Below are 144,179 nucleotides of genomic sequence, written 5' to 3'. Positions count from 1 at the left end.
ATAATGAGGAAATTCAAGATGTCATCAAATATAACCGTTCTCAATGGTCGATTAAGAAAGATTTGGACAAGGAATTATTATCCTATTTCTATGTTCCTAATGAATTATCGGTCATAGATAACGTGCTATTTCGTGGTGTACAACTGGTGGTACCAAAAGATTTGCGGGAACAAGTGTTAGACATGGCTCATGTAGGTCACCCTGGCATGTCTAGTATGAAAAACAGATTACGGTCTGAGTTTTGGTGGTCGGCCATTGACAGATGTATAGAGACAAAAGTTAGATCTTGTGTTGAGAGCGCCATCAGTGATAAATCACAAAAGGTTATCAACTGTGAGTAAGCTCCTATCTCTAGACCAGAAAAGGTATGGGAGAGAATCTCTCTTGACATCGCCGGTCTAATGTGTTTATCTAAAAGTCAGGTGTATGTTATTGTTCTTATTGATCAATTTTCCCAGTGGCCAGAAATCAAATTGGTCCATCAAGTTGATTCACACACAGTAATTAAATTATTAAATGAAGTATTTGAAAAGAAAGGATTTCCTAAATTTTTGGTTACTGATAATGGTGTGCAGTTACGGTCAACTGAAATGAAGGATTGTTTGAATAAACATGGCATTAGCCATTTATGAACATCTGTATATCATCCACAAAGTAACAGAATCGTAGAAAGATGGATAAGAGTTCTTAAGGAAGGTATACAATTGGCTTTAGCTAGTGGGAAAAATTGTTCTCAAGCTCTCAAGGATCTAATGTGGAATTATAGAGTTACTCCTAGAACAGTAGGTGATAAGTCTCCATTTGAAACAAGCATTGGCATAGCCAATAGGTCTCGCTTTTGGGACCTTATAAGTATTTAGTTATGCAGAACAATATCCTTGGTGCAACAACAGCAACTGTTGCATGGCTAAAAACTTATAAGGTCCCAAAGGCGAGACCTATTGGCTATGCGTATTTCTTGTAAATGCATTTTGATTTAGCTTCAGATATACTAACAATAGAAATCAATTTGTGCTGCTGGAAAGGCAAAAGATGAACGAAAACAACATTTTAGTAAACAGTGTTGTATAAGACAGTCAGGATCAATGAAATTGCATCTCATTTAAAATATTCCTACAATAAACTAGATACAATTGTGTGTTCGTGCTTTACTTCGAAGCAGTTCTAGGATAAATTATTATAAATCATTGATTATAATAACATTGAACTAAAACGGATGCCCCCCAAAAAACGTACACAAATATGAATGTAGTAAAAAAGGCACACGATCTTGTCTTTTTTCAGACCACTGGTGTCGGATGCCTCCGTGACATACAATACACTGTGCATATAGTGACATGTCGCCGCTCTTGCTAACCTGTGGCAAGAGACAATCCCACAGAAGCCACTAGGACTGCACAGAGCCGGGCGCTTCACCAGCGCTGGTTCTCCGAGCTGCTCTTCCCGGCAGGATAATTGTTCTCTGAACGGCAGAGCGCATTCAGCTAAACATGTTCCTTTTGCTTACCAGATGGCTCTACGGCTGAAAGAAATCTCCTCCGTTAATTGACAGTGCGGGTTCTATTTGCTTATTTCTCAGTGATAAGTCCGCATCAGAGACCCCGAGAAGCTATATAACACCTGCTCCGAGGACAAACAAAACCAAGTGCAGGGTACAAAGGAAGATACTGCTATGATCATGTCAGCAGGCTTGTTGAACATGTTTTTTTCCTGAAAGCCTGAAAAGCTGCACAGATGAATAAGCTGTGCCATTGCAAGCTTCTGACCTCATCAGCCTAAAGACTGGTCCGTGCACACCCATGTGACAAAAGGGAAGCTGAGTGAAAAGCACAATAGACCCGTTTCCGTGTCTAAGGTTTGCTGTGTTTGTTTACTTGTGAGTAGAACGGGCTGCTTTGCATTGCTGTGTTAAATAAGTACTGCTGTAAATGCAGTGCACCTTAAACAAGCATTGGCCGTGATTTCGCAAGACGTGCGGCTGCGAGACGCGCTCTGTGGAGGGGGAGGGGGAGGGGTGAGCAAGAAAGAGAGGCAGAGCGAGGCGCGCATGTGGGAGAGCGAGAGGAAAGCCATAATGCGCCTCTGCTCGTAAGCGCGCGCACATGCACGCAAGCTGTAGGCCGGCCATGTTGCATTATTTGAAGCCCTTACTAAAAGTCTCGCCAGACCAGCGCATGCGCTGGGTTAAGCGAGACCTAAAAATGAGGGGTAGGAAGGCTGTGTGTGCTTTGAACCAGATGTGGATGATGGAAATGAGAAACAAAGTGGATCGTTCCAAAGTGTCTGGTGGTTCCAATGGGGATTGTCGGTGGCTATCAAACGATAAACAAGCGTCTTCTCAAATGCATAGGAGTTCATGCCTCAATTTCATGTTGGTGGATGGGTTCGTGTGAAGAAGGGAAGATTAATTAAATCTGGAGAATCCAAATTTTCTGATCCCATGAAAATAATCAGAGTTGGGCACCAAGTAGTAGAATTGTCCGATGGTAACGTGTGGAGCATGAGCAAAGTGGTTAAAGTACCTAAGTATTTATGGCCTGGTTTAGACATGTTGTCTGGACCAAGAGATGTTGTGATCAAACAACAAAACAGTGATGTGTCAAATAAAACATCCACTTCAAGGTTGAAATCCAAGCCTGCTTGGTGTAAAGATGATGTCATGTCACAGTCTGTAATAGTAAACCATGTGTTCACACCACTCGTTGAACACACCGCTACTGATTGTATTACGTATCCCTGACATCGTACATATGTTATTATCTGCATAATTTGTCAGTATGTCATTTCATTGTTTTTGGAAACGTTGTTAATTTCTTAATTGTAGCTCATTTGTGTAATCTTTTTATTATATTGTTTAATTGTAAATGTGTTAACCATAGGGGATGTGTTGTATCCTGACCAATGCTGATCTATGGAATCCCAGGCTGGAATCTTGTGATGGCCTGGATTCCAGTTTAGGTCAGTTGGCCCAGGCTTTTCTTCAAACGAGCTGCTTTCCATCTCTGCTCGAATAAACACCTATATATATATGACTTCATATTCCTCGTCCTCATTTCAAAGAAGGAACATTATAGCTTCTTTACAGGTAGATTAACCACGGCTCATGCACCAGTGTTCTGGATCCCATGGAGTTCATTTTGACATCTTGGATGTTTCAATCAATAAAGGCTTCTTTCGCACAAATATTGTCTCTGACAATAACAGTTCTGTACGGCTTTCAGATGGAGGGCTGCATGTATTTTAAAAGTTTGTGATAATAGTAGACTTACACAACAATAGCTTAGATATATATAAAGAGAAATTAAAGCAATGAAAATTCATAGATCTAGACGTAGGTATAAAACAGAGCAAGGAAAATGCAGGAATCCTTTGGAATGCACCAAGTAGAGAGGGCGGGCAAGAAACATCCAGTACTGGGACCTTATTCGCCCTGCACCCTAGGAAAGAGCGGAATGAATCTGCCATCCTGGCTGACACCCGACCAGCGTCTCAATTCCCAAAAGACTTCGGATGTGATTTTGGGACATCAAAAGTGGCCTAAATGTTAAGCAGTATCAGTGTAGCAGCATCACCCTTATCCAGGATGTCTGAGATCACAGATTTGGTGTTCTCTGAGGCTTGTATTTAACTCACCACTCAAATCATGGTTCCCTACTCATTACAGTCAAATTTGGACTGGCCAGCATACCTAAATACTTTTCTACAGGGCAAAGAGAAGTTGTAAGACCAATTATGTCTGATAATAAGAGACAGAGAAGTCGAATGACCAGAACAGGGAAAGAAAGCAATGTGGGGGCATATCAGAAAGAACCGGTGTGAGACCGGCCTCGTGGCGTGGGCCCTCCCTACCAGCAAGCTACCCTGCAACCGCACCGATCCTCGATGTCACAGACTTCCGGCCCCCATGGGCCAACATCCCGATGGCCGGCCAGATCCCCAACACGCATGCCCGGCCGAGGGAGAGCGAAACCCCCAAACCAGACCGAGAGGCGCCGACCCTGTCACACCTCTGGTCTCTTCCCCGAGGGAGGTTTCGATCGACCACCAGGCCCCCGGTGAGCGGCCGCCTCGCCTGCTGGGCGTCTGGTGTCCCTCCCGGACCCACCTGAACAGATCAAAGGGCCGAGCGACAGGAAGCCCCGACACACCGCCCCAGGCACCCAGACCCCTCTCGGCGAGGACTCCGGACTTCAAAGAGGAGGGGAAGTATAACAGGGGGTGCGGAAGGGACGGGAGGCAGAGAAGACCTGGACTGACGAGAGCCTGCTGACCTGGTCGCGGCTCGATCGCTTCCCGAACCGAAGAACTCTGAACCATCTGAGCCCTGCTGACGCCGTCGCGGCTCCCGAACTCTGAACCTTCTGAGCCCTGCTGATGCTGTCGCGGCTCCCCGAACTCTGAACCACCTGAGTCCTGCTGACGAGGTCGCGGCTCCCCGAACTCTGAACCATCTGAGCCCTGCTGACGCTGTCGCGGCTCCCCGAACTCTGAACCATCTGAGCCCTGCTGACGCGTCGCGGCTCCCCGAACTACGAACCTCCGGTGCCTGCTGAGTGACTCGTGGCCCGCTCCTCCAAGAGAATCGGCAGAGATTGCCGAGAGAAGCAACATCCCCTCAGCTCGAGGATTGAGAGCTGTGCGCCGGATACTCCGCAGAGACACTGATTCAAAGACTGTCCCGCTACCCCGTTACCCCTCATCACGAGATCGCCACCGCTTGTGGCACTAATTCTGCACCTGCCTTCCGGATCATAAAGATCCCTGACAACTAACGATAAAGTCTATTGTCTTACAAGAACTACTGTGTGGTGTCCCTCTATCCGAAGAGAGTAAGCGCAGCGTGTGCGATCCTAGGTACGAGACCCTTCCAGGAAGGGCCTCCCCACTCTTGCTCGGCCTAACTCTGGGAAAGGTGGGTCTCCGGGGGGTCAGGAACGCATTCCGCAGCCTCCCCGGGGAACGCCTTCCAACATTTGGTGGCAGGCGACGGGATCCGAGCCAACACCTAGAGATCGTGCAGTAAACGGCTGACGCACTACCAAGAAGAAATGGAAGGAGAAACCTCCCTAGGTGCCGCAGGCACCAACACGAGCACGACATTCCGAGAGGACCAGTTGGAATCTTATACGCACCGAGAACTGAAACAATTTTGCAAAGACCTTGGAATCGCTACCACCGGACTAAGCACGAAAGAGGACATCCAGGGAGCATTAAAAACCTGGGTCGAGGCGGGAACTCCCCAGACACAAACAGAAGGAGAGCCTCCTAACGAACCACGAAGCACCCCGGGGAGGAACGGCGCCCCCGAGGGGGGGCCTATCCCCAGAGGAACTAGCGGACCGAGAAAGAGGTCGCAACCACAAACTAGAACTAGCAAAATTAAAAATCGAAGGAGAGCTAAAACTGGCCGAAAAGAAGCTGGCGGTAGAACAGTTACGCCTACAAGGAGAACTCGAGGAAAAGAAACGACAAAGAGAACACGAAGAAAGAAAACCCCAACTGGAGCACGAACGTAGCCTGAAAGAGATCGAGCTCAAGGCTAAGAATGCGGAGGCCAGACCCTCGGAAACCCAACCCCTCTCCTCCACCGTGGAACCAAAGGTCCACATCCCCAAAGATGTGGTGAAGGAATACTATAAGAACGACGACATCCAGCAATGGTTCAAGGCCTACGAAGTCGCCATGACCTCCCACCGAGTCCCGCAGAAAGACTGGGGGGCTGGGCTGTGGGGCCGGTTCCTGAGCGAGGGGAGAGATACCCAGCTGGACCTGCCATCCACGGTGATGAACTCCTACAGTCACATGAAAGAGGCCCTAGTAGCCAGATATGAGCTCACCCCTGAAATGTACCGGCAACGATTTAGAGACTGCAAGAAGATACCCGGTACCACCTGGGTGGAGTACGTGAACTTTTACAGCCGGGCCTTGGACGGGTGGATCAAGGGCAGCAAGGTCTCCACCTTTGAGGAGCTGTTCGACCTAATCGCATGGGAACACTTGTCCGCTAATTGCTTTGTAGATCTGCGCCAGCACCTCCTGGACAGCAAACTCACAGACCCTCGAAAACTGGCCGTCGAGGCTGACCGGTGGGTAAACACCCGGGCCTCCCGGGGTCCCGTGGGAGACTACGGTCACCACAGTCAGGGACCCCCCCGCCAGAGGGGCGGAGGGAATCAAGGCCAGCCAAGGGAACTCCCGGGGGGATCCCCGCTCAGCCCCCCCAGAGGACAACCTCCGCCCTTTCCAGCTCCACCTCCGGCCAGCACCGGGCCACCGGGGAGGCCAGGGCCCCGAGTGAGGATCACCTGTTTCCGCTGCCAACAGACCGGACACTATGCCAGCGACCCTCAATGTCCCATGTACCAACGACCCGCCACAACAACCCCGCCGGCTCGACAAATAGCCTCCGTAGCCCTGGGGGAAGAGATGGAAGACTCCGAAGAATGGGAACCAGCCGCCATGGCCTTGGTCTCCCTAGGGGACCGGGAGATGGTCCCCGGAACGTCCCTGCCCGCCAACACGAAGAAGTACCGACAACAAGTGACGGTCAACGGTCACCGCGTCGAGGGCCTCCGGGACACGGGGGCGAGTGTCACGGCGGTTCATTGTCACCTGGTCTCCAAAGATCAGATCCTGCCCGGCGCCTTTTGTCCCGTCATATCATCAGACAATTCCGAGAGCCTCTGCCGGATGGCCCTAGTTCCCTTCGAATGGGGGGGAGTCACCGGCAAGTTGAAGGTGGCCGTCCGAACCTCCCAGCCCGTGGACTGCCTCCTGGGCAACGACCTTGAGAATTCCCCGTGGGGACAAGTGGAACGAAGAGCCCATCTCGAGATGATGGGCCTACCCGAATGGGTATGCGCCACCACGCGCTCGATGACTCTCAGAGTGCCTTCCTCCGAAGGAGGGGAGGCCATGCCGCTGAGCACCGCCACCATCCCCGAGGTCCAGGATGCGCCACCTGAGCCCAACGACCCCCTTCCGGACGAAGCGACCGTTCCCGACGAGGGGTCCGTGCCTCCCGACCCCGAACCCCTGACCGAGCTCGGGGACCTGCCGGAAATGGCCCAGTGGCACTGCGAAGGAGGCCCCTCCCGAGAAGAATTCTGCCAAGAACAATCCACCTGCCCTTCTCTCATTGGACCCCGACAGCAGGCCGAGGCCCAAGCAGCAGGCGACCGGACCGGCACCCACTGGGTATACTGGGAAAACGGCCTCCTGTACAGCGAACAGAAGTCGGCCGAGTTGGGATCGGCCCGAGTACTGGTGGTACCCCTGCGCTTCCGAAGTCTCCTCCTGGGCCTGGCCCATGATGTACCCCTGGCCGGACACTTAGGCCAAGATAAGACCTACCAGCGACTCGTCACCCACTTCTATTGGCCCAAGATGCGAGCGAATGTGGAGGCCCACTGCAAGTCCTGCCTCACGTGCCAGGCCAGCGGAAAGAGTGGGGGGAAGCCCAAGGCTCCGCTACAACCCTTCCCCGTCGTCAGTACCCCTTTTGAGTGGGTTGGAATCGACATCGTGGGACCGCTGGACACCAAGACCGCCCAGGGCCACCGGTTCATCTTCGTCCTGGTGGACCATGCCACCCGCTACCCTGAAGCCATCCCCCTCCGCACCGTGACGGCCCCCGTGGTAGGCCGGGCCTTGATGGGGATCTTCTCCCGCGTGGGGTTCCCCCGCGAAGTCGTGATGATCGGGGTATGAACTTTATCTCAAAATACATGAGGTCCCTATGGCAGCAGTGCGGAGTATCGTACAAGTTCACCACCCCGTACCACCCCCAAGGGAATGGCCTAGTCGAGCGCTTTAACAGGACACTGAAAGGAATGATCATGGGCCTCGAAGAACCTCTACGCCGGAGATGGGACGTCCTCCTCCCATGCCTCCTGTTCGCCTACCGGGAGGTTCCACAAAAATCCCTGGGGTTCAGCCCATTCGAACTGCTATACGGACACCCCGTCCAGGGACCCCTGAGCCTGGTCAAGGAGGGTTGGGAAACGACTCTCCGGGGGACCCCTCCGGATGTGTTCCGATACATCTTGGCGCTCCGCAACCAGACCCGGAAATTCCGAGAACTCGCAGAGGCGAACCTCGAGGCTAGCCAGGAAGAGATGAAGCGCTGGTATGACCAGAATGCTACGCTGGTCGAGTTTCAGCCGGGCCAACAAGTCTGGGTCATGGCCCCGGTGAAACCCTGCGCCCTCCAAGATAAATGGACTGGACCCTTCAAGGTGGTCGAGCGGAAGAGCCAAGTCACCTATCTCCTCGATGTGCAGTCCCCGCGGAATCCCCTCCGGGTTCTCCACGTGAATCGCCTCAAACCCCACTTTGTGAGGACGGAGTTGAGTTTACTCCTGGCCACCGATGATGGGGCCGAAGAAGACACCGAGCCGCTTCCAGACCCCCTGGGGGCGAAAGAGACCGATGGTTCCGTGGAGGGGGTGAGACTGTCAACCGCCCTCACAGCCCAACAGTCCGACGACTGCCGCCAGCTACTAAGGCAGTTCGCGGACCTCTTCTCCCTAACCCCTGGGGTCACCGACTGGTGTGTCCACGACGTGAACACCGGCGACAGCCCGCCAGTGAGACACCGGGCCTACCGGGTCCCTGATCGGGTCCGAACCTGCATCCAGACCGAGGTAGCGAAGATGCTGGCCCTCGGGGTGATTGAACCCTCCGACTGCCCCTGGGCCAGCCTGGTAGTCCTGGTTCCGAAAGCGGCTACCCCTGGTGTCGCCCCCGAGCTGAGGTTTTGCGTGGACTACCGAGGACTCAATGCGGTCACCCGAGCGGACGCTCACCCTATCCCCCGCGCAGACGAGCTCATTGACCGCCTCGGGGCCGCTCGCTACCTCAGCACCTTCGAACTAACTTGTGGATACTGGCAGATTGCCCTCACCGAGGGAGCCAAGGAGCGCTCCGCCTTCTCCACCCCGGATGGGCACTACCGCTTTAGGGTGATGCCGTTTGGAATGAAGAATGCCCCGGCCACCTTCCAGCGGCTGGTGAACAGGGTCCTGTCCGGACTAGAGGGGTTCAGCGCAGCATACCTCGACGATATAGCGGTATTCAGCTCCCAATGGACCGAGCACCTCCAGCACCTCCGACAAGTCCTGCTGGCTCTGCGCCGGGCCGGCCTCACCATCAAAGCCAGCAAATGTCAAATTGGGCACGGCTCCGTAACCTATCTGGGGCACCAGGTGGGAAGCGGACAGGTCACCCCCCTCCAGCCAAAGATCGATGCCATCTTGTCCTGGGAACCCCCCACGACCCAAACGGAAGTCCGGGCCTTCCTGGGCCTCACCGGTTACTACCGGAGGTTTATTAAGAACTATGGCAGCATCGCAGGCCCCCTCACAGAGCTAACCTCCAAAAAACACCCCAAGAAAGTACAATGGACTCCCCCATGCCAGAAAGCGTTCGACGCCCTAAAAGCCGCTATGTGTACTGCTCCGGTGCTTAAAGCCCCCGACTACGACCAGGAGTTTGTGGTCCAGACGGACGCCTCGGAACACGGCATCGGGGCAGTCCTCTCACAGTTCAACGACAAAGGCATAGATCAGCCCATAGCCTTCATCAGCCGAAGGTTGCTGCCCCGAGAACAGCGGTGGAGCACAATTGAAAGAGAGACCTTCGCAGTGGTCTGGGCCCTCAAAAAGCTATGGCCCTACCTGTTCGGAACACACTTCCGAGTGCAAACAGATCACCGACCCTTGCGGTGGTTGATGCAGATGCGAGGGGAAAACCCCAAGCTGCTACACTGGTCCATCTCCCTCCAGGGGATGGATTTCACTGTGGAACATCGCCCCGGGACGGACCACGCCAACGCGGACGGCCTGTCCCGATTCTTCCGCTTCAGCGAGGAGAACCCCCAAGTGGATGGGTAGTTCTCCCCGCCTTTCAGCTGGGGGGGGCACGTGTGAGACCGGCCTCGTGGCGTGGGCCCTCCCTACCAGCAAGCTACCCTGCAACCGCACCGATCCTCGATGTCACAGACTTCCGGCCCCCATGGGCCAACATCCCGATGGCCGGCCAGATCCCCAACACGCATGCCCGGCCGAGGGAGAGCGAAACCCCCCAAACCAGACCGAGAGGCGCCGACCCTGTCACACCTCTGGTCTCTTCCCCGAGGGAGGTTTCGATCGACCACCAGGCCCCCGGTGAGCGGCCGCCTCGCCTGCTGGGCGTCTGGTGTCCCTCCCGGACCCACCTGAACAGATCAAAGGGCCGAGCGACAGGAAGCCCCGACACACCGCCCCAGGCACCCAGACCCCTCTCGGCGAGGACTCCGGACTTCAAAGAGGAGGGGAAGTATAACAGGGGGTGCGGAAGGGACGGGAGGCAGAGAAGACCTGGACTGACGAGAGCCTGCTGACCTGGTCGCGGCTCGATCGCTTCCCGAACCGAAGAACTCTGAACCATCTGAGCCCTGCTGACGCCGTCGCGGCTCCCGAACTCTGAACCTTCTGAGCCCTGCTGATGCTGTCGCGGCTCCCCGAACTCTGAACCACCTGAGTCCTGCTGACGAGGTCGCGGCTCCCCGAACTCTGAACCATCTGAGCCCTGCTGACGCTGTCGCGGCTCCCCGAACTCTGAACCATCTGAGCCCTGCTGACGCCGTCGCGGCTCCCCGAACTACGAACCTCCGGTGCCTGCTGAGTGACTCGTGGCCCGCTCCTCCAAGAGAATCGGCAGAGATTGCCGAGAGAAGCAACATCCCCTCAGCTCGAGGATTGAGAGCTGTGCGCCGGATACTCCGCAGAGACACTGATTCAAAGACTGTCCCGCTACCCCGTTACCCCTCATCACGAGATCGCCACCGCTTGTGGCACTAATTCTGCACCTGCCTTCCGGATCATAAAGATCCCTGACAACTAACGATAAAGTCTATTGTCTTACAAGAACTACTGTGTGGTGTCCCTCTATCCGAAGAGAGTAAGCGCAGCGTGTGCGATCCTAGGTACGAGACCCTTCCAGGAAGGGCCTCCCCACTCTTGCTCGGCCTAACTCTGGGAAAGGTGGGTCTCCGGGGGGTCAGGAACGCATTCCGCAGCCTCCCCGGGGAACGCCTTCCAACATTTGGTGGCAGGCGACGGGATCCGAGCCAACACCTAGAGATCGTGCAGTAAACGGCTGACGCACTACCAAGAAGAAATGGAAGGAGAAACCTCCCTAGGTGCCGCAGGCACCAACACGAGCACGACATTCCGAGAGGACCAGTTGGAATCTTATACGCACCGAGAACTGAAACAATTTTGCAAAGACCTTGGAATCGCTACCACCGGACTAAGCACGAAAGAGGACATCCAGGGAGCATTAAAAACCTGGGTCGAGGCGGGAACTCCCCAGACACAAACAGAAGGAGAGCCTCCTAACGAACCACGAAGCACCCCGGGGAGGAACGGCGCCCCCGAGGGGGGGCCTATCCCCAGAGGAACTAGCGGACCGAGAAAGAGGTCGCAACCACAAACTAGAACTAGCAAAATTAAAAATCGAAGGAGAGCTAAAACTGGCCGAAAAGAAGCTGGCGGTAGAACAGTTACGCCTACAAGGAGAACTCGAGGAAAAGAAACGACAAAGAGAACACGAAGAAAGAAAACCCCAACTGGAGCACGAACGTAGCCTGAAAGAGATCGAGCTCAAGGCTAAGAATGCGGAGGCCAGACCCTCGGAAACCCAACCCCTCTCCTCCACCGTGGAACCAAAGGTCCACATCCCCAAAGATGTGGTGAAGGAATACTATAAGAACGACGACATCCAGCAATGGTTCAAGGCCTACGAAGTCGCCATGACCTCCCACCGAGTCCCGCAGAAAGACTGGGGGGCTGGGCTGTGGGGCCGGTTCCTGAGCGAGGGGAGAGATACCCAGCTGGACCTGCCATCCACGGTGATGAACTCCTACAGTCACATGAAAGAGGCCCTAGTAGCCAGATATGAGCTCACCCCTGAAATGTACCGGCAACGATTTAGAGACTGCAAGAAGATACCCGGTACCACCTGGGTGGAGTACGTGAACTTTTACAGCCGGGCCTTGGACGGGTGGATCAAGGGCAGCAAGGTCTCCACCTTTGAGGAGCTGTTCGACCTAATCGCATGGGAACACTTGTCCGCTAATTGCTTTGTAGATCTGCGCCAGCACCTCCTGGACAGCAAACTCACAGACCCTCGAAAACTGGCCGTCGAGGCTGACCGGTGGGTAAACACCCGGGCCTCCCGGGGTCCCGTGGGAGACTACGGTCACCACAGTCAGGGACCCCCCCGCCAGAGGGGCGGAGGGAATCAAGGCCAGCCAAGGGAACTCCCGGGGGGATCCCCGCTCAGCCCCCCCAGAGGACAACCTCCGCCCTTTCCAGCTCCACCTCCGGCCAGCACCGGGCCACCGGGGAGGCCGGGGCCCCGAGTGAGGATCACCTGTTTCCGCTGCCAACAGACCGGACACTATGCCAGCGACCCTCAATGTCCCATGTACCAACGACCCGCCACAACAACCCCGCCGGCTCGACAAATAGCCTCCGTAGCCCTGGGGGAAGAGATGGAAGACTCCGAAGAATGGGAACCAGCCGCCATGGCCTTGGTCTCCCTAGGGGACCGGGAGATGGTCCCCGGAACGTCCCTGCCCGCCAACACGAAGAAGTACCGACAACAAGTGACGGTCAACGGTCACCGCGTCGAGGGCCTCCGGGACACGGGGGCGAGTGTCACGGCGGTTCATTGTCACCTGGTCTCCAAAGATCAGATCCTGCCCGGCGCCTTTTGTCCCGTCATATCATCAGACAATTCCGAGAGCCTCTGCCGGATGGCCCTAGTTCCCTTCGAATGGGGGGGAGTCACCGGCAAGTTGAAGGTGGCCGTCCGAACCTCCCAGCCCGTGGACTGCCTCCTGGGCAACGACCTTGAGAATTCCCCGTGGGGACAAGTGGAACGAAGAGCCCATCTCGAGATGATGGGCCTACCCGAATGGGTATGCGCCACCACGCGCTCGATGACTCTCAGAGTGCCTTCCTCCGAAGGAGGGGAGGCCATGCCGCTGAGCACCGCCACCATCCCCGAGGTCCAGGATGCGCCACCTGAGCCCAACGACCCCCTTCCGGACGAAGCGACCGTTCCCGACGAGGGGTCCGTGCCTCCCGACCCCGAACCCCTGACCGAGCTCGGGGACCTGCCGGAAATGGCCCAGTGGCACTGCGAAGGAGGCCCCTCCCGAGAAGAATTCTGCCAAGAACAATCCACCTGCCCTTCTCTCATTGGACCCCGACAGCAGGCCGAGGCCCAAGCAGCAGGCGACCGGACCGGCACCCACTGGGTATACTGGGAAAACGGCCTCCTGTACAGCGAACAGAAGTCGGCCGAGTTGGGATCGGCCCGAGTACTGGTGGTACCCCTGCGCTTCCGAAGTCTCCTCCTGGGCCTGGCCCATGATGTACCCCTGGCCGGACACTTAGGCCAAGATAAGACCTACCAGCGACTCGTCACCCACTTCTATTGGCCCAAGATGCGAGCGAATGTGGAGGCCCACTGCAAGTCCTGCCTCACGTGCCAGGCCAGCGGAAAGAGTGGGGGGAAGCCCAAGGCTCCGCTACAACCCTTCCCCGTCGTCAGTACCCCTTTTGAGTGGGTTGGAATCGACATCGTGGGACCGCTGGACACCAAGACCGCCCAGGGCCACCGGTTCATCTTCGTCCTGGTGGACCATGCCACCCGCTACCCTGAAGCCATCCCCCTCCGCACCGTGACGGCCCCCGTGGTAGGCCGGGCCTTGATGGGGATCTTCTCCCGCGTGGGGTTCCCCCGCGAAGTCGTGAGTGATCGGGGTATGAACTTTATCTCAAAATACATGAGGTCCCTATGGCAGCAGTGCGGAGTATCGTACAAGTTCACCACCCCGTACCACCCCCAAGGGAATGGCCTAGTCGAGCGCTTTAACAGGACACTGAAAGGAATGATCATGGGCCTCGAAGAACCTCTACGCCGGAGATGGGACGTCCTCCTCCCATGCCTCCTGTTCGCCTACCGGGAGGTTCCACAAAAATCCCTGGGGTTCAGCCCATTCGAACTGCTATACGGACACCCCGTCCAGGGACCCCTGAGCCTGGTCAAGGAGGGTTGGGAAACGACTCTCCGGGGGACCCCTCCGGATGTGTTCCGATACATCTTGGCGCTCCGCAACCAGACCCGGAAATTCCGAGAACTCGCAGAGGCGAACCTCGAGGCTAGCCAGGAAGAGATGAAGCGCTGGTATGACCAGAATGCTACGCTGGTCGAGTTTCAGCCGGGCCAACAAGTCTGGGTCATGGCCCCGGTGAAACCCTGCGCCCTCCAAGATAAATGGACTGGACCCTTCAAGGTGGTCGAGCGGAAGAGCCAAGTCACCTATCTCCTCGATGTGCAGTCCCCGCGGAATCCCCTCCGGGTTCTCCACGTGAATCGCCTCAAACCCCACTTTGTGAGGACGGAGTTGAGTTTACTCCTGGCCACCGATGATGGGGCCGAAGAAGACACCGAGCCGCTTCCAGACCCCCTGGGGGCGAAAGAGACCGATGGTTCCGTGGAGGGGGTGAGACTGTCAACCGCCCTCACAGCCCAACAGTCCGACGACTGCCGCCAGCTACTAAGGCAGTTCGCGGACCTCTTCTCCCTAACCCCTGGGGTCACCGACTGGTGTGTCCACGACGTGAACACCGGCGACAGCCCGCCAGTGAGACACCGGGCCTACCGGGTCCCTGATCGGGTCCGAACCTGCATCCAGACCGAGGTAGCGAAGATGCTGGCCCTCGGGGTGATTGAACCCTCCGACTGCCCCTGGGCCAGCCTGGTAGTCCTGGTTCCGAAAGCGGCTACCCCTGGTGTCGCCCCCGAGCTGAGGTTTTGCGTGGACTACCGAGGACTCAATGCGGTCACCCGAGCGGACGCTCACCCTATCCCCCGCGCAGACGAGCTCATTGACCGCCTCGGGGCCGCTCGCTACCTCAGCACCTTCAAACTAACTTGTGGATACTGGCAGATTGCCCTCACCGAGGGAGCCAAGGAGCGCTCCGCCTTCTCCACCCCGGATGGGCACTACCGCTTTAGGGTAATGCCGTTTGGAATGAAGAATGCCCCGGCCACCTTCCAGCGGCTGGTGAACAGGGTCCTGTCCGGACTAGAGGGGTTCAGCGCAGCATACCTCGACGATATAGCGGCATTCAGCTCCCAATGGACCGAGCACCTCCAGCACCTCCGACAAGTCCTGCTGGCTCTGCGCCGGGCCGGCCTCACCATCAAAGCCAGCAAATGTCAAATTGGGCACGGCTCCGTAACCTATCTGGGGCACCAGGTGGGAAGCGGACAGGTCACCCCCCTCCAGCCAAAGATCGATGCCATCTTGTCCTGGGAACCCCCCACGACCCAAACGGAAGTCCGGGCCTTCCTGGGCCTCACCGGTTACTACCGGAGGTTTATTAAGAACTATGGCAGCATCGCAGGCCCCCTCACAGAGCTAACCTCCAAAAAACACCCCAAGAAAGTACAATGGACTCCCCCATGCCAGAAAGCGTTCGACGCCCTAAAAGCCGCTATGTGTACTGCTCCGGTGCTTAAAGCCCCCGACTACGACCAGGAGTTTGTGGTCCAGACGGACGCCTCGGAACACGGCATCGGGGCAGTCCTCTCACAGTTCAACGACAAAGGCATAGATCAGCCCATAGCCTTCATCAGCCGAAGGTTGCTGCCCCGAGAACAGCGGTGGAGCACAATTGAAAGAGAGACCTTCGCAGTGGTCTGGGCCCTCAAAAAGCTATGGCCCTACCTGTTCGGAACACACTTCCGAGTGCAAACAGATCACCGACCCTTGCGGTGGTTGATGCAGATGCGAGGGGAAAACCCCAAGCTGCTACACTGGTCCATCTCCCTCCAGGGGATGGATTTCACTGTGGAACATCGCCCCGGGACGGACCACGCCAACGCGGACGGCCTGTCCCGATTCTTCCGCTTCAGCGAGGAGAACCCCCAAGTGGATGGGTAGTTCTCCCCGCCTTTCAGCTGGGGGGGGCACGTGTGAGACCGGCCTCGTGGCGTGGGCTCTCCCGACCAGCAAGCTACCCTGCAACCGCACGATCCTCGATGTCACAGACTTCCGGCCCCCATGGCCCAACATCCCGATGGCCGGCCAGATCCCCAACACGCATGCCCGGCCGAGGGAGAGCGAAACCCCCCAAACCAGACCGAGAGGCGCCGACCCTGTCACACCTCTGGTCTCTTCCCCGAGGGAGGTTTCGATCGACCACCAGGCCCCCGGTGAGCGGCCGCCTCGCCTGCTGGGCGTCTGGAATCCCTCCCGGACCCACCTGAACAGATCAAAGGGCCGAGCGACAGGAAGCCCCGACACACCGCCCCAGGCACCCAGACCCCTCTCGGCGAGGACTCCGGACTTCAAAGAGGAGGGGAAGTATAACAGGGGGTGCGGAAGGGACGGGAGGCAGAGAAGACCTGGACTGACGAGAGCCTGCTGACCTGGTCGCGGCTCGATCGCTCCCCGAACCGAAGAACTCTGAACCATCTGAGCCCTGCTGACGCCGTCGCAGCTCCCGAACTCTGAACCTTCTGAGCCCTGCTGGCGCTGTCGCGGCTCCCCGAACTCTGAACCACCTGAGCCCTGCTGACGAGGTCGCGGCTCCCCGAACTCTGAACCATCTGAGCCCTGCTGACGCTGTCGCGGCTCCCCGAACTCTGAACCATCTGAGCCCTGCTGACGCCGTCGCGGCTCCCCGAACTACGAACCTCCGGTGCCTGCTGAGTGACTCGCGGCCCGCTCCTCCAAGAGAATCGGCAGAGATTGCCGAGAGAAGCAACATCCCCTCAGCTCGAGAATTGAGAGCTGTGCGCCGGATACTCCGCAGAGACACTGATTCAAAGACTGTCCCGCTACCCCGTTACCCCTCATCACGAGATCGCCGCCGCTTGTGGCACTAATTCTGCACCTGCCTTCCGGATCATAAAGATCCCTGACAACTAACGATAAAGTCTATTGTCTTACAAGAACTACTGTGTGGTGTCCCTCTATCCGAAGAGAGTAAGCGCAGCGTGTGCGATCCTAGGTACGAGACCCTTCCAGGAATGGCCTCCCCGCTCTTGCTCGGCCTAACTCTGGGAAAGTCGGGTCTCCGGGGGGTCAGGAACGCATTCCGCAGCCTCCCCGGGGAACGCCTTCCAACAACCGGCGATAATTATCGCTAAGCGCGCTTAGCGCTAGGATAATTATCGGTGGCTATCGCTGGATTGTATCGTGGAGATAGCGATAAAAATTCCAGAGTTTGCCAAATGTGCGATTATCGCTGGAAATCCAGTGATATTCGCACAAAGATTGGCGATACGTTGTTGATAGGGCAGGGCAGACTTAGCCATTATATCCACCTTCCATTGGATATAATGGCTAAGTCGGACTGAAAGTAGGCGTAAGAAAAGTAGCGATAAGCGCGGTTAGCACTACTTTTCTTATCACTATGCAAGTTAGCAGGAGGTTTGTTGATAGGAGAAATGTCGGTTAGCGACATTCCTTACGTTATTTTTTAGCGGAATGCCCACTTTGCATCTCATTAGAGATGCAAAGCTGGGCGTTGAGGGAAAGGGCGCTAAGGCAAGGATTCACGCGATAGCGTGACCTTGCTGATAATGCGATAAAATTATCGCCGCTTTTTGCCCGAAAGCGGCTATAATTTTATCGCGGCGCCTTGATGATATGCCCCGTGGAGAGATGTAAAGTGCATGATCTTGTGGGTAACCACCCCTTTACACAAACTTATCTAAAGAACTGTTATCTCCATATTTCCCTTTCCACCATGTCTCTATGCCTTACATTTTGAAACATCTTCCCATACCCACGCCACAAAAAATAATGCTATCACCCTTGAGTTAGATAATAATATGTTCCTTTTCATTCGCTTTTTTCTTTTCTGTAGGTTATGGCGATTACTGTTTTCTCTGCTTCTCTCTTTTGTACTTGTTTCCATCTCACCTTCCGTTTTGCACCTGCATCAAAGTTTAATAGTGCCTAAAGTGAAAAGGAAGCAAACTTGCACATGGGCCTGTAGTTTTTTACCTGCTCCCCTTTCTTTCATTTGAACCAATAAAGTAATAAATGTCCATCCCCCTTTTTTATTGGTACCCACTGAGGAAGGCTAATGGCAGTGCACAACGCAGGTTGACCACATGGTGAGGGTTGGGTGCAGGAAACTCTTTGATGTCGTTTTTTTTTTTAACACAGTTTCACTGAAAAAAAAACAAAGTTTAAAGGAAAGTTCTGGTAAACTATGGTTATAACACCTCAACACATGTTTAAAAAACCCTCAAAAACACACCTAAACACACAGGTACACTTTACTTGTAATTACAAACTAAAAACAAAAAATGTGCAAGTTATGGTTTAAAGCACTATTCATAACATGGACAAAAGCCTTGCAATCATACCTCGCACACCAAAAGCAATCCACACACACACACCCCATACCTTTCAGGGATTATGTGTATCTCGCCAAAATATAGAGAGCTGGTTATACAGAGATATTGCTTTGATATGTCATTCAACCCATGCAACTTATGTACAGTGTTCCAATGACAAGTTGCTTATGGTTTCTCTTCGTCTTGTAGAGTTCCGCTACAACCTTCAGCCTACCTTGACCCCCGAAGTGTTGAGGCAGAGTGTGGGGTATTGTGTTTCAGTTTTCTCTTCCATCTTCTCCCCCTTTTCCGGCTATGATGCTCTCATATAAGTGACACAGGTGAAAACTTTGAGAGATGAAAAAAAAAACAATTCTGTCTTATCTCGTGCATAGGGGTAGTCTAGAACCTGACGCTGAATTGTACCAAGGTAACATAATTTAGTGTATTGCTGAATGGAATTCCAATGTAATATCGCTGCGTTGCCACAAGAGAGTGGTGTACAGCCTTCGCTGTTTTACCTTCTTAAAAACTCACATACTTCTGACATGTCCTCGATTATTGAAGGAAATACCTCACTATGAAAGAACGAATCCCTTCTACTAATCTGTCATCTTCTGAATCTATGGAATATTTTTCTTCATCGGGATCCATTTGTCTCCATTCCTCAGGAATCCTTGGCCTGAGACTTCTTCTGTGTTGCAGACTTGGCAAATCAACCATTTTACATTTTATTTTATTATAATATATTTTTTTATAATATTGTCTAATGCGGAGAGGTATCCTGAGGAATGGCTGAGTTAGTCTCATTGTGTGTTTTATCAAGCAACACCTTCGGATCAGGAAAGGACCTCTGTTCTATCAAAGAGGAAAACCACCTACGCAGTCACTCAGACCCTAGTTTGCACCACTAACATTCCTCACATACTTACAGCTGGACCATGATAAGCATCAAATCAGACACATTTGATAACTTTCTTTGATACGTTTACATCAGAGTTTACATGAAAAACTAGGCCAGGTCTGAAATGTGTTGACACTTTGGATGTCATTGCATTTTCACATAAAGACATTTACATCTCAAAATCACAAGCTTGGATTTCACAGTAAGGTTTCCTAATATTCTTCTCATTTTAGTTGGTTGTGGTAAAACTGTTTATCTTCTGAGAAAATTCACTGTTGTAGCTGGCACATGCCTACTTTTTGTTATAGATTTTGAAGTTAAATCATCAGAGGTAACAATTCCAAATACTTCTGTCCATTTTCTGAGTGTATTATATCGCGCTTTAATGTTGGTAGATGAGCTCAATGTATCATCTAAACGGTTCAGCCCACGGTTATTGAATGTGTTCACTTCCTCCAAGAATGTTTGCTTTGTCTCTGCTAATATATTTTATTATATCATTAAAAAAGCTACTATGTTTGCAAACTTTACATTTCCTCAATTTATTTTCGAAGTCTCCGCTATGGCAATCATATTTACAGACAGTTTACATGTTTGCTAATGTAGACATCTCCTAAAGTGGTAACTTTTGCATTAATATGTCAAATACACAATCAGAGAGCACTTTAACAAGTATGCCTCTCACCAGAGTTCTTTTTGTTTAGAGGTCAGGTATCATGGGGTGCCTCCAATGGCTGTCACACTACTTTGTAGAGAGTCTTGTTTTGATTATGATAAGTACATAGGGGGTTTTGAATGAATGCAAAAACTATATGTTCAAGATGCATACGTGACACTTATTCATTCAATATGTAGTGATAAGAAAGGTGTGGAGTTGAAAGGGTAAATTTGTCTAGAAAGTAGTGTACGAAAAATGAGAGCTGCGTGCTAAAGTAAAAATAATTGCCTCTTTAATGATACTATTGAATTTATGTTTAATTTTGGGATTATAAAACTTCTCAAAAAAGAGCTATTTGAATAGGGGGGTCATGAAAGTGCCACCAAAGTTTGATAAATGGTTTATTGAAATGAGTACAATTGTGACCATGAGTAATGCATAGTGACTGGTGTCACATTAGTCTGTTGAGGTTGTATTTGGTTGTGGTTGAAATTGTTTAGAAGTAAGTCGTATAGGAAATTGTAGGTATTTGAACTCACCAGTGTATTGTTTATTAAGTTCTTTTTTTATTCAATCAAACGCAAACAAAACAGTACCACCTGTGTTACTAGAACAGGTTTGCTACCAAGACTGCGGCTGGACGGTACTACTGAATGTCAGCGTACTGAATACCAATGCTACGTAGACTCGATTCCACCTCATGCCTCTTTCATCCACCGCTAGCCACTCCCTTCCCCTTTATCTCAGTCTTACTGGTTCTTTTCATCCCAGCTTTCTCCCATTTGTCAGGGTTGTCCCATCTTTCTCCTCTTCCTTCTTTCCTCTTTTTCTTTTTTTTCTATCTCTTGATTTGGGTCAAAGTCTGATGAGGAAATGTAAGTGCTGGCCTGCAAAAATGGGTGCTGGTGAGCCGCACCTGAAACCACCAGCTTAAATGAAGCACTGCATGGGTGGCAATCAATGACACTGCTTCCTTACAGGTTAACACAATCAAACAAGCATTGGCCTAGCCAATAGATCTCGCTTTTGGGACCTTCTAAGTATTTAGTTATGCAGCACAATATTCTTGGTGCAACCACATCAACTGTTGCGTGGCTAAACACTTATAAGGTCCCAAAGGCGAGACCTGGTGGCTATGCCAATGCTTGGTGTGGTTGTGTGTGTGGTTGTGTATGTGGTTGTGTGTGGTTTTTTGTGTGTGGTTGTGTGTGTGAGGTTGTGTGTGTGTGTGGTTGTGTGTGTGTGGTTGTTTGTGGTTGTGTGTGTGTGGTTGTGTGTGGGTGTGTGTGTTGGTGTGGTTGTGGGTGTGGGTGCGGCTGTGGGTGAGGTTGTGGGTGTGTGTGTGGATGTGTGTGTGGTTGTGTGTGTGGTTGTGTGTGTGTGTGGTTGTGTGTGTGTGGTTGTGTGTGTGTGGTTGTGGTTGTGTGTGTGTGGTTGTGTGTGTGGTTGGGTGGGGTTGTGGTTGTGTGTGTGGTTGCGGGTGTGGTTGTGTGTGTGGTTGTGTGTGTGGTTGTGTGTGTGGTTGTGTGTGTGGTTGTGTGTGTTTGTGTGTGGTTGGGTGTGGTTGGGTGTGGTTGTGTGTGTCGTGGTGTGTGTGTGGTTGTGTGTGTGGTTGTGTGTATGTGGTTGTATGTGTGGTTGTGTGTGTGGTTGTGTGTATGTGTGTGTGTGGTTGTGTGTGGTTTTGTGTATGTGTGTGTGGTTGTGTGTGTGTGTGGTTGTATGTGTGGGTGTGTTTGGTTGTGTGTGGTTGTGTGTGGTTGTGTGTGTGTGGTTGTGTGTGTGGTTGTGGTTGTGTGTGTGTGTTGTTGTGTGTGTGGTTGTGTGTGTGGTTGTGTGTGTGGTTGTGTGTGTGGTTGTGTCTGTGGTTGTCATTGTGTGTGTGGTTGTGTGTGTGGTTGTGTGTGTGCAGTTGTGTGTGGTTGTGTTTGTGTGTGTGGTTGGGTCTGGTGGCTCAGTGGACTAAAGCAGCCACTGCAGGGGCCTGTGTTCGACCTAAATGGTCACAGGTTCAAATCCCGGCGGGTCCACTCAGCCTTTCATCCATCTGAGGTTGATGAAATGAGTACCATTGAGTTGGGTAACAATAAACATCTGTTATTCAGTGCCAGGACACCTACGGGTAATCGTGCGCTTTACAAATACACCTGTTATGTTATGTTGTGGTGTGTGTGTGTGGTTGTTGTTGTGTGTGTGGTTGTGTGTGTGTGTGTGGTTGTGGTTGTGTGTGTGGTTGTGTGTGTGTGTGTGTGTGTGTGTGGTTGTGTGTGGTTGTGTGTGTTTGTGTGTGTGTGGTTGTGTGTGGTTGTGGTTGTCTGTGTGGTTGTGGTTGTGTGTGGGTGCAGTTGTGGGTGCGGGTGTGGTTGTAGGTTTGTGTGTGGATGTGTGGTTGGGTGTGGTTGTGTGTGGTTGTGTGTGTGGTTGTGGTTGTGTTTGTGTGGTTGTGTGTGTGTGTGGGTATGTGTGGTTGTGTGTGTGTGTGGTTGTGTGTGTGTGGTTGTGTGTGTGGTTTTGAGTGGTTGTATGTGTGGTTGCGTGTGTGGTTGTATGTGTGGTTGTGTGTGTGGTTGTGGTTGTCTGTGTGGTTGTCTGTGTGGTTGTGTGTGTGTGGTTGTGTGTGTGTGGTTGTGTGTGTGGTTGTGGTTGTGGGTGTGGTTGTGTGTGTGTGTGTGTGTGTGGTTGTGGTTGTGTGTGTGGGTGGTTGTGGTTGTGTGTGTGGTTGTGATTGTGTGTGTTTGGTTGTGGGTGTGGTTTTGTGGTTGGGTGTGGTTGTGGTTGTGTGTGTGGTTGTGGGTGTGGTTGTGTGGGTGTGGTTGTGTGTGTGGTTGTATGTGTGTGGTTGTGTGTGTGGTTGTGTGTGGTTGTGTGTGTGGTTGGGTGTGGTTGTGTGTGTGTGGTTGTGGTTGTGTGTGTGGTTGTGTGTGTGGTTGTGTGTGTGGTTGTGGTTGTGTGTGTGGTTGTGTGTGTGGTTTTGGTTGTGTGTGTGACAGTAATACTAAAAGCATCTCAAAATAAAGGAACACAAACATCGAGTTTGTGGAAAGAGAAAGGAGATCACTTAGCGAAGACTAGGTGCTGATAATGGATACACACAGCCCATCATCTTAAGAGTATGATTGCAGCCAATGCGCACTCACACCTGACCCCTCCTTGTGAGTTGCACCCCATATTTCATGAGTTGTAACTGCTGCACCCACCATAGCGCTTTGAGATCTAAAGCGCTACATAGGTCTAATTGATTAACCAGTCGCCAACATGCTGTGTTTTTAAAGAGAATGTGCCAAAAGATTCCAGCTTCCTCATCATGTCCTCATGAAAGCGCCAACGAAAGGACTCCCTGAATGGTGCAACGGACATGAAGCAGCCGCTGCGATCAGAACTAAACACTGTGAACGTTGTCCAATTTCACAGTAACATTTCCTTAATGTTCTTTAAGTCACAAAACAGTAATACTAAAAGCATCTCAAAATAAAGGAACACAAACATAGAGTCAAACAGGCGCAGCCAAGCATTAACACAGCAACATGTTCTTTGATGTTTGATGTTCTTTGAACGAGAACATCAAAGGGGCGCCGCGAAAGTGATCGCAGAGCGAAAGTGAAAGTGATCGCGGGCGTTTAATGAGCATGACGAGGTTTGCCAGCCTCTGCTCCTAAGCGCACGCCCGCGCACATGCACTGTAGCTCTAGGCTGGCCATGGTAGCATTTTTTGAGCCCTCACTAAAAGTCTTGCCAGATCAGCGCATGCACTGGGTCAGGCGAGACCTAAAAACTATTCATAAAAAATAATATTCAGTCTGAGTCACTAGTTATCGATTGCAAACAAATCTAGACACTATGCCGGACATTATCAATATATTTTTGTCCATCAATAACCACTTCTTCAATGGGCGATCTCCATACTGAGTGCTATTGCAATAATGCGGCCAAATCTGTATTTTATTGAAGCCCTAAAAGCGCATTTCTCCATTTTGCCAACAGTAAGGCGATCTGTATAAATGCCAAGGTTACAATCTTCTTCTCAATAACTGGAACAAAACTCAGAAAATAGTGCAAAATCGAACAGTGAAGGCGATGGTTGTGGTATCAACCACCGTCCTGCACATTACCCTCTGCCCAAAACATATGATTTGAATGATCCGTGAGGTGGCATATGCTTATCAGCTCTGTGACATGGAACCATATTGTGAACGTGATGGTTCCAGAGACTGTGTGTGACAAGTAATGTTGGTGGGGCATCAATGCTCTCCCTACTAAAATATGTTGGCTGTTGAGTCATCCTGTGGAAGAAACTTGTAGAGGGAGGTAATGCAAACTTCACAGTCAAAGATACATAGTTCCCACAGTAGTCATTTAGTTAGACTTAAAGTACTAAAAAATATTGCATAAAAAAACAGAATTGAATACTTGGGAAATTAAGACTCAGAGTCTTCCTTCCTTTACAGAACATTACTGAACTCAAAAAGTGTTAAGATATTTATGTTTATGCAGCGCCCCCATATCCTAGGACACTGGAAATAATGCATTAGAAAAGGTATTTGTGAAATCTAAGAAGAGCAATACATTCACATTATTAACATTAAGGGCCTAATTACGAGGTTGGGCGGACTTAAGTCTGGCCGACACGGTCTCGGTCCTGGGACCGACCGACCTCTTGTCGGCAGTCCAGACCTCCTAATTACATCCGGCTGTAACACAAGCTTCCATTGAGAAATGGGAGGTGTTGTTCATCCCTGCACCCCATGGAAGGGGTCTCCAAGGGGTTGGCCCCCAACCGGAAGCTGCATGCACAACGGGGCCCAAACACGCTTTCCGACATGGTCTCCATGTCAGACAGGCCGGCATGGAAATCATGTCAGAAACAGTGCATTGTAATACCAATGGTGGAAAGGCCAGCCCTTGGGATTGTGAGCAGTTTCCGACTGCCCGATGGGCTCCTTGAGCCTATCGAAAGCCAGCTGGAATGACCAGCTGGTTTAATTTTCGACCGCTAGCATTGTAATGCGGCTGTCGGAAAGTAAACCGAGGGGCCGATTACGATGCGGCCCGGAAGGAGCCTTTCCGTGCCGCTTCCTAATCAGCCCGTTACGGTTTAGTTTGTTGGTCTTTGTTATTTTCATCCAAGCATAGGTCTCAGAACCAAAATACTCAGCAGTCAGGAGACTCTGCACATCCAGTAACAACAGCAACTTCTACAAGATGCATTGTTAAAATCAGCAACAATCACGAACAATCGCCATAAACGCAAAATTTCCTAGAAGATATTCGCCTCTCTTCTCAACCACATCTGCATGCCATCGACTCACACTCACATTTAAAATAGCTGGCTTTTTTTTAGATTCTTCCACACAAAGAAGAACTTAAACGGGACTTTTTTTCATAATATGGGGGCTGTTACTAGAGATATGCATTTTTCTCTCTCTCTTTTTTTTTAACTTATATGCATTTTTCTCACCTTCAAAATACTTTATTTTTTTCCTTTGCGGAGTTTCCTGGTTTATCTTTGCCTTCGCCTGTGCAAAGTTTTTCTCTACATGGCACTATTATTTTCACTTCATATGAAGCCATTTTTCCCTGTAAACCAGCCGCCACCTGGAGAAATGTATGCCGGGTTTTTTTTCTGTAGGTTTTAGCATAGTTTCCGTGGACACAATGTCTCTGCACAGGAAACCAACACCAAGGCCCAGCTACTGAGGGTTTTTTCCACACTCCAGGTGCATCATTATCGATGAAGAGCGCCACCCTGGGTACAAACCCCTGTGCAAGGCCGCATCAGTGTGAGCACCAGTAAAGTGTATACTGACTGGCAGCACTGGAGGGGCCTGTCTGGCTGCCCAGTTCTGGGTGAGCCAGACTTGGCTCTCCTTTTCTTTTAGGTGTCGTATGTGGCAAGTCATATTCAGAAAAGCAAAGCAGGGTTCGATTGCACCTCTCTCTGTTGTAGCACAGCGCCTTGAGTCAGTTCAGCACATGACAAGGCGCTGTACCAAAGCTACCAATGCTACTCCTTCAAATGCTCCTAACCAGGAGCAGACATGTCTCGAAGATCTTCAACAACCACAGACGGGTTTTGCCTGCTGGGTGCTTGACTTAAAAGAGGCCCAGCACTTCCCAGGGCTGCCCAGGGTCGATTTTAGAGGTGACCCAGCTCACAGGCAGCTGCCGCCAGAGCTGTCAAAGTTTACCAAAAACGATTGCTTATTTTCATGGCGTATTCTTATCGCTGTGACTATTGTTAGAATAGCTTCGGGCTCTCGCTGAACTGATTGCATGAATCAGTGTCATTCCGCGAGTCACGAGCACTGATTTCTTGATTAAAACATTAATAAAGAGTTTTTGGAAAGAAGTTGTAGAGCTTTTGATGTTGAAACTCCACGCAAACGCAGGGAGGTAAAAAATGCAGATACGGACTTCCGCGGCCTGTAGCGGCCGAGGGGGGTGTCCTTCTGCCTGGGAGGCTGAGGTGACGCTAACCCCCATGTCTTGGCTTTTTAGGGGCTGAGTTCAGGTTGAACCCGGGCTACTTCAAACATTAAATTATCTGTTTTTTTTGTCTGGTCATTTTGATCTTCTTAGTTCTATCTTTAGCTGGAAAATAAGGCCCAGCGACCTCGGGAGCTTAGCTGCTGTCAGTGGAAACGTTTTTGCTCGTCTCGCAGATGACGTATGGATGTAGCGCACTGAAGCGAGGCAGTGTGTACAGTCAGTCGCTGCTCAACCCAAGACCAGGATTCAGAGTCAGACAGGTCTGGGCTCTGGCCTGCATAAGTGGCCACCAGAAACATCTGCGGCAGACACCCCGTGTGCTCTTGGGTCATTCCTGGTTCCTCTCACACGGCTATTTCCGTGTTACTTCCTGTAGGTTGACCGGTGAACAGACGGCACGCTTGCAAGGTAGCTGCAGCAGGGGAAATATGCCCGGGGTAGGGTGTTGCAGACCGGGGGCGTGGCCAGTAGCCAGGAGGAGATGCCCCTGGCTCGTGTTTCGGGTCGACGCCTGGACACTTTTAAGCAATCGGCGGCTACACTTTCCAAATTTCACACCATTTCCTCCTCAACTGGCCAGCGTGCGCCTGGATGTGGCGTACTGCCCCCGAGCCGCCAGCGTTCAACGTGTACTTAATTTTTTCATAATGTGAATTATAAATGTCCGGCTTTAGTGTTCTGCGCGAGCAGAGAGCGCGCGGGCATCTGATGGGCACCGCGCACCCACCCACAGCTCGCAGAGAAAGCGGCTCCCTCCATTATTAATGCATGGCCAGTCACTCGCATCAAAGATTAATACCTTTTAGGCGCGTGGTGCGCGCTTTGTTGTGGAACAAACCAATAACGTCGAGCCGAGTGCCAGGCTGTGGGCAGGGGGCGCCCGCAGCTGAACCCACCTTCCACATCGGCGCACATGGCTGCCACTTTATGGCGGCCATAATTAATCTGCTTCGACTGCCATGTTTGCATCGTGATTGTAGTGCATATACGTCTTAGAGATGTTGTAATTGTAATTATATAGCGCTTACTATCTCTGGCGAGGTATTGAAGCGCTTTTCAGCGAGTAGCACGCTACTCCGGAACCCAAAATGGATTATGGTGGATTAGTACAGGTAAGTATAATTTGTTAAGGCGAACGGTGGACATGAGAGTCTGTTAGTTGGATTGAGTAGGATAATGGCGGGATAAAAGAGGAAAGAGTCTCGAAAGTGTTATTTGGGAGATCATAGTTAGGGGTGGGCGGAATTTGCGAAATTCCCTTTACGCAAATTATCGCGAAAATGTTAAAAATCTCCGCAAACATGTTGCGAAGATGCGGAAGTTTTTTTCCCGCCCGTTCGCGGTATTTTCTGCGTGGTCGTGGCTCGCCAACTTACCCATGCGGTTGCTCGCGGGCGCGGCCATCTTGTGCATGATCGCGAGAAGAAAGACGTGATCGCGCGATGAATGACGTTACTGCGGGCGCGAACTGTCGCGAGACAGCGCAAATGGCTACCAACAATCCAACATCTCGTGGAGAACGCGACCGGATCGGGAAAACTTGTCGGCGAACGCGGGGATTCAGGTAAGGCGATCGCGCGCACGCGAGAATGTATTATTTTACAGCGCGAGCAAGCAAAAAATTTCCGGTAAAATGCGGATTGCGGAAATTTTGACATATTCGCGCTCTCCGCGGAACGCGAAAATGTCAAATTATCGCAATTTCCGCGAGCGGAATGGATTTTTAGCCCAGTCCTAATCATAGTAGTAAGGTGAGGCTTGGCATGAGTAAACAGAGAGATGGAGGAGGGCAGCGTCTCTAGAAAGGGATTAGGGAGATCGTAGAAGTAAAATGAGTTTTGGGATGAGTCAACGGAGGGATTCATAAGAGAACAATTTAGAAGTTGTTGTTTGGGAGATCATAGTAGTAAAATAAGTTTGAAGTGAGCCAGGAGGGATAGAGGAGGGAAGAGTCTAGATATGATCATAGTAGTAAAATAAGTTTGAAGTGAGCCAGGAGGGATAGAGGAGGGAAGAGTCTAGATATGATCATAGTAGTAAAATAAAGTTTGGGATGAGTCAATGGAGGGAAAAGTCTGGAAGGGGAGAGAATGTGGCGTAACAACCAGAGCTGCCAACTTTAGAACTGGGGAACCGGGTTCGAGACTCGGCGTCAGCTCAATATCCTGTGATTCTGGGCAAATCACTTAATCTCTCTGTGCCTACAAAAAATTTAATGAATGTGTCCTTGTGTAACGTAACTGGTGCTCATGTAAAGCGCTCCAATACCTTCGGGTCGAGTTTGCTCTATATAAAACTGCAAAAAAAACAAAATATTTATTTGGTCATCCAAGTAATTAATTTACCATGCGCTATCACCATCTTGATGCAGCGGCACTGCCTGGGCCGGTCAGGCCTTTTATTCCGCTGGGCATTCCTCCAGTGAACTGGAGCCCTTGGAGGCCGGCTTTGAAAGCCCAGTGCCTCCCCTCTTGCCTCTGCCTCTTTCTGTAGCTCCCGAGGTTAACTGCAGCATGCACAGGGGGGCTCCAACAGAGAGAGGAAGAGAGGGAGGGAAAGAAGAGAGAAAGCGTTCAGAGAAAGAGAGAGAATTAATGAATGGATGGATGGATGGAAAGAGAGAACTCGTGAGTGGAGACGAAGGGAGCGGGGCTGGTTTCAGCATTTTTCCAGGGCTGCTTTTGCCTCCCCAGTCCGGCCATGGGTACAGCCCTGTTCATCAAGGCACAGAGGCAGATGAGAGAAGACATGGGCAGTTTGATTACATTTCATTTCTAGTGGGGTTAGTAGAGTAGGCAGAGTATGAGTAGTACAGTGAGTTACACATTTTCCAGTGGTCCACTCAAGTTGTCCTTAAGCAGGGTAGAGATAGTAAGTTATGACAAAGAGCCTGGGCAGTTCAGAAAAGACTCAATTATTTACCCGTCAGTGATATCGGGTTTAGTGGACTACCCATGGTAAGAGTAGTGTAGACAGTTACACATTTTCCAGTAGCTCAGTTAAAGCAAGTAGCTTATTTTGTTTCCAATTGGTCTTAACACAGCAGTCCTAGTAAGAGTTTTACACTAGATTACGATAGTGAGGGTAGCCAGGTCAGGCACGGGGTGGACAGACAAGGGATATTTCAGTTCCAGGGAGTTTAGTAGATTAGAGTTATTAAGAGTAGTTAGTAAATTACACATTTAAGGTGATCTGGTTAGTGAAAGTAGCTTAGTTATGGTTTCAGTTCTACTTGGCTTTAACAGTGTAGGCAAAGTAATATGAAGGCGGTAAGATGCAACAGGTAGTGTGGGCAGGTCGGACGAGGCAAGTTAATTACATCTTCAACCTCATGGGTATTGTAGATTATACACAGAGTAGGACAGTAAGTAACAGATTTGCCAGTGGCCTGATTCCTACAAGGACTTCAATTACATTTCAGCTCTAGTTGTCCTTAGAAGAGTAGACTTAGGAAAAGTAGCACAATATCTTACAACTTCCCTTACACCCAGGTTCATGGACACTCGGACAGGTTAGCAAACCCTTCCAGTGGCCTGGTTTATCAAACACAAACATTATATGCTGTGAGGAGTCCACCCCGGAGGTGCCAAGGAGAAACCCATAGGAAAGGACATCTTACAAGCAGACATGGTGCGTGCTCTAATGGTTGACCTCGGAGTCCCAGAGGGACAGACTACAGGTTCGGTTGTGAACAACCACCTGCGGTACATGCTCTGAGAAGTTGTGACTTGCACAAAAAGCTCTTGTGTTTGATTTTTTAGACAATATTGTTTTTCCATCCAAAATAAGAATATAGACCATATATAGAGTGCACATGACAACTGATTGCCTCTTAGTTCACTAATGGCATTGTGGTCAGTGTGGCGGTGCAAGACTTTTTCAGAAATTATGTTAAAAAACTGTCACTGTTAATAAATGCTCCTCAATGTAGTGATAAAATCCGATGTGCTGAGGTGAAACGCGTCGGCTTGTTAAATAAATACTGTCTTGATTTTAACTTTCTGATATTTTTACATTGTGCTTGTTGCATGATTTAGATGCCAAATATCTCCATGGCTCAGCTTGTGCACAAACTTATAGGACGTAGGCACACTCTCCGCTCTGCTCTCGCTGTTAATTTGTTGTCTTGCCCACCGCCAAGTAAAACATGTTTCCTTTCCTCACTCCTTTGTGCAGGTTCAGGATACTGTCTGTGTTACAATCATTTTCTACTTTTCCATATCTCATGGTGTCCTCTTATTCAGTGGTCCAATAGCGGAACAGGAAGTGTTGCGACAAAACATCGTAACGCGAAAATCTCATTGTTGCCTAGGAAACAGAGCAATGCTTGTGCAGTGTCCCGTTTCCTATATCATGTTTACCTCTCTCCTTTCGCCATAGGTTGACCGAAGGTATAAATGTCGGACATGTTCTCTCGCTGCATGAGAAGGTCTCTAACACTCTCGCTGTCTACATTTACACCTGCGCTTGGGTTTGATTTCATGTTGTACATGCACACATGATACTCGTCTAAAGCTCCTATAGGCGGCGAGAGACGACGTGAGTCTGACTGGTCTTTGCACGCTGTGCCAGGTGTGTCTGAATCAGAATGCTCTTCACAACTCGGCTGTACCTCTAGGTGGCAGTGATGCATTTACAGAGCCATGTGGTGGGTAAGGTTGGCCTCCAAAAGATTCTCGGTGTGTGTTTGAAATTGGGGTTCTGGTTGGTAGAGGTGTGCACCCTGTCTAAGCAGGAACAGTAATCCCAGTCAGGGTAAGTATGAAACACACTCTACTTTCACCTGTGCTCACCCTCTGGTAGCTTGACACAGAGCGGTCAGGCTTAACTAAGAGGCCTTGTGTAAAGTATTTGTGCACACAACACACTGTATTATAGTGAACATACCACAAAAGGACTCCACATCAGTTTAGAAAAATAGAGAACATTTTTATGAGTATAACAAGACCAAAACAACAAAAATCCAATAAGCAGAAGTCAAGATATGAATTTTTAAAGAATAAACTGCTTTGTAGTGCTTAGAAACAAATAGCGCCAACTGGGGCTATCTGGTCGCACTTGACTGGGGTAAATCCAAAAGTTCAGGCCAGCCGCGATGGAGCACCGGTCTAATACAGCGGCCAGCCTTGGCCCGCTGAACAGTGCCTTGGATGTGTCAGCATTGAGGACGACCCATTAGCAATAATGAGGTAACCCTCAGAACCTGGGTATGTATGATATGTAGAGAAGTGGTTCTGTCTGGAGTGTGGCAATTCCTTTGCACAATGTAACTAATACACCATAAACTTTTAATTTTAAATCGCAAACATTACAAACATCATGTAAGAATTGTCGAAGCTGGTTCAGCTAAACTATTCAAGAACCAAATTGAGATAAATAGAACACACCACAAAAGAAAAATTGTTTGACAAAAATGACGAATGTATTGTATGAATATGATATTTACATGTCAATTCATATGGCTGTCAATAAGGCAATACATTACACGGCGATAACGTGAATAAAGTGCAGGAAAAGGGACTTAAGATGATAAGTGAAAAAGTGCTGTACACATATTATACAGACAAATAGCAGTTATGTTGAACTGTCCATTCCTTCTAGCATGAATCCTAGACCCAAATGTGACTTTATAGTAGGGCCAGGGAAGCTGCATGGACTAGTGTGACTGCAACGTCGACGTTTCGACCCTGGGTGAAAGCGCAGTTAATTATGTGTCAGAGGTGGGTCTTCATCAGGACTGGGGGTAGGGGAGCAAATGGTGACAGCCGCGCGGAATAGATGCCCGGGATCCCAATAAGTAAGTAGATGGGGATCTGGATTGATTCCAATTGTGAGGGGTTGGTAGACCGACACCAGGAGGTTGTGGTCTGGAGGAATGTAGTTATCTCAATCAGGCTCCACCAGCCGGTTGGGGCTGAGATAAGGAGGTGATTTAACAATGCCGCCCTTGAGCGATCGTTACAGTTAGAAGAGACGTGTCCTATTCAGTCCGCTTCCGATCCAGTTAGTGACTAACTCCAGACTACAACCTCCTGGTGTAGGTCTACCAACCCCTCACAATTGGAATCAATACAGATCCCCATCTACTTACTTATTGGGATCCCGGGCATCTATTCTGTGGCGGCTGTCAACATTTGCTCCCCTACCCCATGTATAATATGTTTATAGCACTTTTTCACTTATCACCATAAGTCACTTTTCCTGCACTTTATTCACGTTATCGCCGTGTAATGTATTGCCTTATTGACAGCCATATGAATTGACATGTAAATATCATATTCATACAATACATTCGTCATTTTTGACAAACAATTTTTCTTTTGTGGTGTGTTCTATTTATCCCTATTTGGTTCTTGAATAGTTTAGCTGAACCAGCTTCGAGAATTCTTACATGATGTTTGTAATATTTGTGATTTAAAATTAAAAGTTTATGGTGTATTAGTTACATTGAGCAAAGGAATTGCCACACTCCCGACAGAACCACTTCTCAGCATTGAGGACGATGCATGGAGCAAAGGAGGCGATGCGCCACTGTTGATCGTGCAGAAGTGGCGAGTAATCAGTCCAGAGCTGCACAACGTCGAGGATGTGTCGAGAGTCAAGATGCGATTTACATCAGGGCGATGCATCATCGTTGAACTACTAGTCTGCAGGCGATGCATGAAGCACAAACTGGCACATGCATCAACGTAGGCTTTTGCGATTCCTTAATTTCGATTATTAAGGAATCGCAATTAAGGAATTGCAAAAGCCTATGCATGTAGGAATTGCTATAAAAATAGCGATTCCTACACATTCCTTAATTGCGAGTCGCAATTAAGGAATGCTGTCCCATTCATTCCTATGGGCCTCCAGGCCCATAGGAATGAATTGGAGATTGCATGAGCAATTTGCGAGTACCAGTAGGTAGTCGCAAATTGCTCATGCAATTTCAAGGGTGCAAGGGTGTCAAAATGGCACCCTTTTGCACCCCTGAAATTGATCTGTGCACATATGTTGCACACACACATGCCCTAAGGGCATGTGTGTGCGCAACATGAAACTTTGAAAAATGCACAAAAGTGCATTTTTCAAAGTTTTTGCAAATTACCATGAAGTTCAACTTCATGGTAATTTGCTCCCCCTATTAGCGAAATCGCTAATTTTTTTACTTTAAGGCATGGCATTTAAGGAATCTCAATTTGGGATTCCTTAAATGCAATCGCAATTTAAGTAATCGCATTTTAGAGATTCCTTAAATTGCGATTTTTGCATTTGGGATGATGCATCCCAAATGCAAAAATACCGGTCGCAAAGGGGCAGATTCTGAGAATCTGCCCGTTTGCGACCGGTTTTCCCTTTGATGCATGTGCCTGCTAGTGAATAAGCTATGCGTTGATGCCGAGCCGCGCAAAATCGGATATCTGTCAGAAACAGGGGACGATGCGTTGTGCCGTCGGCGATACAGTGTCTGAAGTTCGTGCAGCAGTAGCAATGTGTTGGTGTTGAAGGAAATGCGTCAGTTCTGATCAGTGCAACATCATTGATGCATGGATTTTCTGGGTTGTAGCACTGAAAACTCCCTTCCAGGGGCTCAGGACTGGATTGGCACCACTTGATAGAGCAGGACTCACAGCAGACAGAGTCCAGGTGCTGGTTGCAGGGTGAAGTCTTTGATATCCCTGAGACTTCAGAAACAGGAGGCAATCCAACAAGCCCTTGGAGATACTTTGGTTCTGGGATGCAGAGATAAATGCCCAGTCCTTGTCATTCCCAGGTAAGAGGTAGCAGGCAGCAGGTCAACCCAGCAGAGCAGTTAAGGAAAGTGGGAGTACGTCCTAGCAGCAAAGCAGTTCTTCTTCCTGGTAAAATGTCCTCAGTTTCAGAAGTGCTTGATTTGGTGGTGTCAGAGGTCTAATACTTTTACCCAGTTGGATCTTTGAAGTGGGGAAGACTTCAAAGAGATGCTTTGAAGTGCACAAGTCCCTTTCTTTCCTGCCCTGGCTCCAGGCTCACTAGAGGAGGGTAGGAAGCCCTTTGTGTGGAGACAGGCACAGCCTATTCAAGTGTAAGTTTCAGCTCCTCCCTCCCATCCTGCCCACGATGACCCATCTGGCATACCTAAGCTCCCTTTGTGTGTGACTGTCTGGAGTGAATGCACAAAGTCCAGCTGTCACCCACCCCAGATGAGTATTCAGAGTCAGGCAAAAGGCACTGAATGGTTAAAGTAAGAAAATGCAACTTTCTAAAAGTGGCATTTTCAGATTTGCACCAAGTTAAAATCTAACTTTACCATAAGTTGTGTTTTTAAATTGTGAGTCCAGAGACATCAATGTCAAAAAGTCTATCTTTTTCCAATTGGAAATTTCACTTATAAAATGTAATAAGGTAATCCAAATGTTAACCGGTGGGAGAGATAGGCCTTGCAGTAGTGATAAACGAATCTACGAGTTTTTCACTACCTGGACATGTAAACCTCAAAAGTACATGTCCAACTTTATAAATACTCTGCACCCTGCAGATGGGGCAGTCCAGGGGTGACCTATATGTAATAAAAAGGAAGGTTTGGACCTGGCAAGTTGGCGAACTTGCTAGGTCGACATGGCACACACAGGCTCTGCAGTGGCAGGCCTGAGTCATGTTTAATGGGCAACGTAAGTTAGTGGCAAAATCAGTGCTGCAGGCCCACTAGTAGCATTTAATTTACAGGCCCTGGGCACATTCTGTGCACTTTACTAGGGATTTATAAGTAAATTAAATATGCCAATTTTGGATAATCCAGTGTTACAATGTTTTAGTTAAAGAGCACATGCACCTTAGCACTGGTTAGCAGTGGTAAAGTGCTCAGATCCCCAAAGACAGCAAAAGTAGAGTCAGCAAAAGAGGAGGAGGAAGGCAAAAAGTTTGGTGTGGCCCTGCAGAAAGGACCATTTCCAATAGTGTGTCTGTGTCCGTATGTCTGTCCACCCAGACATTGCACCATGCTCCAACCTCATCACAGGCCCAACAGTCTTGCAGCCTCCTGATTCAGGGGGGTGGTGGTTCCCTCAATTGCCCACTCAGGGGGCAGACAACCCACTACACCTAGGAATGTTTTATTCAACAGAATAAGGATGGGGGCCATCCCGCAAAAACTCATGCTCTCAGAAAGCCTACTGGATGCCAGGGATAGTATAAAAAAAAGGAGTGGGTGGGTGGACCGTCCTGACATCAGGCCACTATTCTATCCGTAAAACTGCAACAGCGTTTATGCCCCCTCAGCTCCTAATCTACTCACCGGCCTATGAAGCACCACATTATTGTGGCTCTGAGCAGGCCGGCAACCAGGGTACTCGATGAACACAAGGCATTTCTGATAACTGGAGACTCAGGCGAATGCTGGGCGGCCTAACTTGCATGGATCTCACCTGGTTTTCTTACCCATAATGCACTGCAAATGACAGGATTTAGATCAAAACAAAGTTGAAGATTACAGGGCATTATAGCAAAGAAAACATTGTGGGATCCACGCAAGTCACACCACCTTAGGTTTTCCTGGGTCTCTAGTTTTTTGGGGAAATGTTTCCCAGATTTTTCCAGGGTGGCCACCAATCTTAGGCCCACATACCACAGCTACCCACATCACAAAAATGGTTCAATATACAAGACACACGTTTTGATGTCTGCAGGCTGCGATTTGGAACCTTTTATGTTATTGACATTAGCCCCAGCCACACAGCTGATGTACTGTTTTTATCAATAGAACTGTGGGAATACACATTGGTAGAACATTTGTTATTTTTAATTGAATTGATCAATTTTATTTCTCCCCATTTTTGGCTTCTAAAAGTGAGCCAGTGTGAAAAAGAAGCATGTTTTGCAAAATTCCCTCTGAATCTAATGATTGTATAGACAACCCCTAATTCAAAGTTATACAAATAACCAATCTTCTAAACACAGTATCTTGTACACATGAAAAAATTAATATGTTCCCTTCTTACACATTTTTCATTCATTCATTCATTTGATTTGAATTGCTGTATGGTCGTTACACGATGAAAAATCTTTACAAGCTGTGGCTCAGTTGTTGGCTCTGGATATGCCTTGTTTTTGCACAACCTACAAACATTATATATCCAAGCAACCAGAAAGATCCAGCAGCTGTAAAGGTATATTACTTTTGAAAATTGTCCATCTAGACAAAAACCTACAGATGACAACGTTTTCACCTATTTCTATTTTCTTACATATTTTTTAATTCAATTATTAAATTTGTTGGGAAAATGATGAACAGTCTACACAAATAACCCCTTGCTAAATTGCAAAATGTATCTAGTTTTCATAAATGTATAGCTTTCCAGGATCACCCAAAGGTTTTACACCTGTTTCAGCATAAATAGCAAGTAGGTGGAAACCACAGAAATTGGGGAAAATAAACTACTACTTAGAAAACTGCAACATCTGTGGTAAAAATATATGTTTTACAATTCTGCTTGTTCCTGAAAGCTGGGAAGATGGTGATCAGCAAACCTTTTGTTGATGTCGTTTTCAGAAAGCAAATACATGCTTTCTTGCTCAGCACTTTTTTTCATTTTTCCAAAACAAACATTTTGGCTACTTTCTGCCCCTGGGGAAATTCACAAACCCTGCATATCTTTAGAATCTCCAGCATTTGTGCGAATGGATGCAAGTTTGGTCTGGATATCTTTTGCGGGCAAAAAGTTATAAAGACTTAAGCCCGAAGTGTCCTAACTATCAAAAAAATGATTTGGCACAGGGGAAGAGGGTGGGGGGAATGAAGGTGGACAGGGAGCCTCAGCAGTTAAGGGGTTAACGTCTATATGTATAAATATTTCTGCACCAGCACAGGGCTCTCTGATCTAAAACTGCAGACCTGGGGAATGGTGACTTCTCTGCCCCTCACCCCTCATCTGATGACTCTGGTCAGTTTCCTCAACTCTCCAGCCCAGTCTCATCACAGCCTTCTCACTGAACAGGGTCTGTTGGGTGGAGACCACTCAACTGAGCAATGGCTGGTTTTGTACCCTTAACATGGTGGCAAGTGCCGGCTCCCAGCCCCTCCAGCCTCAATGTAGCCTTCCTTGGCATTGTAAGTGGCTGCAGTCAAGCAGTAGGCAGAGAAGAAAAAGAAAGTGTGGAGAAAGGTGCAGCTGACGGGCGGGGGGGTGGCTCTCTCAGAAGAAGGTAAAGGTCCCTAAAGATTAATCTACACATCTCATAAGAAATATGCGCATCCGTATATTTTAATAGACAGGCAAAAATAGTCATTAGAGGAATTTAGTAATGTAACGGAGAAGTTTTTTTTCCCCCCTTTCCCTTACTTCACACTCATTTACTTGTATATATTTTATTTATAAAGCACAGACAATGCCAGAAAGTCTATCAGCTTCAAGGCGCTTCATACAAAGGCTCAATACAGCAGACAAATTCACAAGTAACAATACAACCCAAAGATTAAACAGATAGATTAGCTGAAGAAATGTAATGTCATCTAGCTCTTTCAAGAGAAGCACTTTACACATGAATATACCTAAATAGAAAGATACAAGCTGCATGTTGGAAAAGTCTTCAGGCGCAATTGTACAGCAATTTGTTCGCAAGTAAATCCTGAAGTCATGGTTTTCTCATCAGGACAATTGGAAAGCCCTGAAAAGTGTGGGACTGGGCTGGCCTTGGGCTGTCATTAGACAGTTTCTAATAATAGTTACTAAATCCCACGTTATTTCTGCTGTTCTTCTGTTCTGGCTTAGTGTGTTATTTTTGTCCAGTACTTGTATTTCTCATAGTTTGGAAAATCTATTTATTTGGCCGCAGGCTCCCCCCCAGAGGGCCTGGAGACCACACCCCGCCCTCTAGTAATAATGGAGTGATACTGTGCTAGGAGCAGATTGCAAAGTGTGTAGAACTCTGTTTTCCTGGGCTCCCTGGAGAGAAGGGGGAGGAAACACAAGCCAGTTTCTTGCTTTAGACCACAAAGACTACATTTTAAGTCAAAGCTAAAAAATGTAAACCACGGTCTCTTTCTGGGCGCGTCAAAACAACGTTAAGGGCTGGTGGACATACGACGTAGAGAAACGCTGGTGGATAAATCCTTTCAACTAGGTACAGACTAATGAGCTACATGTCTGACCCTCATCAGATCACACCCAAGGTCATATGAAGGAGTGGCAGACTGATAACACTCTGCCATCATGTCATGCCATGTATAATGAGCCATCTTGCTATATATCACGCAGAAAAGGTTATGGCTACAGGAATACTTTTTTACATAATCTTACATGCCTCTGCAAATACACCCCGAAATGTCCAATTACCTGTTAGTGAAAGTAAAAAGAGTTCACAGTTCTTTCTGTTTGTGCTTTCGGTAAATATATTCACATTTTATTCCCAATACAGATGTTTTAGAGTTAATTTACTTCAGCAAGTGAAAGAATGTAAAATATCTCTACAGGAGTTCTGCTTTATGTACACCAAAATGCCTTTGTGACCAGTCCTAGTATTTAAATACATTCTAATTGACTATACTTAGAAAGATGGCATAGGTTTTGAAAGCTCTGTTTCTGATACCACTATCATGTCCAGGGGCATGATTTAAAGTCACGTGGTAATGAAATATCCAACACTTTCCGAAGGAAGCTTATAATCTGCCGGAGAATCCACTGGTGGAATTTCCACTGGTGGAAATCCAAGATCATGTACTCAAACAATTCAAACTTCTTTCTAGTTTTAAATAGTGTTTAGTTTAGTGGTTGGGAAAAATGCGGTGGTGTAGTTGCCTATGCAAATTGGAAAGAGTTGTATGCTATACCCTGGATTTGATACCGGTGTGAAGACTAGAGTGTCTGTTCCGGAGACTCAAGTGGCCGGGTTTAGACTTTGAAATCCACTGAAGGAATTTCCGACGTCGCATGGATAATACGGTTGAGGGAATTCCACTTGTAGATTCTCAGCTCATCTAATGCATCCTTTGGCTATCAGGAGGGTTTCCACTTCCCAACTTCAGACAGAACCCTAGTGTGTTAATTGATGGTTTTATACCATTCTCTTCAAGCTCTTAATGTTCATTATAGTTTTCGAATGCCTCCACTTTTACAAATGTCAAACAGCGCAACCATCCTCCCAGTTAGATTTCATCAGGAAGAACCTTGCTTGTAGTGGAACTTTATCCTTCCAAAATAATACCATGAGGTTTCGTCCCAAGTCAAGAGTATTGTACAGAATCTCTATGGACAAAGATTAAAACAGATGTAAATAATGTGAATTAATATCCATTTGTATATAATTAAGCAGTGTTATATTTGGCTACTGTTTTTCCACAGTACTATGACTCCATTGTTGCCTCTGAAACCATGAGATACAACCAAACGTGTTGTCTGGTTGTGTACCTGGAAGGAACAGAAATTAAAGAAATAAAATAGGATCACACTGAAGAAAGACTACAGGTTCTTCACTAATTGGGTAACCCAGATATGTGTTATACAAACACCAAATTTATCATAGTCCGTCAGGCACCACCATGGGCATATTTGTGGAAGAAAGGAATCACTGACTAATATAACTACTGAATCTACATTTGGGCCTGTATTGCAAATGCATGTCGCTATACCATGACATGGCACAGGATATGTGACCATGCGAATAAACAACTGGGGTGTGCCGTTCTGCTGGCCCGCCAATACTACACTGAGGTCAATGGGAACCTGAGCAGTCAATGAGCCCATCCTCAATAGGACGCACAGACCCTCACCCACCGAGGTGGCATGCTCCATCATTGTGTCGTGCTCCTCGCTGGGTGGGCACTGTAATACCCAGCAGTCCCCTCTTCGTGGCTCTTTGCCGGACATCTTCGAATCTCTATGTCCGGTATTGGCCAGACTATAGAGTCATGTCCTACACTAAAAATTGAAGGGGTGTCGCAGACTAGGAAAGTGTTTTGGCTAAAATTGGCAATGGAGTTGCCTAATGCCAATTTTTAATACCAGCAGTAACCACTGCCAAGATTGAAATGATATGTGAAGCAACAGGGGGAATAATGGACCCTGGGTTCCAAGTGGAGGTCGACATGTCTCTTGCTCTGATTCTCTGGCGACTCTAGAGGTGGTCCTGAGGCAAGAGAATGAAGTGGGAAACATGAAACGGCAAACTGTGCTGATTTTGATTATATTCCCGGCAATGCCTTTTTCATGCCCTCATCCCTCTAAAAGACAAGCTGAGTTAGGAGCCAGTCTCAGCTCTTGGCTTTGTGGTAAGCATGCCATGACTGTACAGGTTCCCCACTTTTCACTCCAGAAAATAATCTTCCACTGCCTTGAGCACACAGTACTGTACACTAATGTGCAGCCTGCCTGTACACAGCGGCAGAGAGTTAACATATTTCAGCATGTAAAAGTCTTTAAAAAGTGGGGCAATGTAAAATATTGTCATAAAACAAATTCTTAAAATAATGATCATTTATAAATTGTATTCAGTGCCCATCCAGATCTGTGAAGGTGTAATTGCAATTTGCAACTCTGCATGTTGGACTATAGGGAGACTTGTGGGGTCTTAGGAAATATTTGGAGGCCCATGGCACAAAAAATGGTCTGATCCGCTGAGATGGTCTTAGAGAAGATGTTGCTGTAAAATATGAACTACCAACCTCACAGTAGTGTCTTGTGTGTACCCATTCCCAGTATGTCTGAGCTGGTGTCTGGAATGCTGAAAGTAAATGATGTACTAGAATGATGGTGTGTGGTGTGGAGTGGACGCTCGGAGATATGGACAGTTGCATGGAGCCCTTACAGGACCTACAACTAGTGTTGCGATGACCAAAGGTCCTAACATGAAATACATAACTTCTCTCCTACCTAAATGGTTTCAGACCCTTGAATGAAAGCCCTGCTCTCCAACGAAAGCATTTTGGTGATGAGTTGTTAACGACCTGCGTGGATATGCAGCGAGACTCTTCTGGCAGTGAGAAGCCATTTCTAGCAGGGGAAGAGGCCTGTTGTGAGAAGGAAGATGGCAGTGTGTCCACGTAAATCTAGTTTGGAGCATCCATCCCTCAAACCGATTGGCAAACACTGTCAAAGATTGTTCCAGCCAGGAGGAGCCAGGTGAGAAGGGGGGGCAGGTTCTGGCAAGGAGAAGGAGCCAGCAGAGAGAAGTCATAAATAGGACTGGCCAACATTTACATTACGCTGGCATAATAAGAGTACATTCAGGCATTTTGGGTTATCCTTGTTATGCAAAATTCCTGAAATTATGACATTACACCACCTTGCATAATTATTCACCCTTCAAGGCAAATATTTACTGCAAATGAACCATTCACTGAAAAATGTACTTCAAATGATGGCGCAACATAAGGCTCATGGCTCTTGTTCAATGTGCTTTTGTTTAAATGCATCCTTGCACCAAAATTGGTGTATTTGTGTTTCATGGAATTATGCGTAATTTTGCCCAAATTTTGTGTAAATATCTCCTTACTGTGCCCTGAGACCAGTCACCATTCTGTACAATGGAAGGTTTGACTGGTGTGTTTATGGTACAGAAGGCAGATGATGTTTGTCATCGTTTTGTGGTACGTTTTATTCAGTTTGCATATAATGGAGTTTGTCAGCATTGTGTTTGAACCGCAGTGTTTGAGGTACCCCCAGTGTGCTGCAGGTGAGTATCTCTTTACCTGCTGACATGGCCGAGTGTCAAAGGAGGCTGTCATCAATGTGCTTAGAAGACCTTCTGACCTTTTCTGGTGCACGTTCCAAAGGCGCAGTCCCATCTTCAGGCAGGCACTTGGTCATGTGCTTGATGCCAGCTAGTATGGCCGGGCATGGGCTGTGCTGGAGTGCTAGGCTGCGCTGTTGTGTGTGAGTTGCGTGTGAGTGTGTTGTGGAGTGTGTTGTCCTTGTGGTGATGTGTGTGCTGATTGTGGGAAAAGAAGGTGTGAGTTTTTTACTGTGCTGTGCAGTTTAGTAAAGTGAGGTGGGTGTCTGGGGAGCTTGTGTATGAGGTATAGTTGTGATGACAGGTTTTGTTTTGGAGTCTGGAGAGGGGGATTTTGAGTTGAGATGACGTATGGTTAAACTTTGCCTTTGTGCTTTGTAGTGTGCCTTGACTTTTGAGTCTTAGGGATGATGGGGAAAGCATTTGTTGAAGTAAGGAAGTGGGTTCTGGACCCTGGCCGGTACGTGACTGGGCATCATGATACATGTCATGCGTGCATAAGTGTTGTGAGGCATACTGCGAGTGTTCAGACATCATAGTAAGGCCTCATGTCCAAGGAGGTTGCAGGATTTGCATGTTTTAGACAGGTGTGCAATGGTAGTCACAACCTAGATATTGTCTGTTTCTTTGTTTAACTTGAGCCTAAGGCCTTGAACCATTGCAGTGTTTCTGTGGCTATTATTTGTTGTCTTTGTGGGTCTTTGCTGTTATTGGAGAGTTTAACAGGTAGTTTTTGGGTGAGTGCCTAAGTTACATATGTTGGTGATTGACTGATTGTTATTTAGGAGTGGGCGGAATTGGCGGAGTTTAATTCCGCAGAATTCCATGGAATTGCATTAAAATGGGCAGAGTGGGCTCTGCAATGTGCAGTGTATACCCCTCAGTGCCCTTACATAAGTACATTAGGGCACCAAGGGGTATCTTCACCAGCGCATACCCCTCAGTGTCCATGCATACTTATTTAAGGAAACAGAATGCCAGTTTGCCATTACAATTACTCCACTCGCGCCTGCATTACACAGGTAAAAAAATGACAGAACTCAAATATTTGTACCATTAAGTAAATTTACTTTGAACGGTGTGGGACAGCATTCACCACAGCTCGCAGGTTTTCCCATGTCAGGCATGAGTAGCTAATCCAGTCATATCTGTTTCTTGCCATTGCATAACATTTATTTTTTTCCACTACATTATAACAACAAGACTACAAGCGTTAGAATGCAAAGTGAAAAGAAGGTTTGGATCCGTTCGCGATCCCTGTCGTTGGAGAGCAGGAGACGAGCTTGCCATGGCCTGACATTGGACAGCAACAGATATCTGCCTCTGGTGCCTGGAAACCAAACAAACTCTGGTCCCTGTGAGGAAGTTCAGCTTCATGCATGCCACAGCTATGAAGGAGGAAGGCAGAGCTCTTAATGGCACAAGCATAGGATGACCCCTGGGTGTGTCACTGCTCCAGGTCCTTCCCTGACACCCGGATATCAATGCCATCCTCTGAGCCAATTTCAATAGAGATGCGTCTGGTTGTGGGCTCAGAGCCTCCTGTTTTTTACCTAGAGTTTCCATCTCCCTTAACCTTCCCTGGTTCACTCCTAGAGAATCTTGTGGTCCAGGCTTCCTCTTCCTCCTAGCAGAATCCCGGCTCCTTCCATCTCTACTCCCTGAAAGGGAGTCTAAAATGGGCGGCACTCTCTTTGGGGGTGGTAGGGTGAGCAAGACGTGTCTGTCGACCCCCCCCCCCACCCGCCGGAACAAGTCGTTTGTCGGCGACACCCCCCTGCTCTTACCTGCACCGGGCGGAAAACTCTGCGATTGCCCCGAGCAGCGATAGGTCTAGCTATGTTCACTGATCTTTAGGAAATTGCTCAAATATTTTCCCTGAAACTTCCTGATCTCCTTTGGAACTATTTTGCGGAAGTGTTGCATGATGGTCAGGACAGGGTCAAATAGAGCCTCCTTTGCTTTGACATACATACTGTGGAGTTAGTAGTGAGAGCCACGGGCCTCTTTATTGGCATACATCACTGTGCCCGCATGCGCTCCACTGGCTGTTTGGTGATGTCCAGTTTGTTCTTTTGACCATTCTCTTTGATGATGCTCATGTTTTTGGCTGGAAGGCTGACTTGCTCTTGGAGCATTTTGAACAGGATTGTGTCATGGACCGCTCATTGGGCCTGCCTTCCCCTGCTTTTCGGGTCCACACAAAATTATGTACGTTTATGGATTACTCCAAAGGTAAACATTTTTGATAGTGCCTCTCCTCACGACCTGTGTAGTAGCAGTCCAACCAGTTGTTTCCACAATACAGAGGACATGGCGGTTCCAAGGGGCATCAAGGACAGCATTAAAGGCCCTCTCCTCTCCGGAACCCCAAAACCACTTTACATTGCCCTTGAGGGAACACATGTAGCCTGTAGTGGGCTGGCTGCCCTTTCACTTATATCAGTAGCTGTCAAGAAAGGCATACCCTTCCAGGACATGTTCTCTCCCATTATGTGTTTCCTCCGTCTCCTCAAAGGACTATGCTTTCACTCTCTCGATCACAATATGTTTTATTTTCCTTTGGCACTGTCAACACTTCGTAGAGGTGGGCGAGCCACTGGAGGTTCAAGCCAGATTCCTTGTTCTGGCTCACCTTCAGGTCCACTTGGAACCTCCAGACTAAAATGAGCTGAGCTTTCATTTGACTTCTGACTGCCACCCACACTCTAAGCTCATGTGCCAAGACTTAAAGACAAACATTAACCCTTGATGCAAAACAAGAGAGAGGATAAGACACCCATCTAGTGCTGGAATTGCACAATGTGAAACCAAAAAACCTGGGATAAATCTTGGCTTCCCTACTTGACTAAATTGTGTGATCTTAGGCAAATTTCTTATTTAACTGTACCTTTTTTTCTTCATTATTGAATATCAGAGGATCTTGGAAGATGTAAGTTGGAGATCTCTGCCGTACAAAACATGCTTGATTTAATAGACTATCATGTTCCTCCACCTAGAATAAGAATATAGGATGCACATGACAACTGACTTACTTCTTAGTTCGCTAACAGCATTGTTGTCAAATCAGGAGACATGAATGTTCCTAAGTTTATAGTTAAAAACGGTCAGTTTTATTAAATGCTTTTCAACGCGGTGAAATATTCTGATGTACTAAAATTAAACGCTTCCGTATGTTAAAGATATATGCTTTTTGGAATTTTGAAGAGACTTTCTCATATTTCTGCATTATGTTTGTTGCATAATTTACATGCCACGCATGATCAGCCCTTGGCTAGTGCACAGGCTGTTGGAGCCGGGCCACAACCTTGCCTTGGACCGCCTCCTTAAAATGTTGACCCTCCCACCTCTAATACTTCAGTCAACATCACAACAGCTGTGTGTCTCCTGCTCACCCTCAGCTCCCTACACTCTCCTCCTTTGTCACTGCGCTACAACTGTTGTGTGCTGGAAATTTATGGACGCCAAATGGCTATACCGATGTGGCTATACCGATGTGGCTATACCGATGTGGCTATACCGATGGGCGGAATCAGAAAATGTTCAGCAGCAAGCAAGAGGTCAGAGCGTGTGCAGTGCCTATGCAGTTGCCAGTCTGACATGCCATCAGGGTCGGATTGGTAACGTGGGCACTCGTGAAATGGCCGGTAGCTGCGTACTAGCTGCGGGCTGCTTTTTTGGGCAGCCTGGGGGCTGTCTGTGCTGTTAGGATGCCGCCAGCGGCCCAGTGGGTGCCTGAGAGGCCTTTCTAGAGGCAGATGGGCAGAGGTATCACTCCCTTTCTCCGCTACGCCAGCCCGGTAATATATGCTGTTTGAGCGGGCAGGGGGCCTGAGCAGAAGTGGTCTCACTTGCATTCATGTGCGGCTCAGCAGTGTGAACTAATCTGTGCATTTTTTTTTTTATCTAAGTGAAGTTAATAAAACATGCCTCCCACCCCCTTTCTTTTCATAAAACTTCACGGAAGCAGTGTTTTGCGGAAAGGCAATGCGCCAATGTGGGCCACTTTTTTTTGGTGTGCCCGGGCCGATTTTTGATCCCAATCCAACCCTGTACAAGACGCGCTAATAACCTAGGAGTCGCTGCCTCAATGCTTCGCTAAGGGCTGCAGGGTACAACACATGCACCTATTGTACTTCATTAGCGTAGCGCTGCATGGAGCAGAGGTTGGCTTTTGAGCACTTTACATAGGGAAAGAAAGAAAACAGTAGACTACATCACCTCAAAACATCAACATACAATCTGGGCTGCGATACAGCCGACAGGCAGCTGGGTACCTGAAAGATCAGCCACCTGTGATGGGTTTGGAGATTCGTGGATGGAGTCCGGGAGTCGGTAACAGGTTCCTTTCGGATTGGCTGATCTGAAAACCATGTTTGACGTCCACGCTCTTTACTTCATGTACACCACAAGTGGGGTATCCTGTGGGCTGGCCATTCTTGTACATGACAAAAACAAATGTAGAATCCTTGGGTCTATTTTAAACAGAAAGTCGAAGAAAAGATAATATATGGTGAAGAACTACAGAAAAGCCACAAACTATAACACACAGACCTAGCTGTGGGAAATTCCCTTATTAGGACGAAATCCCTCACTCACCATTCTTGTACATCACCTGAATTCATACACACATGTAGCTAAAAAATAGACACACACATTCAAATAAATGCACAAAAAGATACTCAAATAAATGTATGACTTACAAATACATAAAAAGATGAAGACACACAAATAAACACCTAGTAAGTAGGTAGCATAACCTATTGTATTGTCAGAGAAGGAAGCCAGCCATACACACAGCGGAGAGAGCACCTTTACTCTCCGCCTGCTCCGCTTATGTCCATCCCACCTTTTAACTTGGCTCTCATCCTCCTAGTGTCCATTTCATATTCTTGTTTACAATACCATGTATAAACAGGAACAAATAATTTTGCAAGATTATGCGTCTTTCAGAATAACACTGTTAGGTGCAGCTCTTAGCAACAAAAGGACCAAAAATGCCCCCGACTACCCCCACACTTCTCTAAAATGTCTCACTGAGTGCCAGCATGCACCAAGAGAAATGTTCAAGTCACTCATTTTAAATGAGCAGTTGCCGAATTCTCTTTTTGTGCATGTTCGGCTGCCGCGCTCCAAAAGAGAGCCTGGGCGCTTTTAAGAGGAACGTGTGTGTGTGTGCATATGCGCGCACCTTAAAGGATAAATCGTAAAAAAAAAATGGCATTAGTGTGCACAACTGCACTTACCAATATGTCTATATATGAAGTAACCATATGTTGTGTATTTCTCATATTCTTTTGATACAATACAGTGCCATCCAGGGGCGTAACACAGGCCCTTGCAGCTCCTGCGGCACAGGGGGCCCTAACGATTCAAAGGGGCCTCCATTCAGCCCAAAATATCTGTAAGATTTAGGAGACTCTGGCCTCGCATCACATTCTACAGGGGTCCCCATCACCACTGCTTCCATCTTATGGAATTTTGCGGCTCTGAGGGATATCATTGGCTAGAACTAGAAATTATGCACATTTCATATCCCAATAACAGTCTTGTTGTTAGGAGCACTTTGGTACTCTACCCAACAAGTTCAGTGTTTATCTGGTTGCACCAACCAACCATGCCTCCATGAAAAATGCAATCGCTAAGCAACAACTGATACCAAAGGAGGGCTTTCTATGATCACAGAGCTCCATAAATAGAAGACCTTTTGAGGGCTATGACAAGACCCTTTAGATACTGACCACTGTTGGGCATTTGCTGTTGGATCAACAGAGTTCACTCATGCCACACCATCACATCAATGCCAACACAAATGAGAAAGAGAAACATATCGGGAATTCAAGAACTTTCCCACCAACTCATCCCGAGAAAAACTCATCAAGCGCCAACCACCCAGCTACCCAGAACAGGTATAAAACGCTCCTAATGGAAAAACCATGTGGATTCCAACGCACCATAGAATCAAGACCCGCCGAACCCAACCCTTCTTCACATTGGTGCTCTCAAGAGCTCAAGGAGGTAAATCACCCTCATTCTCAGATAAAAAGAAGAAGACGCGGAGATAGAACAAAGCCCTTGTTGGTATCGTTCAATTGAAATCACTCCACTTTGCATCCTCATCATCCCGGCCAAGGCCACCTTCTGTAAAACAGCAGTCAACAAATCTTCCAGCAGAAGCAAGGCACGCTCCTTAATGATGCCAATGTCTCCCTCAATCAAGAAAGCTTTTTAGATAATACAAAGGGAAAGATCTTCCTGATGAAAAATTCAATCCTTGACGTAGATAATCTCATCCGATCACTCACCACCTATTCATTTAGAAATTCATCACGGAAACAACCAACATTCAACTCTAATTCAACAAGACCAACTTCCTCAAGGACCATCAATTCATTTTTAGACCTGGCTGCATATCGCTACCGCTTACATAGTTGACAGTGTCCTCCCAGTCACCAGCCAGAAGGGCCACTGCCACCTGTTTGTGGTTGATCTCTCAGTACCTTTGATGCAATCGACCGAGTTCTTATCCACGCACTAGAAACTTGCAGGGCTTTCTCTGGCACAGTCCTACAGTGGTTTGCCTCCTACATCACCAATCATCACCATTTCATCCACTTGGGAACCTCAAGATCCCAGAAATTTCTTATCTCCTGCAGAGTACCCGAGGGTTTCATCCTGTCCCGCATTAGCTTCAATATGTAAATGCAATCCCTTTGAATGCTACTCATTTACAACATTAGCAAAATCCACCAATTACAACGATTACACGCAAATGTTTATAACATTAGAATGTAGAAATCAAAAAGATATACGGTAATACATTAAAAGACCATATGCATAGCATAAGAAAGTGATTATAATTTAGGGTGCAATGTCAACCACGTCTAGGAGTAATAACACTGAATTGTCGGGGTGAACACAAAAGTCACTGATTTAACTTGAGCTCAAAAGAATTGTAGCTAATGCCATAGCAGACAGACTTAATTTAAGGCAATTGGTTTATGCCCTACCAAAACAGTAATAAATTCAAAACACAAAAAATTAAAAACCGAAATTGTATTAGACTCGAAATGCCACCAAAATGACAACAATCTAATAAGGGGAACTGGAGATGTGAATTTTTAAAGTAAAAACACTACCAGAAATAACTCAGCACCAATGAACATCTTTTGAAGTGGTAGACCATGACATCGGTGTGATTTCAATCCGACAGTGATGGATCGTGGGCCAGATACCCCAAGCGGGTTCGTCCCAGTCAATGATTTTACCTTCTGACTTAGGGCCTGATTTAGATCTCGGCCTGACTCCCTTTGTACCTCCGTGGTGGCGGTTAGAAGTACTCCTTTGAGCGGATGGATTCCCGCCCTCTGTATTTAGATGTGTGCAGGCTGATCTGCTGTCCACGCTAGAGTAAGCGGCTCACCTCCTTCAACGTGGCAGACTCCTCTGCTGATTAACAGTACTCCATCACTGTCAAGGCAGCAGATTTGCACCGTGCCTATTAAGATTTCACATTTGTGCTGGCGTTGTCCAGGCGGTAAATTTGTGATGGAGTGAGTCAAGGTCAAGTAAAGCTTTATTCGTCTGCTGTTGTAACAATCATAAAAGCACATATTATCACAAAATTACACACATAAAAACAGCAATCCAAATAATGACATTAAAATGTCAATTAATGTTAGTGAGTAAGTTGCGGGATGCGTTCAACACTGTACTATTACTGTGGCTTTTGGTTGGATGCTAGCATCACACACCAGATGTGTTTGTGCTAATTGTTGTCACCTGCATACCTCCAAGCGTCACCTGGAGGCCCAGAGGACTGGTGATGGTTCTTCCAGCCCCCCCCTCTTATAACTATTTCCCTGGGGAGTGAAAGGCTTGCAGATCCTACATCCTGAAGGCCTGACAGGAATCCCTGGTGGAGTGGAGACTGGTAACTAATACTTTTTAATGTGTCACTAAACATACATGTAGTTTTTGTTTTTATATCATCTGTTGCAAATGTGTTTTGTCCTTTTTAGGTCGAGTCTGTGCTTTTATAGGGTAGGCAAGAGGCGTCAAGGCGCTTTTGAAAAGCGTGTTTGATTAATTTGCTCCTTTGGATAAAAAAACACCCCGTCTGCGTTGTCTAAAGCTGTCCCACGTGGCCGGGATTGACAAACAAGGGCACTTGTCATGTTTAGGGCATTCTGTCTGAATTAACGCAGTAAGCAGAATAAGATGGACTGAAATGTGGCCCAAAATAATTGCCAGTAACTGAGACTACCCCAAGGATGGTTTCCACAACCTTTTTAGGTCAAGCCTGGGCAGTGCATGCGCTGCCCAGCTAGCCATGCTGTATTTGAGTATGGACTTGAAGCTCTGCCCACTCTTTGCCCCTATTTTTCATTGGCTTGTATGATTGTCCTTTGTAAGTGGTCGCTTCTGATTCGTTAGTAGGCTTGTTTGTCCCTCCTTAGTACCGCCTTGTTTTCATTTTAACCTCCATTGAGAATTGGCCCTTTTACTTCTGTTGTTACACAGTATGTCTTATTTAGTCTGTAAGCACTATTTTCTTTTAACCCTGGGCGGAGCTAGTGGAGCGGGACTACCCGGAGGTCCACGGAGTTGGGACCCAACTCTGTGGAACTCCGCTCCGCTCCGCCACCCGTCCCCACCCCCCTATTAAAAAGTAATTAGACATTACTTATAACAACAACAAAAAAACACTTACCTGAACTGCAGCGTCTCCGTGCTGCCCTTCTCCTCTACCTCGCCTTCTCTCTCTCGTAACTTGGGTGATCATTGCGCGCGCCTGCACATGCACATTTCGTGTGAGAAATGCGCAGGCGCGCGCACATGTGCAGTTTTCGCAATGATCACTCAAGTTTCAAGAGAGAGATGGCGGGGAAGAGGAGGACGGCAGCCCGGAGACGCCACAGTACAGGTAAGTGTTTCTTTTTGTTTTAAGTAATGTCTAATTAATTTTTATTAGGGGGTGGAGGCGGGGGCTGGCCAACTTCCCTCCGCTGCGTAGTGTGCGGAGATTTGCCTACTCCATGGCAAATCTCCACACACTCCGCTGGCGGTTCGGAGTTCTCCGCCCGCGCTTATTTTCTTCGATGAGTTTCTCCTATAGCAGGCACAACATGCTTTCCTGCAACATTCAGGGCTCCATGCGCTCTTTAACTTTCCAATCAGCCCGGGACAATGGCGGCCGCTTCTTTGAATAGGTCTCGCAGTTACAAGAGTTTGAGCTATTGGCATTGTAAATGACAATGCCTTTTATTTATGTGTTAATTATCAAAACAGATAAATAAAGGGCATTGTCACTCACAAAGTGAAAGAGGATCCGAGGATGTTGGTGGATGAGGTTGAGGGTGTGGGAAACACTATGAGAGGATGGAGTAGGGAGAGAAGCAGGTGCAAGACCGCAAGGTAGGGTTAGGATAGCTAGACGAGGGTTATTCTTAGGAGGGGCAATTTTGGGTGTTCCACTGCAGCCCACGATCTTTCTTTCGCTATGGCTGATTAGATGACATCATCATTGTATAGTTTAGTCTTTAGGAATCGGAAGACTTTAGACAGGTCATCAGTGGGGAAGGCATTGAAAGTAGTCCATTTCAGTGTGATGATGTTGGCTGCAATTGTGTTGTTAACGTGTTGTCGAATTTTAGTAACCTTGGTTTCAATAGGTTGTTGATTTCTGTACATTTGTGCTTGAGTGGGTGGGAGTGGATGCAGTTAAGGTCTACACAGCATTGATTGCCTTGAAGAGCACTTTCATTTTTCAGGAGATTTTCTCAGGATTCATTTTGTTGTTAAGGAGGTGAACGTTGACTCCGTGATGCGCTACCTGCAGACAGATCAGTAACGTTTAGAGCCGTCACATCTCCATGCATTGGTGCGCTCCATAAATCTTTGTCTTGTACTCTTATGTTGTGGTTGCTGTCGGTGAGCTTCTAGGTGTATATGGTGTGAGGTGTCTGCTCATCTATCAGGATCAGGCAAGGTGTCAGACGAAAGACGGCTGGAGGTGCTGGAAAGCGGGTCAACGGAGGCTAATTTGGGAAGACTAGACAGCTAACTGTTAGTGACTTGCATGTACTCAATTTGTGGGTTGGGATCATGGAAGGTAGAGCCCTCTTTAGTCCTTTTAGGAATATATTTCTGTGACTGTCAGTGAGTTTAGTTGTTGCATTACTTTAGTTAACTCCAATTTTCACTTTCGGTCACTGTTGTTTTTCCCTTTTCAGTTTCCTCAGTTGCCATAGTCCCATACCTGCCTTGTATTGTTAGTTGTGCTGCCCCTTGTCCCATTTCTTTTAGAGTCTTTCCTGTGTGTGTTTAGCAGTGTCCAGCGGTCTAGACCATCCGCTGATAAAACGGTAAGCCTTGTTTCAGTTGTTATGTGTTCTTACCCTCCAGCTGGTATCTTATTGAATTCGCCATGTGTCCCTGCTGGTTGGATCCACTTATTATCGTAACATCCAGTCTGAGTGGTGCCGTGCCTTGAAACAGACAAAACCTCGGAACGTGTGTTCTAGTCCAGACTTTCTCTCTCTCACACCCTTCCCTGAACCCCCCGTGTCTCTGTCTGGTGATATGTTTCATCTTGTTCTCGCAAGAAATGCGCATGCGCGTGTGCATGCGCAGTTTTCACAAGGATTCGCCAGACGGCAAAGAAGAGGAGGACGGCAGCCCAGGGATGCCACAGTACGGGTAAGTGGTTTTAAATTTATTTTTTATTAATGTTTAATTACTTGCTATAATAGGGGGGGTGGAGGCAGGTCACGGAGCGGAGTTCCACTGAGTTTGTTTGCAACTCTGTGGATCTCTGCTTAGCCCCGCTACGCACACTACGCCCGGGGTTACTGTAGAGTGCAGGACGAGTATATAGGGAAATACGATTATTTTCTAAAATGTGAAAACAATAACACTTATCCAAGTGATCTATTTAGATGTCATCTAATTATTAAGGGGCCTGTGATATGATGTGTAAGCAGGGGTTAGGCGTTGCTTTGCAGGTTAGGGAGTTGTTGGCTGGTCCTGAAAGAGTTGTCAATGTATAGCAAAGATTAATAAGTCCTTAAACTCATTTCGCCAAGAACCTCCACAGGATTACAGATAGCCTCTGAGGAGATCCAAGTGCAGCCACGGATGGTGGAGGGTACCATCCACTCTGGCATCCATTTCTGAGCAGACGTTTAATAAAAGCAGTGAAGTTGTTCTACTTGTGTTCTCCAGGGTTGAATCAAGCAAGGCCGCTGAAACAAGTCTGTCAGCTTGTTGTTGACATAGAGAGCTCCACCCGCACCCAGGGCAGGAGATCCTTCCTGCGTTCAGCGACAGAATCTTTTAATTAAGTAACATTTGCAAGCTCTGCTTTGATCAGTCCCTTCTACCTCACTTCATTGATTCCTCCTGCTGGTTGCTTTTCCACCAAATGTTTTGGGAGATGCGTGCCCTTCTTCAATTCCCAATCCAAGAACATGCTTAGAATTGCTTACCCTCCAGTGAAAAATATCAACAGTTTGCAATCTCGTGCGGAAAGTCACTAGGAATTCATTCACCTCAGATTTAAACTCATAGCCGTAGGGATGACATGTAATTACGGCCATCTGATGTCTACCCGTTATCAGGGACATCATATTCCAGCCCAGTTTCACTTCCTGCAAACCCTTTAAATCTGGAAACGTAGTCCAAGTGAAGTGAAACAGGACTGCAACCAACTCTGAGAATGCGCTGGATTGTTCGATAAATACCAGGGCTCTCTCCGCAGGAGTCCTTATTGACATAGAATCAGATGATCATTTTACATATAATCCAGAATGCCTACCATAAGCCCTCCCAACAATATGGTTATGAGATGACTCCACGACACTGCGTATACAGTTCTGGACTCCCCTATAGCAAAACATTGTTTCCAATGGTCTCAGGCTACAAATCTCAGAGTGCACTGATATGTTACATTAAATTCGAGGAGGCTTGGGCTGATCAAGGCCATTCTTGATGCAGTTTGGAACAAAGCTTAGAACACACCAATCCTAACTCCACCATTTATCCTGCCCATACACACTACTATAAAGAATGCCTGGTGAATACGTACTGGAGTCAGTCATTGTGACCACGACCATCCTGCTATGGCACCAAAAGAGAACCATCCTCAAATCTGTAATCACGATATGACCTGTAGACATGCATGAGGTCATGACGTCAGCTGGACCAGGTAAATGTAGACAAAACCAAACAGTCTACTATCAATTAAAGGTAACCTCTATTGCTAGGTACGCTGTCTATCCTCCAGCGACAAAAGGAATTGATTTTTGCAATGTTGTGATAGAGCAAAGTAAAGATAAACATGAAAGTCACTCAAAACCAGGTCCTTAGAGAAAAAATGACTGCATTAGCCTTGCTTTGAGAGCAGTAGGTCTGCGTGTCACCAAACAACTGACCGATCCTGGACAAGTGTATGATTTTGCATGGAGGCATACATGGTCACATGGTCAAGGGGTCCGTGTGGAACATTTTAAAAACTGTAACATAGTCAATTGATGACTGTAGGAAGGTGGATATCTGACTATGGTTACCCCCAACTTTTTGCCTAGTGTCTAGCTGGTTTTTCGAATTAGTAGGCCTGAGATCCTGCCATTCAGGGTCTCAGCCTGTCTGCTCTCACTCTAAAATGGACTCCATGCACCCTAGGTGCATAACCCATTGGAATTAGATCACCCTGTGAGCCCCTGTACCAGTGTACACTAGGTACCCAGGGCATTGGTGTATCTAAGGCCTACCAGGGGCTGAAGCATGTATTATGCCACCCCTGGCCTGTCCTAACAAATTTGACACAACTGGCTGATCACTCAGCTGGGGTAAGTTGGTGTAACCACCTCTTACTTAGGTGTAGTATACCTATACCTAACCTTAAATGGAACACATGGTAACCTATCAGCCACTCCTACAGCAGGCCTTGACAATCCTGAAGGCAGAGTGCTTGGTTCCATGTGAGATGGTGCTCTGGCAAGAGCTGAGCCTGTCTGCAGTGGTCGGAACCACTTCCTTCTACTGTTTCCAGATATCGTCATACCATATACTCTTAAGTGCATTATGAACCTCGCGGTTAAATGCTATCTTTGGTTTGGCTTTATCAAAACATGTCGAGTAAGGTGTCATACGAATTGGAATACTAACCCCTCGCCAATTCTGGCGACGGGGTTAGCATTCCACCCTTCTAGAGGGACACGACATGTACAGTACCTGAAACCCGGGTAAAATCAGACATAGCCTCAGCTCCACAAAATGGATGCTGCCACCACAGACACAAGTCTGCCCTCCTGCTGCTGGGAGTCCTTCCAGCTTGGGAGGTGTGGACAAAGGGTTTCCTGCCAGGGGAGGTGCATGCTCCACCCCAGACAGGATTTTGTGTATTGGTCAGGTAGGGCTTGAAAGGAACCAGACATGCCTGAGGCTCACAAGGAGCCTCGGTGCATATGCCAGTTCAAACCGGTCCTGGGGCACACCAGCCCTGGACCTGGGGCGAGCTGGACAAAGGATTGGGGGTGTAACCACCCCCCTTCCTGGTCCCACCCTTAGGGAGGGACCTAGCAGGTAGTCCGACCCCTAGAATCCGCTTAAAGGTAGGAGCTGTGTCCTAAGACTTCAGACATCCTGGAATCAACTTGAAACTAAGAAGAAGACGGGAACTTCGACATTCTGCTGCACAGAAGACTGAAGGTAATCTCCCCTGTGGTCAGGGAGTGACCACCTTGCTAACGCAAGCACCATCCAGCGAATCAACGTCTGCTTTGCCGCCGCCTCCCGCCGGAGCCCGAGTCCAGAGAATGACAAGACCTGGACCTCCAGACCTCTCACCGCCCAATCCACAGTCCCTGAAAAAGAGAGACCCGTGGAGGCACCGAGACACGTGGACCCAGCCATCTTGAAAAGACCACGACAAGCTGCAAGCGCAACAACCGAGGCTCCCTCCAAGTTGTGCTTTGGGATCTGAGAAGCCCAACACCCGAGCAGCATCTGCACCAAAGGTGAGCCCTCCAGCATCTCCACGATCTGCGTGGGGCCCTTCTGCATTTTGCCACTTGACACGCCTAACCGGTTGCTGGCCCGCTGGCTAGTGGCCATCTTGGCGACGAACTTCAAGAAATACACTGCTGGTCTGGTTGCTCCAGACTGGCCCTTGCTCCCCTCCAAAGGAGCAGTCTCTCTGACCTTGCTGGTCAGAACCATCAGCTTATTTCGGTTTCCACAACAATTGCTTTTGCCAAGGCTTGTTTGCTTTGATCAAGTCGTCGACACCGCCGACAGCGAGAGCCTGCATGGGACAGCTCGTGAACCGACTCCTGGACGTCGTTGATCTTCAGGGACCACGTGGCTGCAGAGACAAGCTACACCTTTCTTCCTGTTTGCACCCGACATCGCCTGGTACCCACCTGGTGCCACGCTGGTCACTGGCTAGTGACTGTGAACACTGTCCCCTCTGCTTACAGGTCTTCTACAACTCCGATCCACTCTTGGATCCACCGCATCTCTTCTGGACCGACCGCCTGCAGCACCTTTGTCTTCAGGCTCCACTGAACAGATAGAAGAAACCCAACGACACCTATGCACCCGCTTCCTGTGGGTGAGGTAAAGCTGGCACTCCGGTGCCCAAGTGTAGAGTAACATCTCTAGTGTCTTTGTTTCCAATCTTGAGTTCATAGTCCATCCGGAAGATCCTTTTTGCAGTAACTTTGTAACTTTTACGCACCCATTGAAAACCTATGGGAGCTCGCGTGTGACTATTTGCTCTGCACACGCAACCCGTGGACCTCCTGGTCACTAACTAAAGTTAGCTCCTTGTAGGCCCAGCGATTCTAGAGGCCCTAGGCCTTTTCCCTTTTCTGTTCGTGGTACTTATACCACTATTTTAGTATATGGTTTGAGTGGCCACCAGGGCCTATCCATATAAAGTGCAACTTCTGTGTATTCTAACGTATTATTGTTTAACGATTTGTGCTCCTGTGCTCATAAAGAGTCTAGGGGATACTTTGAGAAATAAATACATATATATTTTCAATATATATCTGTGTGGTGTCCTTTCATTGGTATAAAGGGGGGTTACATTTGGTAAAACAGCCTGCTTAACACGCTTCACGAGTTTAGCCTCAAAGACTGCTTAGCCTACGCTACCACTAGGGCAGCTGGTCCGAAAAGGTTGACTTACAACCACACCATAAGGGTTGCTTGGCATGGTACAAGGTGGTCACTTTAACTAGTGAACATCATATACCAGGCCAACTTCTCACAATGACACACCATGACCTTTAAGTGAAAAAGTAATCAAGAATTCACCAAGGACACCAAGGAAAGTGGATAGTGCCATGCTCTGATGAAACCAGGCAAAGGAGAGCAGGATGAAAAAACATAAACTAAAAATAGAAGGGATTAAAGGTAGTTCAAATGTTCTGGCTGAATCAGAAAAAGGATTCAAAGGCTTTTGTGCAGCCTTCCTACCCATGTACAATAGACAGACGTCTCCATCGTCCACTATTCCATCGCGGCACCCCAACCCCCCTATGCCAGGACTACTTACAAACACAGATGTAGCTGGAACCAGATAAAGGACACAGACTGAACCAAAACCCTCACTGCCCACCAACCTAACCTCATCTATGACCTGCATGCTGCTGACATCAAAATCTTCAACAACTGGATTACTACCAGTGCAGAATCCCTATCCCCCCTAAAGACCACATTACAATCAAGTACCAATACACGAGCCAGTTGGTGCACACAAAAAACTCCAAACACCTCTGAAAACAGATGGATGTAAATCGAAAACCAATCAGGTCACCACTGCAAGAAACTCGTATAAGTTCATACTCAGGAACACCACACCAAACTCAATGAGGCAAGAATATCAGCCCTAGTTTTCAGACTGGAAAACAGCTCCAACAACTGCAAAGAGCTCTGTAACATCTTGAAGGAACTCTCCAACCCCTCAGCTGCCACCAACTCCATCACCACTCCACAAGAACTCTGCGACAATCTCTCCAATTTCTTCCACAACAAAATCCTCAACATCTACCGCCATTTTGACCTCCAACACAAGACAGAAGAACGCATCAACCAGCTACCTACCACCACCAAATCAGGATCACCAGATCACAAATTGAAAACACCTCACCCCAGAAGACATAGTTGAAATCATGAGAACTATTCACTCCAGGGCCCCCACCGCCCCCTACCAAATCTTCAGTCTTGGAGGAACCCTGATCAGATCCCAGCTCACCATCATCATCAACACCTACATCCAAAGTGGAACCTTTCCAGACAACTGAAAAACATGCTGGAATCACACGTATCCTGAAAAGAAAACACAGTTGACCCAAAGGAGGTCAGCAACTACAGACCCATCTCACTCCTACCCTTCCAATGCAAAGTTGTGGAAAAAGCTATCAACAAACAACTCTCTAACCATCTCGAACAACACAACCTACTGGACATCTCGCAATCAGGATTCTGAAACAATCACGGCATGGAAACCACTCTCATCGCAGCAAGTGATAACATTTCGGACCATCATGGACAAAGGTGAAAAAACGACACTCATATCACTTGACCTCTCCGCTGCATTCAACACCGTCTCACACAGCAAACTTATCACAAGAGTCCCCAACTTAGGAATTCATGGTCCCACCCTGAGCTGGCTGGCCTCCTTCCTCTTCGACCGGACCCAGCGAATCAGGCTCCTGCCTTACACCTCTGAACCCAAAAACCTCATCTGCAGGGTCCCTCAAGTGTCATCACTGAACCCTACACTCTTCAATGTCTGCATGGCACCACTTGCTCACTTCATAAGATCACATAGATTCAACATTCTATCCTGCGAAGATGACATCATGCTCATCCTCATGAACAACAACAAGACCACCAGGCCCAGCTTCAACACCTGCAAGTCCATCATAGCAAACTGGATGGAACAGAACTGCGTAAAGCTCAACTGTGATAAAACTAAAGTCCTGATCTTCAGCAGCAACAGCTCTCAATGGGACTCCTCCTGGTGGCCGACAGACCAGGGACCCAGATCTGTCGGCCACCAGGCCATCACCTCATCCTGTTTCTTCAACCTTTGCATGCTCTGCAAACTCTATCACTGGCTCCCCACCGACACCAGATGCACGGAGACCCAGATCCTCATCACCAGCAAACTGGACTACAGCAATGCACTCTATGCTGACATCACTAATAAACTCTTACAAAGACTCCAGACCATCCAGAATAATGCAGCCAGAATCACCCTCCACATCCCTCTCAACACACACATCATGACCCAGAGGGAGAGGATGTGACACAGCGGCCAGAGCTGCTAACTTAGGAGCTGAGGTTCCGGGTTTGTGTCTCGGAGTCGACGCAACATCCTGTGATTCTGGGCAAATCACTTAATCTCCTCGTGCCCATGCACAGTGACTGGATACCCTCACCGGTGATAAGCCATCCTATATAAATCTACAAACTAAACTAACTAACCTCAGAGATTTACACTGGCTACCAATACAGAAGCAATGCCAATTCAAACTGCTTACCCACACATACAAAGCTCTCCACAACATCAGTCCTGCCTACCTCAAACATCACCTCAACTTCCACCAACCCACCAGGCAACTACACTCAGCCTCATTCCGCCTCACTCAAGTACCCCGCATCTTTAGGAGCAAATCGGGAGGACGCTCCTTTTCCTACACCGCCGCCAAATCCTGGAACAACCTTCATCACCACAACAGGACCTCCGCATCCGTACTCGATTTTCTGCAAGAAGCTGAAGACCTGGCTTTTCGCCTAAGAGCCTGATCGGTCTACACACCTACTCCAGAAACTGGATACCCCTTGGGTGATAAGCATGCTATACAAATTCTCATAACATAATGTATTTTGTGATGCCCTTCCAGCAAGTGTCACAGGTGTTCTGTTGCAAGTTCTCCTATTTATGATGGGTTTGAATCGAGTCATTTGGTCTGAGCTGGCTGTAAATGAGCTGCACAATAAAGGAGCTACAGGACTCTATATGGTGCAGGGTGTGCCTAGGATCTGTAAGTTAAATGCCCGTAATGGACCCCAGCACCTATTTTGCCACCCACTACAGTGGCAGTACAAACATGGCCTTCTGTCTACTATTGTAGCTTGCCTGCTGCAGTGTAAACTGTAGTGCAGCCTGTTAAAACAAACCTTTTTGACAGGTAAAACATATCCTTTTAACTATTAATAAGTCATCCCTATGTAGGACTTGTAGCCCAGAAGGCAGGATGCATGGTATTTAAAAGTAAGACATGCAGAAATGTAGTGTTAACATATCCTTACAGGGACTATCACCCAAACGCTATTTCACTGTAGAAGTCCTAGATGTTCTATGTAGAGAACCAAAGTACAGATTGAAATACTGACTCTCTGGAAAGGGGCCAGCCAGACAAAAATGTCTCCTTTACTTGCCTGTCGTGTCCGAAAGTGAATTAACCTAAGCCTCTGCCAGCTCCTAGCCGGTAATTAGCCTTGAAGGGATTTGAATAGGTGTGAAATTCCTCCCATGAGCAAAAATAGGCTGATCGAGATGGCCAGAGAAGAACTCCACAGACTACGCAAGATGGCCCTGTTGTCATCCTTTTTTGTAGGCCTGGGTGGAGCTTGCGAAGTTTCACTCCGCGGAATTCAACGGAGTTACCTAGAAACTCAGTGGAATTTCGCGGAGTTCTGCAAGCAGGTGGAGTATTATAACATCGCACCCTCTGCTCTAACCCTCCTCTCACATTACCAATAACCACCAATCTGTTATAAATGGCGCTGCCAACAAATGGCAAATAGCTGGTCTTCAAGCACTTCCAGGGCCGTGAAGCCATCATACTGTAATGCTGAACTATCTCGGTCATCAAGCGTAGAAGACCCTATCCCACTGCACATAATGATAACATTTAACCTCTGTTGCCAGTGGCCCTCCTGATCGTGATTTCATTGCAGGGCACGCAGCACGGTGGCGGCACAGTGCACTTCCTGTGTAAAGAGGGGAAAGCTACTGTGGTTGGAATGGATACTCAAGAAAAAGGCGCCACATGAGTACTCACAGAGACGCTTGCACTGACTGCAGTCAACACTCTGCAGGACACGGGCGGATTCTCGCTGGGCCTCAGCCATTGGTGCAGAACTGAGAAGCTGGCCACAGCCAGCACTGACGGGATTCTCAAGACCAGGAGCCATCCCGGCACACAAGGGTGAAAGCAGGTGGCAGTGACATAGCCGCCCCCAGGGATATCTCGCAGGTTGCTGACTCTCAGGCTGAGTGGGGATGCCGGGGGAAACTAACCGCCTCCTCCATTGCCTGGTCCAGACTGTGAGCTGCGTGTTGCTGTTGCAGGTACCTGCTGCGGCAGGGCAAGAAGGAGAGGTGGGGTCGGCGCTACCATAAATCCTCTGACGCCGCTATGTTGGGACTGGAGACCAGACTGACAATTCTGCAGGAGGCCGGGGTCACCAGGAAATGCACTGCATACAGCTAATGGGACATGTGCAAGCTTTAGAGTGAAAGAGCAAACATGTGATTCAAGGGAGGGGGGCTGCTTAAAGGCAAAGCACGAAAACTGCAAGAGGAAGTGAGCTGAATCAATCAATCAGCTGACAAGGACTCAGGCCGCCAAGTGAGCTGGTGAGCAAAGTGAGCTAGTGAGTGGAAAACTTCAAAGTCGAGGTGGCGCCGGCCTGTAAACTCCGTTCTCTGGCAGAGCGGAGTTTTTGCAGAACTCATGAAGCATGAAGAGGCAAAACTCAGCAAACTCCGATGGCGGGGACGAGTTCACCGCCAAGACTCACTTTTTTGGCACTACAGCATCAGATCCTGCTTGCGAGGTTTGCTAGGTTTACATATAACCCTTGAGAATCACTTGAAAGAGGTGAGAGGAGGATGCCAAGAAAATTCTTGTAGATCAACTGCCTGGTTGCTGAAGGACTCTGATGTTGTCCTACCAGACTTCTGTCTCTGGGTTTACATATAATCCTTGGGAGTACACTTGAAAGGAGAAAGAACAGGATGCTGTCTCTGGGTTTGTTGTGGATACAGTGGCTGGCTCAAACTGGATTTTAGTGTTATATGTAGTCTGGCATTAGGATCACCACATTTCACTCCCCTCACAAACCTCCAGCCCTCAGAGCCCAAATTTACTGTGGCCAAGGACTTTTTCCCTTTTAAAAATGCCCACAGTGAATAGAGCTGGCTCAAAGAGCTTTTAACACCTTGCTTTGGGAGTGTCCAGGAGTGTTTCCGGCTCACTAGCTAGCGCCAGTCATAAATGTGGCACTCCCAGGGACCCACTTCAGAATGAGTCTAGATCTGCAGAAGAACAAAAGAGAGAATGAGCCTGCTGACTATTACCTGAGAGGAGCACTGAAGGACTGGACCTGCTCCCTCTTCAACAGAGGACAAAGATGTGGACTTCAAGGGCCATACGACTGGCCTCCTGTTCAAAATATAGGGATACGACAAGCTCCAAGAGGACTTTCTTGTAACTGCCCAGCTGACCAGTGGCAACTGGGCCTGGACCCTGCTACTTGCCTCTGCCTGACAGCCTGTGAGTCTGTACGTGTCTCCCCTGAGGTTCTTGGGGGCTTCAGGAGTGTACTCCTGTGATGGATTGGAGCTTAAAGGACTAAAGTCAGAAGGTAAAATATTTGACCAGGACGAACCTGGTTGGAGTGTCTGACCCACACTCCATCACAGTTAGCCTCAAACTGCACCCTGTAACCATTGACTATCATTGGTGTTTTGTGCTTTTTGGCACTATTTCTACATTAAATTTTAAAAATTCATATCTCTGGTTCCCTCATTCAATCTTTGTCATAATTGGTGTTAATATTTTGCTCATTACATTCTACTCTATTTTTCTAGTCAGTTTGAGATTTCTATTGTTCCGTGTTTTGACTTTATTACTGTTTTGGTGCTGCATATATACTTTACACATTGCCCTAAATTAAGCCCAGTGGCGGCCGTCATGACTCCCGGGTGGCGAGGCGGGCGCGGAGGGTGGCATGGGGGGAACGGGTTTGCGCAGTTTGGAAAAAAAATGATGCACTTACCTTGCCGCCAGGTCTCCTCGTGGGACAGGAAGCCAGGAATAACAGCCAGGCACCCCTGACCAATCACAGTGCTGCAATGTAGCATTGTGATTGGTAAGCACACAGGCTCTCCTGACCAATCACAATGCTGCATGCATCATTGTGATTGGTTTTGAGCATCCTGGTTTGACGCTCAACCTGGAACTGGGGCCTGGGCTTGTTCTCCACGCTGGCTGTAATGCAGCCTGCATGGAGAACGGGGAAAGTGCGCTAGTCTGGTGTGGGCAGCCTGAGAGGGCCGACCAAACAGTCACTGCACACTTAGAAGTGGGCAAACGACTCCTCACCCTCAAGGCAGGACTGGCTGTAGCGGGCACCGGGCATTTCCCCGGTGGGCCGCCAGGGTGGGGGCCTGTTTTGCAGCATAGCTGCAAAATCAGCCCTGTAACAAAATCGGCCGAAACCGGCCCTGGCAAACTGCTTGGCCGTACCCCCAACCCCCTGGGGGGGCCTGCCGACCACTTTGCCAGGGCCGGTTTTCGTTCCCAGTCCGGCCCTGCTCACCCTGCCCTGCTCTGTGAGAAGAGCAGGCCCGCCCGCACGCAAAGGAAACATAAAATGATAATACCTAAAAGTGAATATCATTTTATATTTCCTTCCCTCTTAACCACTCAAAAGCAGTGGGGCGATACTCCTCCGCCATAGCGGAGGAGCTGCCACTGGTTAAGCCTGTCTGCCGTGTGCCACAGCTACAAGGAGGGTGAGCTCAGGTCAATGTAGTGACTTTGGGGGTTCGCCCTGAAAAGGTTGTGGTTGTTCCTTGAAGTAGGGCAATCACCCACCCCAGATAATATTCCAGTTTCTTATGCCCACAATGTGAGTAGGCCTCCCGAGCAGCTGGTGCAGAACACCGTAGTACGAATCAATAGTGGCTGTGCCCTCATTGTTTATATGAATTAATATAATGCGACGTTCTTTGTTGAAGACAAGAGAGGACGCAAAGCTAATGAATCCAAGTGTAAATAAGGTGGGTGGGAAGGGTGAGCGGAATATTAGCATCAGCGTAATGCTGTGGATGGATGAAGCGGAAAGGGCGGTAGGTAAAATTTAAGTTTTTGCTACAGATCGTTTTTGTGTGTTAAAGACTGTGAAGCTTTGTTTGCATCTGGTGGTTGCTCTTCCACTCCTCTTTGCCCCTGCGTGATGATCATGTTTTAAAAAGGAGTAGTCTTGGGGCACAAGATTTAGGATCTGGCAGTCTGGCCCATCTCTTACCCAAGACTAAGCCTGGGCGGAGTTCGCGGAGTTCAGCTACGCGGAATTCCACGAATTGACCCAAAAACTCAGCAGAGATCCGCAAGCTGCAGAGTGTGCTTGGTCACGCGTGTTTGCTTTGATTTTTAGCGCCGGGTGTTTGTCCTGCTCTGGAAAATCAACACGAATGGCACCATGCGCAGCGCAAGAGGGCGCTGCTTCGTTCTTCTGCTGCTCAAGTAGATTTTCTACTCGAGCTGCAACTTTCTCAATGCGAACAGGTTTCTCAACGCGACCACCGCCCGCATTGAGAAATGTAAATGTAAATTTGATACTTGTATAGCGCACTACTCACCCGCAAGGGTCTCAAGGCGCTTGTACGAATACCGCTGTGGAACCCATCCTGGCTTTCCCTGTGAGGCGTCCACTCCTGGGCACCCCCAAGGTGGAGGCCAGGCATCCTTAGCGTTGTGGGGGCCATTGTGGAGATTAAGCAAGCTATTGCCCAGAGTTGCAGAGTGGGACTCCATGATTGGAATAGGCACCACCTGCGTTGAGAAATCTCGCCGGGAGGTGGATTCTTCTCGACATCGCTCGGCAACTTGACATTGGGGATCGGGAATGAAGAAAAATATCACCGGGAGCGCAAGCAAGATAAAAAACTCTTCTACGCGGGGCGGAGTTTTTCGGAACTCAGCGTGCTCCGCAGAGTACGGAAAATTCTGCAAACGGAGCAGAGTTCATCGTCCGGGCTTACCCAAGACTTAGTGGGGCATAAATAATACATCATAATTACAGTTCACCAGAATATCGAAAATCTTTGTTGTCTGATTAGGCCATGGGTGATCATTGATTAGGCTGCATTTAATGTCGGTGACAAACTTGGGAAACCTGGGTGGTGCAGGGAGCGGGGGGCAAGGTTTTAAGAGTTAAAAGGCGGGACTTGGGAGGTTCATTATCTATAGAAGGGTTTGTGTGAGCATTAAGGGCAGCAGTGACACTCACAACATTTGTGGGGAGAGTTAAAGGTGGCAACTCGGGGTCAGTGCTTTATATGGAAATATCGAAGTGCAGGTACTTACTTTCCAGAGCTCCTGTTTGCTCCTCAGAAGTGCCGGCACTCTACCATTACATGTGTTGCAGCAGTGCTAAGAACTGCACTCAGTACCGGACAGCACCTGTCCATGTAAAGCACTGCTCGGGGCCATTTAACTCCACGGATGTGTAAACAGGAATAAGGTGTTCCACCACTTGTCACAGCTCTCGTCTCAGATGTGGTGGCTTCTTGGCGCATCCAGCGTCGCAGGCCTGTGATAGGCGCTGAGCCGGGCTCGCTGCCGAGCTCTGAAGTGGCGGGCGTCTGGCAAGGACTGGAGTAGGGAGAGAGGTGTTACAACGGTTCCTCCCGGCGGAAACACAGACCTGAGCTGCGGTCTTCAGATCACCCGTCGCTGAACCGTCAGGAAGGGTGGACTGTGGAACTCCCAAAGAAAAGAAGGCAGAAGACGCGATGGACCCGGCCTCGGATCTATCGGTTTACACAATACGTTCCAAGATTCAACTTTTTAGGCACAAAGAGGCCACTGCCACAAAGGCAGACAAATGCCAGTGCCACAAAGGCCAGTGCCACAAAGGCCAGTGCTACAAAGGCCAGTGCTACAAAGTCAGACAAAGGCCACTGCATCAGAGGCAAAGAGGGGCCAGTGTTTCTGAGGCAGACAAAGGCCGGTGCTACAAAGGCAGACAAATGCCAGTGCCACAAAGGCCAGTGCCACAAAGGCCAGTGCCACAAAGGCCAGTGCCACAAAAGTCAGTGTCACAAAGGCCAGTGCTACAAAGGCCAGTGCTACAAAGGCAGACAACGGCCACTGCATCAGAGGCATAGAGGGGCCAGTGCTTGTGAGGCAGACAAAGGCCAGTGGACAAAGGCTAAGAGAGGCTACTGCTTCAGAAGCAAAGAGAAGCCAGTGCTTGTGAGGCAGACAAAGGCCAGTGTTTCTGATGCAGACAAAGGCCAGTGTTTCTGAGGCAGACAAAGGCATCTGCTTCAAAGGCAAAGAGAGGCCACTGCTTCAGAGGCAGACAAAGGGCAGTGTGTCTGAGGCAGACAAAGGCCAGTGCTTCAGAGTCAGACAGAGGCCAGTGCTTCAGAGGCAAAGAGAGGCCAGTGCTTGTGAGGCTGACAAAGGCCAGTGTTTCTGAGGCAGACAAAGGCCACACAGTGTTTCTGAGGCAGACAGAGGCCAGTGTTTTTGAGGCAGACAGATGCCAGTGTTTCTGAGGCAGACAAAAGCCAGTGCTTCAGAGGCAAAAAGAGGCCAGTGCTTCAAAGGCAAAGAGAGGCCAGTGCTTCAGAGGCAGACAAAGGGCAGTGTGTCTGAGGCAGACAAAGGCCAGTGCTTCTGAGTCAGACAGAGGCCAGTGCTTCAGAGTCAGACAGAGGCCAGTGCTTCAGAGGCAAAGAGAGGCCAGTGCTTGTGAGGCTGACAAAGGCCAGTGTTTCTGCGGCAGACAAAGGCCACACAGTGTTTCTGAGGCAGACAAAGGCCAGTCCTTTTGAGGCAGACAAAGGCCAGTGTTTCTGAGGCGGACAAAGGCCAGTGCGTCAAAAGGCTAATAGAGGCCAGTCCTTCAGAGGCAGACACAGGGGCCAGTGCGTAAAGGCTAAGAGAAGCCAGTGCTTCAGAGGCAAAGAGAAGCCAGTGCTTGTGAGGCAGACAAAGGCCAGTGTTTCTGATGCAGACAAAGGCCAGTGTTTCTGAGGCAGACAAAGGCATCTGCTTCAAAGGCAAAGAGAGGCCAGTGCCACAAAGGCAGACAAAGGCCAGTGCCACAAAGGCAGACAAAGGCCAGTGCTACAAAGGCAGACAAAGGCCACTGCATCAGAGGCAAAGAAGGGCCAGTGCTTGTGAGGTGAAAGAGGCAAAGAGAGGCCAGTGCTTGTGCGGCAGACAAAGGCCAGTGTTTCTGAGGCAGACACAGGCACACAGTGTTTCTGAGGCAGACAAAGGCCAGTGTTTCTGAGGCAGACAAAGGCACACAGTGTTTCTGAGGCAGACAAAGGCCAGTGTTTCTGAGGTAGACAAAGGCCAGTGTTTCTGAGGCAGTCAAAAGCCAGTGCTTCAGAGGCAAAGAGAGGCCACTGCTTCAGAGGCAGACAAAGGGCAGTGTGTCTGAGGCAGACAAAGGCCAGTGCTTCTGAGGCAGACAAAAGCCAGTGCTTCAGAGTCAGACAGAGGCCAGTGCTTCAGAGGCAAAGAGAGGCCAGTGCTTGTGAGGCTGACAAAGGCCAGTGTTTCTGAGGCAGACAAAGGCCACACAGTGTTTCTGAGGCAGACAGAGGCCAGTGTTTTTGAGGCAGACAGAGGCCAGTGTTTCTGAGGCAGACAAACGCCAGTGCTTCAGAGGCAAAGAGAGGCCAGTGCTTCGAAGGCAAAGAGAGGCCAGTGCTTCAGAGGCAGACAAAGGGCAGTGTGTCTGAGGCAGACAAATGCCAGTGTTTCTGAGGCAGACAGAGGCCAGTGTTTTTGAGGCAGACAGAGGCCAGTGTTTTTGAGGCAGACAGAGGCCAGTGTTTCTGAGGCAGGCAAAAGCCAGTGCTTCAGAGGCAAAGAGAGGCCAGTGCTTCAAAGGCAAAGAGAGGCCAGTGCTTCAGAGGCAGACAAAGGACAGTGTGTCTGAGGCAGACAAAGGCCAGTGCTTCTGAGTCAGACAGAGGCCAGTGCTTCAGAGTCACACAGAGGCCAGTGCTTCAGAGGCAAAGAGAGGCCAGTGCTTGTGAGGCTGACAAAGGCCAGTGTTTCTGCGGCAGACAAAGGCCACACAGTGTTTCTGAGGCAGACAAAGGCCAGTCCTATTGAGGCAGACAAAGGCCAGTGTTTCTGAGGCGGACAAAGGCCAGTGCGTCAAAAAGCTAATAGAGGCCAGTCCTTCAGAGGCAGACACAGGGGCCAGTGCGTAAAGGCTAAGAGAAGCCAGTGCTTCAGAGGCAAAGAGAAGCCAGTGCTTGTGAGGCAGACAAAGGCCAGTGTTTCTGATGCAGACAAAGGCCAGTGTTTCTGAGGCAGACAAAGGCATCTGCTTCAAAGGCAAAGAGAGGCCAGTGCCACAAAGGCAGACAAAGGCCAGTGCCACAAAGGCAGACAAAGGCCAGTGCTACAAAGGCAGACAAAGGCCAGTGCTACAAAGGCAGACAAAGGCCACTGCATCAGAGGCAAAGAAGGGCCAGTGCTTGTGAGGTGACAGAGGCAAAGAGAGGCCAGTGCTTGTGCGGCAGACAAAGGCCGGTGTTTCTGAGGCAGACAAAGGCACACAGTGTTTCTGAGGCAGACAAAGGCCAGTGTTTCTGAGGCAGGCAAAGGCCAGTGTTTCTGAGGTAGGCAAAGGACAGTGTTTCTGAGGCAGTCAAAAGCCAGTGCTTCAGAGGCAAAGAGAGGCCACTGCTTCAGAGGCAGACAAAGGGCAGTGTGTCTGAGGCAGACAAAGGCCAGTGCTTCAGAGTCAGACAGAGGCCAGTGCTTCAGAGGCAAAGAGAGGCCAGTGCTTGTGAGGCTGACAAAGGCCAGTGTTTCTGAGGCAGACAAAGGCCACACAGTGTTTCTGAGGCAGACAGAGGCCAGTGTTTCTGAGGCAGACAGAGGCCAGTGTTTCTGAGGCAGACAAAGGCACACAGTGTTTCTGAGGCAGACAAAGGCCAGTGTTTCTGAGGCAGACAAAGGCACACAGTGTTTCTGAGGCAGACAAAGGCCAGTGTTTCTGAGGTAGACAAAGGCCAGTGTTTCTGAGGCAGTCAAAAGCCAGTGCTTCAGAGGCAAAGAGAGGCCACTGCTTCAGAGGCAGACAAAGGGCAGTGCGTCTGAGGCAGACAAAGGCCAGTGCTCCTGAGGCAGACAAAGGCCAGTGCTTCAGAGTCAGACAGAGGCCAGTGCTTCAGAGGCAAAGAGAGGCCAGTGCTTGTGAGGCTGACAAAGGCCAGTGTTTCTGAGGCAGACAAAGGCCACACAGTGTTTCTGAGGCAGACAGAGGCCAGTGTTTTTGAGGCAGACAGAGGCCAGTGTTTCTGAGGCAGACAAAAGCCAGTGCTTCAGAGGCAAAGAGAGGCCAGTGCTTCAAAGGCAAAGAGAGGCCAGTGCTTCAGAGGCAGACAAAGGGCAGTGTGTCTGAGGCAGACAAATGCCAGTGTTTCTGAGGCAGACAGAGGCCAGTGTTTTGAGGCAGACAGAGGCCAGTGTTTTTGAGGCAGACAGAGGCCAGTGTTTCTGAGGCAGACAAAAGCCAGTGCTTCAGAGGCAAAGAGAGGCCAGTGCTTCAAAGGCAAAGAGAGGCCAGTGCTTCAGAGGCAGACAAAGGGCAGTGTGTCTGAGGCAGGCAAAGGCCAGTGCTTCTGAGTCAGACAGAGGCCAGTGCTTCAGAGTCAGACAGAGGCCAGTGCTTCAGAGGCAAAGAGAGGCCAGTGCTTGTGAGGCTGACAAAGGCCAGTGTTTCTGCGGCAGACAAAGGCCACACAGTGTTTCTGAGGCAGACAAAGGCCAGTCCTTTTGAGGCAGACAAAGGCCAGTGTTTCTGAGGCGGACAAAGGCCAGTGCGTCAAAAGGCTAATAGAGGCCAGTCCTTCAGAGGCAGACACAGGGGCCAGTGCGTAAAGGCTAAGAGAAGCCAGTGCTTCAGAGGCAAAGAGAAGCCAGTGCTTGTGAGGCAGACAAAGGCCAGTGTTTCTGATGCAGACAAAGGCCAGTGTTTCTGAGGCAGACAAAGGCATCTGCTTCAAAGGCAAAGAGAGGCCAGTGCCACAAAGTCAGACAAAGGCCAGTGCCACAAAGGCAGACAAAGGCCAGTGCTACAAAGGCAGACAAAGGCCACTGCATCAGAGGCAAAGAAGGGCCAGTGCTTGTGAGGTGACAGAGGCAAAGAGAGGCCAGTGCTTGTGCGGCAGACAAGGCCAGTGTTTCTGAGGCAGACAAAGGCACACAGTGTTTCTGAGGCAGGCAAAGGCCAGTGTTTCTGAGGTAGACAAAGGCCAGTGTTTCTGAGGCAGTCAAAAGCCAGTGCTTCAGAGGCAAAGAGAGGCCACTGCTTCAGAGGCAGACAAAGGGCAGTGTGTCTGAGGCAGACAAAGGCCAGTGCTTCAGAGTCAGACAGAGGCCAGTGCTTCAGAGGCAAAGAGAGGCCAATGCTTGTGAGGCTGACAAAGGCCAGTGTTTCTGAGGCAGACAAAGGCCACACAGTGTTTCTGAGGCAGACAGAGGCCAGTGTTTCTGAGGCAGACAGAGGCCAGTGTTTCTGAGGCAGACAAAGGCCAGTGTTACTGAGGCAGACAAAAGCCAGTGCTTCAGAGGCAAAGAGAGGCCAGTGCTTCAGAGGCAGACAAAGGGCAGTGCTTCTGAGTCAGACAGAGGCCAGTGCTTCAGAGGCAAAGAGAGGCCCGTGCTTGTGAGGCTGACAAAGGCCAGTGTTTCTGCGGCAGATAAAGGCCACACAGTGTTTGAGGCAGACAAAGACCACACAGTGTTTCTGAGGCAGACAGAGTCCAGTGTTTTTGAGGCAGACAGAGGCCAGTGTTTCTGAGGCAGACAAAAGCCAGTGCTTCAGAGGCAAAGAGAGGCCAGTGCTTCAAAGGCAAAGAGAGGCCAGTGCTTCAGAGGCAGACAAAGGGCAGTGTGTCTGAGGCAGACAAATGCCAGTGCTTCTGAGTCAGACAGAGGCCAGTGCTTCAGAGGCAAAGAGAGGCCCGTGCTTGTGAGGCTGACAAAGGCCAGTGTTTCTGCGGCAGACAAAGGCCACACAGTGCTTCTGAGGCAGACAAAGGCCAGTCCTTTTGAGGCAGACAAAGACCAGTGTTTCTGAGGCGGACAAAGGCCAGTGCGTCAAAAGGCTAATAGAGGCCAGTCCTTCAGAGGCAGACACAGGGGCCAGTGCGTAAAGGCTAAGAGAAGCCAGTGCTTCAGAGGCAAAGAGGGGCCAGTGCTTATGAGGCAGACAAAAGGCAGTGTGTCTGAGGCAGACAAAGGCCAGTGTTTCTGAGGCAGACAAAGGCCAGTGCTTCAGAGGCAAAGAGAGGCAAAGAGAGGCCAGTGCTTGTGAAGCAAACAAAGGCCAGTGTTTCTAAGGCAGACAAATGCCAGTGTTTCTTAGGCAGACAAAGGCCAGTGCTTCTGAGGCAGACAAAGGCCAGTGCTTCTGAGGCAGACAAAGGCCAGTGCTTCTGAGGCAGACAAAGGCCAGTGTTTCTGAGGCAGACAAAGGCCGGTGCTACGAAGGCAGACAAATGCCGGTGCCACAAATGCCAGTGCCACAAAGGCCAGTGCCACAAAAGTCAGTGCCACAAAGGCCAGTGCCACAAAGGCCAGTGCTACAAAGGCAGACAAAGGCCAGTGTTTCTGAGGCAGACAAAGGCACACAGTGTTTCTGAAGCAGACAAAGGCCAGTGTTTCTGAGGCAGGCAAAGGCCAGTGTTTCTGAGGTAGACAAAGGCCAGTGTTTCTGAGGCAGTCAAAAGCCAGTGCTTCAGAGGCAAAGAGAGGCCACTGCTTCAGAGGCAGACAAAGGGCAGTGTGTCTGAGGCAGACAAAGGCCAGTGCTTCAGAGTCAGACAGAGGCCAGTGCTTCAGAGGCAAAGAGAGGCCAATGCTTGTGAGGCTGACAAAGGCCAGTGTTTCTGAGGCAGACAAAGGCCACACAGTGTTTCTGAGGCAGACAGAGGCCAGTGTTTCTGAGGCAGACAGAGGCCAGTGTTTCTGAGGCAGACAAAGGCCAGTGTTTCTGAGGCAGACAAAAGCCAGTGCTTCAGAGGCAAAGAGAGGCCAGTGCTTCAGAGGCAGACAAAGGGCAGTGCTTCTGAGTCAGACAGAGGCCAGTGCTTCAGAGGCAAAGAGAGGCCCGTGCTTGTGAGGCTGACAAAGGCCAGTGTTTCTGCGGCAGATAAAGGCCACACAGTGTTTCTGAGGCAGACAAAGACCACACAGTGTTTCTGAGGCAGACAGAGTCCAGTGTTTTTGAGGCAGACAGAGGCCAGTGTTTCTGAGGCAGACAAAAGCCAGTGCTTCAGAGGCAAAGAGAGGCCAGTGCTTCAAAGGCAAAGAGCGGCCAGTGCTTCAGAGGCAGACAAAGGGCAGTGTGTCTGAGGCAGACAAATGCCAGTGCTTCTGAGTCAGACAGAGGCCAGTGCTTCAGAGGCAAAGAGAGGCCCGTGCTTGTGAGGCTGACAAAGGCCAGTGTTTCTGCGGCAGACAAAGGCCACACAGTGCTTCTGAGGCAGACAAAGGCCAGTCCTTTTGAGGCAGACAAAGACCAGTGTTTCTGAGGCGGACAAAGGCCAGTGCGTCAAAAGGCTAATAGAGGCCAGTCCTTCAGAGGCAGACACAGGGGCCAGTGCGTAAAGGCTAAGAGAAGCCAGTGCTTCAGAGGCAAAGAGGGGCCAGTGCTTATGAGGCAGACAAAAGGCAGTGTGTCTGAGGCAGACAAAGGCCAGTGTTTCTGAGGCAGACAAAGGCCAGTGCTTCAGAGGCAAAGAGAGGCAAAGAGAGGCCAGTGCTTGTGAAGCAAACAAAGGCCAGTGTTTCTAAGGCAGACAAATGCCAGTGTTTCTTAGGCAGACAAAGGCCAGTGCTTCTGAGGCAGACAAAGGCCAGTGCTTCTGAGGCAGACAAAGGCCAGTGCTTCTGAGGCAGACAAAGGCCAGTGTTTCTGAGGCAGACAAAGGCCGGTGCTACGAAGGCAGACAAATGCCGGTGCCACAAATGCCAGTGCCACAAAGGCCAGTGCCACAAAAGTCAGTGCCACAAAGGCCAGTGCCACAAAGGCCAGTGCTACAAAGGCAGACAAAGGCCACTGCATCAGAGGCATAGAGGGGCCAGTGCTTGTGAGGCAGACAAAGGCCAGTGCACAAAGGCTAAGAGAGGCTACTGCTTCAGAAGCAAAGAGAAGCCAGTGCTTGTGAGGCAGACAAAGGCCAGTGTTTCTGATGCAGACAAAGGCCAGTGTTTCTGAGGCAGACAAAGACATCTGCTTCAAAGGCAAAGAGAGGCCAGTGCCACAAAGGCAGACAAAGGCCAGCGCCACAAAGGCAGACAAAGGCCAGTGCTACAAAGGCAGACAAAGGCCACTGCATCAGAGGCAAAGAGGGGCCAGTGCTTGTGAGGTGACAGAGGCAAAGAGAGGCCAGTGCTTGTGCGGCAGACAAAGGCCAGTGTTTCTGAGGCAGACAAAGGCACACAGTGTTTCTGAGGCAGACAAAGGCCAGTGTTTCTGAGGTAGACAAAGGCCAGTGTTTCTGAGGCAGTCAAAAGCCAGTGCTTCAGAGGCAAAGAGAGGCCACTGCTTCAGAGGCAGACAAAGGGCAGTGTGTCTGAGGCAGACAAAGGCCAGTGCTTCTGAGGCAGACAAAGGCCAGTGCTTCAGAGTCAGACAGAGGCCAGTGCTTCAGAGGCAAAGAGAGGCCAGTGCTTGTGAGGCTGACAAAGGCCAGTGTTTCTGAGGCAGACAAAGGCCACACAGTGTTTCTGAGGCAGACAGAGGCCAGTGTTTTTGAGGCAGACAGAGGCCAGTGTTTCTGAGGCAGACAAAGGCCAGTTTTTCTGAGGCAGACAAAAGCCAGTGCTTCAGAGGCAAAGAGAGGCCAGTGCTTCAAAGGCAAAGAGAGGCCCGTGCTTGTGAGGCTGACAAAGGCCAGTGTTTCTGCGGCAGACAAAGGCCACACAGTGTTTCTGAGGTAGACAAAGGCCAGTCCTTTTGAGGCAGACAAAGGCCAGTGTTTCTGAGGCGGACAAAGGCCAGTGCGTCAAAAGGCTAATAGAGGCCAGTCCTTCAGAGGCAGACACAGGGGCCAGTGCGTAAAGGCTAAGAGAAGCCAGTGCTTCAGAGGCAAAGAGGGGCCAGTGCTTATGAGGCAGACAAAAGGCAGTGTGTCTGAGGCAGACAAAGGCCAGTGTTTCTGAGGCAGACAAAAGCCAGTGCTTCAGAGGCAAAGAAAGGCCAGTGCTTCAGAGGCAAAGAAAGGCCAGTGCTTCAGTGGCGAGAGAGGCAAAGAGAGGCCAGTGCTTGTGAAGCAAACAAAGGCCAGTGTTTCTAAGGCAGACAAATGCCAGTGTTTCTTAGGCAGACAAAGGCCAGTGCTTCAGTGGCGAGAGAGGCAAAGAGAGGCCAGTGCTTGTGAAGCAAACAAAGGCCAGTGTTTCTAAGGCAGACAAATGCCAGTGTTTCTTAGGCAGACAAAGGCCAGTGCTTCTGAGGCAGACAAAGGCCAGTGCTTGTGAGGCAGACAAAGGCCAGTGCTTGTGAGGCAGACAAAGGCCAGTGTTTCTGAGGCAGACAAAGGCCTATGCTTCAGAGGCAAAGAGAGGCCAGTGCTTGTGAGGCAGACAAAGGCCTATGCTTCAGAGGCAAAGAGAGGCCAGTGCTTGTGAGGCGGACAAAGTCCAGTGCATCAGAGGGAAAGAGAAACCAGTGCTTCAGAGGCTCGGAGAGGCCCGTGGTTCAGAGGCAGAGAGAGCCCAGGACTTCAGACTCGGACAGAGGCCAGTGGTTCAGAGGCATAAAGAGGTCAGGGCTTCGGAGGTTAAAAGAGGCCAGTTCTTGTAAAAGGAATGCAACATGCTTGAACATACAGGTCCTTATTCACAAAGGTAAACTTACACGTTTGGTGTAAGTTTACTGTTTTTTTCCTCTTCACAAACTGCAAATCTAGTTTTACGGGAAGTATCTTTACGCCTGCAGAGAACTCCACGCATTAAAAGACAACACAGTCTGCACTCGCAAAAAATACTACACGTAAAATTACACTCGTAGCTTGAGAAGAGCAAAAAAAATAGTAAATTTATACCAAAAGTGTACGTTAACCTTTGTGAATAAGTCCCAAAGCACAAACCCCTTTTACCGCTGCATATGAAATGAAGGGAGAGACTGTACATGTTTCATGTGAATCTTAGCGTTAAAATGTGAGGAAACATATTTGTCTTACTACACGTGTGATGGGGAGTGCAACGCCCTTGCAGAGAGCAGCTATATATAGAGGCTGGACCACAAGGGCCTTTACATGTCCAGTCCCACATTAAATGAAAATTGTTCAGGTTATGCTCATTCATTCTCTTTCCTTAAACACAAAATATGCTCAAAAACCATTGGGTTAACAGGACAATTTGTAACTCCCCTCCCACCCCTCCCCCTGCCAACACTGACATTTGAGGCACCGCATTGGTGCACCACCAGAGGCGTCGCAGCATCTTTAGCCCCGCCTCCTCAGGTGCACCACCAGAGGCACCTCAGCATCTTTATCCCCGCCTCCTCAGGTGCACCACCAGAGGCGTCTCAGCATCTTTAGCCCCGCCTCCTCAGGTGCACCACCAGAGGCGTCTCAGCATCTTTAGCCCCGCCTCCTCAGGTGCACCACCAGAGGCGTCTCAGCATCTTCAGCCCCGCCTCCTCAAAACTCCCTTATATCTGGGCTACCATAATGCCTTTCTTTTAGGAAAACCTTCAGCTGCCCCTTCTGAGGCTGGTGACCTTGTAAATGAATAAAGAAGCATTGGCAAAGCCAATAGGTCTGGCCTTGGTAAGCATGCAATAATGTTTCTTATTTATTTAGTTTTTGCAAATATATGGATTTTTTTATTTAAAAATGGCAAACGTATACAAATAATGGCGTGCCCTAGCACCGTAAGCATGCCAAGTTGGGCAGTGAAGTACACCACTTTTCCGGGGGATGTGCATATGTAATTAGGAAAATTGTCACTCATATTTGAATATGCCCAATGGCGGAAGTGGGCGGACCTTTGCTGCATGTATGGTGCTGTGATGGGCTGAAATAACACATGAATGATACTTGAATAAATCAGTGGATGAAGAGAGATGATCAAGGGCACATTTATGTTTGTATATATGTGTCTTTTTTTATTGTGAATTTTTGGAAAACACGAGGCTGGGAAAACAGCTAAATCTGTCACTAGGTCAGACCTAAAATGAGTGTATAACATTCTAGCCCATGTGTCAAACCACAGGAGTGCGACCATTACATTATACTGGATTGATACACTTTTCATGGGGATCCATCCTTTTGCAAAAATAGTTCTATCCTGCCACATAACCGCACAGCTGGAGATATATTAATGATGGCTACGGCGCACGGAATTCGCTTCGCGTCAGCTGTCAGCCCCACTGACTCGCCCTTCCCTGGTGGATGGTTTTTAGATTTAGAAAACTTGATGCACATCTTGCCATCTTCCACCAAACACCCTTGAATTTTATCACCCGCTGTCATCACTGTTCGTCCTGACCACTGCCATTTCACGGATCAAGAGTGCCTCGAGAAAAGGTGACACTCGACGTGCGTAGTGCCTTTAAGTGGCAGGGACATGACTGTTCTCTCCACGACTGATGTCGTGATAGCCGCCTTTCCTTTTGGAAGCGCGCTCGTCATTATGTCATGTGTGATCATCTTTATTATCACCACAAAACCCTAAATCTGCCCACCTTTGTTACAAGCAGGAAAACTGTTAGCCTAGCTGCAGGGCACGTGTTTCATCATCAATCAATCAATCAGGGGTTTGTATAGCGCAACTACTCACCCGTGAGTGTCTCAACACGATAGGCGGGAGGGGTGGCAGCTCCGTTGAGTGCTGGGGTCATCCGAAGAGCCAGGTCTTGAGGTCTCTATAGACTTATAGCTTGCTGCCAAAGGCTATACCGATTCCTAAAGGCCATTAAACTGAATTATAAGCCTGAGCTGCCAGTGAGGGCCTATAACAAGAGAGAGGGCCTTTAACAACCGGTATAGCCTGAGGCAGAAAGGCAATAGGCTATCAGAGGATTCCACCACCTGAGGATAGAATGTTCTAAATTAAAAAGAGAGAAATAGAAAGACAAACATTGGAAAGTTGGAGTCGAACACCTATACCAGCCTTTTTGGCCCTGTGCCACTCCATCGTCTTCAATGGAGCTCTCAACATTCCAATGTTCGAATTGCTATTATGACATCACCAGAGAAGGTAAGTATTTGTAGCCTTTCTTTCAAACCTGTGGTGAACTGCCAGCCAATCCCAGGACTTTTAAGTGTCTCAGTGCCTACTTCACCCCGGGTAATTACGGACACAGTATCTAGTCCTCAACTTTCATCCTACAAATCATCATTTTATGTTTTGTGAATGCAGTTAGTTCAATGGACGCAAAACAAGACCACAACACCCAGAATGCATTAGGCTGTCACACAAAAGTCCAGGGGTGACCAGCAATGACCTAAAGGGAGGTGGTCACCTTGCCTACCGCATACGTACCCAGCATTTAAGGTGGTACTGATCTCCGTGCCCGATCTTCTAATTTGGGATCCCTTAAACTCATTGGTTTTACAGGCTTGATCAAACTTTTCTTTGAAGGCTGCATTCTTTTGTAAGCATGTCAGTATCATTTCCTTAGAGTACTCACTTCCAGGTCTTGTTACACGCCCTCCATGAGTCGCGTGAAATGTGAACCACAGCACAATCCCTCTGTTACTCCGCTATGCAGCTTTATGAACACCTTTCCCAAGGGTATCGTCTTCATTGCACAAGTTGTTTATCCTATGGGGACTGCTGTAGTTGGAGTCAGTGCTTAATTTGAGCAGGTGGTTTCCGGTGCTCAGCACATTCCCATTAATTTATAGTCTGCACAGAGAGATTAAGTGATTTGCCCAGAATCACAGGATGTTGAGCTGACGCCGAGACTCGTACCTGGAAACCCAGCTCCGAAGTTGGCAGCTCTGGCCAATATGCCACATTCTTTCCCTACTTTCATAGTTAGTAGCTGGTTCTAATTTAGGCAGCGCTAACAGGAGAAATGGGCTGGCGCAAGCTGCCTCCTGACGAGTGCCCTGGCACTTTTTTTATTTTATTTTACAAATTAACCACTGGTTGGAGTGCATTAATTTGGCTAAAATGTAAAATATCACTACTGAACTGAAAGACACCACATTCTCCATAAACAACAGCTGGTCACAGCTAGTGCAAACTGTGCACCAATTTGGTGTGACCTGTCCGTCCTTTTGCAATGTGACCTATGTACAAACAGGCTACATCGCAAATTGGCCATTTGAACAGGTCGCAAACGACCTGCCTAATGACTATTAATGAGGCAAGTGACTAATTGCGAACCACTGAGATTGGCTATAAACACATAGGATGGTGCCTGTAGGGGGCAGCAAACCACCACCACTGCATTCTTATTCCTGATTGGAGAAATGTATTTAGTTTTTTAATTACCCGCTCTCCCATAAATGTAAGGTTCCACTTTTAAAGAAACAGTAAAATTTCCCAAGGGCAGTTTCTCCTTTGCGAATCAGGTTCTACCCAAACTCAGAAATTCCTTTTGCGAACTGGAAAGGCTTCACTGACTCTCGAAAGGGGATTTATACATCCCAAAAAGTTATTCTCAGGCTTTGTGTCTACAAAACCCTTTTGAAATCACACCCTAGATTCGTATTTGACTGTATGGATTTCAATCAGAACAAGGACAATTAGGTGGTAGGCCCAGTGATTAATTTGAGCCAGTGGTTTCCGGTGCTCGGCACCAGCACTTAATTGTTAAAAACGCCGCTTATGAGAGTCTGCCACAAGGTGGCGCTGTCCGGCTAATTTACAGCTGACCACAGCAACAGTTAAATATTAATTCAATATACATCAAAACTCATTATTACCAGCCGTCCAAACCATTCTTATAGCTTTGGGAGCCTGGAATACTCTGAATTGTCACACTTGTAGGAGTGTGATGGTTGGTAGGTGTGTTGTTACAATCATTGGCTGCGCTGGGAGGGGCAATGTGCGGTATAAGCTGCAGTGGCCACTTGACCAGTGCCCTGGCACTTGTGTTTTTTTTTTTACAAATTAAGCACAGGGTAGGCCCCTTACATTTTTGGGTGTTGAGGACAGAGAGAGAGTATTGATTATACTGCATTCATCACTGCACCTCCTGCTCACAAGCCAACATTTTAGCAAATAATTGAATAGCCCTTGGAAACCACTTACTTTTTTTGCAGCACAGTTCTGGGAACTTGTTGAAATACTAGAACTCCTCACAGGGAAATGGAAAATCCACAGGTAAACAACTGCCAAAGGTGAATTGCAAAGCCTAGGAGATGGTAGTGGTCCAAGTGAACTAGCAACATCATGAAAGCTAGGCCAGCCTTTCCTCTCTCATTATACAACTTTCCTGCCGCTGTAAAACCATCCATATAGGACTGCACTCTTGAATAACAAGTACAAGAATTTTGTGGCACAATAATTTCATGGACGAAATTTTAAAAGATAAGCGAACAGAGGGAAGTATAAATTTACTATTCTTAACTTCACATCTTTGTACCTTGAAGATATATTTCAATAAAGTACATATATGTGGAGTTAGGTATAGAACATCTATGCGTGCTTCATCATTTCCTATTTTGTCCTTCAATATTCAGGGCGATGAATCACTCTGAACTCTCCTGAATGTTTATTGGACATAAAATGTCATAGAAGAACTTGGACTTTTTTAGAAAGGTTTATCTAGAAAAATCCACAGATTTATTTCCTTCTTTGGGTATTCTTTCAATATCCGGGCCTTTTCCATGGTTGATTTCAAAGTATTGTATTGTATTGTATTGTAATTGCATTTATATAGCGTTTACTACCCCTTACGAGGCGTCAAAGGGCTTTTTCTGTGAGTAGCCCACTACTCCGGAACCCATAAAGGATTAGTGGAGAATTAGGATAGTGAGATATGAAAGAAATTTGAGTGGTGGATAGGTTAGTCTGTTATTTGGATTGAAAAGGAATAGTGGAGAGGTAGAAGAGGGAAGGGTCTAGAATACTGAATGGAAGAATAAAACCGATTGTAAAGCTGCGATTCATTTGGCGCCTTTTATATCCCTGTGATCGCTTAAATCACTTGTACTTCACTTCTGTATGAAATGGGTTGACATGGAGTTATCAGGACATTCCTGACGTTTAGCCACTGCCTCATATCTTTGCCTCCTTGACAGAGCTGTACTTCTTTCTAGCTCCGCCTGCTATGTCTTGGCACTTTCTTCCAGCATTCCTTGCATTACAAAACCAGTGGAAGATAGAAGATGTGAAATGGTCGAAACGACTCGGGCTCAGCCACGCTTGTCCCCACAACGTAAGCGCAACCATGCTTGGCTTAACCAGGCATATGAGTGGTTAAGGCAGTGCGCGGTCTGGCTGCTGGAATGGGCGGGCTGAAGAAAAAGGAAGAGGAAGGATCAGGAGGAACGCGGTGAGGTAAGTGCGGCTGGGTTTTTAAGGGTTGGGGTCGTTTTCAGGGCTGGGATCGGGGTTGTTTTCAGAGCTGGTGGGGGTCGGGGAAAGATTTTGGGCTCAAGGGGGGTGGGTAGTTTTAAGGGCTCAGGGGGCGGCTTGGTGTAGTTTTTAGGGGTCGGTGTAGTTTTTAGGGCTCAGGGAGAGGTCAGGTAGTTTTTAAGGGCATGGGGGTCAGGGCAGTTGTTAGGGCTCAAGGGGAGAGTCAGTGTAGTTTTCAGGGTTTAGGGGGAGCGTTGGGGTCGTTGTTTGGGCTCGGGTTGGTTTTCAGGAGAAAGGGGGTAGTTTTAGGTCTCAAGGTGGGGGCTTGGGGGCTGTTTTAGGGGTCAGGGCGGGGGGCAGGGATCGGGATACCTTTAAGGGCTTGGAGGGCGGGAAATTTTTAGTGCTCGGGGGAAGGGGTTTGCTTTCTGGAGGAAGGGGGCAGCTTTAGGACTCAGGGCGGGGATCAGGGGTTGAGGGGGTTACACTTACCTGAAAAATCTTAACCACGCATATATCTTTGTCATACATGCCTTAGCAACTCATAGTGGTTACACTTGCGTGGTTACGACAGCGTGGAACAGGCATGCGTGATAATTGCATGTGTGGTTGCGTCACCAAACCATGACCCTCCACTCCGTCTATAGAGGTGTTGAGGCCTGCTGCCTGTCCACATTTCACATTGGCCACTGTTGAATGCCAGGCCCCAGTTTACCTTCTTTCCTCTAACCTCTGTCTTTCATTTGTTTACCCCCAAGAACTAACTGGATCAGTTATTGCAGGGCAAAGAATTGTTCTCCCGATTACAAGTTGCAGTGCCAGGAATGGGGAATAATTCTAAGGGTTTATGTTTCCACTTCAATTACCACTTCCATCTAGCAGCTCGGCAGGTTTTCACTGATGAAAAATGCGGCCTTCCCGTACAACTTGTAATGATGATGTATGTGTCACGTGCAGGGCACAAGTCCTAAAAAAAGAAGTGGGGGGACTAACCTAGTTAGACATCACAGCTTGCAACATCACGGCGCACGACATCATGGCGCACAACATCATGACGCATGACATCACAGCACATGACATCACACATGGCATCTCAGGAATTGACATTATAGAAAGTGGCATCACAAGCCACGACTTTACAGGAAGTGGCATCACAAGGTGACATCAGATCTAAAGCCCTCACATATATGTTTAGCAGGTCTATCATGTGTATGTTTGAGAGCATTATGAGGATAATAGCACAGTGAGCTATGGAAGACGATATGTGACTTCTACACCATGCAATCCCCCAGTTTTATGTATCACATCCTGTACATTCATTTACAAACTTATATAATGTATTGTACATGTAATATGCACATGTTAATGTAAAGCGCTCTGACAACCTGCATTGGAATGAGTAAGGCTATATAAGAAAAAATAGTGGTAATTAACCCTTTCCCTGCGTGCGTAGGCCAACGGCCGTCGCGAGCACTACCTCCGTAGTGCTGTGCACGTCCGTTGGCCGACGTGGACCCGCCCGCGCACGGAAACGCCCGCACCGCGGCGGATTTTCCGCCGCGGTATAGGGGTTAAATTATTTCTATGCCTCCTCTTGTGTAGTAAGCTCTATATAAATGCAATTTGCTGTGTGTAAATACTGGGAAAGACCAATACATATGACATTCTTACAGTGCATGATTATCTCCCAAACAGGGACTGAACAAAGTGAAAACAAAGTGAAAAGCTGCCTTTCTTAAGTATGTGTGAAGTGCTCACCAGGGCCGGCCTGACCGTAGCGGGCACCGGACAATACCCCAGTGGGCCGCACGGGTGGGGGCCGGTTTTGGGCCCCTGGGGGACGTTTTGTTACAGGGCCGTTTTTGCAGCATAGCTCTAACAAAATCAGCCGAAAACTGGCCCTGGCAAAGAGTGCGGCGGCATCCCCAAACCCCGGGGGGGAGGGCGAGCACTTTGCCAGGGCCGGTTTTGGTTCCCAGTCCAGCCCTGGTGCTCTCCTTTGTTTCCCCTCTGCTTCATTTTCATCAGGTGTGAGGCTCCTGACTGCTCCCAGCCAGGAGACTCGAACAAAGGAGGCCTGATGACCCCTCAAATTCGGCCCTTGTTATTGGCCCAACAGGAGTCCGAAATAAGAAAGCCCCCTCCCCTCCTGCACATTGTTGGTTGTTGCAGAAGGAAAGCAGACAACTGCAGGCGCTGCTGAAAGTGTCCCGGTGTTTGGAAACACTGGGATCAGTTCACCACATTATTCAGTGGAGCCCAACATCTTGGCAGGGTGGACAGCGTTCACCCTGTGAAAATAGTGGGAGGACGCTGTCCACCCATGTGGACCCCGACTCGTGCCCTGGTCACGCGTAAAAAGGGTCTGTGTCTTTAATCAAATCAGGGCATTTTTTTAACGCTCACGTGCTTGAGGCCAAGGTCTACCTCAGGAAGAGTAAGACATACACACATGTGCGCAGGCACATACAGGGTTGGGCGCACACACATGTGCGCAGGCACAGACAGGGTTGGGCACACACACATGTGCGCAGGCACAGACAGGGTTGGGCACACACACATGTGCGCAGGCACATACAGGGTTGGGCACACCACGCAGGGATGCAGACACACACACAGACAAAAAATGCGCTACCTCCGGCAGGGACAGGATACACAGTGGAAGATTTATATTTACTTACTGGGGTTTATTGTCAAACCTCGGAGCCTCGGGCTAAGCCGCTGCTGAGGAAACGTGTCCTATGGCGGCCTCGTCATTCCGCCTCTGATTATTAGAGCAAACACGCAGACTCCTCTTAGGAGTTTCACGAAAGTTCTTCTAACCAGAGTTGTAATTTTGAGGACTTGGTATCAGCCAAGAAGCCTCGGCCCCCCACACCCTGTTTCAGAATGGTCGAGTCCATGAGACGGAAAGAAAAATAGAGCAATACAAGAGAAGACACGGAGTGTGTGAGAGACAGGGAAAGTGTGTGAGAGGGGAAGAGGAGAACGAAGAGAGCTGAGGAAATCAGAGACTCGGACGGACAATGAGAAATAGCGCCTTCAGGGTGCGCGTTAGTGGACTATGAAAGCTCCAGAAAGGGCGTGGCTGTCAATGGTGCAGCAGGTGCAGTGGCACTGTACCCGAGAGGGTTAGTGGGGCTCACTAAACCCTCATTGCTGTATTTTAGTATCCGACCAATGGTGAGGGGCGGCCCGCTTTCTTTACATGCAACATGGCCCGCTGCACACCCGTTGCTCGAATGAATGAATGAATGAGCCAATGAATGAATGAATGAAAACACGTCTATAGCACACAGCTACCCAGAGAGGATCCCAGCGTTGATTCAACAGGTAATCTCAGGAGGACAGAATGCATTATGTCCTAAAGAGATGCGTTGTAAGCCTTTCCTGAAGCTTGTTTCATCCTATAGGGCCCCAAGATGAAACAGTAAACTATTCTAGGCTTTCACAGCTCGTCCCATAAAAGATGAACCCCCTATCCTGACTCGCGTAAAGCGAGATACTGCCATCAGCCGAGCCTCACTTGAGCCCAGCATCCTAGCTGGACGGTACCGCTGCAGTCTAGCAAAGAAATGCTGTGGCCCTGTGCCCAGCGCTTTGGGATGAAAAAACTGGGGGTGGTCTCTCAAAGAGGCGTGGCCGATATAATTAAGGGCGTGGCTTTAAAAGACGTAAGCTAAAAATGTGTGCTTATAGTGCGCCACCCGACTGGCATTTTGCTGCTTCTGGTATTGAATCCAGATATACAATGCAAGTAACATTACACCTACAACAAGCCAGGACTATTGGCATTGTCAATGATTGTTAGTTGCTTAGGATAAATAAGCAATAGCAATAGCTTCATTGTATATATTATTGAAAATGCTTTAGTTCTGCAATGATGAGACAGTGAAAGAACTATAAAGAGTCTCTTTGAAGTTACCTCAAAGGCGGTGAAGGGTGGCACTGCTGCAGGGTTGAGATTTTCTTTTTCACCCTGAGGTGAGGGCACAAATGGAGAGCCCGATAGGGACCCGTCTCAGGACCTGCTTTTTAGAACTGCCAGAGCGGAGCCCTGGCAGGACCTGGCCCACTTAAAGCCCTGCCTGTGCCATAGAAAACACAAGGGGCTAAGACCAACGTCTTGAACAAAATTCTCTTTTTTACTGGTTTCCAGTGCTGGGACAGATTCGTGGTTGGCAAAGGTGCCACGTCCCCAATACAAGGAAGGAAAATGGTTCCCCGCCCCCTTATTGGGTAACAACAGACAGATATTGGGAGTGGCAGTAGAGCTCTCAACTTTCCCAGGTTCCTAAGTATCTCATTCAGTTTAGGTTTTTCCTTTGCAATCCTGTTCGGCCCATTACAAAACCAGAACCACAAGCTCAGAATGCAAACTAAACAAGCATTGTAAAGCCAAAAGATCTGGCCTTTGGGACCTATTCTATTTTTCAACTGTTTTAGCTATGCAGAAGAGAACCCCTGATTCTGTGTCTCGTGGCTAAATAGATAAAGTGTGTTGCGTCATTTCGTAGGCTTGTACCGCGCATATGCATGCTTACAAAAAGACGCAGATGTTTTTTGCCTGCAACAGCAAGCACTGTTAGGATACAGAAATGTCTCCATGCTCCACACAAGGGACAAAAACAAGAGAGGAAGGAAAGGCCACATCCGCTAGCGAATAAGAAGCGAGCAAATGATAGTGACAATGAAGCCCACGCCAGTGCTTAACTTGAGCCGTTGCTTGCTGGTGCTCAGCACTTGCACTTATTTCTGAACACCGGTGACTGTAAGTATGACAGTCTACCACACGGTGGCGCTGTTTGACTTTTATAAGGCCAGAAGAGTGTTTCATATCTCCACGTATTGAAACTGGTATGTCTGTTCCATTTACACCTTGAGGCGGCCTGTAATAGGGAAAAATACCACTTTAGTGTCAGTGTGAGGATGAAGGCAGCGCCCACAATAGAGGCACAAGGATATGTGAAATCTCTTCACTCCAACCTTCCTGACACAGCAGATGGAGACAGACATAGAAGCGGCCGGCACAACAAAGTTCCGCACCTTGAATAACAGGAATTACAGCCTCGGCCTCACCCCTACCATCAGCCAAAGGGCAGTGTTCAGCAAGAACTAATCCACAAGAACTATCTAAAGGTAGTCCTGTCTCCGCCCCTTCTGCATTCCCTGTCTGGATCACCACTTCCCGCCCACAGGAATGCAGGGAATACACCCCGTGTTATGCCATGCTAAACCAGGGGCATCCACATGGGTCCTTTTAATACTGTAAACCAAACTTTAAGGGTGGACATCAAAAGACATCTGTTTGAACACGTGTAGTATTTCAATGTTTGCCTTATTACCCTTATAATTTCCCACATTGTTACGATCACCAGGTTACAGCTCCTGTCAAATGCTGCATAAATCTCTTGATGTTTCCCAATAGTTGGATAACTCCATTTAGTGGACACCCATTCAGGGGATGCCGCCTCTCGGGTGGTGTTTTTCCACGTATTTCTACAAATTGTCCGCACCTCTTTTCAAAGATCATAACAAACTACTTTGGAAGTAATATCCCTGCATCCTGCTGGCTCATTTATTAATCCCATCAACCATCTGCATGAACTCACATACCTCTATCAATGATCGTACCTAAATCCTATTGATTCCATCGTCAAACAAAAAGAAACTTATGTTACTGCATAGAATGGCTTCCTTGATAATACAAGATTAATTCAAATAACCAATTATAACCAATAAACACCGACTAACCACTAATGTTGAGTTCCTGGTGCCGCATGCTGACCAGCATAAAGTGGTTACAGCCTCGTATGAGGTAGTAAGCACCAGGCGCGCAACACCCATTGGATTCAAAGGGCTTCAGCCCCCCCCCCCCCCCCGTTGTGTGTGGCAGCCCGAGATGAGACAGCTTCCCGGCGCACACACAGCCGCACCCGAGCACTTCACAGGTCTTTAAAAGACCATTTGCAGGTTAATGAGGCCTTGCTGTTGTTTCACCCCTTCTAAGAGCCCCTGCAGCTCCACTCTGCCTATTGCTTAAAGATTGAGCCACCCCGAAATTTTTTCTTAGCCCCCCCCCGCCCCCGAAATTTGTCTCTAGTTGCGCCTCTGGTAAGCACTATATAAATTCAATACAATACAATCTAAGTAATATTTATTAATTAGTGCAATAGGAACATTTGACAAAAAACAGTTCTAAAGTCTAAAGCAGGCCTGGATAGAGTTCACGCGAAGTGACCAAAAAACGCCTCCACAATACGCGGAGTTCCGCAAGTGACGAAGTGCGTAAGTTTGCGCTATTCATGCTGATTTTTTGCGCCGGGTGTGCTGGAAAATCAGTGCAAATGGCACCATGCGCAGCGCAAGAGGGTGCTGCTTCTTTCTGCTGCTCGAGTAGATTTTTTACTCGAGCGGCAGCTTCCTCAACGCGAACAGAAGGTTTCTCAACGCGCGCAGTCGTGACCATCCCCGACCTCTCACGCTGAGAAATCTCGCTGGGAGGTGGTCTAGTGTTGGATTTCCCTCGCTCGCACTCGCCAACTTAATGGCGAGCGGGGAAAAAACTGTTTTTCGGATCTCCGTGTGCTGCGCGGAGTGCTGAAAACTCAGCGAACAAAGTGCAGTTCACCTCCCAGGTCTACTCTAAAGCCTTATTTGTCTAAGTTGTGCAACCTTAGAGAAAGCTTGCTTTCTGAGAATCAGAATTCTGCTTGGGTTTGAGGTACGCTGTTATAAAGCCTGAGACATGAAGCAAACTTACACCTCCTGAGATCTGAACCTGTTGAGCCCATGTGGCTTAGCGACAGGTCTTCGGTCAATGCCTGTAGGCTGTGTGCGATATCTCTTCTTTCTAAAGCAAAGCTTGTATGCCCTGTGTCACTGAAGGATAGAGCTCTGTGTCACTGAAGGATAGAGCCCTGTGTCACTGAAGGATAGAGCCCTGTGTCACTGAAGGATAGAGCCCTGTGTCACTGAAGGATAGAGCCCTGTGTCACTGAAGGATAGAGCCCTGTGTCACTGAAGGATAGAGCCCTGTGTCACTGAAGGATAGAGCTCTGTGTCACTGAAGGATAGAGCCCTGTGTCACTGAAGGATAGAGCCCTGTGTCACTGAAGGATAGAGCTCTGTGTCACTGAAGGATAGAGCCCTGTGTCACTGAAGGATAGAGCTCTGTGTCACTGAAGGATAGAGCTCTGTGTCACTGAAGGATAGAGCCCTGTGTCACTGAAGGATAGAGGTGCTCTCTGAGGACTCTGCCTGTTAGGTTTGTAAATCATTGTATAGCACTACTTTAAGCGCTGTGCAACGTGAGGGATAATTCTGCTGTCTAAAGCTACAGCCCACAGGAGTTTAGTAACCTGAGCCTTAAAACTATCTTATAAGACTCATACCTATACATCTTTGTCACTTCAGCATAGCTCTTTTGTGTGATGTGTGAGCCTGCTCGTCCTGCGTTTCCCAAGGTGTAGCTCAGTAGCGTAAAGCGGCGTGTGCGAGGCGCTACATGCGCAGGTGCACTGATCTGCACATAGAAAGGCACTTTGGTTTCCAGGACTTGTTGGTCCTGTTTCTGCCGCACACCTGGTTTTGTTTACAGCGCATTTCACCAGGAGGCGCCAGGGGCTACATGGCAGGAAACTCCCTTTCTGCAGAAACTCAAAGGGGAATTGTTGGGAAGCAGGTAAGGGAACTCACACCCGAGCCTCTAGGCCACCCCGGGGCCTGACTTAAAAAAGGTGCTTGCTTAAACTGATCCTTGTGTGGTAGAAAAATTAAAAGCCAAGATAACTTCCTCTAGTGACCACATGGCATGTGTGTCATCTTTAGTCAGCCATGCATTAATAGAACACCACATTTTGCAGCCAATATTAATGTTCAGATAGTTGATCTTTTTAACTAAAAAACGTCAAGTCCCAGAATGCAATGTGTTGTTGGCTAAGAGCCAGGAGAGGCTGAAGGACATCCAAGCAGTTTTAGTCCCCTGAGTTCCTTCCACAAACCCTTGTACTCTGATAGGTTCATGACATCCAACTTGAAGAACAATCTCACCATGTGAGAAGAGGGCGGGGCCTTGAAGGGGGCGGGGCATCGTTCCAAGAAGTACCTAAGAGGCACTTTTGAACCGCTGCGGTCCGCGCAGTTAACAGCGGTGGAGCGGTGGGGTGGTGGGGCAGTGGGGCCGCGTGGGGGGGAGTTTCGAAGGAAGATTAATTATTTATTTAAATTTCTCTGAGCATCGTCCCTCGAAATCTCCTCCCACGCGGCCCCACCGCTGTTACCTGCGCGGACCATGGATGCTTTTGAACCCCACCACACCCCGCCCCAAGCCCCCTCCTTCCCAAAAAAGAAATCCTTGCTCAGTCTGATGTCCTGGGATATTTTCACACCCCTAATGGATGTCGGGAAAACAAACTGGAAAACCACTATTTACAGCTTGTTTTCTCTGCCACTGTCTGATTTCGGCTCCTCACTAGGAGACCATGTGATGGGAGCTGATATCGTGTGTCACACGGTGGCACCGTGTGAGTTGGCAGGTATGTGGTTTCACCCAAATGGTTTCAGTGGTGACGTCAACACTACATGCCCCAGAGTGCAGTCTGATGTGAATAAAAAGCACAGAATATGAGGTGTGTTTCCATGGTGACATGGAGTACTCTGGTACCATTGGGGCGATTCAGCAGCTGTGTGGTATTTCCTGGCACCGTAGACTGGTGAATAATCCCACTATTTCACACTCTTGGCACATTGGGTGTTAAATCACAACTCAGTGGCCTAGTGGTAATAGCAAGGCATAGACAAAAAAAATCATAGTGGTCTCATGCCAGGTATGTCACCTAAAGCCAGTGCTGACTTTTTAGTCAACACTACTTTGCATGCAGGGGTTTGTGTCATCATATTTTCAATGTCAGAAGTGAGACTACAAGTCCCAAAATGCCAAGCGCTTTTGACTCAGAACCAGGAACAGGAACGTGGCTTCAGATGTTGTTTGGGGTATGACTCCGCCCAAATAAATGCATTTTTGGCTTGAGAGTTGGATCTGGGGGCTCTGAGTCGGGTCTCCTATGCCTTTGTTGGTTTTTCTCGCCGTCTTCGTTTAACTAGAAGGTTTTAACTTTTTTTTTTATCAAGAACTTAGACAGAGGCCTACCTAATGCAAAGCAGTATTGAAACGGTTCCTTATTCCTTATAGGAACAGTGTATCCCAAACCATGGTCATCCAGCCGCCCTTCGGCATACTGTTCTTTAATTGGGAAATTTGAGATTCGCACCCAACATTTCACTGACTAAGTTACTCCCCTGACTAGGAATGACTGAAAGTATCACACCTGGGACCTAAATACAAATACATATTTGTAATGAGCTAATTAAGGTTTCAAGGCACTGGGGGCCGTCAGGGAGACTAAGTGAGCTATTGCCCAGAGTCACATGGTGCTGAGCTGCCGCCGTCGATCGAACCGTGAGCCCTGCACTCTGGAGTCAGCTTCTCTGGCCACTGCGCCACACCTCTCCTCTTGAGCCCTGTTGTATGTGCTGTACTCTGGGTTTCCTGGCCCAGGACTCTACTAGCCCTGAAGAAGCCCAGACCCTGCCTAGGTCAGCTGGTCATCTTAGGCGCTACAACAGGCTGCATGCACTCTTCAAGTCCAGGGATGTCTACAAAGACAGAAGCCGCTGTCTCTGAGGTAAGCCGCCGGGTACCCCGCCCACCACTGCACACACTTTCCATATGATCCGCTGGACGATGGGTGACCCGCTAGATAGCGCATTAACCTTACACAGACTCCTGGTTTAAATATGCAAATATCATGTTTGTTTAGGGTTACCAGATGGCTCCATGTTACGCCGAAACCAAGACTGCAAAATGGGTTTTTCCTCTAATTATTAATTGTTTTCTGGTGCGCTGGTCCATCTGCTCAAGGAGGCGGATCAAGAGTACAAGTCCCAGACACTCTTTGTTTATTAAGTGAAAGGCCAGGTCTAGAAACTTTGCATCCTGGTGGAATGGGGCGGCCAGTTAGCCAAATCCATCCGACACATCAGCCCTCACCATGGCTTTTGCCCTTGCAACAGTGGGAGCTGTTTGGCGGTATTGAAGTTTGTCAGTGGTAAACCTGTAGGCGGTACTTTAGTTTTTGTTGAAAGTTGCTATGTCTTGTAATTTAGCGGTCTACAATCATAGCTACACTCAATGGTGCATTATGGGCCGACATCAAGCGCTGCACAATTTATCAATGACAAATTAAAGGAACTTTGACTCTTGACTAACCCCAATACCATGGATTCAGATCAAATTATGGGATCCGGCCAATACAACAAGACATTCCAGGAATAAAGACTCATATCTGTTAGCATGAGCTGACCAGTACCAACGACAAATCCCATTATCGAAGACAGAAAAACCATAACCGTTGTTTGTGTAAAATGCACCTTCATCCATGAGCAGACGCTTTACCTTACTGAGAGATAATGGTTGTTTATTGTTACTCAACTGAATGGTCCTCATTTCACCTGATGAAAGGCTGAGTGGACCTGCTGAGATTTGAACCATGCCTATGAGATCAAACACTGATAACTAGAGTACATGCATTAGTCCAGTGGTTCTTAGCCCGTGGTCCGAGAACCCTTGGGGGTCCACGATGCATACTCATGGGCTCCGATACTGCTTAGAAGATTAACCCCTTCAGCGCGGCGCGGATTTCCGCGCCACGCTGAAGATTCCGTGCGCGGGCGGGGCCATGACGGAACGGTTCCGTCATAAGCACAGCCCAACCGACGTGCATGACGGAACCGTTCCGTCAAGCGCGTCAAAGGGGTTAAATATTGACAAATTATTAAAGTGTATGTAAATAAAGAAGCCAAATACAAAAATTTAAATTTAAAACGTTAAGTAAATGTGAGGAATTTGTAATTGGAAGCTGAAAATTAAGTTGGTGTCCTCAAATCGCTACGTGCGAGCAGTGCAAATGCATCACACAGACTAGAGTATGGACAATAAGTGGCCGCAGTTGAATTTAGAAAACCCAAAACATCCCATTAAAATGAAAGTTTTAATTTTGTTATAATTGTTTGTGAATTGAACAAAATATGTCATTGTTTGTGTATTTGTCTTTTTGTTTGATAAATGTGTGTTTCTCTATTATTTTATTTTGTTTTGTGGTTCAAATCATAGAAACTGCTTAGGCAGGGGTCACCAGCTTCCAATAACGTCTTAGTCGGGGTCCCCAGATTCCAATAATGATTCAGTTGCGGTCCCTGGATTTTATTAATGATTAAGTGGGGGTCCACAGAAGTCAAAACTTAAGAACCACTGCATTAGTCCACTGAGTCAAGGTGTTTACATGGTCCAGCCAATAAATAAACATATTCCAGAATCATAGACACAACGTATTAAATGATCTGGTCAACTACGAAAGCAGATACCAGAAGATATAAATCTGTTCACACGATTTGGCCGGTAACAATGGCAAATTCCGTACCGAACAAAACTGTTTAGATAATTGGCCAACCCGAACAACATATTCCACTATCAAGGACTTAAATTTCTTTATATGTTCTGGCCAATACTGACAACCAATTTCGGTACCAAAGACACAAATTTGTTTACATGATCAGGCCATTGCTGACAACAAAATCAATTTCTGAAAGCTTGCAGCGGAAAGTACAGCACCAAGACAAACATATTATCAACAAGGGCTAGGAGGGGTTAATGCATTGTAAAGAAGCATTCTTTAAAAAGGTGAGTCGTCAACCCTTCCCTATATTGGAGCAGCGTCGGGGCATCCCAGATGGATACAAATATGTTGTTCAAGATCCTGGGAGCACAGATGCATAAAGTCGGCCTCCTTGTTTTTACACTTCTTAGTCTACAGTAAGATGGCGTCCCGGCCGTGAGTGTGCCAAAAACCACCACAGATGGTGAGCTTGTCTGCAAGGTAAGCGGGGGTGCTGGTTGTGTTGGTTCTGGAGAATAAGCAGCTGGTTTTGAAGATGGTGTGGGCCGGCATGGGGAGCAAGTGGAGTTCCTTCAGGATGGGGTTGATGTGTGAGCCCTGAATGAGGGACCAGTGTGGAGTCTGGGAGGTCACGGAGCAGGATGTTACCACCATCCAGATGTGAGAGTACAAGGGCCTGAACAGCAGTTCTTAAGTTGGCTTCTGACTGAAACAATTTAACTTTCTTTAAAAGAAAGAACTGGTACCAGAATGTCTCTTTTTGGCATTTGTTAAAGATTAAAATTTATAGACAAATGTTTTTATTTTTCATTTAAAATTGAGATGCTTCACATGGATTTTACGCCCAAAGACCGAAAGACAAAGTTGAATTTAATCTAAAATGTTATATTATATAAAAAGTAGTCAAGTTATCATATTAAAATATATTTTTACTATATAAAAGAGAAGGGCATCGTTAACAAAATATGCTACAACTAAGACACCTGCAATCTGATTTTATTTTTTATGATGAAACATATCATTTGTTATTCTGAGCACCAGGGGCGGCTCATCCATAATGGCGGAAGAGGGGAAACAGCCTTTACTACGAAGCCAGAACTATGCAGTACCACTACAATGCGGGCAATACAACGAACGTGTTGTTACCTCTCGTACCATTACCACACAAGTCGTTACAATGACTTGCATTACGGAACGTGTTGCTGGATTTTGAATCCAACACCTTCCCCACTGTTGCACAGACTGGAGTTGGAATAGTAATATATACTAATCCAAAGTCCAGCGCTTCGCAAAGGCAAGTTGTTGTAACGACTTTCATTGAAATGGAACGCATGATAACGACGCGTTCATTGTATTGCCCACGTTGTAATAGCATGCGTTGTAAAATCATGCATGATTGTGTCATACATCCGCGGAACAGCGTCACCCCACTGAGTCAGTCAGCGAAAAATAAAAGGATAATAAAACAATATTATCATTTTTTTTTCTACTGAGCCTGGGAGTCTTGGGTGGGGCGAGGCCGGACCAGGCCATGGCAGGGAGGAGGAGTGGTAGGTGCACTGTAAAGTTCGCATGTTTGTGTGGCCGGCCGTCTTAGGCCGGCCACACAGACATGCGCATTTAGGTTTCTTTAACCCAGCTGTGTTGCACAGCCGGGTTGGAGAAACAACACAACCTCCCAGGCACTGTCTGAGCGGCCAACCAGGCCGCTCAGACAAATCCTGATGCTGCTCTCATGCTATTGAGAGCAGTGCCGGGATTGGGTGGGGAGCCTGTGCTGGTGTCCCAGGGACTGCTGGGACACCATTGGGGGCCTGAGAAAAGAGGAGCACTGAGGCAGCCATCGGCGCCAGAAGCAGGACAGGTACGTTTTTTAAATTTATATTATTATCATTTCCCTAATCCCCCATCTCCCCTTCCACCACCCGCCCCCCTCCACTTGAGTTTTGCAGCAGCCGCCACTGCTGAGCACTCAAGTCTTCAACCCCACGTTTGTACAGATTTACAACTTTCAGGGATTTCTGCAATTAGTAGATGTATCCCTGAAAGCCAGCGAAAGCCACAGATGTCTGGACGCACTACTGGAGAATCTCGAGAATCCCATTTTCACTTGCATACATATGTACAGCTAATGCACTCCAGAAATCATCCAAGCTAATTTAAATGATTTGCTTTCTTTTTTCCTTTTTGCATTTCCCTCTGTGGGGAAGATGTTTTCAAGTATCACTCACTCCTTATTTTTCCGTTGGAAATTAGCACCCAACACAGAGGGCTCAAATCACAAAAGAGAACTTAGACCTGAAGTCTAACTCCAAACTAGAAATCTAACCTTAGACCTGAAGTCTAACTCTAAACTAGAAGTCTAACCTTAGACCTGAAGTCTAACTTTAAACTAGAAGTCTAACCTTAGACCTGAAGTCTAACTTTAGCCATGAAGCCTAACCTTAGACCTGAAGTCTAACTTTAGCCCTGAAGCCTAACCTTAGACCTGAAGTCTAAATTACCTTTGTGGAATGAGTCCTTAGACTTCAGGTCTAAAGTTGGACTTCAGGTCTAAGTTTACCCTTGTGAATCGGGCCCTGAATGCAGCCAGGAGTCATCTAATAACATGGCTTACCAAGTTAAGAGTTTGAGGGTAATTTTTAGTGGGGGTCTGCATTTCCTAATTTCGAATTTTAGTGGGGAAAACTCAGCCCTTTCAATTTCTTGGGGCAATAAATTGAGCTTCCATCACATTAGGTACTAGAAGAACATGTTGTGTACAGCTTTAAGAAACTCCAAAATAAGTGATGTTAAGTTCTATACAAAATAAAATTACTATTCTTCACACATAAGGGGATAAATACCATCTGCCCATCCCACCCAACAACCCCCTTAACTTTTCATACGCTTGACTACCCATAATAGAACAGAATGTTTCCACCTATCTTGTAGAAATTGACATGTTGTTGATGACAGTGTATTATTAAGGCAATAGTTTATTTTAAAGAATGTGTTTAAAAAAATATACTTACATTCAAACAATAGATGCAATACAGTAGTACAGCCTCATAAGATGACCTATAAGTTGATACAATAAGTATATGGTGGCAGCTGATAGCTAAATCTCTTGGGGGGGGAGACAATACCGATGAATGAAAGGCCGTTGGGATTACCGTGGAAGAAGAATGACAGGAGAACAGCCTTATAGTATTTTAAAATGTATTTCTTTCTTCCCCTTTCCCCCCTCCCTCATAAGTTATTTATCTCACAAATGTTTATGGTTCCAGGCAAACATTGTATTGTCCTGATGATGATCACGAGATTTGGACGGATCGAAACGTTGTTGACCTAATCACTCTGACCCTTCTGAGTATATTTAATTGGTAAGTGGTTGCAGTAGTGCTGTGTTCTTTAGAGCTGTGACTCTATGTCTTTTGTCACTCTTCTTTTTTGTCTTTGTGTGTTACTTGCCTATAAAAGTGCGCCCCGCAGGGTTAGTTCCCTTACACCTTACTTTATGTATTAATAAAATGACATTTTTAAAAGTTGATTGAATGTCCCCTGGGTTATATTGTTAGTCCCAGTTCATTGTGTAATTGCCTAATTTCTGCTAAGGGACCCCTGTTCCTTACAACATGGCTCCTCATATGATCAAGTGTTCCTTGGTCACTATAGGCTTTGGTCTCCAGTGCATTCATCCCCAGCCAAGAGTGTGTTTACCCGTTATATATCAAAGCAATACAAAGTGACAAATCATGCCCTAAAACAGAAAAGACGACCCCTCATATTGGTACCACCTGAGAAAAGTGAACTTAACTGGTACGCTCAAACAGTAGGAAGGTGCAGTTCTCTAGAATACCACCAGAGTTTGTGGCCCAGAAAATAGGCACCATGCCTGAGCACAGAGAGCATGGTTGGAAGGAACATGCTGACCTGGTGTTAGTGGGAAAGGTAGTAAAGGTTAAGCACGCTCTGCAAGAGCTTTCATTAGACATGAGCACATCTATTTGTGGACAGAGATGGACCATGCCTACTAAGGGAGAGGATGTGGTCCATCGGCTAAACTGCCGACTTTGGTGCTGGAAACCAGAGTTCGAGCCTCGGGGTCGCGTCCACATCCTGTGATTCTGGGCAAATCACTTAATCTCCCCATGCCTGAATGTGTAAAGTAAATACAGTGCTCATGTAAAGCGCTCCAATACCTTCGGGTCGAGTTTGCGCTATATAAATATGCAACAAACAAAAAAAGGCTTCCCTGGCTCACACTTTACTAGCTCAGCCAAGCTCGAGACTAAAAGCGGTGGTGGCATAGCACAAATCATCTAAAGATTCAAGAGCAACGTGCTCAGACAAAGAAGCTTCTAATAAAAATATATGAATGTATTGATGAACAACGTCCCTGGTGCTTCTGGTGAAGCCCGCTGAAGAGTGGAAAAACTCTGAAATGTCAGTAGATTAGGAGAGGGTTTATTGTAAGCCTGGGAGAAGTTTTAGTTATGACGGAATCATCAGAGTACTTTCAGAAATTACGCATTACGCTTGTGATGCAAAATTACTGAAATTACACCAGCTTGAGTATTTAAGAGTAATTTGGGGATGAAAATCCTACCACAGATGCACAGAAACAACGAACTAAGAGAGCGAGCGGCTGTCGGCTACTGCCGTATGTGTCCTATAGTATTAAATGCTATTTTATTTGCGTATATTGCATCCTCTGGCCCATTTTGGATGCAAGGGTTCCTTTTGTACTAAGAAAATACCTCTAAAGTAGGGGTGGGCGGAATTTCCGTAGTCGCGCTACGCAAAGCCCAGTGAAACGGTAAAAAATCTCCGCGAGCATCCAGAGTTCAGCGAACACGCGGAATTGCTTGTTCCGCACGTTCGCGATGCTTTTTTCCTGTTCGCGAACGCTGTTTGTGTGCTCGAGGGAAATATCTCGCAAACACGCATTTTGAAAGCGCGAACAAGCAAACAATTCCACGAAGCCACGGATCGCCCAATTTTTGGCACTTCCACATTCTCCGCGGAACACGAAAGTACCCAAATTCTGCAAATTCCGCAAGCGGAACGGAATTTACTGCCCAGGCATACTCTAAAGTCTAGATTACAGTTCTCACACAATTACACATAATTAGGAGTACTTTTGTGGTAGTTACATTAGAGAGAATTCTGCCAGTTATGCCCACCCCTAGCTTATTAGAAACTGAATAGATCCATGAATGATCCCTTCAGGTGCCGGTGTGGTTAAGGCTCAGCCCTGGTTCCTCTGGTGCCCTCCAGGGAACCCAATGACCTTGACACTCCATCACATTATTAGGTAACTTGGCAGGCAGGACACCACAGTGCAGAAAATGAAACAATGCCCCAAGTGGGATAGGACGTGTGCAACTGGCCAATGGGAATGTGGGATATAAGGCTTACAATAAAATGCATTAATGGTGGTAGATAACTCAATGCTGGGTTGAAAAATGTGCTTAAATGAATAAGTTCACCACCGTGTACAAGCAAGTGTTTTCTATGTTGGCTGTTTTTTTTAATGTGTATTTTTTATCTGATGCAGACATTGGTGCAAAATGCGAAATGAATTGTGCATTCAGCATGTGTATCCATTCTACAGTCATTATTTCCCACAATGCTCATTTTTTCCTTGCTTTTACCACCAACTCCAAAGTGGTACTGAATACAAGTGTAAAACCTGAGGTAGTATAATTTTCACTAAGCTCATACAGGAACAAATGCAAAAAAAAGACACAAATATCTTTTATGTCTGATCAGTAGGGTCTCAATAAGCCGAAAAGGGCCCGTTGAAGCCTTTTGCAGACCAAGTCTTTGGGCTAAACTGGGCCGAAACCTAGCGGCTTTCAGAGGAAGAGAGTCCTTTGTACAGAGCTGAGGATAGAGTTTCCACAGACTCTATAACTGGAATGTTCAGTTTTATCACTGGTACCCAAAGGCTTGCCCTTCACTTCTTTCTAACTGATGGTCTTTGGCAAGCGATGCACACTCGACACTAGACTCTGACATGGCTTCCTTTAATTGCAATTTACCAACCTGGTCTGCGGACCGCCTCCTCCTGTATTCTTCCAGCTCTTACAGGGTCTAGTGGAAAGCTCTGGTTAGGAGTCAGGACTTCAGGAGCCTTTTGCCTGTGAGCACCCACACAAGCACGTTTGAACAAAAAATTAGCCATTCGGAATTAGCGGATGTTTTTATCTAGATGGAATCTATTGAATCTTCTCGGCTGAAATCAAATTATTTTGGAACTTGGGACAACACCATATTTCCAAAAAAGGTGGTTCTCAGCGCTTGATGCATTTTCTAGCTTCTGAGCTCCATTTTGGTCCAAGGCCTGCTGGGAGCTGCCTCTTTCCTCTCAGAGAGAAGGCACATAATACCCCTCCATGAAAAGATAACTTCTGGACCCTTCATAGATGCTCAGAGTGGAATTCCCTGTACATTGGCAGCCTCTGAAGTTAATTAAGACTTGGATATGCTTTTCAGAGAGGCGCTACCTGCACCCTCCCATTCATCTGGCTCAACAGTTCTCTCATCCCGCCAGATCTTTCAGATAATAGTCAGAATTAATGTTTTAGCAAAAAGATTTTAACTTCAAAAATGCTTTCTCTGCTGCCCAGTTCCTTTAGAGTCTACGCTTCTCTCATTTTTAAATTCGATGGAAATAATTTGGCGTTGTACTTTTTCCTAAAATTCTGGAACAATCACAAAACAAAAGGAGGGAAGCTTGAGCATACCTGAAGGCTCAAAACGTGATCATATTCTGAATCTGTGTTTTCTGAGAAAAAAAAACCTAGCATCTCTGAGGAACAGCAGCAATGCATGGATTACGCCACAACCCAAACAAGATGTTTGAGGTTCGCCAGTGCTTAATTTGAGCTGGTGGTTTCCGGTGCTTGGCACCAGCAGTTAACTGTCAGCACCAGTGCTTGTGACAGTCTGCCACAAGGTGGCGCTGTCTTGCTAATTCAGAGGTGACCACAACAACCATCAATTATTAATTCAATTTATATTAAAAATCAGTATTACTTGCTGTCCAATCCAATCTTATAGCATTGGGGGCCTGAAATAGTCTGAATTGTCAAACTTGTAGGCGTGTGATGGGTAGTAGTTGTATTGTTACTATCAGTGGCAGCATGCAAAAACTAAAGTTGATGGACAGAATACAGAACAATGTCATACATTCACCCCAGTACAGAGATCTGGGCCTAAATCCATCGTTTTTTTGCTCTCCATGCCATTCCAGTTTGAACCCATTCATATGCAAATCAGGCTTGACCCTGTGCCTCATGGGAACAGTCCGGCCCGAACTGCCAAAGCCAAGTCCTCCCTGGACTGGAAACAAGCATCCTAGGACCGGTTTCAGGGTTTCACCCCTCTTCAGCCAGGAAGGCTTGATTCCAGATAGCCTGGCTGATGAAGGGTGATCCTCTGAAACCGGTCCCAGGATGCTTGTTTCTGGTCCAGGGAGGACCTGGCTTGGCAGTTCGGGTTGGACTGTTCCCACAAGGAACAGGGTCAAGACTGATTTGCATATGGCTGGGTCCAAACTGGGGTGGTGTGGTGAGCAAAAGAATGATGGATTAAACCCAGATCCTTGTGACTGGGGGTGAATGTTTGCATTGTCTAGCATTCCGTCCATCAATTGTTTTTTTTGCATATGTCGCCCTAAGTGGGAAGGATATGCCCAGACGTGGGTCCCGTGCTCACTAAACCACTGGATTCAAGCTAGCCTGCCTGAAGAAGGGTGATGCCCTGAAACCGGTCCCAGGATGCTTGTTTCGTGTCCAGGGAGGACATGACTTGCCAGTTCGGGCTGGACTGTTCCCACAAGGAACAGGGCAAGACTGAGATGCATATGGCTGGGTCCAAACTGGGGTGGTGTGGTGAGCAAAAGAATGATGGATTAAACCAAGATCCTTGTGACTGGGGTTGAATGTTTGCATTGTCCAGCATTCCCTCCATCAATTAATTTTATTTTGCATATGTCGCCCTAAGTGGGAAGGATATGCCCAGACGTGGGTCCCGTGCTCACTACACCACTGGATTCAAGCTAGCCTGGTCGAAGAAGGGTGATGCCCTGAAACCGGTCCCAGGATGCTTGTTTCCGGTCCAGGGAGGACCTGGCTTGGCAGTTCAGGCTGGACTCTTCCCACAAAGAACAGGGTCAAGACTGAGATGCATATGGCTGGGTCCAAACTGGGATGGAGTGGTGAGCAAAAGAATGATGGATTAAAACCAGATCCTTGTGACTGGGGGTGAATGTTTGCATTGTCCAGCATTCCGTCCATCAATAGTTTTTTTTTGCAACTATCATTGGCAGCATGGCAGATACAAGATGTGGTGCTAGCTGCAGTGGGCTCTCGACGAGAACCCTGGTACTTGTTTTTTTACAAATGAAGCACTGAGGTTCTCCCTGGTCGGTCTTCTCTTTCAATCACAAAGAGCCCACCCGCCCATGAGTATTTTTATGTACAAGTGGCAGTGTGACAACCTCAGCCTAGGCCCGGCAACGAATGTCTCCATCATGTAACTTATAGCGCTCCCCTTTTACTGCCATCAACCACTTCAGAGCTCAGTGATCTGTCCGGACTGTAAAGTGAGTACCAAAGAGCTAGAGCCCAAAGCAGTCCTTCTCATTGGCTGCCCATTTCTACGTACTAAATTCCTAGCCATCAACGCTACTGCCTGGTCTCTAGGCAGTAACTTCCCAGCTGTACAGATGGCATACTCTGCAAGACCTAGGGGCAGTCTTTGGTCCTAGAGAAACCCTGTGTGTTTCTTAGAAGTCACTTAGTTGGCTGGACTCACTGCTGCACCAAAGGCCTACGAAGGACCTCAACTTGGTCTTGGCCTCTACCACCCATAATGCTCTGAAATTTTGCTCAGGGGGGATGACAGTTACCCACTTTGACACTTTCTATCCTTGCTAGACTAGTTTTCTTAAGCAGATAAAATAATGTTGTTGAACTTGTTGGGTTGTGGGAAAGTCACACATAATGTAATGGGTGACATCATTGTTGCCATCAAATATGATGAGGCCATTAATGCCTTTATGAACAGAATTATTGCATTCCAAAACTGATGTTTCCCCTTGGCTTTTCAGTTTTGAGTGAAAATGTTATATTCACAAATTAACTTTATCTGAAGCAAGATATCTACCTTGAGTGTTTCCTTTTCAGGCATAACCTTGTCTGGCACCTTTTGGTTTAGGTATGTCAACTCTGAGGAAGGAAACAACGTTGAATTTGGATCAGCGGGTAGTGCCGGAGACGGTGCCCCAGGTGCCGGTGAAGGCATGGGGCTCGGTACCTTTGCACGTATGTGAATCTCTGGAAACGATGATGAGGCCAGCGCCTATAGTAGTGTGGAGAATGGAGACACAGTGGTCAGAACTCCTGGAGTCGCCAAGCCCCCAAGAATGGGCCCACTCTTGGTGAGGGGTCTTGGTGAGATGTCTAGTGGGTAGAGGGGATGCCCTGAACATGTCCAACCTGGCCAGTTGGGAGGTCATAGCAATTGTAGCCTAGAACTTCAGCTTCAACTTTTCTAATGGAACCGGCTTCGATGACAAGGAAGAGACCAATGTCAGGGAACGGCTTTGAGTCTCTGAAAGGTCTCAGGTTGCTTTAGGAAGACCTTCCCATCCTTTGGCGTCTTTTGTGGGGGGGGTTTGTGTGAAGACCTCAAAATTTATTTCTTTTCAAAAGACAAAGCTAAAGGGGTCAAGGGCCACTCTGCTGTGCCCCTACAGGCCTTGGCTAAAAATAACTTGGCTTCCCATTCTCTGATGGATGGATCATTGTTGGAGCTGAGACACCACATGCACATGTAACGTGGACCCGACAAGACATCTTTTTAAAGCACCTTCTACAGGATTGAAACTCGGAAACACAGGAGGAAACATCTGAACTGTCAAAAGCTGAAGTGAAGCAGATAGAGATAGATGGAGAGGTGCCCCAAAGCCTCAGCCTGCGCCAATTATCGATGATTATCAAGTTTTTTAAATTGACACTATTTTGCACAATTGCACCTGTTTACACTTATATATCGACATTTTTCACAATGTTTCCATTCTTTTAAAAGTTTTTAATGAATGTACTTTAGTGCAAAGGTTTCAATTAACTCGCACTTCAGTGAAAAGAAACTTGAAACTTGAGGTGTGGAATATCAGGAACCGACGCCAGCGAGACGGCGGCTGCTTTGTCTCCTGATTTCATCATTTGCTAGGTGGAAGAAGTCACTACTGAAGTTGGATGGCACCAGTCGCGGCCGGTGCAGATAACCGCAGTGGAGCGGTGGGGCAGGGTGATGGAGCGGGGGGAAAAGTCAACAGACGACGGAATAGGATTGATTTTTTTCCCTTATTCCGTCGTCTGTTGACTTCACTGTCGTGCCCATCCACGCCCCTGCCTCACCACACTTACGTGCACCAGCCACCACTTGCATTGCATCATAAGGTGGTTCTGGAGAGCTATTGCTGGGCAAAAAAGGTTTCTGTATCCAGGCTGGCGCACGGAGCATATTCCTGACATGAACATACAGGAGGGTGTGGTATCCACCAGAAATAGTGTTGCCGAAGGTAAGTAACTCTTTTTGTAACATTTGGTGCAGCGTGTTGAAAGGAGGCTAACGTTTTAAGCTGAGCAAAAAGGGCTTTCCTGTGGAACTCAAATTCCAACATTAATAAAAGGGACAGGAACACCTGCTCTACAACAGATACATCTGCTCACGGTCTCTTGTTTGATCCCTGATTAGAAGATCTACAAGAGGGAGTATGTCAATATGTGAGGGCTGTGATGAAGCCTATCTGTAACAAAAACCATAAGAAAGCCACCAGTGGCGTAAATGATTTCAATATTGTTATTTTTACATATCTACTTCCTTGTTTTTTCTAAATAGTGGTTTGTGCCACCACAAAGGTGCTTCAGAGTACCGGAATGGGCTTATTCTGAGTAAAGTGCAGAGAGGTTCGAAGTCTAGCGGTGACACAACTGCAATCTAGTTTGTATGTTCATTTTCCGCATGCACTTAGGATAGAGGTTCCTGGAAAAATGAGTATTCACTTCCTTTCCTAATGTCATTGGGCCCTTTGTTGTCTCTGTTAGCTTTATCCTGAAGAGCTGGAATCCAGTCGGCTTTGTTTGGGACAGCTCCCATGGATGTTGGTTTGCAGGGGGTGTTGTAACAGTTTTTGTGGTAATAAAGTGCAGTTTTGAAATTCATCAGGAGTTGGCTTTCTCTAGAAGTGGTAACACCTGAGATTAAAGTTGGGCCTTGGCAGGACCTTTCTTTGGACGGAGCGGCACTGACCTGTGAGTTCAGGGATCACACGACGGTCACCAGGGATGTCGTTTTGTTGCTGGTTGGGCGGGGGGGGGGGGAGAAGGGGTTGGGGTTAACTCTCCAAAGATAAAGGTATTCTTGACTTGGTAGTGGAGTCTGGGGGCCCTGAGTCCAGTGTCCTTTGTTGCAGACGTTTTTCTTGCGGTCTTAAGGTCACTAAGAGGTTTTTAATTTGGTCATTCTTTGGAGAAGGAACCTAAACGTATAATAACTTTTTTATCTAAAAGTAGCACATTTGAACCCATAGAAGTGCTCCTTGAACAGATGCACATTTACTACTTATAGAATTCACAAGCATTAGCAGTCATAGGCATGGCAGACTGCGCCAGTCTCAGGTGTGCAGGCATGCTACTTGCAGTCAAACACCTAGAAGGTGAGAGGACGAAAGCTTACCGCTGGCAGTCACTCGAAGTAGCGTTCCAAACCCTCATTTTTCCCCCACTGTGCCAGTGACAGACACGGTGGTGGATTTTGGGTCTACCCCCTTTCCTATATTCTGCTTGCCAGCTCCACGGACATCTCTATACATTGCCTTCCTCTAAATCAGGTGGGTGGACCTTGAGTTTGGGGGACAGGATACTCTGTCACAGTTGCAACGGAGTCAGTTGCAGCTCGCAATACTCGCTGGGGGGTGTCACGCAGGGGTTATCACGCGGGAGTTACCGCGGGGGGTAAAAGAAAATAAAACTTACCTTGCTGGGTCCTGCGCCACCTCTGCTCCTGGGTCGGGTTCCTGCTCCTGAACAGGAACAGGCATCCTCCCTCTCCTCCCCTAAGCCAATCACAACGCTGCAATGGCAGCGTTGTGATTGGTGCGGACGGTGCCGAGCCGGGCACCTGTTGGGAGGCCATTTTATCTATGTATGCCGCTCCCAACCAGGCATACCCCTACCTTCTGTTTTTTTAAATACCATTTTATTTTCTGCTTCTTGCACTGCGAGAAAGCAGTGGGGCGGCGCTCCTCTGCCCTAATGGAGGAGCCGCCCTGCCTGTCCACCACACTCTAAGTCGGCCCTAGAGGCCCCAAAGGGACACCAGACCTCTCTCAGACCTGCCGCTTCACCAGTGTGCGTTACCACTCAAGAAAAGAGATACACGCCAAAGTACTAGCAGACACATCACAAACTCCTGCCTCAGGAAAACAAGTCATAACTCAAAAAGGGTGACATCCAGTCTTGGCGGACCTCCTCTACCTCCCCAAAGACAAGTTACCACCAAAGTACAACACGCTATATGACTAGAGGGACACCACGCCTCACTTACAGATGTCTTCACATAGGAAAGGTTACTACCACAAATTACAACACACCAGAGGCCGGGAGGGACGCAACAACTCCACAAAGCACGTTAGCATCATTTTACTGGGCACAGTAAATGCCCCTGGGTCACAACCTGATAAATTCATCCTAACCCCCAGGGCTGGCGGGACACAGCTCCTGCCCCAAACTGCCTCCTCGCCACATACAAAGAACACATAGCTATCCATGAGGCCACCACCCGACTCCAGCCTGGGCAGCTCGCCTACGAAAGGTTTTTTCAACAAGATTTGAAGGGAATATTTTGCAATTTGGAGCACCAATAATTTAGCACTAGTGAAGAAGTTTTCAGTTCTCCCATGTCCCCACCTATGAAAGAATTTTAGCATGTACAGAATAATGTCAACCACAATGACTTCACATATGTACACATCAAGAGTCACATTATCGACACATGCAATGGCTCAGAGTGGAAACTTGATCAGTTGTCGGAACTGTACTTTCTCAAAATCAAGCTCTAAATCGGAGACATATCGCGTTGAATTAATTCACTTTGGGCCCTGCAGGTGCCTAAAAATAGGTATTCGTCACTGAGCTGCGCCAGCACAGCCGTTCATAAAACCACAAAGCAACAATTTATTTCATACTCCATGAAAATAACCAAACTAAGAAATACAGTCTACAGTGCCAGCAATACCCGCTATGTCCCCTGGAAACATGTTTATAGTCCTCTTGTGATTTATTTTTAAGTTGTATCCATCAATAGGGGTAGTGTGTGTGTAACCATTGTGTAGATTTCTCGTTGGGTAGAGTGTGTAGCATGGAGCGTGATGTTCAGAACATATTTCACATTTCGCCTCCGGGACATAATATTAGACGCCTCTGGGCAGTAATGCGCTATACAAATCTTGTTAACATAACATAACATAACATATAATATTGATGTGTCACGAATGACATGTTACACTGGGGTAATAACAAGCCAGCCTTCATACTAGGAGATTAGAACTGAATTCGCAGGGTCTCTCCTTAACATCTCACTGCTGAGGCTGTACATGTGCACGCCGCCTGCTTTTATGAAAACTGAATGCCACCGCTACGCCGGAAAGCCAGAGGAAAGAAAGAGTGCATTATTATTAATGACAGACTCCAGCTGTAAGTCCAGCACAAGGAGTGTGCATTGTACTGTAGTGTATTTTCAAAAGACATCTCCCGTCTTCACTCCAGGTCTCTGCAAGTTTCGTTTTGACAACCTGAAATTACCGGTGATTAAAAAAAGAAAAGAAGGTATCAGAAATATGCCGGAAATAAACTGCCTAATTAATAGAAAGTGCACTGGTTGCCATGGAAACACAGCCCAAACAAATATTAGCAGCCGTTCAATCCCACAAGCCAATGCAATTACGCCGTCTTTTGTCCAGAGGCCAGGAAGTAGCGAAAGGGCAGGTTGTTGGCGCCTGTCAGAGGTCTCACCTTTGAGGTCTGTGAGTTTAAATACCTGGTGAACCCATATCACGGCGTGCCCCATAGCGCTTCGAGGAGGGTGTCGGTGACTTCTGCTTGCATTTGTCCCATGTTGTGGCTCGCGCAGAGCACTGTATCGCACCTCCTGTTGCCCGGGTTTGTTACCTTTCCATAAACCGATCACAAATGCTTTATTTTGGAGGGGGCGGGGGGGGGGGGGGGGGGGGGGGACGGCCAAGCCCTAGAATTACACGAGACGGGACTGATATTTGTTATTTAAAAAAAGTTTAGACACTATTTAGGGATTTGGAGTGACACATTACTTCTTTCCATAAAATATTTTGTAGAAGTCTGGGAACAAAGGATTCACATAACCTGGTGAGACTGCAGCCTCGAACAAATAGGCCCGCAGGGGATCTGTGTTTTTTACTGGTAATTTTCCCAGTTTGCATTTGAGAAATCCTTGATGTAGTGGAAAACAGATCACATTGAAACCTCTTAGCAACGTCGGTGCCGCTCGCAGCTTCTCCCGCACGAGTGAGCTGATAAATCCAGGCTCCGCTGCTTGCCCTGCGCTTGGTTGGCTCGCTGGTGGCTCTCGCGGTCCGAGTAGGTCCGGACCGCTGCAATGACCGTGTCGCTTCCGGGCCCCCTGCAGCACTGTACTCCTCCGCTGACCCTGAGACAACAAGGTGGGGAGGAGGGCTCGACCAGAGGGAATGGGAGACAGCCCAGCAGAGCAAGAAGGCATGGTGGTTCAACACCCCGCTGCTGCGGAAGAGGCTGCTGCTGGTAAAACACTCACTGACGGTCCCGGCCTCTCAGAGAACACTCATGACTGCCTCCAGCTGAGCCGCGTGCATTGTGACCACCATCCCAGCTCGGCTCTCCAGCCCCTGTCTTCACCTGCACGACCCATGAGCCAATCCTCGAGCTGCTACCTTTCTGTTTATGTCAGAGAGCAGCACAAGGATTGGCTTGGTCAGGCGCTGCCCGCGCTCCTCAGGAGCCTTGGAAGCAGTGACAGCAATCCCCAGGCTCCTAAATTGAGAAGGTAGGCGAGGGTGCAAGTGCGCATGTCAGGTTGGTTGGAGCAGGCACCCGTCCAACAGAACATGCACACAAGCAGGCCCGGTTCTAGCGGGGGGCCGGGTGGGCCAGGCCCACCCAAACATAAGCTTGGCCCACCCAAACATGAGCCTTAACTCGCAGTGAGGACATGAAGGCCAGTAGAAAATGGGCAGTGTGATTTAAAACGTTCCTCCGAACGCTGTTTTCCTTTCTATTCTGGGAGTTGCGTGATTGGGCCTGGGCTCTTTCTCACAGCCACCCCCAATCACGCATCTCCGTTTGGAGAGGTGGGTTGTTGTGCAGGTATAAAAGGGGCATGGTGAAGGGGACTCATTTTTTATTAGGTCTCGGCTAGCGAAGGCTGCGCTTGCACAGTCTCGCTCGCGAGATATAATGACTTGGAGAAGAGGGGCTTGAACCGCCCCTCTTCTCTCCTCTTCTCCATTGGCTGGCCTCTTAAATGCTGGCCAGCCATTGGAGAAGAGGCTTGTCTCGCAAAACAAGCCCCGTCCTTTTCGGATTCGGGGGCGTGTTTTTTCGTTACTTTTCGCCTGGCGTGTTTTTCTCTCCTCCAGCCAATGGAAAAGAAAAACACGCCCCGAATCCGAAACCGCTGCTGCCTTTCTCCAAGGCATTTCTGCTTGGCCTCGGAGAAAGGCAGTGGTGTGCTTGTTATAAGCATATTTCTGAAATGTTTCGCCCCTTATTTATGAGAAGCTAACAAAGTTTCATTAAACACACTCACTCGGACACTGTATCTGAAACATTTTGTAAACATTTCTATTTCTTGCAAGTGGCAAAATACACATTTATAACATCTTACCAAGTCCGAGATTTGCGCAAACTTGTCAAATGGTTTAACGCAGCTAGTCAGAGGAGGCCCTATAACGGAGTCTCGCCTCCACCTCTAAAATACATATTGTGCGATCTTGGGTAAGTCGCCACCAACCGAGAGATTTTCCCGGTAGACAATTCATTCTTTCCGAGCTTTTAACTGCCTTGTGCAGCAAAGTTAGCAACTGAAATGCCAACAGGTCCTTGGCTGAATCACGTTCAAATGCCTACTAAGCATCTGCCACAGCGCGATCTTCAGGCGCACCGCGCTTTTTGTTTTGAAACATACCGGCTTCCCGAACCGGTAGCCAAAATAATGGATAAGTGCCTTCAACCGCAACCCCGTCAAATTTCTAATTAGAATTGCAATTCACATGCTATTTATTGTGAAACAAGCACTTCCGGGGCGGTGGGCGGTGTTTCTCGGGCCAGCTGAGCAATCTGTTCCGGGGCAGAATCCTTTTGTGACCAATCGCAGAACAGAGGAGGGTTGTGTGAGACCTCACCTAGTCCCTTCTCATTTGCTGTAGCTTGTGGTATGATGTGGTGTGACTTGCCTGGCTCCTCGTTTGTCTTCGCTGTTTGAAGTCACCTGGTGTCGTATGCAAGAGGGAAGCGTTGCGACTTAATGATCCTGCGTTGGGAGGTAAGACTGGCGCCCTGAAACTCTCTCCGGGATCACGGAGGGGCGGCCCCACGCTCATCTCCAGTAAAGCCTCACTTAAGAACCGAGACACACATCTGTAACAGAGAACTGCTGCATGGTACTTTAATATAAGCACCCATCACCAAAGGGCCACGCATCACTATACATGGTTTGGATTTCTTTTCTAGTTACTCATGTAATATGCTGGCGGCCCTAAACCATTTCGAAGAGGCGCAGCAGCGAGCCTGGCGTAGCATAGTGCCTGGTTCGCGTGCACTCCAAAAGTTTTTGTAAAGTTTGACACCTGACGGCCTGTCTAAACAAGCATAGTTAGTAATGCTGTTGTGAGGCTGCTCCAAATAACTATGACTTAATAGGTGACAACTCATTCCTAATTCTTGAAACACTAAAGAATCAACACGAACAGTTCTCAAATGACCACAGCAAGTCTTTCAGGATGTTGTCTTGCAATATCACCTAAGCAAGAATGGCGTCAGACCGTGCATATTCACATATATATTCACCTCAGTGATTTAACACCCAGCCGAGAGATCAGTCTGTAACCTACATGTCACTCATGCCTTAAATGTACGTTTTTTGTGAGCAATTAAAGCTAGTACTAGTCTACACCCACCAGATCAGCCTGACTGCACCAGCTGAATTCTGAGACAGCCGACAAATGGGTGTGCACGTCCGAGGCCCCCTACTTAACGTGACCTTCAGTGGCATGGGTGAACCTGCTTTCCGGGGTCGACATACGTCAGCTTCCTGGTTCTCCAGTGCGCCGTGGGAATTGTAGTGCACCGTGTGCTCCTGGACAAATTCCTTCGTTTCCGTTCGCCTAGTTTTCTTAAGCTATTGACATTGTAAATAACAATGCCGTTTCTTTAAATGTTTTAAAGACAAAAACATAAACAAAAATAATGTCATGAGCAATGCCAATAGCTCTAACTTTAACAATGCCGAGACCATTGCATTGTAAATGCTTGTTTGGCACGAGTAACTTTTGCCTGCCCTCCTGCTGCCTGAATATTTCCCTTTCTGTTCAGTGGAGAAAACACATTTGTTTATTCTGATTCACCTGTCCTGACCCCTGGCAGCTGCTTATCAGATCAGGCTGTACACAAAGTTTGACTAACAGAGTAGGTAAGAGAATGTGTTACCATTTCGTTTTTATTTCTAAAATCTGCACAGGCCCATGAAGGCACATACTTTGTGTATGCTTTATTTAAATTGTTTTACATTAACATGGCCATGGATGCTAGACAACAATAAAAATGTCCAGATAACTGGTGAATAATGATCCCGCTGGAGAGCAATCCTTTGCCTGTTTGTAGTTTTGAAATGCAGATAAGCTGTATTTTATGTGGATAGCTCAGTGGGTTACTGCTTTTGACACAGAGATTCTTGTGTTACTTGCAATTCAGAAGTTACAATCCTACATAGGATAGTGACCTATGAACTGTCATCCAATAACTGCATACAAACATGAATGGTTTAGTTAGAACTTCAATTTTTTTGTGTTACTATATAGTTAGCACTTCCCCAGTCTTTCATTATTTTAATGTTGCTAAAACGAGTTTGGGCCGATATATATTTTTATTAGTAAAGCCAACCCCCAACCACTGGGGTATGCTTTACATCCTGAGTTTGCGCTTCCGCAGTCCAATCCTCCTAAAATATACTGGCCACCAGTATGGATGACGTGATTCCTACACCTTGTAATCCTCTTTGGCTTATGTGACATTACCTATAGACTGATGTACATACTTGTATGATTCATTGTCTCTGTATCATGTGTGCGTGGTGTAAAGTACTGACACCCTACACTGATAGGAGTAGTGCTATACAACAAATGAGATGCATATGAAAGAGCGGCAACGGAGAGATGAAGGGCACTGGTGGAGGGTGGTAGTAATGGTATCTGCAGAGAAAGAGGTCATTGGTGGGTGACAAAAAAGACTTTTGCACTAGCGCTAAAGCCGGCTCTGTCATGGCCTTTCGGTTTTATTTAATTAGCAGTCAGGTCATTAGGGCAACTGTGGAACATATTTTAAAGTGTGTGCTAATTATATTTACTGCTATATTCAAAGTTTTAAGTTTGTAGGTGATTTTACTAATGTTTTTTAAGGGGAATAATGAAAGTGGAGCTGGATGGTGGCTGATATGGGGCTGGGTCCAAGGTCAGCTGTGAGATAAGCTGCACAGGAGAGGGATGGTAGAAAAGTGGATAATTGGGCCTTGTGGAATTTGAGGGTTTGTTTGCACTTAGGTTCAGACATTGCTCTTACTTTGAAATAACTCTCTACTTGCTCTGTATACACACAGGATCGATCCGTTGTATCATGGTGACTATTTGCAAGTAGATATTATGGGGCCGATTCACAGAACTAACTTAAGACAAAATCCTAAACTTACTACTTTTGGTATTCACAGAAGTTAGGATTTTGTATTAAGTTTGTCTTAAGACAAACTTAAGACAGACTTAAGACAGACTTAAGGCAGACTTAAGGCAGACTTAAGCCAAAATCCTAACTTAAGTCTGTCTTGAGTCTGTCTTAAGTTTGTCTTAAGACAAACTTAAGACAAAATCCTAACTTCTGTGAATACCAAAAGTAGTAAGTTTAGGATTTTGTCTTAAATTAGTTCTGTGAATCGGGCCCGATGTAATCTAGGGTTGGTAGGCTACCACAAGAAGCGACAAATTGGGCCCGCAGCGGCCCACCCAAATGCACCCTTGGCCCACCCAAATAAAAATTCCTGGAACCGGGCCTGCACACAGGAGGCCCGATGATCCCTGTCACTCACTCAAGCAGGATCCTCCCCTCACCCACATCGGCCTGCCTTTAGTCACTCTCCCGTGATCTTGGCCCTGGCCATGCTGCGCATTAAGTAAACATTTAATATGGGGCCTGTGGGCAACAGGGCAACAAAACAAATGAGGGTGAACGCCCTCACCTCCCTATAAAGAAACCAGAAGTGTACCTTTGAGGAGTCTATCTGATTTTATCTGTTATAGTCGCCTTGCCTTTGGGTTTCTTTTATAAGCCTGAAAGGGTCCATCGTCCTCTCCTGCCGGCGAGGGTTTTTCTGGCAGTATCCACTTGAATCATTGGCAGTCCCCCCTTTTGAGTACCTCAAATAGATTTATCTCTTTGAGTGGTCTTAAGTTATGTGACTGACTGACTTTTCAGGGCTCTATTCCCCACCTCCTGCTACCCCTATACATCTAGAGGTCACCCCAAAGCTGTCCAAGGGTTGGAACCTCTTGTCATGGAACATCGCAGGACTTTCTGCTAAGTTCTCTGACCCTAGCCGGCGGAAGATTGTTAACACCTATCAGATAATTTGCCTTCAGGAATGCGTGGGAGGTAAAGAATACATTCTTTCTGGAAAGCTATAAGGCTTTTTTTCTCCCCGCAGTTCCCTTGGTGGCTGGGGGGGTCTGTGGGGGTCTGACTACCTTTAAAGCAGTAGAACGGAGTGGGTATGTCCAAAACATGCACTGGGAAGCTCAGATGTTTCAAAGGTTTTTGATCTCAGTACGGGGTACCCTCCCAAGAGCCCTGGTTAATTATTATAATGCCAGGGCAGGGATACCTGTCTTTCACTCCTTAATTCTGCCCTGAATGCACGGTGGGCGACTAGCACGGGGAAGGAACTATTAGTTCTTGTGGGGGACTTCAATTGTCATCTCTGTGATCGCCCCTTGGCATCTGATGCTCCAAAATCAAAATGTACGCACTTGGAGGGCCTTCATTTTGTCCACTCCAAGGCGGGTATCGAGCTTGGTGACATTTTTGCCTACCAGAATCTTGTTCTTGCCTAGGACAAACTTGTAAATTCACCTAACCGCCGCATTCAACCCACTTTCAAGGTGACGGACTGCACGTCAATCAGTAATTTTATCTTTCTCTCTGCTCCTCTGTTCCTGCTCATTTCCAAATTTGATATGATTGTTAGCCCGTTTAGTGATCATATTCCCATGTCCTTAGCTCTAGATGTTCCTACCGTCTCGAGTGGGCAACAGAGGGGGTGGGGGGTTGACAGGGGAATCCCCTTGGTGGACCAGGGTAGAAGACTCAAATGGGTGCAGATGAACCCACGCTCCTCAAAGCCTCCCTCTTTGCTAAGTGTGCCCAGGAGCTTGCTACCTCCTTGGACATAACCACGGCTGGCGGGATATCTCGCAAGCCTTCGTTGAGTGATTTCTCATGTAGTACTCAATCTACTATTAACATCGACTCCTCATAAGGGCTCCCAGGATTCAAAATGCTTTGATAGGGATTGTGTGAGGTGTATTCAGTACTTGAAGGCAGCCCTCAAACAATCACCAAGGGATAGCAACGTTTTTTGCCGGTTGTAGGCAGGACGACAAGCAGGCCCTTGCTAACCATAACTCTACTCTGCAGGAGATGCCTCGGCAGTTCGGGCTGGACTGTTCCCATGAGGCACAGGGTCAAGACTGATTTGCATATAGCTGGGTCTGAACTGAGGTGGCGAAGTGAACTAAAGAATGATGATGGATTCAACCCAGATCTGTGACTGGGGGTGAGTGTCTGAAAAGTTTCAGCGCTCCGTCCATCATCTCCTTGTGTTTGCTTTGTTCGCCCTAAGTCGGCATGGTACACCCAGACATGGGTCCCTTGCTCACTTTGCCACTGGATTTAAGCTAGCCTGGCTGATGAAGGGTGTTACCCAGAAACCGGTCCCAGGATGCTTGTTTCCGGTTCAGGGAAGACCTGGCTTGGCAGTTGAATGATGAAGGTAGGGTGACCAACTGGTATGGGTGCAAGTTCAGGACAGTGAGTGTAAAAATTCAGGACAAAGGGTCGAAATTCAGGATAAAAATTCAGGACAGGAGGTCAAAATTCAGGACAAAAGGTACGTTTTACAGACACATGAGAGGAGGTTGCGCAATAGTATATAAGTAAGTAAATAGACACCCACTTAAGTACAAGTGAAAATAAGTTTATCTTAGGTTGAGACAATTGTGCACTTCATGGTTTTTCAGTGTGCGCGCAGCTATAAAGCAAGTGTGCAGGTCTTTTTGTGGTAACAAAACCGCTCCACCTTTCCAGCTCCCAAAGAAAACGCCTGATGCCCGGTCCGGCCAGTCTGGCCTTGCTACCACCCTCCAATGGCACCCCTCATCTTCACATAGACCCTCTCTCATGTGTATTTAATTTCTTCTATAGTGCTACTCATCCCAAGTATGTGGGGCAGAGTGTTGGAGTGTGTTACAACACACACATATTATATAGAGACAATCACTCATATAAATGTGAAAGTCAATTTATAGGAAATGTTGCTTAAGATAATGGGGCTTACAATGTGCAATCATACTTTCATCCATCATTCAGTCTTTCACCATTCATTCTGTCCTTCCTTCTGTGCCCATCCATGTCCATATTCAACCATTTACAAACCTATCCCTCACGTATCCTTCCATCCATCATTTCACTCATCCATCCCTCCATCCATCCTGTTACTCATCCATCCATTATCCATCTATCCACCTTTTTACTATATCCATCCGTACACTCATACATCCCCTCTTTCACCCATCCATCCATTCACTCATCCATCCAGCCATTTACCGATCCAGCCATCCTTTCACTTACTCATTCATCCACCCAGTCACTCATCCTTCCACTCATTCACCTGTTCAGTCATCCATTTACCCATCCTTCCTTTCTCTCCCTTTCAGTTAGCCATCCATCCTTCCATCCACCCACCCATCCATCTACTCATCCACTCATGAATCCATCCATTGAACCTATCACTCATCCATCCTTTCACTCATCCATCCACCCTTTCTCTCATCCATCCACTCTTTCACTCCTTCACTCATCTATCCATCCTTTTGTCCATCTACCCGCCCTTTCACTCACACATTCAGCCTTACATTCACCCTTTCACTCATCCGTCTATCCATTCACCCTTTCACTTATCAATTAATCAATCCACCCTTTCACTTATCAATTCATCAATCCATCCATCATTTCACTCATCCATCCACCCATTCACTCGCCCATCATCCACCCTTTCACTCATCCATCATTTCACTCATCCATCCAGCCATCCATCCACCCATCCCTTCACTTACTTACTCACTCACCTTTTCACATTAATTATGAGCTGAGCCTTTGTCTGCAGAGTTGCAGACAGAAGAGACCCATCAAGAACTCCACCCTCGCAGTAGTTCCTAAAGCAAGGGGTGGGGCAGGGTTCACCATGCCCCTGCACATAGGCAATCTGAAAAAGTGGAAGGCATGAGTCATGCATGATGCACAGTGCCTGGACGTGTTGCGACGGTGACATGGTGTTGTTTCCAGAGCTTTAAGTGGGATGAAAAAACCGATGTAATTAATGGCATGGCTTAAAACACAAAAGCTAAAAATCTGTGCTTAGTATAATGTGCCGCCCGACTGGTATTTTTGTTTCTTCTGTCATTGCATCCAGATATATAACACAACAAGTAACGTTACACCTAGAACAAGTAACGTTACACCAAGCCAGAACTTTTGGCTTTGTCAATGGTTGTTAGTTGCATAAAATAAAAAAGCCGCAACCATGGCTTCCTTGAATATAATATTGAAAATGGGTCAGTTCTAAACCGATGAGCCTCTGAGAGAACTATAATCCTTTCCTTTGAACTTCTTTCACTGCCTTCATTTTGTTAACTGGATTTTCACCTCACAGCAGCATGGGCGTTTTTGCACTTCCCTGTGACAGAATGCCCTTCCCCGGACCGAGGCTGGAGGAGGCCACCACATGCTGTGCCAGCCCAGACTCCCATTGTCATTCTGTATGTGGCAATCAGCTCCACGCAGAATGACAATGGGAGGGTGGGGCTGCTCTTGTGCTCAGAAGAGTGCGAGGCGGCCCCATCAGGGAGCTGAGGTCTTTCGCAGGGGAACAGCTCTGTTCCCTGAAAGGCCCAAAATTACGGACAAAAGGTGTCTGTAAAAAGGGATCCTCACGGACATTGGATGTGAGGTCCAATTTACGGACGTTCCTTGAAATTTACAGGCGGTTGGTCACCCTAGATGGAGGGTGTTACCCAGAAACCGGTCCCAGGATGCTTGTTTCCGGTTCAGGGAAGACCTGGCTTGGCAGTTTGGGCTGGACTGTTCCCATGAGGCACAGGGTCAAGACTGATTTGCATATGGCTGGGTCTGAACTCAGGTGGCAAAGAGACCTAAAGCATGATGATGGATTCAACCCAGATCTGTGACTGTGGGTGAGTGTCTGAAAAGTTTCAGCGCTCCGTCCATCATCTCCTTGTGTTTGCTTGGGAGGATCTCTGTCAGACCAGTGGGAGTGGGTATAGTTCCCTTTTTTTTCAAATAGGCCCAACATTGTGGAGATGTCTGGTCCAGCAATATGCCACCATATATCCGAACAACAATGGGTCGACCATTTTGAAGGTGTTTATAATCAGAGGGTAGGTGGTGTGGGTGTGGACAGTACATTAGTTTTGCCAGGGTGCTCCCCTTGGTTTTTGCCCTCGAGGAGGTCACTCAGTGCATTTTGGCGTTATCCCGCAACAAAACCCTGGGTCCGGATGGAATTTCCCCAGACCTATTACAGTCTGATGTGGAGATCTGGGGACCACTTTTGACTCAGGTTTTAAATGTGGCTGCATGGGATGGGGCGCTTCCCTTGTGATCCACAGTAAGAGATTGTGCCTGCATTTAAGAAGAGGGAAAGGACAATCCCCAATGTAACCCCCCTCATAAATAGAAGCAATAGTGAAGGTTATGGGGAGGGTTATCCTTAATAGGATTTCAGAATGGTCTGATGAGAACAACATTTTGAGTGACGTTCAATATGGCTTCAGGCCGGGTAGGTCTACTTCTGACTAATGTTTGAACCTCCACCTTATTATAAACAAATACGCAGTTTCCCGGTCTGAATCCCTGCTCTTAACCTTTTGTCCACATTCGATAGGGTCAACCGTGATAAACTCTGGGCCCTGCTTTTACAGACGGAGGAGGATCCGAACATTGTGGCCCTCTTAGCTATTCTACACCCTGATAGTACTGCCTCAGTGCTTGCCCTTCTATCTGCTCAGGCTGATTGCCCGAAGGTGAGAACCAGACCCCTCCCCATGTTGTTATATGCCGATGATGCGGTCCTTATGGCTCGCACAGGGTCTGGAGCTACTTCATGACAAGTTTGTCTCTGTTATGGGGAGCTTGGACTTATCTGTTAACTTTTCAAAGCCCCATGTTGTGGTTGTTGGCCAGTGATCTACCAGTTCCAAGACCTTTAAAGTGGCTAGTCACACCCGTGCAAAGCCTCAGTCTTCCCCTATTTGGGGGTTCTATTTGATGCGAACAACAACTGGAATCCCCTTATAGAGGGAAAGAGTTCTGAGTTCCTTAAATCCACTAGGGTGGTTTTTTAGTTTTGCACCTAGGCTGGGCTCTTGGTCTCCGAGCGTCCTACTAAAACTTTATCAGGCAAAATTTATGTCCCAGTTACGGTATGGAAGCAAGGTCCAGAGGTTTGTAAAGACTGACAAATTGCAAGTAGCAGAAAACAGTTTTTACGACGATTATCCAGATCCCGCGAAGCACCCCTGCATTCTCAGTGCATGCGGAGCTTGGGTTTAGTCACATAGCAGACACTGTGGCTCTTAGTCCACTGTTGTGCTGGATTAAGATCTGGTCCAGGGAGGAGCTGAAGTTCAATCGATTGAGTCTCTCGGATTGCTTGACCCGTGGCCAGACACAGAATCCCTTGGTTTTCATACGTTATGGCAGCTCTTTCCTCTCTTGGGAGATAAAGCATTTTGCTGAGTCCCCATTCTTTGTCCTCTCAAGAGCTGAATGGTATCCAAAGATTGTTCCTCGAGCGAGCTCTGCTAGCAAAGGGAACAGCTTGAGCTGCAGAAACCCTTGGTGCGGGGTCACATGCTTCTAAAGACTGTCCAGGGTATAGAGCCATATTTACTGTAGACGCATCGCCAGCGAGATAGGCTTTTATTGTCCAGGTTTAGGGTTAACCTGATACACCATCTTTTGGTCTCTCCAATTGGCTGGGCCCATTCTGAGAGTAGGGTGCCATGCGGTTGCGACATTTTGTAGTGTTTTGTGATTATTTTAGTAGGGACAGGGAGCAGTTTTTAGTACCACTGCCCTTGTTTACCTGCAGATTGTTTCTAATCAACTTGTATTGTTTACTGTGTTGTGTTTTTTACGTGCTGCATTTACTTCTTGGCGATCTAGGCTGGACTGATTCTCTTGCTCTGTATTTTACTGCCATGGGTTTTTGGATTTTATATGAAATTGTAGTAATGAGATGATTCTATATTATATTTATTCTGTTTTTTATGGTTGTTTTGGTCAACTGAATAAAGATTTAATGAACTCCTTTAGTGCACATCTCTTAGTTCATAAATATGTTGTGTGGCAATATCTTGTTTCACCCAGTTGCTCACAACCAATCGGCTGAATGCCAATACACTACACAAGTGGTGTCACAGTGTGCAGACCTTTGATACCTTGGGAGTGCTGTTCTCCTGGGATTGGGCGAGGGAGCTTTTTCCAGTTGCTGATTGGGTTTGGAGCCTGTGAAACTCTAGGATTAAATGTGTGTTACAATGTAATTAGCCTATTTTCTGAAATTTCACATTACTCTTTCTGTGCAAAAAGCCTGAAATTCTACTCTTACCCCACATCACATGATTACAGGGACGGCTCCTCCATGTGGGTGGAGGAGCATCGCCCCACTGCTTTCTCGCAGTGCGAGACGCAGAAACATAAAATGGTATCAATAGCATTTTATGTTTCTGCTTCTCGCATTGCGAGAAAGCAGTAGGGTTTGGTTGGGGGCGGGTGGGCGGGTCAAGGAGGAGTGGCTATCCCAATGTTATTGGCGCCGACTGTTTGGTCGGCCCCAGGGTCGACCAAACCAGTCATGCACACTGTACCATTATCTCCATCTAGGCTGCATGCCGCCTGCATGGAGAAAACGGCCTCCCCATAGATGCCTGTGCGGTCAGCGTCCCAGCCAATCACAACGCTGCCATTGCAGCATTGTGATTGGCTTAGGGGAGGGGAGGAAGGCTGCCTGCGGCTGCTTCCTGCGAGGACAGGACGACGCGATGCGGGACCGGACCGCCGAAGGTACGTTTTTTCATTTAAAATTAAAACCCTTCCCCCTCGTGACCCCTGTCCTCACCCGCAAGTCATACCGGCTGCAACTGCATGATTATCCACGGTTCACGGTAAACACTTACTATGAATTCGCCGGTTGGAGTAAAAATGTGCCACTGATAAATGTGAACAATGAAAATGGTGGTTTTGATTTTTGCACTATTGTTTTACTTCAAAATGTATCCTTGTATCCAAAGTGGATGCAAAGACTCTTTTCATGCTGAAATACAGCACCAAATGCCAGTTTTGAATTTCATGTCGTTTTGCATACATTTTGGCAAATTTTTGCGTAATTATGCAAAAGCAAATTAGGTGAATTTCACACACCTCTAGCCAAGAGCTCATTGCCCTGAGGTCCTGGGCAGCGCATGTGCACCAGGCACAGTATTACATTACTGCATGTCCTACCTTCAGTCACTGGTTGGGCTTCAGTGACATGAACATACAAATTAAACTTTTATATTTGAGGACAGCCCTTGTTCATCTCACAGAGAGAGCTACTAGGCCGTTGGCAGTCCGAAGGCCATGGTGACGTATGACAGTAGCTTCAATAATGTGATCTAAAGATGGAAGCCACTCGACCTGTACCTGTGTCACCACCTACAGCCCCCTTCTTCCTTTTTCGTGCTGACCTCCGACCCGGGACTAGGCTCCACACTCTGTGGCTGCGAACTCTCTTGCAATCACCTACCCGGGACACTGCCCACTCCAGGGGCCATTGTGAATGTGATATAAACTCTCACCTGCCGAGAGTAACTCCAAACCACTCCCTGCTGCATTTGCTGTTACTCTTTGGTTTACGAGAAGGCTTGCATTGCTATTGAGCAGCCCATATTTTATTTTGTGAGGAAAGCTTGCCCTCGTTTTTCATATAGTACACACATTAAGGGCCTTATTACGATGTTGGGTGGACTTGCGTCATTCTGACACCGTCGCAGCCCTGCGACCAACCAACCTCTGGTCGGCAGTCCCAATCGCCTAATTACAATGCGACCGAATGCTGTTCGGTTGCATACTCCCATTTCCCCTTTTTCCTAAACCAGCAATAACACAAGCTCCCATTGAGAAATGAGAGGTGTTGTTCATCCCTGCACCCCATGGTAGGCACCTCAAGATGCCTGCCACAAGGTGCAGGGATCAACAGGGGGGCACCATAGATGCCACCTCGGCCTTCAACCGAGGCCGCACGCACAAGAGGGCCCTGCTGGGGGCCCCCAAACACGCTTTCCGACATGCTTCCATGTGGCACAGGCTGGCATGGAAACCATGTCGGAAACCATGGATCGTAATCCCAAGGGCGGAATAACCCGCCCTTTGGGATTAAGAGCCGGTTCCGACTGGCCGACGGGCTCCTTGAGCCCATCGGAAGCCAGCCGGAATGACCAGCTGGTTTAGTTTCCGACTGCCTAGATTGTAATTAGGTGGTCGGAAAGTAAACCGAGGAGCTGATTACGATGTGGCCCGGAAGGTTCCGACCGTCTGTTGGAGCCTTTCCAAGCCGCATCGTAATCGCCCCTCAGTGTGTGTGTCTGCGTGGGTATCTGTCTGATTCCCACACTGCTCCTGCACAGCTTTATCTGTTCTAGTGTGAGGAAAGCTTGCACGGTTGTTGGCTACACTACACATGTTATGCATTTGTGTGTGTATGTTGCATGTTTCTGTGGGACTGCGAGTCTGAATTTTGCACTGTGATTGCAAAGACTCTATCTGTTTTTTTGTGGGTAAAGCCATGCACACGATGCAACTATTGGGTGTATGCGATGCAATACTGTGTTCTGTCTGTTTTCTGTGTGTTTACACAAGATGTCTTGCCTTCTACTGTCTGCATAAGGCAACTATTTTTAAAACAGAGTAGATTATCACAGGGAGGGGTGGCTAAGGGACTTGGAAAGCCTTTCTCACAGGAAGAGTGGAGGTCAAAGCAGGGAGGGAGTATCATGGTCTTACCCAGTGTTTTAAACAGAAATATAAAATTGCAGGTACTCCCTAGAGTCCCTGTTTGCTCCCGAGCTGAGCCGGTACTCCCCCACTGAATGTATTGCAGCAGTGGTGAGAAGTGCAGGTCCCTTTCCTTTCACATTAAAGAAGCATGGGTACTCAGCAACAGACAGCACCGGCCCATTTAAAGCCCCGGTCTCACCCAGCTGCCCCCAGCAGACCCGTTCTTTGCCTTTCTGTGGACAGTGGCAGCATGGGTTTATCCACGTGAAGTATGGCCAACAGTAGAAGTTGGACAAATCATTAACATTTGGGCCACATCTTCTCCTAGAGCTTTCAAAGCACTCTACAGGGTTTTGATGCTCAGCCCATGTACATTGCTCCCCCTGCTAATGGGGATAATGAAAAATGTAAAAAAATACGCACAGGGTGTGGGCTGTGTGTGAAAGCCTGGCTGCGGGCGCACTGCAGTTCATTAGGCCTCGGCTAGACAGCATTTGCGCTGTCTCTGCGAAACGTGTTGTATATACTTTGTGGGCTTCAGCCCGCCCATAGTCTTCCTATTTACTGGCTTCATCGTAGCTCTTCTATTCTTTCTCCCCCATTTGTCCATAGCGTGCATTTGTCATGGCTCTTGCTGTGTGTAGACCTCCTTGAGAGCAGGGGCAAAGTACTAAATACACTGGTCACACTTTTAGCATGTGGTTTACTAACTACTTTTTTCTTCCTTGGAAAGCAATTTACTTGATCGGTCTTGTTTTCTAACTCGCTCTGCTCTTTTCTGTTTTTGTAAACAGGCCAGTCACCTTGTTCTTATCGCGTGACATTTGCTAAGCAGTCAAAGACTGAGATCAAATGTCAGACACTGTTTTTAGAGGGTGCCTGTTCCATGCTCCCACCCCCTCCACCCATCGCTCCACTCTCTCATCACTGCTTCGCTGCTTGTTTCCTGGTATTCTCAGCTGGTTCCCTAGTATACCACCTTCCATGTTCCTCCCACCCTCCCTTGCTCGTGTACTTACACCCACCCGTTCTCCCTCATTCTTTTTGCTTTCTCTTTCCCCATCCGTTGCTTCCCCCACCTGCCGCCCCTGTTGGTGCTTGCTTTTTTTTGCTTGTTTTATTTTTGCTTGCCCCATTGTTGCTTGTTAATAAATAAACAGCCACGAACCGCTGAGTTGACCTGTCTACAGTGAGTTTAGTAAAACTAGAGAGCTAACTTGTTGCACAAACTTACTTGTGCTAGGTACCATTCTTCTGAGCTAATTACTTTTACAGTTCTTTAGCTGGGACGCAAAATGCATTTGTTGACAAAATATTACTTTTGTCTGCCCTTTTACCAAAGTACGTAAAAGTGCAAAACATATGCTGGTCCATTACTAAGTTAGCAATGTCTTTTAAAATAATTTGTTCATTCTAAAAAGATCATTTTGAATGGGAGGATCAATAGAAATTTTAATTGTGTTTTTTTCATAGAAGGTAAGTTTTCATGTATGTCCTAAAATGGTTAAGGACATGTTGCTTCGCTACCTTCTGATTTTCGGGGTGTTTAATAAGCCCATGGTATGTCTCACAGCAGTCCTTCTTTTGTGTCGGTGACTGCCGTCATTGAAATTCTCTGTCACTGGCTTCTTCAAATTTCAGTCTTACTTACTTTTCATTCTACTGTTTTTTTTTTTTTAGGTTTGAAATGTTTGGGCACTCTTCGGTTTTGGGATGATATGGTCCGCCTCTGTTATCGTATTTGAGCAAAGAAAGGATTCCATAGATACGAACTGTCTGACCGTCGAAGTGAATAAGGCACCCGTACTGTAATCATGTTTCATTTAAATGTACAACTTTCTTCTGTTATCCTCTTAGAATATGTTTCTTCTTCACCACAAACCTAAACAGACTTTTCAATGGGAAATAAGCTCCATCCGTCCTTTTTTTTATTATTTAAAAATTGGCATTGAGCCATTTCTAATATTAGTTTTATTGGGAAAAAACATAATGTGCTTATCATTCTGCGGGTTATTGAATGTAGGCTTCAGATTTTGCAAATGCATTGACATTTTACCAGTGGATGACCTCACCACGCATTTCAAGCATTACTCCCACATCTGTGCTCATAAACTGAAAGAGGTCTTGAAAACTGTTCATGTTGAAATAGTACTTAACCTTCACTTAAACAATCAAGATATTGCATCGATTTACAAGCATCTGAGGATAACACTGCCAGCTTGAAGATTGGTATTTTCCTTCCTGCTTTTTTGTACTTTTTTGGCAAATTGTAGTGTATGTATGATCCAAGACAACCAATTCTTTCTTGTTTTCTGGTGTTGCAGGGATTTATGTTTATCGTTTAATAACAAAATGTCACCTTGACAGTGAATATATTACTTTCAAAATATATTTATCCCTGTATTTCCTCCATTTAAAAAATGTAATATTTTAATTGCACACATGATACAAATGGCTTAACGCGCTGAATTAACCGCAATAGGTAAAGTGACCAGTGCCGTCATGTTATATGGTGTCTATGAATGTGAGAACCATGATAAAGTAGGCAGGTTTACCTATGCTTTCCTCTCCTGCTTCACTGACCACCCAAAATAGTTACAATCCAAAATGTCATGTTTCCTGTGGTTGTAGCATAAATGTGCTTATTGCGGTAGAGCACACCACTAGAGAGAGAACTACTGTCATTAAAATTCGACCCTCAGGATGTGTTTGTAAATGATTAATTGAAATTCCACTAGCATAATTGCAGTGACAGCTGATCCAAGGATTGTTCTCATCTTGATATTTGGGAATAAAGAATCCTGTTTTGACCTAATTCTTAGGAAAGAATGACTGGTCCCACATAGAACGGATTCAGTTTGCCTTCTTCTGTTGTTACACATTAAACATTGATTTGTTTTGTAATTCAGAAGAAAGTTGACCTCATGAATTCTTTTTTCGGTCCAAGCCTGCCAGACAGCGCCACTATCTGGTTTGCTAAAGACATCTTGAGGACTTTTAGAAAGCTGACCTAAGAATGCATTGCACTCGTTGCTTACCATTGGCTTTAAGGTTTGTAACTCACATTTTCTGGCTTTCTATTTGCTGGCTTTATCTGCTTTAGGCTTTACAGCTCGAGCTGGCTCCTCCATTGCCTATACCTTGTTTACTGTATTCTTCCACTAACTCGCTTTCTGTAAACAGACCTTTAAATCTTGTTCTTATTTTGTCACATTTGCTGTGACAGTGGTCAAATGTCAAGCGCTCTCTTCCAAGGGAGCTTGGTGTTTATTTTTCCTTTCTCTGACTTCAAAGTGAGAGAATTTATGTGACAATCCAGCTGAGTATTAATGTAAGAGGAGCGGGTATAGGATGTTTTTTTCTAGCACACAACCAACATGTTAGCTCTACTCTTGTTTCACAATATATCAGAATTTGTACACATGAAGCACATTATTTTGTAATTCTGAAGTGTAGTGGAAACAAATATTTGAATAAGTTCAAGACACATCTGTACACTAGGTGATGACATTTGCACACATTATCATTTGTGTGTTGTAAAACCGTATTTCAGTGCAAATGTAATCATTTCTAAAAATGTTTTGTCTGTAATGGCAGTGCACAACCACACCATGCACATGCCACACTATGCCACTCCACTTCACTCTATGCCCTTCCACTCTGTGCCACACCACTCCATTCTACGACACTCTACTCTACTCACCTCCACTCTTAGACACTGTACAATACGCCACGCCACACCACTCAACTCCACACCATTCAAATCCATGCCATTCACTCCACAAAACAACATGCCACTCCATAATACGCCCCTCCACTCCACACCACACACTCCATTCTACCTCACTCCAATCTACCCCACTCCAATGCAGTTGACTCCACTCCAATGTGCCCCAATCAACCCCACCCACCTCCAATTGCTACAAACTCCTCCAATGTACTCCACTCCAATTTATTCCACCCCACTCCAATCTACCCCACCCCACCTCACCCCACTCGAATCTGCCCCAATTCAATCTACCCCATTCCACTCCAGCATACCCCAATCCACTCCAATATGATCCAATCTACTTCACTCTACTACAATCTACTCCACTCCAATCTACACCACTCCACTTTAATTCACCCCAATCCACTCCACTACAATTTACCCCACTCCACTCAATCTAACCCAATCAACCCTACCCTACTCCAATTTACCCCACTCCACCCCAATCTACCGCACTCCACTCCAAACTATCCCACTCCACTCTACCCCACTACACTCTGTGTTTTAACTGGTGTGATATTTTTAACATTGCAACCTTGCACTCAGGCACTTCAGGGCGACGTGCAGCGGACCCAGCGCTGTCACGGGAACACCCTCCACCTGCCTTCATCGCCGCTAGCCACGCCTACTCTGAGGCCACGCCCCCTCCCCGCCCTACTTAAGGGCTGATACCACGATCGTTCGCTTGGCTCCGTTCTCCTGAGGCGAAAAGCCGGGAGGTGACATTGCTATTGTTATTTACTCTGTGTTTTAACTGGTGTGATATTTTTAACATTGCAACCTTGCACTCAGGCACTTCAGGGCGACGTGCAGCGGACCCAGCGCTGTCACGGGAACACCCTCCACCTGCCTTCATCGCCGCTAGCCATGCCCACTCTGAGGCCACGCCCCCTCCCCGCCCTACTTAAGGGCTGATACCACGATCGTTCGCTTGGCTCCGTTCTCCTGAGGCGAAAAGCCGGGAGGTGACATTGCTATTGTTATTTACTCTGTGTTTTAACTGGTGTGATATTTTTAACATTGCAACCTTGCACTCAGGCACTTCAGGGCGACGTGCAGTGGACCCAGCGCTGTCACGGGAACACCCTCCACCTGCCTTCATCGCCGCTAGCCACGCCCACTCTGAGGCCACGCCCCCTCCCCGCCCTACTTAAGGGCTGATACCACGATCGTTCGCTTGGCTCCGTTCTCCTGAGGCGAAAAGCCGGGAGGTGACATTGCTATTGTTATTTACTCTGTGTTTTAACTGGTGTGATATTTTTAACATTGCAACCTTGCACTCAGGCACTTCAGGGCGACGTGCAGCGGACCCAGCGCTGTCACGGGAACACCCTCCACCTGCCTTCATCGCCGCTAGCCACGCCCACTCTGAGGCCACGCCCCCTCCCCGCCCTACTTAAATGTGCATTCCCAGAACACGCAGCGGGCGCGACGAATGCGCGCCGAAGTTGCGCCTAAGTTAAGCCCGTCTGCGCCCGTCCGCGACTGGCCGGGACTAGGGGCGCCCCACTCTGCCCCACGCACCACCTATTCCCCGGACCTACTTCGTAGCTACCGGGGCCAATGGCCCATCTCGCCCACAACAATTTCCTGGATATCTGCTCTTGGCATAACTCCCTCCACCCCCCCCGTCTTGCCCTGGGCCCACTGGTGATACCTCTCTTACGAGTTTTGAGTTAGTCCCTTTGCCTTTGCCCAAAAACCTCACTGCTTTCTATCTTAATACTCGGTCTGCTGTTGCTCATGCGCACGAACTCTCGGTCCTGTTGGACCTTCATGCTCCCGATCTTCTCTTTTTGACCGAGACCTGGTTCGGCGATGACTCCCTCCCTGCCCTCCTTTCCACCTTACCGGCTTCCTACTACGCCCTTAGGGCGGATCGTCCTTCAGGCAGAGCCGGGGGCGGCGTGGCGGTCATCGCACGTACAGATCTCCCTTTCCAAGTCCTACCCTTACCTACCATTGCCACCACTGAATTTCTGGTGATTCGCACAGTTTCTACCTCTCCCCCTCTAACCTGCTTCCTCACCTACCGCCCTCCTCAGTCCCCCCTGCAGTTTCTCCCCGACTTTTTGGAGATCCTGGCTACCATTACAGTCAATAATTCCTCCATCTTGCTCCTTGGGGATTTTAATTTCTGGCCCTCTGATCCCGCCGAATGTCCCTCATCAAAGGAATTCTCCGAAACCCTTCACTCTCTAAACTTTATTTCTCACGTTCACTCCCCCACCCACATTAAAGGTCATCGGCTTGACCAGATCTGGTCCCTGAACTGCCCTGTGGAATCACTTGCTATTTCCCCTTGTTCTTGGTCTGATCACCACCTGATCTCCTTTCTCCTTCCTATTCTCCCTCCAGCTAAGCCCCCCCGGCCCAAAAACACCTGGGTCCGTTCATGGGGCAGGGTCAATCTCGAGAATCTCTCCTCTCTTCTCACCCGCTCTCTCCCCTCTCTTCAGGGCCTTACCACCGCCTCCCAGGTTGATACTATAGATCAGTGGCTCTCTCATAGCCGCGACTCCGTTGCCCCGCTCAAGCGCATTTCCTCTAAACGCGACAAAGATGCTAATCGGTGGTTTAATAAAGAGCTCAAAACCACCAAATTAACAGTCTGTCGCGCGGAGCGGGCCTGGAGGAGAAACTATTGCCCCACCTTGAAACTGGAATACTCTAACATTCTGAGCCAGTACAAGAAAGCCATCGTGGAGGCTAAAACATCTTATTTCTCCTCCAAGATTTTAGCAGCAGAGAATCAGTCTAAGGAAATTTTTACCATCGTTCACAGCCTGGCGTTCTCTGACCGAACTACTCTTAGACCAGTCCCGTCTGAAGATCTTTGTTTCTCTCTCAATGATTATTTCATCCAAAAAATGTTAACCATTAAGGCCAACATTCCTCTCCCTTCCCCCCCTTTTGATGTTCCTCGATGTCCTCCCCCCAAGGGCGCACTGACCACCTTTCCTCCCATCACTAAGGAAAACTTTACCTCTCTGATCCCTTTGATCAAATCTGGCTCCCCGCACGATCCCTGTCCTGCCCATATCCTCCGCTACATCTTTGTTTCTTGCCCAGACCCTCCCCTTCATCTCCTAAATAGCTCCCTCTCTCAATGCATAGTTCCCAGCTCCCTGAAATCTGCGGTTATTGTGCCCATTTTGAAAAAACCAGGGGCAGACCCCTCTGACCCAGCCAATTTCCGCCCCATCTCCCTTTTGCCATTTTTGGCTAAAGTGCTCGAGCGCCACGTCACTCGCGCTCTGAGTTCCTTTGTGGAGAAGCACGGAGCCCTTGCCTCTCGCCAAGCTGGCTTCCGCCCCGCACACTCAACGGAGTCCGTTGTTATGTCGGTTCTAGACACCCTCAGGGAGGGCATGGACACTAACCAGTACCAGGCCCTCGTGCTCCTCGATCTCTCAGCCGCCTTTGATACAGTGGACCATAACATTCTGCTTTCCCGTATCGGGGCGGCGGGGATCGGGGGGACTGCCCTGGTCTGGTTATCCTCCTTCCTGAGTAACCGCACCCAGGCTGTCCGCCTGGGTGAATTCACAGCGGACGTCCGGAAAGTTCAGTGCGGGGTCCCCCAAGGTTCCTCTCTCTCTCCCCTGCTGTTTAATTTGTATATTGCCCCTTTAATTTTTTCTCTTCAACAGATGGAGGTCACCGTTTTCAATTATGCGGATGACCTCCAGCTGGTCTTTAATCTTTCTTCTCCTTCAGCTGTTCTTAACTTTCAAACTGTCATGCTTCATATCAGGGACTGGATGAACCACAACCACCTGAAACTCAACCCTGATAAAACCGAGTTGGTGCTGACGGGCGGTTCATCCAGCCCCTGGTCCCCTCTCTTTTGGCCCCCCGCCCTCGGTCCCTCTCCTGCTCCCTCTTCCTCAGTCAAAACTTTAGGCATAAAACTTAATTCTCAACTCACCCTTCACTCCCAGGTCAGCTCTGTGGTTTCCTCTTCTTTCCTCTCACTGCGCACTATACGCAGGGTGTCCAGCTTCTTCACTTTTTCTGCCCTCAAACTCATTATCCTGGCCATGGTGATGTCCCGCCTGGACTATGGGAACGCCCTGTATGCCGGTATCCCCGCATACAGTCTGCGCCGCCTACAACAAATTCAAAACCAGGCGGCTCGCCTGGTCTTCAATCTTCCTAAATTTCATCACTCCACCCCACTTTTGTATTCACTACATTGGCTTCCTGTGCGAGCTAGAATTCAATTCAAGCTCGCATCCATTACCTTTTTGGCCCGATCGGGCTTGGCACCTGCTTTCATTTCTTCTGAAATTGCCTCATATATCCCCACCAGGTCTTTGCGTTCCTCTTCCCAGTTCCTCCTCACCATCCCACGCTTTCGGAGAAAGAAGTGGGGAGGATCTAAATTTGCTATCCTTGCCCCTACCCTCTGGAATTCCCTTCCCCTCGAACTTCGTTCCATCACCCTCTATTCACAGTTCCGCAAATGCCTTAAAACCCACTTATTCACTAAATCCCTTGTATAAACACTTCCCCTTCCCTCCCTGTTTCTAACCTCAGTTTCCGTTAGCCACAGCGCCAAGAAACCGCTGGTATACGTGCGCTTTATAAATACTTTCAAATTCAAATTCAATTCCAATCTACCCAAGTCAGATTTACCCCACTCTATTCCAATTTACTCAATTCCACTCCAAACTCCACTGCAATCTGTCCAACTCCTCTCCACTCTAATCTACCCCACTCCAATATGCCCCACTCCCCACAATCTACCCCACTCCACTCTGCCACATATCAATCCTCCGAGTCTACCCCAGTCCACTCCACTCTAATCTACCATACTCCACTCTACCACACTCCACTCTACCTAAATCTACCTCACTCCACTTCTTCCACTCTACCCCACTCCAGTCTAACACACTCCAGTCAAATCTACCCCATTCCACTCCAGTCTAACCTACTCCACCCCAATGCACCCTACTCCACCTCACTCCAATCTACTGCACCCCAATCTACCCTCCTCAATCTTTCCCCACTCCAATCTACCCCATTCCAATCTACCCCATCTACTCCACTCCAATCTACCCCACTCCATCCCACTCTGCCCCACCCCACTGCAATCTACCCTACTCCACTCTTCCTCAGTCTATATCACACCACTCTAAACTTTTCGACTACCCTACTCTTCCCTACTCCAACCTACCTCACTCCAATCCACCCAATCTATCCCAATCTACCACACTCCATTCCACTCTACCCAATCTATTCCACTGAACTTCACTCTAATATACCAAATGCCACTCAAATATACCCAATTTCAGTCATCTAATCCACTCCACTACAATCCACCACAATCCAATCTACCCTACCCCACTCCATCCCAAACTATTTGACTCCAATCCACCTCATCCAATCCACCCCACTCCAATCTACCCCTATCTACTGCACTCCAATCTACCCCACTCCATCCCACTCCGCCCCACCCCACTGCAATCTACCCTACTCCACTCTTCCTCAGTCTGTATATCACCACTCCAAACTATTCAACTCCAAACTACCCTACTCCACTCTACCCCAATCTACCCCACTCCAATCCACTCAAACCAATCTATTCCATTCCACTTCACTCCAATATACCACATGCCACACAAATCTACCCCACTCCAGTCCATCTAACCCACTCCAATCCATCCCAATCCAATCTACCCTACCCCACTCCACCCCAAACTATCCGACTCCAATTCAATCCATCCAATCCGCCCCACTCCAATCTACCCCATTCTATCCCACTCCAATCTACCCCACTCAAATCTACCCCATTACGTCCCATTCTAACCCACACCACTCAATCCAACTCAACTTCAATCTACTCCACTCCAACCTACCCTACTCCAAACTACCCTACTCCTATCTCTCTCCCTTTAATCAACCTCACCTCCAATCTACCCCACGTCACTCCAGTCTACCTACCATAATCCACCCAATCTATCCCACTGCAATCTACCCCACTCCCTCCTAATCTACCCCACTCCACTCTACCCCAATTCACTGCACTCCACTCTTCCCCAATCTGCGAGACTCCACTCGAATATACCCTGATCTACTCCACTCCAATCTACCACACTCCACTCAGTCTACACAACTCCAATCTACCCCTCTTTACCCCAGTGTACTCCACTTCTCTCCAATCAACTCCACTCCCCCACTTCAATCTACCCCACTGTACTCCACTCCAATCTATTTCCCTCCTATCTTCTTCACTCTACCCCAATCTAGCCCGCTCCACCCCACTGCTATCTACCCCACCCTACTCTATCCCACTCCCCCAATCTACCCCACTCCCCTCAGTCTACCCCACTCCCCTCTACTCTACTCCAAATTACCCCACTCCAAACAACCCCAATGTATCCCCAGTCCATTCCATTCTACCGCTCTATAATCCACCTAATGTACCCCACTTCACTCCACTCCAATCTACCCGACTCCATTCTACTCCACTGCACTCCAATCTACCCCAATCCACCCCACTCGACTCTTCCAATTCTACCCAACTCCACTCCAGTCTATTCCAATATATACCACTCCAATCTCCCCTACTTCAATCTACCCCACTCTAATCTACCCCAATCTAGTCCACCTCTATCTACCCCAGTCCACCCCAAACTACCCCATCCCAATCTATTCCAGTTCAATCTACCAAATAAATCTATCCAACCCCCCCAGTCCAATGTATCCCACTCCGTCCCACTAAAATCTACCCCAATCCCCCACTCCATTCTACCCCACTTTACCACACTCTGCTATATGCCAATATATCTACCCCACTCCAATCTCCTCACCCCACTTCACGCCACTTCCTTTTATCCATGCTGAACAGCAGCCACACTAATGTACATAGCTGCTAAAACATTTTGCCGAAGCCAATAGCTCTTGCATAGGCAAGACCTATTAAAGACCTATTGGCTTTGCCAATGCTTGTTTTTAAATATAATTACATATTATAAATATCACTCAGTGATGTGACCTTATATACTAAAGCGGACTTTTTCCGCATTTTAAGGAAATACATTTTTTGTTTTTTGTTTTGAAAAGTCTTTCTCATGTTTTTACGCTATATGTGTTGCTCGATTTGCATGCCATGGCTGAGCTCGCGTTATGGCTTTTAGCCGGCTCCACACTCCCCGTTAATTTGTCGGCTCTCCCACCTTCTGGGGACAGGAGAGGGAGTTTAGAAGGTAGGCTCCCGGGGACCCTGGCCAGACAATATAACCGTGGCTGCTCCCGTCCGTGGCAGTACAGCCAGGCCTCCAGAGGACGGCGCGGCAGACCAATGCCACGGTCGCCGAGCGCAATCAAATATTTATTTTTAGCGCGCGCATGAGCGGCCCATTAATAACCTCCCCCCCCCCCCCGCCGCCGCCTCCCTGCCCCCCTCTCTCCCTCCCTCCGCATCTCGCCGTGCTCCTTGGCGAGAGCCAGGGGGCGCAGGCAGACATGCAAAGGCTGCACAAAATACTTACTCATTCGGAGGATCCGATTGGTTGGGTTTACAGGCAGGGAAGACGATGCACTTTTCCCAGTGACTTGCGTTGGAAAGCGGGAAGAAACTAAAAGAAAGCGATTAAATAGCATTCTTGGCTGAAAGTGTGAGTCTCCCGCCTAGAAAGGGGCGGGGCGTGGCGTCTCTGCGCGGGACTTCCGCGGAACCCAGACATGGTGCACCTGACGGGAAAATGACACAACTGGGTGTTTTAGTCACCTGCACAGAACATTTCTTATGGTGAACGAACGACGGGTAAACCGGAGGAGTGGAGGGAAGAAATGATGGGAAAATGAAAGCTGGGAAAGGATGATAGAGAGAAGTGAGAGGCGATGAAGAAAATAAAATATATAGGAAAGCTAACAAAAAAGAAATGTAGAAAACGGGCAAGACAAGGCAAGTGGGAAAAGGAAAGTGATAAGGAAAAAAAGTGTAGAAAGGGGGTTGGGGACGACGAGGCCCAGGCGAAATTTAATTGACTCCTTTGCAATTAAAGCCATTTTGGGAGTTTCGGGTTACGCTTGTTAGACAAAATGTTATGTTGCGTAATTACGCCCCTTTCGCTGGCAAATTATAGCGTGGGAGCGCAGGATCAACACAATTAACCAGAACCAGGGTGGCTGTTGTTTGCTGCACTTGTGTTTTTGCCTTTTTTTTTTAGCACAAAGTGCCTCCCACATGGAAAATTGATGCACAGACGTATTTCACGCTAAAATACAGTGCTAAATGACGGAGTTGCATTTCACATAATCTTGCATAATTACAAAAAAGAGAATTAACCGTATTGCACACACACACACCCACATACCTCCACGAAAAGAGCAAAAAAAGTGGATAGCGACGTTTGAAGGCTTCCGGCAGAAAAATATCTCACTGCAAGCCGCAGCAAAGTCAACCACGTGTGAGAGCTGTGGTTGGTTCTGTTTGCTGACACACTTGTATTCACTAGATGGGAACAAGAGCACAGACCCTCAGGGGGAGAAGGTGCATTCTATTGTTAAACAAAGCAATCTTCGCCACTAGAGGGCAGCACAGAAGAGAACAAGTGTGCTTGTCACTGCACTGGAAAGCAAGAGAACTACCACAGAAAAAAGAAAGGGTGCTTTGTCAGTACTACTGCGTGGGCACCCAGGAACTCCCTTATGCCCCGGCCTCATTTTACCACAGGAGGTACTACAACCATTACTTTCCAGTAATCTACATTGCTCTAAGTCAAATGCTAGCTGTGTTTTTCTGTCTGCCGAACACGTCAAACCTCAGTATGGAAGGACCGGATCAAACATTTGAACAAGTAGGTAATGGATCATTAAGAAGACCCTTGGGGGCACCCAGATGCTTGCAGAATTTAGGATGTGGGAGTAAAGGAACACCCTGCCAACGGCTGTGTGCTGGCAGTCTGCTATATACAATGACCCGCTCCAGTAAAAAGCAATTTAAAATGCGCATTGTTAAAGCCAATAGGTCCGGCATTGGCTGAAGATCGTTTGGCTTTGCCAGTGCTAGGTTTTCTTTGGAAACACTTTTTAGAAAGCATTACAAAAATCATTCTAATATGGTTAACAATGTGTGCACACCATTGCACGTGTATTGGCAGCCATTTTGGAATGTATTATGAAATAAAGTGTATCAAAAATCATTCAAAGATTGCAGCCCAGGTGTCAACATGCATGTGAACCCATGGGTGGCCATCTTTGAAAGGAGTTTGCTAAAGTATAACAATAAACAATAAAAGATGGCTGCACTGCATGTGCATGCATCTGCATGGACGTCCACCTTTGAATGGTTTTAGAGCCCTTTGAAAGATGGCCACCACTTGCAGTGCCCGCACAGATACAGCACACTACAAGCAGCAGTGGCTATCTTGAAAGGAGTGGCCATCTTTGAAAGTAGTTTACTAAAGTATAACAAAAACCAATCAAAGATGGCTGCACTGCATGAGCATGCATCTGCATGGACATCCACCTTTGAATGGTTTTAGAGCCCATTGAAAGATGGCCACCACTTGCAGTGCCCGGTCAGATACAGCACACTACAAGCAGCAGCGAGGGCCCTTGAGGTGTGTTTGGGGAGCTGTCCGGCCTTATCGAGGGTCACTAACGGTCCAATCCTGATCCAGTAGGAGCGATTGTGCTTCCACACTTCACTGAATCCATATCCAATCATACACTGACAATGTGTAGGTTAGATGTGGACCAGTGACAAGGGGAATGGGACAAGAGAGAGAGAAATAGAGACACTGGATATTGTCACACTGCCTGGTTGTACAGCTGGGCTTGATCTGCACTGCAGGCATGATTTTATCTCAGGACAAGATGTGACTTTTAGTATTGATATTATACTCACTTTTGTAAGTCCTGTGAGTCCTATGGTTCCTTGTTTTCATGCATGTATTTAGCATCGCCCGTCCCTGGGAGACACAAAGGAAGCCTCTTTCCAGGCAGCAACACACTCTGTTCACCCCATGATACCGTGTTCTGCTCCTGAAGGCGGCTATGTTCAAGAGATTCAGAGTAAAGCTTCTCCGTGTAGGAATGGCACACAATGGTAAATGTGTACCTTGCTTCATTATAGGCCCTTGGGAAATAGGAAAAAAGTTTAAATCAAATAGGGGATTTTTTTTTTTTAAAGGAGACACTCGATCACTAGACCCTGGCATTGAATTTGATAGTTTTCTGCCTTAGTGACACATTATGCTTATTCAGAATGACGTCAGACAGAAAGGGACCAATGGCTAAGGTGGGCTGTCCCTTTTACCCATCCTGTATAGAAGGGCGGTGGGAATAGATTGTGAACGGCACTACAACAGAACTGTGGATGAAAAGAACTGACTAAAGCCCATGTGTGTGTATATATGTATGTTTCGTATTTTTAATTATTGTTCTCAAAATACCTTTTCTAAAGCATTGTTTTGTGTATACAAAGCGTATCTGAGATAAGGAATACTGTTGTGTGATACACAAATGTAAAACAGAAACAGTCCCTCATACGTTCCAGTGGAGGCGGAATGATACACTGAAACAGCCAATAGAAAAGTAAGACTAAAATGCTCCAATAGGCTGATCCAGGGTGTGATTGACAACATCTCAAGCCACTGGTTGAATGTTAATGAGCCAAAGAAGCCAATGAGCTCAAAGAGTCTACGCCAATGTCCCTTGGAGTAGGTTTAGAATACAATATGTTCACAAAGTAAGTCACAAGTGCCATGCACTTAAATACTAACAATGAATGGCTCAAGCATTAACCCTAAAATGTGAAAGATGTCCAGCTGCCGATTTGGTTCTCCAGCCACGAGCTGCTTCAGGTTCACACCTACGTGCTCCAACCTCGGCTGGGACTCGCCACAAGTGTGCAGAGAGGTTTGTTGTCTAGAAAATTGAGTAGGAGAATATTGTGACACTTTAATATGGTCGCCAATAGTTCGAGGACCAAAGCATTGAAAGGGAAGAACATAAAGATTTACAATGCGTAACCCCGCATCTACCTACCTTGATATAATGTATATAGCTAGGTATAGTCACATATAGAAAATCTATACGTACTTAGCTGTTGATGTTTAGGTCCACAATATTTTGTCTATGAGATTTAGGTATACCAATATTCCCTGCTTGATATTCTGAACCCGCACCCTCAAAGAGGCACCTGCAGCTCTGGACTCCCTCTGCAGTCTGTGGCTCGAATGGTTGGGGAAATGCTTGTTTGCATACTGAAGATTTTAGTCGAGTTATTGGAAAATGGGTCTCTCAGCACTTAAAAGAATACGTGGAATTGCATATTCGACTCTGATGTCGCCAAACATTTTGGGTTGTGGGTAGGAGACATTATATGAGGGCGCCTAGAAAAGGGATGTCCGATTAGACTAAGATGTGGTTCGCACTCGTCCATCTTCCAGAGAGGACATGAACACCCTTACCTCCAATGGGAAGAAGTCTCGTAAGCGAACATGAGCTCACTAAGGACCTGGTTATGCAAATTTGACTCTGATGTCGCCAAACATTTTGGGTTGTGGGTAGGAGACATTGTATGAGGGCGCCTAGAAAAGGGATGTCCGATTAGACTAAGATGTGGTTCGCACTCGTCCATCTTCCAGAGAGGACATGAACGCCCTTACCTCCAATGGGAAGAAGTCTCGTAAGCGAACACGAGCTCACTAAGGACCTGGTTATGGGTGGTCCAGGTTCGAATGCAGTAATGATCACATTCAATACAAATCCAGAACCGGGGTGTATGGAATTTATCGGATGTGCAAATTATGTCATATTCTGTGCTTTTAGAGAATAGCGTGTGGATTTTAGTGCTTACTGCATCAAAATCCTTATCTTATGGTAAATATCATATACTTTTTCCCTTTTTAATTCCAGCAGGTTTGAGCTGCCAGAATTTAATGGAGGTTGAGGTTCTTCTTGCACCGAGAAATTACCACTAGTGGTAAATAACATACTCCTCATCCTTCCGACCCCCGTGCAAACAGGAGTTCGCGGAAGGGGTTGGAATAGTCTGGACCGCGCCTCATAATGTCCTATGAGGCACCAACCACTAGCGAGGGTGCCAAGAGAGAAGACATCACACAGCGACTTACAAGGACACACAAAGGCCAATTACAAGACTGCACCCATTCTGATCTAGTTTGACACCACACAAGAGATGTTGCACTCAAACTCACCACTGCATTGAGACAGACTCATCCTATCTGACACGCCCAGAGGACAGGAGGACGTGGGCGTATTTGAAGCAACTTGGGCATGAAGCAGGACATCACTAGTACGCTACCTCGGGTATCACTTTTACATAATGTAGGGCACCACTGATCCATGATGTATGGTTTCACTGGTTCGCAAATTAGCATTTTGCCGTTATATGGACTTCACCGGTACACGTTGTAAGTTGTCACTGGTACATGATGTAAAACATCACTACAACGAGGAAGAGATAACAAGCAAAAGTCAGCAGAACTGCCCTGGTGTATCTTAGCAGCTTCAAAAGCGCTATGAAGACAACTAGTCCTTTCTCCATTTCACTTTAAAACCTGGGCAATTCTGACATCACTTTTGCTGAATGTTCATGATGGAAGTGATAGTTTAGACTCAAAACTTTCCATTGGTATCTTTGACTAGAACAGCCATCTTGGATTGGTTTAGTTGGCGTGGAGCGTGTAGGCCTGTCAACAGGTACCTGCATTTGGACAAGGTGGTTTCTCAGTCTAAGGCCTCCAGCGAAGAAGCCAACAGGCTACAACAACATTTGGGACTAACATCCAACTCCACTACAACTACAAGACTGATCATACGAGTGCTTACATTATCAAGGGACAGTAGGGTGTCTTGATCTGGGTCAGGCACTTTTTGGAACATTCCGGAGAGTTACAGACACAAGGAACCCCCAATGTATCTCAGCATACCACTTATACTAAGTACACATAGTACCCATTCAGTCTGTTCAACTCATTACAGCAGACAAGAGGAAACTTTATGCCAATTGTCACAAGACACCAGTGGCAAAGAAAAGCGTCCAAGGTTATCTAGGGACACCACACATGATGTGTGCACTGCTTCTTTTCAGTAATTATGATTTTATGCTGCCAGCAGCTCTACAAAACCAGGCAGACTGGATTCAACGCAAGCACTATTCGCCGACGAAGGTGAAGCATGACACTGGCTAAGACTTATTACTGTGAAGCTGTTCAGTCAAAGTAAAATAAAATGGACAAGAAAATTCAAAGGGTAAAACTGTGGGTGAGTGGGATTCTTCATACAAACAAAAGCCATTTAATGCACTGTCTGCCCAAAGATGGTGCACCATTCTGTAAACCTACGATGACACACAGGTAGCGGCTCCGGTTGTGGCATGGTTTACTATTTAAGCCTTGCAAGTGGGTTGGCTACAGACCCTCCTGCTAGCGAGGAGTTGTCCAGCATCAGCAACATCTCTGCCACAGATGCAGGTGTGCTGCGCATAGTGGCAGCCGTACTCCCGCAACTCAATATGGTGGCACATCTCATTCTGGACGCAGTCACAAGAAGCATGGAAGGGCACAGATCACGGAGTGACTACATTGCTAGACTTTACCAATGTCGGTGCCGTAACCAAGTTCCACATCGACATTATGTTGCATTTTCACGTGACAATTACAGATCGTTTCAGAACTGTTGCCAAACACCTGACAATAAAGGTATCTTTACTTTGTAACATCAAACAAGTGCTGTACAGTTGTTTACATCTTGTCGATTCAGATATGACTTACCTTGAGAAGTAATGTGTGGCAATGTGGTCTCTGCGCCCTCTCCTCTCTCTTGCCCGACTCTCATCTTTAGGTTGCTGAACTGGTGCCCCTGATCGTTATCCTCTGAATCCTATTCTGAAGCAGCGACGTGTACACCTCTCCTCGTGGCAGTATTGTGTAGGATGGCACACGTTGCTATTATCTTACATGCCATTTCAGGTACATGTTGTAAGGCACCCCCACTCTTATGAAGGCACTGGAAACGATTTCAGTAGACCAAATGTCCGCTCAATCACAGTCCTGATGTGGTGATGTGCACTGTTGTATTTCCGTTCATTTTGCGAGCCACCAAGGCATGGAACGCCCTTCCGCCCTATCTTAGAATGTTCCCTGATCTTCTGGCCTTCAGGAAGAGCTTGAAGACCTGGTTGTTTAATAGGTAGTGTGAAAGCTTTTGTCCCCTCCTTTAGGAATAATGGGTAGCGCCAGGACACCCTTGGGTAATCGCGCGCTATATAAATCCCCGTAACATAACATAACATAACATAACATTTTAGGAGGGGGGAAGGTATGGTGTCAGAATCCTGGGGCGGGGAGCAAAGGTGGACCAGCAGATGTTAGGGTGGAGAAGCAACTGACAAGTGTGGGGGAGAAAGCTCATTTTCATTTTACGACTAGTCACTATTTATGACAGCCTCAAACATACCGTTTGCGAATTGCAATTAGGGATTCTATAATTGCGATTCGCTATTTTGGGTTGCAAGAAATACTGAGTCTCAAAACAGTTGCATCGCAATTTTTAGTTTGTGAATGGCTTTCCTACGTTGCAAAATGCAATTTTTCCATTCGCAAACCACTTTGCGACCGATTTGCGAGTCTATTTCTTCATACATCTGGCCCAAGTTGTTTTAGTTTGATTGAAACTCATGAATTGCGGATTACACAGGATCTCTGCAACAAACTCACTAACCCACTGAAGGTTGTTGAAGTGAATGCAAGGCTGTCGCCTACATATTACACAAAATGATCTGCAGCAGCCCTATTGATCTTGTAAGCTGTTTTATATTGATTCAAGCCTGTGGGAAGAGATTGCACATACATCTCTCCCCGTGTGCATAAATGCCCCAAGCCATCCTGGAAGAAATGTTGAAAGAATGGCACAGGTTGGTTGGAAGACTATGGTTGGAGGACCTGTTGTGCCAGTGGCTTAAACCACCGCCTAGCTGGTTATTGGCAAACATTAACAGTTCTGACAGGCACACCGCAACAAAATCCCTTTGAAAAGACATAAACCCCACTCGTGAGCTCATTGTTGTAAGGAAACGCCTGGACACTTCTGAGGTGAGTAGATGAGATTTATTGCAGAGCACAGCCTAGGCATACACATCGCCAGCTGACCAAACCACCAACTGACTCACATAGAACATTACTAAAGAATGTAGAATACACGCAGGTATTCTGGAAGAGTGGAGAAAGGGAAACACAAAGGAAGGCAATATATCAAAGAGTAGCCATGTTGTGAGAACTAACAATGTACAACACTCATATTATGTTCCTACTGCGCATGGGTGCATTTCATCAATAAAGATGGAGGTGCCTTAGCGCTAGAGTGGTTTAAAAGTTTATCAAACGCTGCAGGGGCAGAGTTAGATAATCATAGGAGTACCATTGTGTGCCACAGAGTACCACTGGGTTGGTTAGTAATTAGCACATGTTATCAGTGCCTAGAGGCCAGATAAATAAAACGAATAATAATTATTATTGGTGTTGTCGTAACACGAGCAGTAGGGGATACGCAGTGCTTCAAGGAGAAGGCCGTGTTATGCCAGGAGGTTCTGTGATATTATTTTTAACAGATTTATTCAGTGTGTGGAAATATAATCATCAGAGAAAGGGAACTGCAGGCAACTGTGTCTTCTGAAACCACTTTCTCACCAGTGGCGGCCGCTATTTACCTGAGGTGGTGGGCTGGTGGAGTAGAAGGGGGGGTTTCTAAATTAAAATAATAAATAATAATTTTCAAAAATCACTTACCTTCAGGCCGGCCACCCAGCTCGGCCACCGCCGCCTCTGCTTCTCGGAAGCAGGAAGCACCCAGGCTCCTGACTCCCTTAGCCAATTACAACGCTGTGATTCGTCTGAGCGCCGTGGTTCAGCGCGCAGACAGGAAATGGGGTCCTGGGCATGTTCTTCACCCAGGCTGATGCAAAGTGCGCATGACTGTTATGGTCGGCCTGAGAGGGCTGGCCAAACTGTTATGCGCACTATTGAACAGAGCAAACACTCCTAAGCAGCAGTAGTTCGAGGAAAACTAAAATGACCAGCGTTATTATCATTTTAGTTTTCCGTTTCCTGGTGTGGGCGGGGCTGGACTGCCAGAGCAGGGGCCAGGAGGAGGGGTGGTTGCTCTACTCTATAGTGCGCATAACTGTTTGGCCGGCCCTCTCAGGCGCGTACGTCACGTTGTGGCTCCTTTTTTTAAATTGAATAAGCAAACGCAGACACGGGGTTCTGCCATGCCCAGCAGGCCCCCATCATCACTGTGTTATTGCCCATTCCCAATGGGTCGCACATTGCTACAGGCCTCATGAATATTGATGAGGGTTGTCCTTACGACCCATTTGGGGATTGCTACACATTTCCTTCTGCGATCGCTAATTGCGAGCCGCTAAGATTCGCAAACAGCGAGTCGCAAAAAGGAAATGGTCGTACATGTGGCCCTTAGACCCATCCAGATGTGCAGAGAGTGGGGAGAAGTGAACCAGCTGGTCACTTAGCTTCAAGATGTATTTAAACACAGCGTTTTTTTCAGGAGACCACAGACCTCCGTAATTCGCAGCTAATGCACGGAATGTATGCTACATATTTTCCAGTTCTGCTTTCTGTTTCCGTCAACTCTGGTGCAAAGAAAATTCTGTAAGATATACCTGAGCAAAGTCTGTGCGTTCCATTGAAGGTTACACCAGCAGCATGAATGTGTTGGTTCTGTTTTTCACCCATGCAAAGACTACAGGTGTGCTATTTTTGCCTGCATCTCGCTGGCACTTATTTTATCAGCCTCAAAATGATGAAATGGTGAGCTGGGCCTGGCCGCGCACAAAAGCTGAGCAACGCTCGCTCAACCCATCAATCTTTGTTATTAGTAACGCGAACTGTTCTAGGACGGGGTAATAAGGGAAGTCTGAGCAGCAAGGGTTGGCCCGGGAAGAGGGAAGCTCTCTCCCCCCCCCCCCCCCTTCCCCACTCCCCCCTTCCCTTTCCTGCCCTCCTGGCTAAGTTTCGTTGCTGCAGAAACACGTCTGCCTCGGCAGCTCTCAGCAGCCCCGCACCTGGCTGGCAGAGGAGGGCGAGGCATCCACCAGGCCCCGGCATTCCAGCAAACAAAGCCCGCCTTGCAAGGCAGGCAGTTCCGCGCTTTCCCGCCCAGACTCGGCGCCCGGGGCGTAAACACGCAGTCAGACAAAAACTACCGCCGCACTTTCATCTCTGAGCCTGTCTGGGAGAATGCCAGTGCCTGCAGCCTTATCTAAGCCCCTGCCAGGTCCTCGTATGCCTGCTGAGAAAAGGCAGCGGCTGCTAGATGGCAAACGTGTCATCACGGGGGCTTTGGGGCAGTTATGAGTTTTCATCATTAATCATGCCGGGAAAAGGGAAACTATAGGGCCCAGTGCGTTTAGAGCTCTGTCTTGGGAAAGTTGTTTTTCCTGTGAATAAAAAAACAAGCGTTTGCAAGGCAACAGGTCTCGCATTTGTTAGATTTAGAGCTATTGGCATTGAAATTGTAATATCTTCCTAATATGTTTTTGTTTGTAGTGTTGTGAATGTATGTAAATAGAAATAGCTGCTGCACTTTGTAGTGTACTAAGTAAGTGGATTTACAACTGGTATAAGAATAACTGGTGGTGGCGAGAGGAGTAGGTAGCAGTAGTGTGTACAGTCTAGAGTAGATGTGGCCTCTGTCTGTTTCCCAGTGCGTAGTATGGGAGGTATTGTATTTATATATGCGATAGTGCCAGTGCTTTAAGTGGGAAAAAAAACTGGGGGTGCTCTAAAAGGGGCGTGGTTAATGTATTAAAGGGGCGTGGCCTATCCGAGTAGAGGCGTGGTCTAAATCAAAATAACTAGCACTGTGTGCTTAAGAAAATCATGAGTACCGGCACTTCTCCGTGTTCTCCCATTGAGTACCGGGACTTCTCCTTGTGTTAAGAGAGTACCGGTACTCCTAGTGGCATGCTGTGGTCAGTCTCTAGGTTATGGGTGCTTGACAGTTAATGTCGAGTGGATTCCGGCGGTAGGTTGCGGCTGCAGCCCTACACTCCGAGCCGGCATTTGATAAGATAGCGCCTTAGGCGGAGAGAAATTTGGCGCCCTTGCTAATAGAGACTGAAATGCGGCAGCAGGGGGTCCTTTTTGAGTTGAGCTAAGCAGTGACTGCCCCCTGGCCTGAACCCAAACGCCTCGGGACCTCCCCAGCTCACCTAAATCACCGATAGTTTAGCTGCCTCACGGTGATTGGTCTGTTGGTGTGTGTATCAGCAGGGGTGAGACGGTGAAAGGAGCGCGAAGAAAGGGACAATGAGGTGTTAAAACAGGCCGGCCCTGCTCACACCCTGGGTTTTTCTAAGCTAGAGGTCTCGACATTGGAACTGTCGCGCTGTGAGTTATAGGGAAAGTTTGCAGATCCGTTGTCTGTCAGAGTGCCTTGAAAAAAAAAAAAAGTCTGCTTTCGCGTAAAACTTCTGCTTCTCATGTTAATGCCCTCGGGCTAAGTTCACGCTATATATAACGCTATATATAGTTACAACAAACGCTAATTACACCCTGCAGCTATGGGCAGAACTTGGCCAAAGGCACTTTGAACAGTGAAGAAGAAAATGCTGATAGTGTACAAGGCTGCCTTGAAGCCACGCCCCCAGACACGCACCTCCCAGGCTCACCCCTATCAATTTGGTGAGTACCGGCACTTCTCTTTTTCCATTTAAAGCACTGCCTAACAGTGCAGCAACAGTGGGCAGAGTCTGAGCACCGGCAGTTTTTTTTGGGCCCTCAAATCGGGTCCGAAAAAAAAAAAAATAAAGAACGGACTACCTTTAGTAGCCACGAAAATAGAGCCCGATAGAGACCCGTTTCGAGGGCCCCAAAAAAAAACTGCCAGTGCTCAGACCCGGACAGACCCGGCCCACTTAAAGCCCTGGATAGTGCTAATATGACTGCAGGTTTTGAGAGTGCTTTATATAGGTAGGTGAGAGAAAACAGCAGCCAGAACTGTACCATGAGTCGACTTGAAACCATGCCTAGTGCTGTTAAAGCGAAAGCGCTATGAAGATTTAAGAAGCTACACACCCAAAACGAAGCGCCGTGATTAGGTAAAGTGAAGGGCCAAGAAGATCTAAAAAGGCACGTATGAAAAAATAAACTGCTGCGATGTGCTGAAGTGGAAGCGCCATGGAGATGGAAGAAGGCACATACGAGACAGTGAACGCAAAAGCGACCAGGAATTAACAGGCAGATGTGGCCTCTGGCAGTTTCCCCTTGGTTAGTATGGAGCGCATGCACACATGTGGCACACCACATCACCCGCACACAAGTACACCCCTTTGCACATTGCCGCCCGTAAAACATTGCAGAAGCGACGCGTACCGACTGGGTAGATGTGGCCTCTGTCACAAGGATGACTGAAAACAAGAACCAGTTTTATTACACAGCTGCACAGGAATTCACTAACCCGTTTTTCTGAGGGGCCAACTGCTTGGCAGGGTAGATGGCGTC

The 144,179-nt window shown here is 47.7% G+C and overlaps 1 long non-coding RNA gene across 1 annotated transcript; it reads right to left on the bottom strand.

The window, feature by feature from the left end:
- Window positions 1–37,783: 37,783 nt before the first annotated feature.
- On the bottom strand, window positions 37,784–132,302 carry LOC146786175 (uncharacterized). The gene is made up of 3 exons (XR_014970863.1): window positions 132,174–132,302; window positions 46,427–46,624; window positions 37,784–39,667 (listed from the first exon to the last, which is right to left on the bottom strand). It is a non-coding gene; the product is annotated as an uncharacterized LOC146786175 (long non-coding RNA).
- Between the last annotated feature and the right edge of the window lie 11,877 nt (window positions 132,303–144,179).

This window comes from Triturus cristatus, chromosome 11 (genome assembly GCF_964204655.1).
Source record: "Triturus cristatus chromosome 11, aTriCri1.1, whole genome shotgun sequence".
Classification (NCBI taxonomy): domain Eukaryota; kingdom Metazoa; phylum Chordata; class Amphibia; order Caudata; family Salamandridae; genus Triturus; species Triturus cristatus.
This window is presented reverse-complemented; position numbering and strand designations above follow the sequence as displayed.